At 47.2% G+C, this 141,868-nt stretch overlaps 4 protein-coding genes and 2 non-coding genes across 17 annotated transcripts; 4 read left to right on the top strand and 2 right to left on the bottom strand.

The window, feature by feature from the left end:
- Window positions 1-4,113: 4,113 nt before the first annotated feature.
- NMUR1 (neuromedin U receptor 1) lies at window positions 4,114-16,841 on the top strand. 2 transcript variants are annotated; one of them, XM_054834811.1, is made up of 5 exons: window positions 4,114-4,150; window positions 4,588-4,630; window positions 7,254-7,300; window positions 13,870-14,763; window positions 16,025-16,841. In XM_054834811.1, the coding sequence occupies exons 1-5, from the start codon at window positions 4,129-4,131 to the stop codon at window positions 16,426-16,428; spliced, it is 1,410 nt and encodes a 469-aa protein (XP_054690786.1). In that variant the 5' UTR covers window positions 4,114-4,128; the 3' UTR covers window positions 16,429-16,841. The 2 variants fall into 2 exon arrangements, with proteins under 2 accessions (XP_054690786.1, XP_054690785.1); XM_054834810.1 differs by lacking the exons at window positions 4,114-4,150; window positions 4,588-4,630; window positions 7,254-7,300 and adding an exon at window positions 13,299-13,401.
- Window positions 16,842-35,126: 18,285 nt separating this feature from the next.
- NCL (nucleolin) lies at window positions 35,127-43,067 on the top strand. Its single transcript, XM_054834809.1, has 15 exons — window positions 35,127-35,379; window positions 36,116-36,223; window positions 36,826-37,114; window positions 37,427-37,573; window positions 38,012-38,194; window positions 38,398-38,481; window positions 38,741-38,876; window positions 39,253-39,389; window positions 39,868-39,994; window positions 40,204-40,337; window positions 40,701-40,836; window positions 40,940-41,091; window positions 41,613-41,739; window positions 42,187-42,407; window positions 42,591-43,067. The coding sequence occupies exons 1-15, from the start codon at window positions 35,362-35,364 to the stop codon at window positions 42,668-42,670; spliced, it is 2,079 nt and encodes a 692-aa protein (XP_054690784.1). The 5' UTR covers window positions 35,127-35,361; the 3' UTR covers window positions 42,671-43,067.
- On the top strand, window positions 38,590-38,659 carry LOC129210440 (small nucleolar RNA SNORD82). Its single transcript, XR_008578497.1, has one exon. It is a non-coding gene; the product is annotated as a small nucleolar RNA SNORD82 (small nucleolar RNA).
- LOC129210441 (small nucleolar RNA SNORD20) lies at window positions 41,229-41,305 on the top strand. The gene has a single exon (XR_008578498.1). It is a non-coding gene; the product is annotated as a small nucleolar RNA SNORD20 (small nucleolar RNA).
- Window positions 43,068-47,270: 4,203 nt separating the features above from the next.
- Window positions 47,271-65,760, bottom strand: B3GNT7 (UDP-GlcNAc:betaGal beta-1,3-N-acetylglucosaminyltransferase 7). Of its 5 annotated transcripts, XM_054834817.1 has the most exons (4): window positions 63,500-63,594; window positions 56,134-56,347; window positions 55,880-55,957; window positions 47,271-48,742 (listed from the first exon to the last, which is right to left on the bottom strand). In XM_054834817.1, exon 4 carries the CDS (start codon window positions 48,667-48,669, stop codon window positions 47,530-47,532), a length of 1,140 nt encoding a protein of 379 aa, XP_054690792.1. In that variant the 5' UTR covers window positions 48,670-48,742; window positions 55,880-55,957; window positions 56,134-56,347; window positions 63,500-63,594; the 3' UTR covers window positions 47,271-47,529. The 5 variants fall into 5 exon arrangements, with proteins under 5 accessions (XP_054690792.1, XP_054690788.1, XP_054690790.1 ...); XM_054834813.1 differs by lacking the exon at window positions 63,500-63,594 and adding an exon at window positions 65,737-65,760 and having other exon boundaries at window positions 55,880-56,347; XM_054834815.1 differs by having other exon boundaries at window positions 55,880-56,347.
- Window positions 65,761-72,065: 6,305 nt separating this feature from the next.
- ARMC9 (armadillo repeat containing 9) lies at window positions 72,066-141,445 on the bottom strand. 7 transcript variants are annotated; one of them, XM_054835401.1, is made up of 26 exons: window positions 141,390-141,445; window positions 140,871-140,958; window positions 139,015-139,140; window positions 138,274-138,444; window positions 137,114-137,269; window positions 134,334-134,426; window positions 133,011-133,035; window positions 127,656-127,813; window positions 125,671-125,769; window positions 118,013-118,048; window positions 110,795-110,829; window positions 109,477-109,588; window positions 108,434-108,526; window positions 107,078-107,168; window positions 106,061-106,184; window positions 103,968-104,107; window positions 103,064-103,140; window positions 101,002-101,076; window positions 99,807-99,897; window positions 98,433-98,491; window positions 91,457-91,561; window positions 90,593-90,708; window positions 86,320-86,444; window positions 82,826-82,955; window positions 78,090-78,262; window positions 72,066-74,702 (listed from the first exon to the last, which is right to left on the bottom strand). In XM_054835401.1, exons 2-26 carry the CDS (start codon window positions 140,919-140,921, stop codon window positions 74,680-74,682), a joined length of 2,484 nt encoding a protein of 827 aa, XP_054691376.1. In that variant the 5' UTR covers window positions 140,922-140,958; window positions 141,390-141,445; the 3' UTR covers window positions 72,066-74,679. The 7 variants fall into 7 exon arrangements, with proteins under 7 accessions (XP_054691376.1, XP_054691379.1, XP_054691378.1 ...); XM_054835404.1 differs by having other exon boundaries at window positions 141,386-141,404; XM_054835403.1 differs by lacking the exon at window positions 141,390-141,445 and adding an exon at window positions 141,272-141,369.
- Window positions 141,446-141,868: the final 423 nt, after the last annotated feature.

Here is a 141,868-nt window from a genome sequence, read left to right as displayed (position 1 = left end):
CTTTCAGAAGGACCCCAAAACTGCTCTGTGCTCCCTGAAGTCCCTTCTGGAGGCCTCATCCTCTACTAATGCACATTGCCTCATGGGAAGAGGCTCAGAGGAAATCTGGCAGCAGTGTGGGGAGAGGAAGGACCGCATATCCCATGGGAAGAGTTGGGCAGGTGGAGGAGCGGGGCGGATCTTGGCCTGCAGCCATCAGCCCAGGGCGCAGGGCTGTGCTGGGGATGGAGGAAAGCCAGGCTGCCTGCTGAGAGGTTTGGGGTCTAATCCTGCTGGTGCTGAGCCTGTGCAGGATCAGCTGGGACCCTTGCATAGCATGTGGTTTAACCCAGGTGATTTGTAGGGATACCATTATCACAATCATTATGCTCCCAAGCCCTCTGTGGTGACCTCCAGCCTCACCCCTTCTCCTTGGCCAGGCTACCATGGGACGGGACAGGATGGTCGAAGCTGTCATCTGCCAAATGCAGAGCAATGAGTCCTGGTTGCCACTGAGCAGCCCCCACGTGCCCTGCCAGCTGCTCGAGGACAAGGCAGGATCCGTCTCTCTGGCCCCTGCTCCCTTGCTTCTGCCTCCCCCACCCGCTGCCTCCCTCCTTCCCAGGAAAGGGGGCTCCGGTTTGTCTGGTGGGGAGGTGGGAGGCTCTGCCCCTGCCACGGGGAAGTGTGTGCCAGGCAGGGCGGCTGCTCTGTGCGCACCTGAGCCAGGTGAGATTTACAGAGAGAGGTGACAGCAGACGAGACCAGGGGATGGAGCAGAGAAACAAGGACCAGGTTTTAGACACCTCCCTCCTGTTTTACACCCAGAGCAAAAGCAGGAGCATCCAAAGCTGGAGGGATGCTGAGAGGAGCTGCTGGCCAGGGAGCTGTTGCACGGCCCTTACCCTAAAGCCCCCACAACATGGGCACTGCAAAAAGCCATTGTGTCTCCCAGGCGCGGGGTCACACAGCCCTGAGACCCAGGGACAGGGTCCTGCCATGCCACCCCGGCTGGGGACACCACTCCAGGTCTGGTGCCATCGTGTGGACACACGACACTTCATGAAACCCTCATCCACATCCCTGTGCTCCCCAGCCTTCCCCGGCCGGAGGGTCGGGGCTTGGCAGCGCTGCTTTCCCAGGCTGTCCTGAACACCAAGGGGGTTTATGTCCCACTCCCACCACCCCATGTCCCCCCAAACCTTGCCCACTGCCCCCTCAGCCACCAGTGCTGTGCCCTCCCTCCCCACCCCATCACCCCCACCACTGTACCCCACCTGCTCTGGCCACCCCCAAACTGTGACTGCATTAAGGAGTCAAGCTCCTGCCGATCTGATGAGGAACCCTCCCAAGTCCTCTGGTCAAGGGAAAGGGGGACAATAAATAACCACAAGTGGCCAAACATGGAAGGATGTGATGGGGATGGGGACATCTGCTCTGCCCTCCCCAGCCCTGAGAGAGTGTCTCTCCTGCATGCCAACCTTCCCACCCTCTCCCCCATTTCAAACCCCTCCCCCCCCCGTTTCACACCCCTTCTTCCCCAATTTCCACCAAACCCTCACACCTCCCACCTCCATGGACAAGCCCAGCCCAGCTGCAGGCCCCCCCCCCTTTCCCCAGGGGGTCACCGTGCCAGCATGTCCCCAGGGTGCCCCATCACCGGCTGCACCGTGCCCAGCCCTGTGGGCACTGCTACCCCGGTCCCTGGGGGCTGCAGTGAGGGGGCACAGCGCGAACCCCCCCAGCCCACCACGGCGGTGGAGCGGGGGGTGCAGGCAAACGCCTGCCCTGCCCGGGAACTTTCCACCAGTGGGGCCAGCTGGTTGCCGGTGGTGGCCCGTGGCCGTGGGACACGTCGGAGCTCCCACGTGTTTCCACCAGAGGGAGCCAAAATGCCACGAATGGTGGCCACGGCACCGTCACGGCCGCCCATCATTGTGGCGTCGGGGCGCCAGACCGCGCCACAGCCCTGGGAGGCCAAACAAGGACTGTCACCCCTCCGTGTGGCTTGCAAAGCCAAGCTGTTAGAAAACCCCCTTCCAGCTGCCACACACCCCAAGGAGAACACCCGCGTCTGTCCCTCCGTGGGCTGGCTGGGGGGCTCGCAGACCCTCTCCCAGGCAGCTGTACCCCATCACCAGTGCTCCCCCCCCCAGCCCAGCTGCCTGTGTGGTGAATTTGAGGCTGGTCGTGCCTGGAAACAGCCACTGCAGCAGCAAAGAGGGGGTCCCTTGCACCATGGGGTGGCCCCAAATAGCCTTTCTGACCAGTGGGTTTCTCCCAGTTCAAATCATCACCCAGCACCATGTCCAAACCTAGAGCGGGGAAGAAGAAACTTTGCTCTGATCACTTTATAGTGGACATAACTAGTCTAAATTAATGCAGACATAAAACACCAGAAATGGAGGGTTTGAAATGATGCTCCTGGCCTCACACCAGAAGCTCTTTCCCATTCACTGGGTTTGGGTAGTGTTGGACACATTATTGGTGGGAAAAGGGAGTGGGATAGAAATAAACTGCCAGATGGGGACGGGAAGTAGGCGGAGGGAGAGTCGGAGAAGAAATATCACAGGCGATGCTGCATGGTGCCAGAGGAAAATCTCTCCCATTTGCCCAGCATTTGCTTGTTTATTTAAAGCCTGTCATTAGCGACAGCCACATGGGATGGGATTCACACCAGTCCTGAGTGAATTAGGTGCCGTGTTTTGGCCATGTGTTTAACCCACCAAAGTCCTCTCCAAATTCCTGCTTTCCACTGAAAACTTCTGCTTTCTGCAGTGGCTGGGAGCACTGGGGGTCCCAGCCTCTTGCCTGTGTGCAAGAGATTTTTGGCACATCAGAGGCTGGGGCTGAGCGCAGGGGCTGCCACGGTGTTGGCAAGAAGGGAAAAGCATGGGGTAAACGGGATCTGGGCCAAATCCAGGCAGGCAGCGCCAGGCTGCCACTCAGCACTGCTGCCAGAGCGGCCGTGGCATGGCTGGGGAGAGGAAATCCCAGCCAGCTCTGGCATTTAATCCCATCTTCCCAGTGGAGCAGTTGGAAATGCCCAGCTGCTGGGGACACTGGGGCACGGGAAGCGACCAGAGGCCAAGACGCCTCTGGGAGGTCACTGAGCCTGGCTGGGAAGCCCCATCCGAGAGTTGCAGGGCCAGTAGAAGGGAAACCATTTATGGGCTGAGTTTGTGCCCCAGACCCTTCCCACCAGTCCCAGAGATGCTGGAAGCAGGGTGTGCATGTCCCAAGTCTTGTGGTGGGCCAGCTGGGCTGGGGAAAGATGCCTGCCTGTCTGGAAAACCCCTCGACGAGGGAAAAGAGGAGAAAAGAGGAATTTCCTTAGAACTGCAGTGGCAGGCGGGGACACAGAGGGAAACTGGGGCGTGGGAGAGTGGACTGGTGGGATGGAGTGGGACAGGGCAGTTGAAACATGTGGATGCACAACTGTCCCCAGCCCTCTCTAGAGCTGCTGGTGAGGGCAGCACGTGGCTGGCAAGTAGAGGGTTAACCCAGCCCATCCCTTCACCCGGGTGCTGCCCAGCTGCGGGTGCTTCCCAGGGCTATAAAGGGGCTGAGGGTGGGGGGCTGGATCCCTGGGTGGGCTGGGGGGAGGTTGCAGGAAGGGCTAATAGGGCAGAAGGGGATGCTGTTGCCTCCAGGCTGGGGAAGTGGGTGACAGCAGGGCTGTGCTGGCGTCTGGGCAGAAGTGGGGGTGCGTGCAGTCAGCCCAGAGCCTGTTCCCCAGTTTGGGAGCATGTTGTACTGGACAGCACTGGGAGTCTTCCTGCGGTGAGGTTGTGCCAGCCTGATGGTTTTTGCCTACTGACAGCCAACCTGCTGGAGAGGGGAACTGTACTGGCTGGATCTGCTGCGCTTGTGAGGTGTGGGTTTGGGGTTATCTATCCTCAGTGCTTGCAGGTGGGATGTTTAATTATTCAATCGTGGTTTCTTTGAGTGTGGAAATCAGGCTGAGAGTCTCTCATCTCTATCCTTCCACTTAGAGAGAATTATCATTCCTAATCTTCTTCCATCCCCTGGGTGTCCCCAAGGTCTCAGCTAATGGTGGGGTGACTTTGGTGTCTTGCTGTGATCCCCCAGGGTGAGTGTCACCTGGACCTGTCACCCTGCATATGTCCACTTAACCTGTTAGTGCCCATGTTCCCACCTTTGGCTTCACTCCATCACATACATGCCACACTGTAATTAAGCTGATGTGACTTGGGCCAGTGGTTTCTCGTTTAGCCCTTCCTGTGCCACACTGAGTGGGCAGGTTTGCCAGCATCCCCAGGTATGATTGCTGTGTGTTTTAGGGTGATGGTAGACACAGGTTGGATCTTCTACCTGTGCCCCATCCTGTACAAATGCAGCAAAAGAGGTGGGGATTGCAGAGGCAGGGAGAAGGTGAATGGTGGGGTTGTGGCTTTGGGCTGAGGGAGGTGTGTGGCAGCATTGATGGGTTTGGTGGGGTGGGAAAGTTATGGAAAGCAGTGTCGGCCAAAGGCAATTTTGTCTCAGAGGGACAATCAGCTGGCCTGAGACGTGGTGAGCTGTCACCCTCGGAGGCCATTGACAGAGGCAACTCCTGCCTGCCCACCCCAGTGACCTCTGCTTGATGCTGGAGGGGGTGTGGTGATGCCAATAGCCCTGGGAAGAGCAGGTGAGCCCTCTGCAAGGCCCAGGCCATGGCATTTCTCCCATTAGTTCTTGCCCGTCCTGTCGATATATATAATGATCCACCCCAGAGCAGAAATCAGATTACTTGGATGCTTCATTCTCCCTGGCCTCTGCGATGGTCCCTTCTCCCTGAACCAAGGGGACAGTCGAGCAGGCTTTACAAGGAGTGGTGAGCTCACCCTGGAGCTCTCCTTGTATCCAGCTCTAATTTGCCAGCAGAAAAACCCTACACGTTTCTGAAGGGGCTGGATCTGCAGTCCTCCCCGGTGGAGCTGCCGTTTCCTGCCTGTGCTCGGAGATTAACCTTGCCAGCTACCCCAATTTGCTGGATTTCTTCTCAGCACACAGGAGTATTTCAGGCTGTTTGCTCACATTTGTGGGTTGTGGGGTTTTTTTTCCTCCTGGGGCTCAGGCCACTTTAATTCATGCTAAAGTTGCTGCGTTGGCATCCCATGGTGTGCCTTGAGTTTTGATTCTCTCTAGCTGAAGCACAAACTTCCTGCTGGAAAAAATGACAGTGTGTGTACATGTCCCACTTTTTTGTGTTGAATTTATCTTTTGGGTGCAAAACAAGCCTGGAAAAGTTCAGCCCTGAAGTTTATCAGTGCCTGGAAACTGAGGCTTAAAGTAAAAAACCTATCCTAGCACCTGGAGCCTCCCTGCTCTTCTCCCCAAAACAGCCACCCTCTAACCCCCAGCTCTTTTTTTTTTTTTTCTCCCAGTGAAAAAGGTGCAAAAACCAGCAGAAAATACTCCCACGCTCCTCAGTTGCCAGCAGTCGTGCTGCAAAGGCACATAGCAATAAGGAAAATTGCTGTGCCATTAATATGATGATTAAATCAGTGTCTGGGGGTGACACCAAGAAGAACAAGGCACTTGCAGTAGATACTGTCCTTGCCACCCACATGGCCCTGCCCTGTGCCGGGCCTGGAAGATACTTGTTAGCAAATTACTTTGGGGCCAGTTCCCTTGTTCCAGCCTACATCTCCATGTGCTACCACGTTTGTGTTTTGCTGGGGTATTGCTGTCGTAGCTGTTTTGTGGGGTTTTTTGGTTTGGTTCTTTTTTTATGGCTGGAGGGTTTGATCTTGACTTGGAGAGTGAGTGACTAGGTGGCAAATGGGATCCCATCACAGAGACGTTATTTCCTTGTCTGGTGTTCTTTGCAAACAGTTTTGCATAACTCGAGCAGCTGTTTTTCCTGCCAGCTGAAAGCCTCTTCCCAGTCTCATTTAAAGGCTTATGAATCAGGTGCTGAGAACAACGCACAGACAGGGAATGAATATCTACCATGACCGTCACCAGGTGGGAGAGCTAATAAAAGTCCTGGCAATCAATCCTGGGAGACACAGGGGGCATCTTAAATCAACCTGTGAATGCAAAGTGGCTCTGAACCAAGGGTCAGGGAGAGAGGCAGTCCCCACGCTGTGCCATGTAGTTATCTTTTTTGATAACTCATGGAGGAGGCTTGGAAAGGAATAAATAGAGCCTGTAATGTGACTACTTGATGCTTGGGAAGATGTCCTGGATCCATGCTCCATTTAAATGTGCTTCAGAGAAGGTCTTGCTGTAGCTGAAGTGATCCCAAGCTCATTATAGGTTGTCCAGGATATTTTCAGCTGATGAAATGCTCATTTGGGTGTTCCCTGACTTGGCTGCGTTGCTGAGCAAAGGCAGGGCTGGTTTGGCCAGAAGCCGAGTCCTTCCTGCCCACTGAGCGTGCCGCAGCCTTTGCCATAGAGCTGACTTCAGCCAGAACGAGGGATTTCCATCACAGCTTGTGTGCTGCCCCTTGGGCTCACAGAGTGCTCTGCCACAGCCCCAGGACTTGCCTCTCATCTTCCCCAAGCTGGGATTTTCCAGGTTAAGGAAAACATGGTGGTAGTCGTGCCCTGAGCATGGGGCTGGGAGCCGTAAGACCGCCTTCTTGCAGCTGCATGTCTCCTCTCCAGGTACAACATCCCACCTTGGTCGCTGGTTGCGACGCCAGCATCTGCTCTGCCACCTCTGCTGACCCTGCATGGAGCCACAGGGCAGTGTCAGACACAAGCTGAAGGAGGTGGCGAGGGGGAGGCAGGAAAAAGGCGTGTTATTAGCAAAGCTCTCACTGACAGACACATCTGCAGCTTGGGAAGAAATAACCTGATGCTTTTTTGATCTTGGGTGATTCATCCCAGCCGTGGTAGAAAAACACAGTCTCCAACCTCGTGCTGGATGGGGGATGCAGCACTGGGGCTCTGTGGCTTCTCGTCGGGATGCTCTGGTTGCAGCCAGCCCTCATCCTGCTCCATCGCTGGGGTGGGGGGGCATGGCCAAGAGAGCACCCCTGGGCAACTTGGCCTGATGGGGACCTGTGAAAGCCCAGAGCTCCTGCTAGGTGAAAAAGTGCTTTTTGTCTGTCCTGGTCCTGATTAGCAAAATTATGGTTGCTATGGAGCCTGAATACCTGCTCAGAGAGTGCCTGCCTTCCCCGTCCCCCCAGCAGACCTGAGGGACACATGTCATAGAGCAGAGGCCAATTTTGCTGTTCCTTAGAAAGCTGATTGCTTTTATGCCAGTGAGCATGCAAATGTGTGTGGGTTTTTTTCCTTCTTTTCTCTTTTCAGTCCAGTTTGGAGTGAGGGAGATATGCCCCTTCCCAGCAATTTCGCAGGTGAGCTGGGGGGCTTTAGGTGCAGAAACCCCAGGCTGTGAGCAGGGTACCCAAGGTACCAGCCCTGCATCCCACAGGGATGTGGTTAGCTGTCCCAGGGGAGCAAGGGCTCCTTGCTGGCTCCTTTGCTGGGTGCCCACACCCTAGAAAGGGTGCTGGCAAGTTATAACCAGCTCAGAAAAGGGGACTTGGAGATCTAGAATGAGCTGCCACTACTGGGAGAGGTTAAGATGGTGCCTGCTTGGGCTGTGCAAGAGGATATGAGGAGGTAATAATGCTGAGATGAGATTTTGGGAAGGGGTACAGCTTTTACACAGTGCAAAAAGACTTCTGGAGACTTAGTGACTGGAAACACACAGGGTAGTGATGGCCAAAAAATTACTAGAGCAGGCTGTCCCACACCAGACAAGGATGTGTGTGTGGGCTCTGCTGGGTAAATGACAGTAGTGCTGCTTTGGAAAGGCCACCCCACTGACCTGCATTCACCCCCAGCTATGTTACTGCAAAATTACCCAGATCCAGGTCTCAGTTTGGTGCCCTGCAGGTCTGAGTGACCCCTCCCTGCCCTGGGGACTGAAACAAGCATCCTGTTCTGCAAGATGCACCCTCCAGACATGTCACCTCTGGGTGCCCAAAGAGGGGCACCTTTGGCTAGGCAGCTCCCAGCAGGGAGAGAAGCCCCTTTTACATTCCCATGGCCAACAGGTTTGCTTGTTCTCCAAGGGGAGTGTGTTTATTCTTGTCTCAAAGCTTCATAACCCCATGCTGTCTGTGCTGGCCATCCCTGCCCGGGAAGATTTGCTGCAGCGATACCCTGTGAAGGGGCTGCTCATCTGCTTACTTCAGCGGCAGTGAGGGATGCACCCTGGGCACTCTTGTCTGCTGCAGGATGGCATGGAGGGGACAAGCAACTGTCTGTGCCTCAGTTTCTTTCTCAGATGCAGTGTTATTTTGTGGCTTGGTGGCTTTTTGTGCCCACGATCAGAAGGTGTTAATTAAAACTGCAAAGCCCTGTGCAAGCAGGGGAACAAACTGGGGCGGGGAGGGGGGGACACAGGGCGCAGACAGCTCTGTTAAAAGGCTGCGCTGGTCTGCCCTGCAATTACCGTGAGTGATGCGCCTTTGCAAAGAGCTGGGAGTGGATGCAGTTGGTTATTAGGGCTGCAGTTCTCAAGCTTCAAAGCTGCTGTTTGTCCTCTTTTTTGGCTTAATTCTCCTGGCAATGCTCAACCTCTGTGTGCTGGCCTTAACCTGCAAGTGGAGGGACCTCGCGGTAGGCAGAGACAACCTCTGTACCAGCTGGCTCGTGGGGAGGGGTGGATGTGCAGCAGGGAGCGGGAGGAATACTGTGGGGAGGAAGATCGAGGAGATCCCCCCGGGCTGGGTTTATGTAGGGAACCTCACAGGTGCCCCTGGCTTGCCAGCTTGCTGCTGAAATTTCCAGCCCAAAGATGCTCCAGCCATGGAGATGGCTGGGCTGTGGCTGATGGGGTCGTGGCAAGGAGTGGGTTCCGGTGTGCTGCTGGCCATTCCCCCCACTGCCTCCCTGGGCAGGGTTAATACAATAAAGTGTCTGATAAGGGGAATAGGCTGAAGGGTCCTGCTCCCATGTGCAGCTTGTCCTCTTTGAGCAGTGGGGAGCAGTAGTGGAAGAGGGGTTGCCATCTCCTGATTATTTGGTTTATCAGAAAAACAGTCAGAATGGATCGCTCTGAAGTGCTGTTAGGCCTGTGCAGGACTTGGGGGTGGGGGGTAGCAAGACACAGAGATGCTGAGGGAAAGAAGTGATGTGCAGCCCCTAAGAGCCACCAACTCTTCCCCAAGAGATATGACAGCAGGTAGGGAAGGAGCAGCTGTTGAGGCTCCAGTTACAGGGGATGCTCCAGTAGGCTGATGTGAATGGTGGAGGAAAAGAGGAGGCAAAGGGAGAAGGATCCCTAGTCTAGTGGTTCTGGTGCCCCAGCAAAAACCAAGGCTGGGAAAGGTGGACTGCAGGGAAGTGCGACGAGTCTGCTGCCACCTGGAAGCCAGGATCCAGCAACATGGTGGGGACAGGTGGACCCATGGTTCAGCTCTGAGTGAACCAAGCTCTGTCTGGTCCTTGCTCCTCGCGTACCATCCTTACCCGCATGCCTGTTGTCTTCAGCTAGAAAAGGAGACTGCAGGGAAACGTGTTGAAGTTTGGTAAGAGCTCAGTAGCTTCTCCACTGCTTTGCTCCAACCCAAACACCCCAGTCCCAGCAGACATCCCCTCATCCCCATGGAGGTGCAGGACAAATGGGCTGTGGGAGTCCCTGCAGGGACAAGGACACAGGCGCAGAGCTCAGGGGGCTCCCCAGGGGCTGCCCTGCAGCAGAGCCCAAGCAGGCGCAAGGAACGGGACAGCAGTGGGATGCGTTGTGGCTGCATGCAGGGAACAGCCTCTGCCCCAGGATGGGTGAGATGGCTATGCCACAGTGCACAGAGCCTGGGGAGCGGCTGGGAGATGGGCCCGTGTGTGTGTGTGTGCTCAGCAGGGTGGCCAGAAAACAGGGGGAGGCAGATGAGGAATGGAGGGGAGAGAGAAAGGATGGAGGATGAGAAACAGAGAGGTTTCCAGGAATGCTTCATCCCCTGATGCAATTTCTCAAGTGGGATTTTGCTCAGGCTCCTGGTGCCTCAGTGGTACAGCACAGCCTGCCTCTGCATCAGCATGGATCTGTCCCCTGCCTTGGGCATTCCCTGGGGAAAAAGCAGGCTGCACTCCGTCTGGAAGCAAAGACAGAAATCTATGCCCATCAGTTACTGTTTCTGGCTCTCCCACCCAGGAGCTGTGGTCCGCAAAGTGCGTGGGAGGTGGCATGATTGCCTATCCCAGCACCTGCCAAGCCAGCTTTGCTGAGCCACTGCCAGCATTGCCCAGCTGCTGTCCCTGTGTTCTGTGCCCACCGTCACCAGCCCCGTGACATAAACCCCTGGGTTTAGCCTGTCTCCATCCCCAGAGGGGATGAGGTTTCTTTGCCTTTGTCACTCCTGTAGGAGTGGGCAGCACCTCTTCTCCCTCCCAGTTTCATACACTGTTTCCAGCTTGTTGGTTTTTTTCCCTTGCATAATGTCTTGTTTACACCCATTTACCCTCCAGCCCTTTGGCTTCAGTAGTTCCTCTCCTCTGTTGCGAGAGATGATGTCCCAAGGAAAGTCACATATCAGGGCAGCCCTGGACCCTTCCTGGCCTCTGTGTGTTTGCTCTGTCAGCTTCCCTCTGTTTGCAGCCTGTTTGCTGCTGTGAGCAGAGGCAGCTTAGGGCCACCAAGCTGGCCCAGAGTTTTGCTGGTCTTGTCCTCTCATCACTCATATGCTCTGAAATTTCTTTGAGCATCAAGCTCTGCTACAGACCCAGACACACAGCCCTTTGGGGTTGGCACTGCCATGCAGTGCTGCAGCGATGGCTCCATTGGTGTCCCCATGGCCTTCCTCCTGTCTGCGATTGTCACCCAGCAGGGACAGAGTTGGGTACAGATCCATCGCTCCAGCACAGTGGGCTGCAGGCCAGGGAGGCCATGGGCTGGTTTTGCTTTTGCAGAGGGGCAGGGTGTGCAGAGGCCAGGCTATACACTCTCAAGGCTTTCAGGATCTTTGTGTCTTTTTAAAATGGGGAGAAAAAATGTCTCCAGGGCTTTGGGACATCAGTTTCCACTTTGTGTGTTGCTCACTTGGGCTGGCCTGAGCACACTGTCCCAACCTGCCATCCCCTTTCCCCCAGGTGCCATCCCCTGCTGATCTCCTTTGGCTTTATTTCACCAGCCAGCAGGGAAATGGGGTGCTGCATCCTCCCCAGCATGCAACTGGCACCCTGCAGCCCATCGGTGCTCTGGAGCAGTGTGCCAGGGCGTGTGGTCCACGTGGGTGGCTCCCGAGCAGGGGCTGTGCTGGGTGCTCTGCCCCAGTGGCAGGCTGTGCCTGGTGGCCCTGCGGACATTTGCACCTACCCACATACTGCTGACCACCTCTGGTTGCAACCAGGCTCTATTTGCTTCCCTCTGCAACAGTGGTGAGGCAGAGCGCTCCTGGGGGCACTGAGCCTCCTGAGACACAGGGCACCACTGCGAACTTGGTGCCTCAGTTTCCCCCTTGGGCCATGGGAGGGAAGAGGAGTGAGTGTTCCCATCTGCTGTGTACTCTGGCATCAGGAGGAGGATTTGGGGTGCAGGACTCCAGGGGTAGCGTCCTTGTGCTGGACACCACCGGATGCAGGCAGCTCCTCACAGCCTGGCCACAGATGCTGGGCTCAGTGGTGCAGCGAGCTGTGTTGGGACTCAGCCCGGGTGGGCGCAGGGCTGGAGGCAGGTCTCTCTCTCCCGGAAAGTCTCTCCAGGCTCCTTCTCCAAGATCCCTGTCCTGCCTGCTTGAATCCAGCCCCACCGGAGGCTGTTCCAGCTCCATCCCGCCCGGCTCAGCCGAACACCTCTGCGCACGGTGAGGATGGTGCTGGGACAGGCTGAACGGAGGGGGGTGCCTGGGATGCCAGAGCCCTTCAAAGTGTCAACCCCGGGGGGCGACCGGATCCCCCTGGGCCCTGCCACCCTCTGAGGAAATGAAGGGACCGCTGCGTGTACCGGTGCCCACGGGTGCCTGCCCGTCCCGCGGGGTGGCAGTGCCCTCTGCCGTCCCACGGAGCGGCGGAGAGATGCGCAGCCACGTCCCCCCTTACCCTGACCCCCTTCCCGCCAGGCACGGCCCCCCCCGCGGTGTCACCCTCATACGCCCGACACCCCCCCACCCTCCCGCCACCTTCTCCGCACCTCCGGGGGGCCGGGGGGGTGGGTCCTGGAGAGCCCGGTCGTGGCGGAGCCGGGGAACCCCCGCCCCGCCGCCGTGAGCCCTGCTTCTCCGCAGGCAGGAGCGGGGGGCAGCGGCGGAGCCCAGCGCGGGGCCGGGGCGGGCAGCCGGGGCGGGCCGGGGCGGTGAGGAGGGGCCGCCCGCGGGATGCGGGCTCGGGGGCGGGAGCGGGCGCCCGCGGGTTCCGCCGGCTCCAGGCTGGGCTCGGTCCGGTAACGCACGTGTTGGAGGAGAGAGGAGCGGGCACACGCAGCCCTGCCGCTCGTCCGTGGGGCGCAGGAACGCGTGAGTGTATGTGTGTGTGTGTGTGTGTGCGTGCGCGCGTCTGCGTGTGCATGGATGTGTGTGCGGATACATGCGTGCATGTGTATGTGCATGCATGCCTGCGTGCGTGTGTGTGTGCGTGCATGTGTATGTGCATGTGTGCGTGGGTCTGCACGCGGCTACAGAGCAGGAGCGTTGCCCTGCGACGGGGGGGGGGACAGGCAGGAGCCCAGACAGACAGACAGACACTGGGCACAGGGAGGGAGCAGACCCCTGTGCAGAGTGAGGGGTGACGCCGCCAGCGCAGCAACTTCCTTGTACTGAAGTGTGACAGAGCTGGCTGGAGCCACCTGCTCCATGGGGGAGTGATTCGTGTGACCCAGGAGTTGCACATCTGGAAGCAAGGAGACCCCAGGAAGCCACTGGGTCCATCTGCATCTCCCCCAGATAAGCCCGGATAACTAGGTGCCGCGTGGGCCCCCGCGCCTGGCGGTGTCAGAACGGCAGCGGGGTTGATCGATGCCTTACTCACCACAGAGGCCACGCAAATGGCAAATCCCTGCGTTGCGAAGGCTGCTGGTGAGGCTGGAGACAGCCATGCCGCCCTCCCCCGGGACTCTCTTAGAGTCAATGGAGTTTATTACTTTAACGTATTTCCTCTCTCTGTCTGAAGAGCATCTTTTTGGCAGTGCTGCCTTGCAAACGAGGAGCCAGCCCCTGGCAGGGGTAGGGTCTCAGCAACGGGCTTTGCTTGCCCAGCTGTGGGAGAGGAAGCCCCTGGTACTTGCCTGGCTTGCCCACCAGCCTCTCTGCTGACGGAGGACGAGAGAGTGAAGGTGGATAAGGGCAGGAGGCTTCTCCGAGCTGAGCTCCAAGGGGAGAGCAGCGGCAGGATTTCATTAGCCTGCCTCTTAAGGCAGTGAAGTCTCCATCCCCTCCCACGCTCCATCCCCAGCCCGACCCCGTCCGACGCAGGAGTGGTGGGACCTCAGCCTTTGTCTGGAGCTTCTTGACAAACCGTAAGTCCTTCTTAGGGAGGAAAATCAATTTTTCCCCGTGGATATTTTATGGTCACCTCATCAGCCCCTCTGCACGGCTGGTGGAATTGGAGTTGGGATTGATTTTTAGGGCTGGCTTTGGGGCTCTATCCTGCTCTGCTTCAGGAGCAGGGAGAGGCGACAGCTCTGCTAAGATCCCCTCAACAATAGGGTGAAGGGGCCAAGGTGGGCTGGGGACCTGCCAGGGTTGCTTGTGGATGGGAAATGGGGCAAGGAGTGCTTGGGAACCCTGGAGGGAGGTTTGGAGGAGATTTTGGGTGGTTTCCCAAAGGAAATGTTGTGGCTGTGGCAGGATGGTGGTGAGGGTGCAGAGCCATGGTGATCAGCATCATCCTGACACCCTGGCACCAATGGGGAGGGGGGGCAGAGAGAGCGGGGGCAGCAGAAGCATTGGGAAAGCATCCCACAAACCTCCCCATCTCTCCACAGCCATGAATCTGTATGTCAACTGCTCTGGCCCCGAGTTCCTCCTGCCCCAGCGAGACTTTCCTGTGGAGCCCATCAGCCCCGATCTCTGCAACAGGACTCACCCAGAGACCTTGCTGGACCCCAAGGATGCCAACCTGACAGAGGAGCAGCTGCGGGATAAGTACCTGGGACCTCGGCGGTCCAGCTTCTTTGTCCCTGTCTGTGTCATCTACCTCCTGATCTTTGTGGTGGGGGCTGTGGGCAACACGCTCACCTGCATCGTCATCCTCCGGCACCGGTTCATGAGGACACCTACCAACTACTACTTGTTCAGCCTGGCTGTGTCTGACCTGCTGGTGCTGTTGCTGGGGATGCCGCTGGAGCTGTACGACATGTGGAGCAACTACCCCTTCCTGCTGGGCACCAGCGGCTGCTATTTCAAGACGCTGCTCTTTGAGGCCGTTTGCTTCGCCTCCATCCTCAATGTCACGGCCCTGAGCGTGGAGCGCTACATTGCCGTGGTGCACCCCCTCAAGGCCAAGTACGTGGTGACCAGGAACCACGCCAAGAGGGTCATTGTCATCATCTGGGTCTTGTCGGTCATCTGCTCCATCCCCAACACCAGCCTCCATGGGCTGCAGCCTCTCTATGTGCCTGGCCGGGGGCGGGTGCCTGATTCAGAGATCTGTACCCTGGTGAAGCCACGCTTGACTTACAACCTCATCATCCAGATCACCACCATTGTCTTCTTCTTCCTGCCCATGGGGACCATCAGCATTCTCTACCTGCTCATTGGCCTGCAGCTCAAGAAAGAAAAGATGCTGGAGGCCTTGGGAACCAAGTCTGGCGGCCGCGACTGCCACAATGTCAAAGGGCAGAAGAAAGTCAAGAGGAGGCAGGTCACGAAGATGCTGTGTGAGTCTGATGCTGGGGAGTCTGATGCTGGCAATGGGCAGAGCCGGGGGTATCTCCTAAGGTTGTGTGGGGAGGGTGCTGGGGGGAAACTGAGGCACAGCCAGTCCAGAGGACTGAGGCTGGGTCGTCCTGGAGGGAGGCTGCGGGGCTTGCTTGTGGGGTGTTGGGGCAGAGGCAGATTTCGTGGCTCCAGTCCAGTGATGAGGATTGCTTGTACCAGGTCCCTCCCAGCCACGAGACCTCCCCTCCTCAAGGGAAGTGCTGCGTGAGAAAAGGAAAAGAGGTAGTTTGGGATGGGGGAACTCGCTCCCTGTCCCCCAGCGCAGACCTCACATGCTGGTGGTGGTGGTATTTCCCAGAGGGGGACCATTCCTACCCAGCCCCACAGGCTCTGCGACTGTCCTGGGGCAATGATGCACTGACCCAAGCTGGAGCATCCCTCCGTCCCACTGCTCTGCGCTCTTGCTCTCCTCCCCAGTGCCATCCCCGCAGCCTCTGGCCCCCTTCCCAGCAGCAGGAGCTGGCTGCCCTTGGGTAGCCATCTCTCCCTGGCACGCTGACCTCCGCATGCTCCCAGCCCCGTGACAGCACAGCGATGGCGGGTTGCCCAGCCCAGTCCATTGGCAGGGCCGGGGCTGCTTCTCTGCCGCGTCCCAGACGAGCGGTAACTCCGTTTCCCCTGGCACTGGGGCTGGCAGGGGGACAAAGGGGGACCTGTCCTTGTGTGCCATGGAGATGCAGCATGGCATGGGTATGGCAGGGCAGGGAACCCCAGGACCGCCTATATATCACCCCCTTTGCTTTCCATCAGCAGAGATGGGTTATAAAAAAAACAACCCAAAACCAGAGCACAAGGAAAGAGTGCAAATACCTCTTGCTCCTTGGACTTTGCTGGCGAAGGTGGCAGGGCTCCCAGAGGCTGGATGCCCACAGGGGCATCCCCCAGCCGTGCTGCATGGCCCTGGGGCTGCAGCGGGGTGCCTGCCGATGGGGAGCAGAGACACATGGCACAGCAGTGCCTGGAGCAGCCCTGGCAGAAGATGGAGGGACGGAGATCCTGTCCAGACCTCCAGCCCCTCCACAGCAAGTCAAAAAGGCGCTGGGGGGCCCTTCCCCTCTTCCCCCTCCTCTCTCCTGTGCTTTTTTGGGTGTTCTTTGCTATGGCCGAAGCTGAAATGGGGCAGCGCTCAGCCAGGGACTGGAGGTCCCTGGGGGTTGAGCTCCATCTCCCCACTAACACCAGCTCCTCTGCTCCCCACAGTCATGCTGGTGGTGGTGTTCGGAATCTGCTGGGCCCCCTTCCACACTGACCGCCTTGTCTGGAGCTTCATCTCCACCTGGACCAGCCACATGCTCCACATGTTCCAGTACGTCCACATCATCTCAGGTGTCTTCTTCTACTTGAGCTCGGCCACCAACCCCATCCTCTACAACTTGATGTCCACCCGCTTCCGGGAGATGTTCAAGGAGGTGATGTGCCACCCTGGCCACCGCCCGCCGCAGTCACGGAAATACTCGCCCAGCGTCACTCGTGCCACCACTCGCAGCACAGAGTGTGAGCCCATGCCCGGCACCAACGGGCTGCCCCACTCCGACGCTGAGGAGTACGAGCTGGAGGAGGTGGAGGGGGGCCAGGCCACCACCTACGCAACGTCCCTCTGCTGAAGAGCGGGAGGACGTGGAGGGACTGGGACCACCTTTCCCCACCACCAGCATCCATCTCACCATGGCACCCATCCCATCGTGGGGAGCGGGGCAGGAGCGATGGAGGGCTCCCTGCCTCTCTGTGCCATCCCGCTGGGATGCAAAGGCTGATTTTCTTGGCTGCTCCGGGGGCACAGAGGTGTGGCCATGCTGTACCCTGGATGTGTTGCACCCACTGTGCTCAGCACAGGGACTGGCCAAGGCCAGAGCATCCCTCGTGGTGCGGGGACAGCTGGCTTCTACGTCAGGGATGTTCCAGCCATCCCCCAAAATATCCCATCCCTCCCAGCCCAGTGGGGTGAGCCTGTGGGTACAGGTGCCGGGAGTGTCAGACGCTCTGAGCTGTTTCAGGACACCGTGCTGGATGGGTCTCCCGAGAGGAGCTCACACCCGGGCTGAGACCTATGTGGGCAGGAGAGGTTTGCATGGGATGGAGTGGGGAAAAAAAAGTCTGTGGGTGTCCTCTCCCTCGAGACCTCCCCAGGGCCCTCTGGCACCGACGTGCCCCTGATTTTCTTGCACATCCCTTCGGTGATGTCAGCCGGTGTCCAGCTGCAGGGTGCGGGTATGGCTCCTTGCTCCCAGCCTTCCTCCCACCCCGCATCCCCAGCCCCCTGAGGGCAAGGAAAGGAGCACCCCCACTCCCTCCGGAGCCAGAGCCTGCAGAGGAAAATACAGGACAACGAGAGTCCCAGGCTGCCTGCAACGCCAAGGCACAGCTCCATGTCTGTCCCTGTGCTCCACAAATACACCCCACTCTTCCCTCTCCAACCTGCATCTGATGGGTGCCGCCCTCCTCTTCCTCAGCCCACCATGCCCCCTGCACCCCCGGGAAATGCGGGGAGCCCTCCTCCATCCCTGCCCTGCATGGGCCGTGCCTCACTGAGAATTAAAAAGAGCCATTGGCCTGATTTGTGCCCTGGTTGCGTCCCCCAGGACCCAGCTCTGCTCCCAGCACAGGACTGAACCCAGGCCTTCCTCCTGGGGGGTGATGGGCAGACCACGTGCCAGGGTGATGGGCACCAGGGGCGTCCCACCGGCTCTGCCTGTGGGCTCTGCTGCTGCAGCAGGTCTGCAGGGCCAGGCGGGCTCAGGGCATGGCACGGCAGGGAAGGCGTGAGCGGGATGCACGCGCTTTTCCCAGTCTCCGGGTTGCTTGGGCCGAGCTGGGGCTGGGGCCATTGCAGAGGGGAAGCTGCCTCTGGAGCGGTGGCAATCAATCTGTCCCCAGACACGCGGCTCAGGAAATGTCACAAAAATGCCAGGGAGCGCGGGCTGGCTGGTTGCGCTCCCCCAGGCTGGAAGTACCCATCGATTTACTGTCTGAGATCGATGCTGCTGACTTCCTGGTATACGCCAGGTCCTTCCACAGGATGAAATATTGAGGCTCCAAAATGCCACCCGGGGGGCAGTCCGAGCAGCTTGAGCTCTTGCCTCGCACGACCTCCCCAGCCCATTTACCCCCAGCCAGCTGGGGAAGCTCCCCTGGCTCAGCCTCCCGTGGCCATGCCTCTGGGCAGCGTGGATGTGCCAGCGGGGCTTGTCTGGGGGCCCGAGCAGAAAAGCTGGAGGAGCAAGTCCCAGGCAGAGTGCCGGCAGGGACATCACTGCCTGCTGCCGCTGCTCTGCTTCCAGCCCCTCCTAAGCACATCACAGAGGGCCGTGGCCAGACCAGTGACCAAGAAGGGGTAGGATTTGGGGCTTGCAAACTCCTTCCTGCCCCCATTGACCTGGTCCCAGTCTGCCCCCCAAGCCCCTATACCCACGGCAGAGTCTGCTGCGGGCAAAGCCCTTCCTCGGCCCTTGTGGGGTCCTGCTGCGTGCTGCTGGTGAGGGTGGGCATGGGGCTGCAGTAACTTTGCGCTTCAGGGTCCTGCCAGCTGCTCGCAGCCTCTCTGGAGGGCGTCAGCGTGGCCAAGGGCATCAAGATCCACCTATTTCCTTCCCTCTCCGCTCCCGTCGCTGATGGTCCTGGCAGGGGCCAGCACCCTGGCAGCCGGGGGGGGCCCCTTGTCACTGCTGCGTGGGTGGATGTGACTGATGCCTCCTTGATGGCCGTTATTGCCCCATCTCACTTCTCCTGGCCACTTCCCTGGCCGCAAATCTCCAGGGAATGGCTTTTTAATAGGCAGTCGATAACATTTTATTACACAGCAACAGCCGCTGGCGTGGAGCTTCGGGGTCCCTCGTGCTGCGAGTCAGGAGGACGCGGCCCCTGCTCGTGAGCAGCCAGGCTGTGCGAGGATACGGCTGCAGCAGCTTGAGCTCCTTGGTCAGTGCCAGAGGACAGTGCGTGTCCCCCCGGGGTTCTTTTGGGGGGTCCTGGGGTTCAGCACAGCTGGAATAGAGTTCAGAGCAGCCAGAAAGGTGAGGCTTTGCCTTCATCCAGCGTTCTGTCCCTAGCTGCCCTGCCATCCCCTGATCTGGGACTCCCCATGCTCCTCAGCTACCCCAAATTCCCCTCTCTGAGGTACAGGGAACGTGCTGCTGAGGCCCTGGCGTGTCGGGAGGCGATGCTGGGGGCTGCCTCCCCCCACCCCTGCTTCCCTCTGCCCCCCACAGCTGGGCCAGGGATTACCCTGAAGAGCATCTCGAAGACTTGCCAAAGCTGCAGCAGGCCAGTGGCAACTCCTGGGTGGAAATGTGCGGGCAAACTTTGCTCCCTTGGCTGGGGTTTTGTGACAGCGTGTGGAGACAACCCCAAGTCCCCGGGCACTGCATGCCAGCCGGGCTCACGAGAGATGCTGCAACTGAAGGCTCCTGGACAAGTCCTTTAATCCCATAATTGTTTTTAGTAAAAGCTGCAATCAGGGCATGAAACCTCATAAAAAAAGGAACTGATCTCCCAGGGGAGAACGGTTTCACGGAGAGGGTTTTACACCTCTCCATCACCAGAAAGGCAGTGGCTGCCAGCTTCTGCCTGCCTTGGGCTCATTGCAGCCCCCAGGAAGGGAATGAAGGAGCTTCTTTGCTCCAAGAACGATGCTCCCCATTGCCATGCACCCTCGGGGTCAGCCTGGTCCCCTGCCACCTTCCCAGTATAAATTAGAGGGATTATTTCTGCTGGAGAGGTGGTGTGGAAGCAAAGAGCCCTGCAGGGGGGATGCAGCAGAAGCCAGGGATGGGGTGAGTTGCTCCTGCTGCTCCCACCCGTGTAACTGGCCAGGGGGATTGACTGGCGCTTCAGGATGGCCATGGGGGAAAGAGGATCCCAAAACACTGCCTGGGAGTTCTCACCAACTAAATGATCTTTTCAGGACCCAAAGGAGCCCAGAGGACAGAGCAGAGGGACATTAGGGGGCCAGGAGTTGGGAGGAGCGTGCAGATCCCGTTGCTCCAGGTCTTCCTTCGGATCTGGGGGAAGCATCTCTCTGTCCCTGCAATATGGAGCACGTGGCTGGGTTGGGCTTCATGCCACCATCTCCGCTCCAAATGTTTTGTTTCCAAAGAGCTGTTCCCCAAAAGTTGTCCATCTGTCCTCCCAGATTTACGGCAGTGTCTGTCCAAAGGCCAGTTCCTGCCTAACCACCCGCTCCCGGCTCCGGGGGAACCCTCCTGCCCCCCTGTGCCTGCTCAGCACCCCCACGGCGAGCACCCGTCCCTCCTCCATCACTTCCAGACCCGCTCCCAAGAGAATCCCTGTCTCCCAGCAGCTTCTGGAGCTGTTTTCCCCCCGGCACTGCCGCACGCCATGAGTGACACAGTATCTCTGGAGCTTCCAATAAAAAGATTTATCACCGTAGCTTTGGGGATTAAAAAGCAATCCATCTATGAGGCTGCCCCAGCCTTGTAAGGCTTTTTTTGTGTGCTGTAGTTGTTTGCAATAGGCATGGGGTGGGTTTTTTTTTCCTTTACGGAGTCAAACTCAAGTTTTGCAGTGATTGCCTCGTATATTTGGAGCCATGATAGATGGCTCCAGAGTGCCAGCGGATTTTTTGCAGCCCCTCTTCAATAAGCCAAGGGAAGGGTTGTTTTTCGCTTCCTTCGGACAGCCATGGTGCAGGGAAATCTCATACAGCATAAATTTGGCAAAGCCTTTGCATGCCTGGGAGCAAGCGGTCCCTGGCTGGGGCCGGGCGGTGGGGCTGATTCGGGCTGCATGGCCATGGATGCGGCACATCAGCCTTTCCTGCTGAGATGTCAGCCTTTGTGAGGGGAGCGGGGAAATGGAAACGTCAGGAAACTGCAGGGCTGTGCCGGGTTTGAGCTCGGCACTGATTTAGGATGCTTTTTGAACCATATTTCAATTATTCCTCGTACTCCAGGATAGTGGTGGTGGTGAAAAGCTAACACCTAGTGCCTGCAGACTGGTGAGGGGCAGCATAGAGGTAGGCAGGAGGGCAAACGGACAGCGAGAGAAATATGTGTAGGATTTGATTCTGCTCTTCCGGGACACCCGTGGGATCGGTTTTTAGCTCCACACCGAAGGCAGCCCATCTTCCCGCCCAGCTCCTCGGTGGCTTCCCAAAGAGCCAGGACTCACGTAGGAAGCAGCTTTCCAGGCAGCCGGGCGCTGCGGGGAGGTGAGGGGGAGGCTGGGAAGAGGCAGCGTGAGGGAGCACAGCCCACCCCAAGGGCCTGGGTGGGGGAGCTCAGCCGCGGCTCTGCATGCCATGGTACGATGTGACTGTCATCTGCGCTGGGGACAGTCTTCTCCACGTCACAGCAAACCTAACAGCCCTGGAGCCACATGCAGGGAAGGGATGAGCTCCCTGCACCCCACCTCTCCCTGCATTAGAGCATGCAGGGAGGGGACACACTGGGGCTAGATAGGCAAAGGGCATGTCCAAGAAGTGAAGGTCTGTGTGTCATTTAAGGACGTCCCTGCCTGAAATCCCACCGTCCTCATGGCAGGGTGACGGGAAGGACAGAGGTACAATGCACCATGCCCTTACCCGCAGCCTAGCAGCGACGTCCAGGGGCAATTTCGGGGGCAAAGTGGCCCATGAAAGCCACTGGGCACCTTCACAGGCATCGCCTGGGGCAGGGCTAAAACCCCACCACAACGGGTTACAAGAGACAGACTGTCTGGTTAGCCCACGCCTTCTCCCGTCACGACGTGTTGTTGCTAAAGATGACAGAATTGATGTCAGAGGAGCCTGCGTGATGCTTAATTTGGTTCACGGGGACACTTCGTTTAAGAAATGAAAGTGATGCATAATTAGCATGGCAGTAAGTGGATTAAAGCTGGCTGGATGGCAGAGCTCTGGGGCAAGTGGGGACTGCTAACAACTGGCTGCGATTGCCACTGGGGCTGGGGGGGGATCAGGATCAGCCCAAGGCCCCCACATGGCCCCTGAGCAGGTCCCCAGGACTTGGGGAGCACAAGTGGAGGACCCTGAGACTGACCTGCAGGACAACAGTCTGCAAAGGGCTTCCCCACAGCCCACAAATGCCATGCTTAGCGTCCCCCAGCATACATGTCCCAGGGGCCTGCCATGGTCCCCTGTGTGGGACGTGGTGGATGAGGGGTCACCAGCTCTCCGGTCTTCATTGGGGTGGAACAAATTCCAGCACGAAGATGAAGGCTGGGACGCCCAGACTGGAAAAAAGCTAACTTTTATCTAGTTTTCTATATATTTAGGACCAGTGAAAGTTGAGCACAAGTTCCCAAGGGTGGTTTTGAGCTTCTGCTAAGGACCCAGTCTGCATTACAGAGTCAGGAAGGGAATGACAGCCCTTGCTCCTCCACTCCGCTGTACCCAGACAGCATCTTCCCCTCGCTCCTGGCACCCAAAGCACCCAGCAGTACCTGGGCTCACCCCCTCCAAAATGAGTTTGCGATGAAAACAAGTAAAAACTCAAGACGTGGCCCTGCGCTCAGGGCTAGATCCCAGCTGTCTCTGCTGCAATGTTATTACAGTGGCAGACTTTAATTACAGGGTTTTATCACTCTTTGTGCTTATCACAGCAGCCAGGGCAAGTTTGTCTTCTCATTTTGGGTCTGTTTAATGTGGCATATTGGAGAAAGCTGGCTGAGAGGCATCTGCTGGCCAAACACATCTTTCTTGTCATCTTTCCTGGGCAGGTAGAATGACTGTCCTGCATTAACAACCACCTCTCATTAATGATGCTGAGCCCAAGTGTGAGACATCCCCTCCCGCCCCCAGTGTGTGCATCACACACAGGGTGGTCCCAGCTGGCTCCGGGGCTAAAAGCCAGGCAAAAAGCTGTATTTCACACAGGAATCAGCCTGGGGCTGCCAGGGGGGGAGGACACAGGCCCCCAGCAGGTATTTGTCAGAGATGGGACAGAGTGGCTTCCCCAAGCAAGCCCCTCTCCATGCCCTGGCAGGCAAGTGCCTGCAGGAGCTGCCAGTAGGCAGCAGAAAATAAAGACAGAGAAATAAATCTGGTTTTCCTCAGCTCCTGTGCCTGACCTCTGCAGGAATGGCTGCTAAAAGCACCTTTGCTGCCTCACACTTGCCTGTGCAGGCTCAAGAAAGAAGCTCAGCAGCGCTGCCCTCCTTCATCCCCCAGCCAGGGGATGCTCCTGGGAGGGGGAAATCCCCAGGGGGCTGCAGGTTTATGGCAAGTGGTGGACAAGGTCCTGCTTTCCTCAAGGCAGGCTTTTGGCTTGTTGGTCCAAATTGCTTTCAGGCAACCTTCACCCCAAAAAGCATCCCTCCAGGTTGCCTGTCTATCTTGGCCAGGCCAGCCCCCACAACCCATCAGTCTCCATGTGTCCTCTCCCATGGCAGTGGCCTCCACACCCTCATGGGTGTCCCCTCCCCAGCCAGACCCCACAGTGACAGACACCTGCTTTTCAGTGTCCTGCTCGCAGAGCAAAACATAAGCCCTGACCCCACTTCTTCCTTCCTGGCATCTCCCACTGCCCCCATTACAGCAGCCCTTGAGTTATCACCAACCCAAAGCACCCCCCTCCCCTGCACACCAACCCCCTTCAGCACTCAGCTTGGTTTAATTCCTTTTAATTTCTCATCCCATGCTCAGAACAGCTGGGACCAATTCACTGCTGCTGTCACCAGAAAGAAATCAAGTTAATGACAAGAAAGTCATTATAATTTAGGAGACCCATCAAGTTTCACTGCTGTATTAATGAGGAACAGGGGAGGACATTGCTGCTTGCTTGCCTGCCCCACTCTTCTCCCTCACCTGCAGCTCCTGGCCATCCTGGGAGCCTGTTAGCAATCCCCAGCTCAAGCTGCCTTTTCCCAGGTACTGCCTTGTATTCACACCATGGTCTGGGCCCCTCTGTTTCAGAGCTTTTTGCTCCTTTTGGTGTTTTCAAGTGATTTCTGCTCTGGTTGAAGGAAGAGCCATATCTCTCTCCAGCTCTTCAGTTGTCTAAACTCATCCTGGCCTCAGCTTCAAGCCTCTCTGCTGGGGCTGATTTAAACAACTTCCTTGCACAGATGGAAAAGCAAATGGTTTGAGCTGGGTTTCTTTTCCATTTTTCTGCAGCAATCCCAGCTCGCAGGTGGTGAGTCCATCTGGCAGGAGCCCAAAACACAACAGCAGCAAGTGCCCTGCAAAAGCATCATCTGCATGAGCCAGGAGCCCCACAAGATGAGGACTGGGTGAGGACTTCTTCACCCCTACCCTGCCATGGAAGAAGGGAGATAGATGAGAGTGATTTCTGCTGACTGGGTGCATGGCTGAATTAAATATACAGCAGCAAAAAGCTGAAAGAAAGAAAACACAGTAAATGGTGATAATGGGACTAGAAAGCAACTGTTTGTACCCAGTCAGTGTGGGTGAGTGTGGCAATTGAAGTGTTTAAAGGTTTTTTTTTCTCCTGGAAAGAGGATTTGTGTCTCTGCTGATTATCACTGTGCAGATGTAACTGGGAGACATAATGGAGTTTAACACTGTTCTATTCCAGAAGCCGTGGGCTGCAGTAGGAAACCACCCATCCTTGGAGCTGAGGTTGGTCTGATGGGTTGTATCTGCAAGCCTCTCTTCCCTTGTCTGGGGGCACCAGCCTTTGAGAGGTCTCTGTGTCTGCTTGCTGTTCCTCCCAGCTCCTGGCCTGCTTCCTTGCCCCCAAAGTTTAACATCCCCCCGGTGTAACAGCTCCAGAGCTGAACAGGGCCTTTGGCCAACACTTGTGCAACTTCATTCTGCACGTGCGGGTTGGGAGGGGCTGGGGTCAGGGTGAGATACCTTGTGCATGGCTCAAGGGTTTTCCCCAAAAACCTTCTAGAAACAGGTTTGGGGATCTCCAGCCCCGTTCAGGGAGTCCCAACACCCATTTTAGGAGTGGGGGTGGTAGGTTTGTGCCAGTGATAATTTTGGTCACAAAGCCTGACTGTGCTCAAGCCATGAATTGAGAGAATAATTTAAAACAATAGGAAAGACCAAGCCAAGCAATCTGGGATCCTCTGAATATAGAACCTGGAGGGAGCCGGAGCATCTCCAAGTGTAAGCTGCAGGGAAATGTGGTCCCACCACAGCCCTGCTCTGCCAAGAGGTTTGTGGCAGCTGTGTCCCCTCCTTGCTGGTGAGGACGGGTCCTCTCCTGTGTCACAGTATCAGTGGGTACAAATTCACAGTCACACCAGGAAAGCTGGTTTTGGCAGTGGTTTTGGGTGTGATGTGGCCAACAGGCACTTGCCGGCATCTTCAGGACCTGCTGGTCTAATCTTCCCTCATCTGAGAGACTGCTCTGTGCCTGGTGCCAACCCTGCAGAAAGTCTCATCCATCACAAGAAGAATTTAGGATTTTTTGCAGAAAACAGCCGGACACTTTGCCACAAGCCACTGCATCACTGCTGTCCCCTCCGAACCCCCTCGGTTTGCTGCCTTCACTCCAGCCTCAGGCAGAGGATCTCCTTTCCACAGGTGAGAGCCAGGGCAGAAGCACGGACAGAAAACTAGATCCTGATTTTGTGCAAATATGAGGCACCAGGGCAAAAGAGCGAGGACTGAATATGACTGAGCAAAGTGGGAGTCTCCCTGCTTGGTACATTTTTGCACCTTCCAGTCCTTTCAGTGCTAAATGCACCTTTTAACACCTAGCGGGTGAAGGTTGAGGCTATGCAGCGCGGCACAAATCCTGCACTAATGACAGCGCAAGTACAGCTCAGTGCTCTTTCAGACCCATCAAGGTTTGCCTTTTGCTAGTTTTCAGGGGCAGGGACCTGGGATGCTTTTGTCTCCCCTGCCTCTGGCAGGGGGTGGGAGCAGCTCTCAGCTCCCCATGCTCGGCCGATCTGCAGGATCAGTTCGTTAGCCCCAATGTGGGTTTTGGCAAAGGCTTTGGCAGAAAGTGGATGGTGAGACCAGGCTCCGCATTAATGCCTGTGCTGCCACCCTCCCAGTGTGCGGGAGGGCTCGGACCAGCCCCATGCAGAAACTGCCTGTCTCCTCTGCCTTCACCCACCGTACGATGAGGCTGCTTGAAAGCCAAAGGCCAAGGAAAACCCATTTAAATAAAGAAACTGGGCACTGCTGTGGCTGCAGACATTTGGGGTTTTCCTGAGATTTCCCTGAGATTTCCCCTTTCCCTTCTGGATGATCTCCTTTCACAGGTGGGTTTGCCCCCTCCCAGGCTGTGGCTCATCAGACGGGGGTGTTTTATCGCCGTCAGGGTCTGGGCGATGCTGGCTCTGTGGTGGGAAGCGCCTTGTGCAGAGGAGCTCGGTTTCCCTGGGAGCGATGCCCTGAGCCAGGGTGAGGATGCTGGTGCAGGACAAGCCCCAGAGAGGCGGCAGGACCGGTTCGGGTGCTCCTCAGCCGAAAGGTGCAGGGCGATGCCACCCGCCTTGCAGGAGCCTCAACCGATTTCAGCAAGTTTAGGCATGAGGCTCAAAGGCTCACGGCCGGGAGGGTGCTGGGTTGATACCCTCAGCAGTGATGATTCATTCTGCTCCCAAAAAAGGGTGCAGAGAGAGCACTGCTCCATGGCACAGCCCCCGACCTCTGCCCATGGCTGCACAGACACGTCCCGAAGCCCCAGAGCAAGGGGGTGCAGAGACCCAGCAACAGCAACGCGCTTCCCTTACCCTCACAGCACCCTCACGAAACATGTTTTGCTCCTAATATCCCAACAAACCCTTAGCAGGGCTTTTATACGTGCATACATACCAACATAGGTATGTATTTAGGCTAACCTCAGTCTCAGAAAGGCTTTTCCAGAGGAAATGCGGCAGCTCACCGAGTCAGGGCTGCCTTACCTGGTGAGACAAGAGACCGGGAGCACCAGGCACTCCTCCCCTGACTCAGTGTCCCTCTTTGGTCGTTCCTAAAGAGCTGGAGGCACCTTCTTCATCTTTGGGGGCTGTAGGAAAGCATCTCCCTATCTCTTTCCAGCCTTATTTTTTTTTTTTTCCCCCCAAGATTCTTTACAGAAACACACTTAAAGAGGCTGGATTTCAAGCCGTGAATCAAATCTTTGGGAGAAATGTAACTTCACGAAGTTAAATCAGGCAATAAACAGTGCTCGGAGGTTACTTATCCCACTCAGAAAAACTGTAAAAAAACCCCTCTTTTTCCAAGCAACAGGGTACCCAGCGAGCCCATTCCGCCAGGCAAGGCAGAAAGTGCCAACTACTTGTAAATTATATTAATGGACCTTTTATTGGACAGGCACTACATTATTGGACTATGGCATGGGGCAGAAAAAGTAATGAAGGCAAATGGTGCAGAGCCACCAGAGAAACAAATCAAATAAGGCTTTGACAGCATGATCTGCACTTTTATTTGCTCAGAGAAAATTGCAAGTGCTTTTGGTCTTCGTGCTGGAGGCCAGGAAGAGCTCCGCTGTCTCCTCTTATCCTTAGGCAGGGGGTTGCTGACATGGATTTGAGAACTCAGATGGAAATTGTGCCTCTGGTGGCTTTTTTGGGCCACGTCTGCTCTGTCCCTCAAAGTGGCTGCAGGTGAGCCACTGGGTTAACCCAGCGTGCCACGGCTGGAGCACGATGCCTCGCTCATGGGCAGGTGGGAAAAAACTCAGCAGAGGATGGTCTTGAGAAGGGTCCCTTCTCCTCATGCTGCTGTGGGTCCTTTCTTCCTCCACCTTCTATAAATGGCCCTTATCCAGCCTGCCTGGGCATGGGACACGAGACTCCTGCCACGTGCTGGGCTCTGAAAGTCCCTGCGGGTGGGATGCCATGCAGCCACCATAGCAATCTCCAGCCTTTGCCGGGTGAGACCCCTCGGGGAGTGCACGGTACCCACCAGCCCACCATGCTCCAAGGGCTGACACCGCCTTTCCCAACGAGGAAATCGCCCTCTCCAGCTTGGAGCAGCGCCTGCTCAGCCATGTTTTGATGCGTTTTATCCCAGGCAGTGTGCAGGCTCTGCCCTGTGCTTCGTACCGTCTGCATAATAAATATGCTAGAGCAGCCAGCTAATTATTGGCAATACAGAGCCTGGCAGGACGTGGGCAGACCCTGCTCACGCTTGTGCCGTGGCTTGTTATAAAAGGGTTGCTCCGCTCAGATTTATCTTCCTGATGCCATGGCTGACAACATCCCAGAGCTATGCCGGGGGTAGCACTGGTGCTCGGAGCCCAGACCCCAATCCCCACCACCCATCCGTCTGGCCTGGGGGTCTTCCCTGGGGTGGGGGCTGCCTGGCTATGTTTTTTCTAGTCCTTCCCTGGCCCCAGGCTCCCTGGGAGAAGCTCTTGCTTCTGCAGGTTGTCACGGCACTAATTCGGGTCCTAAGGTTTTTCACTGCGAGCTCCCATCCCACGTAACTATCACGTGCCTCAGGCGCAGCTCGTGCCCCTTCCTCACCATGATATAAGTGATTATTAATGCATTAGTGTTGGGCTGCTGAACCATAACGTCTTTATAGTCAATAGCATTAAGCATTTAATTACCCAGCGGGATGGATCGATGGGTTTCTTTCTTTGTTCTACAATTAAAACTGAACAGGAGAGATGCAGTGTAATTTTCAGTCTGCTTGAAGCTTCCTCTGCTGCTTCATGCACGGGGAGATGAGCTGATGGCTTGCAGGGGACGGGAAGGAGAGGACTTCTCCCCAAGAAACCATGTTCTCACCTCCCTCCCAGGATGCAGACGTCATGATCATACACTTGCACAGCTTAACGAGACACCACTGGGTTGTTCGGGACCAGGTTTCCGGTCTGACAGCACCGACAGTGGGAAAACTATTGCTCCGAGTCGTATTTTTAACTACAGTCATAGGAAGTTTGAAAGCAGTGGGTTTAACTCACACCTTGCCAGTGGGAATTTCCACGGTGAGAGCTGGTAAGTGCAACAGCCCAATGTGCTGCCGGACGAGTCACAAACAGCCTGAGAGCGATCCGGGCTGGGGAAGTACTTGCAGCCCTTATTTTTAACCTGCTTTTGATGGAGATTGCTGCGGTGGGGAGGCTGGGGCAGATGGAGGGTGAAAGCTGGGTGGGCTCAGCCCTGGCACTGTGCTGGTGACTCCCAAGCTCTGACCTTCTCCGGGTTCTCGGGTGGTCTGCACAGCTCAACGCCAGCCCGGGTCACTTGAGCTCTGCAGGTCCAGTCAAGTGCAAAGTGACGCTTCCCAAAAAGCTCAGCTCGTGGCTGGACCTCCTGATGAAACCACAAAAGCCCTTGGGGTGGCTGGTCCCTCGTGCTGGCAGGTTGGGGCAGCAGCTTTGCAAACCTCATGGATGGGGCTCAGTGGGCAAATTTTGCTGGGACAACAGAGCACGGCAGCTCCCAGGGGAAACATCAGACCATTTCCCACTAGGATAAAGGAGCCACCCAGCACACTTTCCACTGGAACCAATTCCTCTTTCCAAGGGCAGTTTTGACTTGGCTCTGTTGGGGGGAGACCTGCCAGCTCCCCGGCAGAAGCTGGGACACGTTATACTGGGGACACGTGCACGTGCCTGAAGGATGCAAGGGGGCCCCCGAGAGCAGCCGCGCACCGTGGGTCTGCTCTCCCCAGCTGCATTTAGCTCTGTCCTGGTTTTAGAGGTAAGGACGTGGGGAAGCCCCAGGTTCACCGTGCCACTCTGTTCACTGCCTTCTCGGAGCAGCGGGGGCATGCGGCTCCCAAGGCAGGGCTGAGCTCACCCCCTCGCTCAGATACAAACACAAAAATGGAAGGAGCGGAGGGAGAATCCTGCTTTTCCAGTTTGGATTCAATAAAGATTCAGGGTTTTGTTTGAGAAGGGGAAAAAAAAAATAAATTCCCCTGGTTTGGGTTTGTTCCAGGCAGAGCGTCTGCCTTCTGCTGGCCCCGCGCCCAGGAGCTGCCGTGAAATGGAAATAGCCCAACACCAGCCTGTGAGCAGAGGGAGCTTCCAGCAGGTAAAATGTGAGTGAGCCAAGGCAAAAGCCCGGGTCACGCACCATGGGCCTGTGCCATGGGGCAAATGTGCTGAGCCACGAGCAATCTTCAGATGTTTTACTTGAATCTCTCAACACAGTCACCCCCAGGGACCTGGCACTTGTCTGGATCCCGTTCCCTATTGCCCTGGCTCTGGGAGATGAATGGGATGCACAGAAACGCCTTGTGCAAAGAGGAGTGTCCTGGTTTTGGCTGGGATAGAGTTAATTTTCTTACTAGCAGCTGCTATAGTGCTGTGCTTTGGATTGAGGGTGAGAATAATGTTGATAACACACTGATATTCTAGTTGTTGCCAAGCAGTCAAGGACTTTTCAGCTTCTCCTGCTGGCCTGCCAATGAGAAGGTGGGAGAAAGTGCCAAGAAGCTGGGAGGGGACACAGCCAGGACAGCTGACACAGACTGGCCACAGGGATATTCCATACCATATGACATCATGCTCATAACTGGGGCATCATAACTGGGGGGAGTTGGCCAGGAGGAGGCACAGCTCAGGAACTAGCTGAGCATCAGTTCCGGGTGGTGAGAAATTGTGCTGTGCATCACTTGTTTTGCATATTCTTATTCCTATTATTATTATCCTCTTCCTTTTCTGTCCTTTCAAATTGTCTTTATCTCAACCCATGAGTTTTACCTTTTACTTTGCTATTCTCTCGCCCGTCCCACTGTGCGTATGTGGGGTGAGCAAAGAGTTGTGTGGTTGTTATAGCTTCCGGCCAGGTTAAACCACAACAAGAAGCTTCCCCCTCTGGGCCGTCTCCACAAAAGTCCTGCAAAGCCTTCCCAAGCACTGTGCAATTGCGTGGGGTCGTGACGTGTGCTGGCTGCTGCCCTGGGATCACCTGTAACTTCTCCCCAGGTTGACTTCCCTGGGGGTTATAAAGGCATTTGCACGTATTGCTTTGAAATGCCTCCCTGTTCCCATCTCACAACTTTGTCCTGATGGAGAGAGGAGGGGGCTCCCAAGCTCCCCTCTTGCCACCTGAATTGCTCCACATCTCCCTAGCCTGGTTTCTCTTCTTTATCTCACACGTAATGCAAGTCCTCTTTCTTTCAGTCCCACTTCTCTCCCTCACACTGTTTTTTCCAGGCCTGCACTTGTTCCTCCTGCTGAGCAGAGCTGGAGGGGAGTCCTGCCTGGCCGGAGGCTCTGGGTGGCTGCGTGGGCTTGCTGGGGGCTCACAGGCAGGTGGCAAGGTCCTGCTGCCAGCTCCAGGCAAGGCATGTTAGGGAGAGGAACCGGGCTGCCAGAAGGGACATCTCGGGGGAATCGTCGTCTTCCCGAAATAGAAAAGTCCTTTTTCTCTGCAGGGTACCAGGAATGATTGCTTTGAGGAACACTCAGAATTTGTGGAGAGACTAAATGCTGTATGTACAAAACTCCTCATGCGAGTCACCAAGACTTTTCCTTGTCACGAACCCAGGAAATGGCACAGCTTCATCCAGGAGGGATGTGCTGGGTCATCACCCACCGTCAGCCAGAGCGGCAAAGGGTGTGTCTGGCTCCAGGGGTCCATGCTAATCCATGCAGCATCCCACCTCAGGAAAGGATGCTCCCCAGAGAAGAAATCCCATACTCTGTCAGGTACCATTGACTTTCATCCCTGCAGCCCGCTGTGTCCCAAGCTGCCCATTTCAAGGCACAGGACAAGGGCTGCTGTGCGGCCACTTGAATTAAATGCCATTTGTCACAGCAAGCCCTGCACCCACTTCATGCTCATCATCCTTGAGGGGTCTCCTCTCATTGCAGCCAGGTGGGTAATGAAGAAAAGATTTAATTAGGTTACCACGCAGACTGGTCTCATTTGATGCTCTGCATTTATCAGGGTCTGGGGAGAATTTTTTCCCACCTGATGGATATTTGAAGTGAGCTGTGCGGTTGGGTAGAGAGGGGACAAGTCCTGTGCCCTGCTGGGTTACCTTCCATCAGCCGCTCTGCGGTACCCGCTGGGGTGGCTCTGGCTGGCACCAGGTGAATGGCAGGGGAGCAGCGTGACGGGGTGAGGTGGGCACTGGTGGCAGGGAGAAGGGGCTTTGCTGGTGGGACATGGGGATGCTCAAGAAGTTTTAAGCAGCGCCTAGACCTGGGGTAGGCAAATTTGCTTTTTTTTTTTTTTTTTCTTTTGCTGTAACCTTTGCTGTGCCATGCTCATGCCAGGCCACTGTTCAGACTACGTAGTAGCTGAGCCATGATGCTGGGGAAGCAAGGCTGGGGAACTTGGGGCCACATTTGACGGTTTTCTAGCTTGTTTCCCCCCTCTCTGAGCACCCATGGAGTGTCTGGTTGGAGGTCCCTGACGGTCCTCTGGCAGCACACGCCACAGGAAAAAACTTTTCCGGACTGTGCTTAGCTGCTGCTTATATCTGGTGGGTACCAAGCGTACGGCTCGTCTCAGACCCTCCTCCGTGTCCCGAGATCTCCTGGGAGTGATACAGCAGGCAGGGTGGGATGCCCTGCTCAGCTGCACCCACGGAGGCGTGTTTCAAGGAACCAGAGGAACCCCGCGGGCTCCCACTCGGGACAGGCGTTGCAGCCTTTTGTCACCATCTAGTGGAAACACGCAGCTGTGACCAGGCACAGGCTGAACAGGACGTTTGGGGATACTCATTCCTCTCACCTACAGACCGCCATGGGGGTGTCCCCCTCCCCGGGTTGGTCACCCATCTTGGCTGGTTTTGGGGACCTGCATTTGTCTCCCAGACCCGCTCCCTCCCAGCCCTGGGCAGCAGCAGCCGGGCAAAGTGTCCCCAATGCTGCTAGGCTGGGGACAAGAGTACAAGGGACGAGTCTCTGCTGTGCCAGAAACTGTGAATCCTTGGAAAATCCCTTCTGGGGTCTCCATTAAATCACCTAAATTCCCTTTAACTGTGGAATTAGATCAGCGCTCCCAAGCTGCAGACATGCTACAACAAGAGACAGCCATAAAACCACCTAAAATACATTTACTCCACAAATGGAGCTGTTAAACCTGCTCTTTTGGCCAAATTACTCCTCACTGATGCTGCTCTGCAGACCTCCCTTGGCCCTGAAATTTCTGGCAGTGCCTGCAGAGGAGCAGGGCTGTGCTGTGCCACTGCACAGCCTTGCAACGTGGTGCATCCCCAGAAAAAGGTTGGTCTTGCTGCTGCTCCAGCATCCTCTTGCTCAGTGCTGCAGCTGCCTGGAGGTTCTGACCCCAGGTGGGATATGGGGAACAGCACAGCATAAACGCCAGCACCTGCAGACCCCAGCTACTTTCCTCTCCATCCCTGGCCCTTTATGGCCACAGCAGCGGCTGGCAGGGTCGGGCCACATCAGGACCAGCTCAACCGTGCATGGGTTAACATGGTGCATGGATTAATGCAGTGCCGTGGGCAGCATCTGTTCTCGCTCCTCCGCACATGGATCCAGTTGCAGCCTCAGAGGTGCCAGCACTGAGGACAACCTGCCAGCGCTGAGGACGCTGCTGGGAGAAGAGATGGAGCACAGGCCGTACCAACACAGCCCCTGCCAGGGCTGGGAACCGACACTGGCCAGCTGCCAGCCCAACCCTTTGCTGATCCCACCTCTGGCACTATAAGACACACACCGTGTCCCCACTGCCAAAACTGCCCCTGGCTGAAGCAACTGTTGTCCCTTTCCCATGGTAAACCAGCCCTCCTGCAGTATGGAGAGGAACCACGGCCAGCCCCGGCGCTGGCACCAGAGCTGTACAAGCAATCATAATACGGGATTTCGTTGCACCATGTGCAGGCACGGTAAGAAAAGTACAATCGGCTCTTACTTCAGACAGTTAAAAATTCCTGCCAGGCCTCTACTTCCTCCACCTCCGTCACCCTGCATCCCCATGGGCCACCCTGGGTCTGTGTCACTGCTTCCCCTGGACACTTGGGGACGGCTCCAGATGTTGCTGCTTCACATGCAGAGCCCAGCTGCCCTATACGAGGCGTTTCCCCAGATGGGATCCCCATCTGCCTCCATATGTGACCAGGGCTGGGACATCAGCAGTGTCCCCCTGTGTCCCAGCCCCCTCCCTCCCTCCCCATACTGGCTGATGGTGGCAAACTCTCTGCAGGCTGGCTTACTCCTGGAGAGGCTGACTGATCCCATCACCTCTCTGTGAGCAAGTGCCCTCTGCTATGGCTCTGTCTGCCTGGAAACTGCCTCTCCTCACCCAGCAGAGGAAAAAGAGGCACTAGGACAGCCTCACTCAGAGTGCCCCTTGCTTTCAGGTGGCACTGAGCAACCCAGGGGTGCTCCCTGAAGGCCATCAGGGCCCTGCAGGACTGCATTCATTGAGAGTCTGTATTTGTCTTTTTTTTTCTTCAGGGCTCCCTAGGATCTTATGTTCCCTAAGTTAGGGGCTCCTTTCAAGCAGGCCTTGGAAGGACAAACTGCTATAGTCACACGTGTGTGTCAGGAGCCCCCAGGAGCTGGCTGGATGCCCAGTTTGAAGTGGGAGGAGATGTAAGGCAGCAGGGAAGCCCCAGCACTAGAGGCCTGTCAGGCGGGGGCAAGGCAGCGCTCAGCCCTGCCAGCAGGCTGGCGAGTTACAGGGGTGCTGCACACTGCCCTGGGGTCATTCCTACCCTGACTTTATAGCCACTGGGGTAAAACTCCACAGGGAGAAAGCTGGTGTCTTCTTTCAACGAATGGATTCAAAAGCACTCATCAGGCAAGGAGAGTTTTATTTTTTCGGCCTTTTTGTCCCTGCCAAGAGCCAGTGGAGGGCGGCAGCTGCAAGGTGCTCCTGTGCCAGCTGCAACCCCAGCAGCTGCACACCGACCAGCTCCTGGGGATGCTTCAGGCTCTCCAAGGGGGCTCAGTGCCTCCCGAGGGCCGGGGAGGGGATGCTGGGGGGACCGGAGAGGGGCGGCAGAGGCAGCGCTGGGGAGGCCCCAGCCCCGTCCCTTTACCAGGACCAATGGAAAAGGCAAAAGCGTGCTCAGGCTGAGTTCCACCCCGGAGCCGAGCTGCCGCAGGGTCGGCCTGGAAAGCCGGCGCCGCGCACAGCGGCTGGCAGGCCCCGGCGCCGCGCACAGCGGCTGGCAGGCCCAGGCCCCGGGACCCCCAGACACCCGCTCCCCGCCCCGGGACCCCCGGCCCGGCTCCACCACGTGGCTCGCCGATCGCCACGTGCTCTCCCGCGGCCCCAACCACGCCCACCCTCCACTAAGCTCCACCGCCCAATCAGGGCGCAGGCGCCGAGCTGCCGCCCTCTCATTGGCTAACGTCGATTCCTCCCGGGCGAGCAGCGCGTCCCCCCGCTGTCGCCCCCCACCTCACAGACTCGTTCTCGCCGGCGGCTGTAACGCGCTTTCCCGTTGGTTGATCGCAAAGCGCCGGAGATTGGTGGAGGGGCTCGAGGGGCGGGGGCGGCGATTGGCCGGGCTGCGCGGCGCGCGCGGCGATTGGCCGAGGCGGGGGCGGAGTGGGCGTGGCGTGGCGGAGGGTTAGGCAAGCGAGCGGAAGGGGCCTGCGCTCGTTCTTTCGTTTCAGTCCCCGGTCCGGGTCGCCAGCGCCTTGCCGCCGCTCCCGCCGACCGCCCGGGGCCCGCTCCGCTCCTCGCCGCTGCCCCGCCGGACGTGCCCACCCCTCTCCTGAGACAGTTCGGCCGCCGCCCCTGCGCCGCCAGGCACCGCCGCCATCATGGTGAAGATCGCCAAGGTGAGGGCGCCGGGCGGGGCCGCGCTCAGCTGCCAGGCCTGAAGCGAGCGGCTGCCGCTATGACGGGGCGAACGGATGGCGATGGGTGGGAGCAGGGGGATGCCGGGCCGCCTTCCCGCCGCCGTCTCCTCAGGCCGCGTGACGGTTTCCAGGCCTCGCCTCCCTCACCGTGAAGATGGCGGCGAGGGGAGGGGCCGCGCGCTCGGTGGGAGCGGTTTCAAGCCTCCCCCCCGTCACGTTCTTTTCCCTGTTGTCGCGCATGGGGGCCTGGCCGCGGGGGGGGAACGGAGCCGGTGGGGGGGCACGGACGGGACAGGGCGGCAGCGCGCCGCGGTGTGTGTGAGGGGGGGGAGGGGGGGCACCACGGTGCGCGCCGCGTGCGAGCGCGCGCAGCCGGGAGGGGCGGGGCTACGCCGCCGCGCGGCCACGTGGTGCGCCAAAGAGAGCGAGCACGTGGGAGCGTGGGGAGCCCACCGGCACGCGGGCGCGGCCGAGCACCCCGCCAGGCCGAGCACCCACGGGTGTCCGTGTCCCGCCTCCTCCTCCCCCCAACCTGCGGCAGGGGTTACGCCGGCCCGTTGGGCGCCGCGGGGGCAGGCGGGCCGGCCACGTGGTTGGGACAATTGTCCGCCGGTGCGAGCGCTCGCAGGTGGCTGGAGCGCTTCGGAGCGTAAATGTGCTGCTCGCTCCCGGGCAGGGAAATGAACGCGGCCTAACAGTTCGCTCTCTGTTTCAGACTCCCAAGAATCAGATCAAACAGAAAAAAATGGCTCCTCCCCCCAAAAAGGTCGAGGAAAGCGAGGAAGAAGAGTCCTCTGAGCTAGAGGAAAGCAGCGGAGAAGAGGTGATCGAGCTAGAAATAAAGTCAAAAGGATGCACGTGTTATAAAAGTGTCATGAGGGTTGGGGGGTACATAGTATGTGATAGAAAATCAATATTAATAAACAGTTTGCGCCTGTCAGTTAACTGTGGCTAAAGAATAAAATGGATTTCATAAGAGGAAAGCAATGTGAGGAAAACTAGCCTAACAGCCAGTTGGTACTTCAGGCTTTGGAAGGACTGCAGGGATCTTAAAGCTGTTCCTAGTACTGGTGAGCAAGTGGATGATTAATTACTCCAGTAGACCATCAGCATTAAGTGATTTTATCACGCACAAATAATATGTAAGACTAAAAATTTCAAGCTACTAGAGAGGTCACTGGTTTTGCTTTAGGACCAGGGAATTTGGAGATGTTTTAATGTTCTATAAGTAGTCTGTTAAAAGCATGGAAAAGCTGGTTTTGACTTTGTTGATTCAACAGAATAGGCAATTAAGGCGATTCCACAGAAACTTAAGTCTGTCAGAAGGATGTGCTTTAGATTGCAGTTGCTATATATTTGTCTGACATTGAAATAATAGTAGTTTAAAGGGCTGCCAGAAGAGTCTTACACTAATGTGTATTTCAGATGGTCCCTCAGAAGAAACAACAAAAAGCAGCGGTTACACCAGCTAAGAAGGCCGCTACCCCTGCAAAGAAGGCTGCTACTCCTGCCAAAAAGGCAGTTACGCCTGCCAAGAAGGCTGTGGCTCCTCCAGCTAAAAAGGCTGTTGCTCCATCACCTAAAAAGGCTGCTGTCCTAACCAAAGGAGCAAAAAATGGAAAGAATGCCAAGAAGGAAGAGAGCGAGGAAGAAGATGATGAGGAGGAGGAGGATGAGGAGGAGGATGATGATGATGAGGAAGATGATGATTCTGGTAAGTTACTTTTGAAATACATGTTCACCCTTATATAAGTTGACTAAAGCTGGTCCAATCAAGTTGCTGAGTTTGAGTACCTTTGGAATTGAAAGTTTGGTATGATTTAATGCTTGCGAGAGGGTAATTCATTGATTAAGAGGTGGTGAGGAGGGAAAGGGGGAGAATCAGTGAAGTTTGGAGAAGTTGGGCTGCAGCTGCATTGCATGCAGCATGTAAAGCATCTAGTTTCCTTGTGAAACAAAGTACTTTACTAGCAAAGTTTGAAGGCTGAAGTGGTATGGGTAAACACTTACTGTACTGTTGGTGCAGATGAGGAAGAGGAACCGGCAATGCCTGTGAAGCCCACAGCCAAAAAGCCTGCAGCAGTACCAGCCAAAAAGCCTGCGGTTGTGCCAGCAAAGCAAGAATCTGAAGAAGAGGAGGAGGATGAGGATGATGATGAGGAAGATGATGATGGTATGTGGGATTTAGAAAAGCTTTGTCTGACTTTAAGTGTTCATTAGTTTTTTTTGGTTTTTTAAAGGGGAGCTAGAGGGGAGTAACTCAGTGGATTAATGGGACCGATGCAGAGTGTGTGCGTGTGTCTCTATTTAGTGCCCTGCTGATTTTAGCTGGCTGCTGGTGTCCATCGGATGTGGCCGAGTGGATGTTAATTTCCCTGTTGCTAGTAAAACTTCTTTTTACTCTTGGGGAACAGGTATTGCTTTTTAATGCAGTAAAACTCAAGGGAGAGACAGCTTTTATAAACACTATAAAATACATTAAACTTCTTTCCTGAGAACATACAAACTTAAGGAGGCATGAAAAAGACTATTTTATCTCACAAGATTTTCTTGGTCTCAGAAGGGCTTTAGTCTTGAACATGTCTGAAATCTTGTGCTCAACTTGCTTCAGAGTCTGAAGATGAAGCCATGGACACAACCCCTGTTCAAGTGAAGAAACCTACTCCTGCAAAGGCCGCACCAGTGAAAGCCAAGGCAGACTCTGAAGATGAGGAAGATGAAGAGGATGATGAAGATGAGGATGAAGAGGAGGAGGAGGATGAAGAGGATGCCGAGGAGGAAAGTGAAGATGAAAGTGAGTTTAAATGTTTTTGAGACCATTACTCTCTAACAGGAAAGATGCCTTAGCAAAATTTTTGTCCTGTTGTGGTCTTTTGGGCTGAGGAACTAAGATCTTGTGTATGACTTGTGTAAGGATTAATGCTCCTGTATTGATCCTGTACAGGAAAAGTTGTTTTGTAGTTTTATTTCAGTGTTATTGTTTGTTCTCTGTCACAGAACCTGTCAAGGAAGCACCTGGAAAGAGGAAGAAAGAAATGGCCAATAAAAGTGCACCAGAGGCCAAGAAAAAGAAAACAGATGGTAGGTGGTGTGCGGTCATCAAACGATGCTTGTTTGATGGGCTGTTACTGGGCTGTTGAGGGAGGCACAGAACTGTGAAGGGACAGGACGCCAACTGGGAGTCTTTCCAGCACAAATGATGATTATAAGGGACTTAATACTGAAGTATGATGTCACTTTCAAGCAGAAACTGATGTGCTAAAGCTGTCTGGAGTCTGGCTTCCAGTTTTTTCAACTGCCTTTAAAAAAGCCAACAACTTGATTATCTTTTCATTTAAAGGGCCCACTTCAGCTTTCTCCCTCTTTGTGGGAAATCTGGTGCCCACCAAGGAGTATGAAGAACTGAAGACTGGCATCAAAGAATTCTTTGGAAAGAAGAATATGGAAGTTTTAGATGTCAGAATTGGTGCTTCCAAGTGAGTTCATAAGTAGAATTTTGCTGCTTATTTCCTTTAATTGTCAGTAATTTGTTTGGAGAGGTACAACTGTGCTGATGCTGGTTGCCTTCAAGATGCTGAGATGGTTGCTTGATAGTGCATGGAAGCTGGAAGAGGCATAGTACTGATACGGGTATAATACTTGCCTGGCTCACAGCTTTTTCAGAGAGCATCTCCCTAAAGGGAGAGCTGCTGTCTCAGTACAGAGCTGTTGCTCTCTGCTGTTTTTTGGTTATCTGGGCCAGTTAGCATTTATTTAACAGTCTAACTTGACCAGTTGGGGACCTCTCTGATTCTGTTTGTGTTCTCTGCTACTAGAGATAGATCAGCTTACGCAGTAAGGTTACTCTTTCAGGCGATTTGGCTACGTAGACTTTTCATCTGCTGAAGATCTGGATAAAGCTCTCCAACTGAACGGGAAGAAGTTAATGGGTTTGGAAATCAAACTGGAAAAAGCAAAGAGCAAGGAAACAATGAAAGAAAATAAGAAAGGTATGGCCCATAACTCTGAATACCTGTGTGCATCAAAGAAGAGTTGTCATAATCGTGCCTTGGAGCAGGCTTGCAGTATTACTGATGGCCGCTATTCTGCTCTTTTAAGGCAGATGTTCCTGGTTTGGGCTCTATATCATAAACAGTTTTTCAAATGCTAACGTATAGATAGGCAAGTTCAGACTTGCATACCTGAAAATGTGATCCCAAGAAATAATGCATATTAGGGCGTCTGAGCAGGAAATGTGGCTCCTTCTGAGGCTTTAGGACATATTTTCTGAACTTGATGCCCTTGAGAGAAGCACAATGGCAGCCTAATTAACTGTCATAATAGTTGCTCTTTCAGCTTCTGAAAATGTGAATGCTTACTGTGGTTTATTTTCTGCTGGATCAATTCACACTGGTTCTCACTGAACTGGCAGCGTAGGTAAGAAGGGATTTTTAGCTGGTAATGTGCAAGTAACTTTTCTCTTTGCAGAGAGAGATGCTAGAACGCTGTTTGTGAAGAATCTGCCCTACCGCTTAACTGAAGAAGAAATGAGAGAGGTGTTTGAAAACGCACTAGAAATCCGGATAGTAATGAACAAGGAGGGGAACAGCAAAGGGTGTGTAGCTGAGAGTACTGTTGAATGTTTGCTGTCCCTCAGACTCTTGGCATATTTTGATAAGCTTGTACCCTTAAGGGACTTGCTGCATTAGGTGTACTGAAAATGCTACTTTCTGAAGCATTTTCCTTCCTCATCCTCCCCCTCCCCCAATGAACTTAGTTGTTCCTGGAAGGAGGCATTTGCTTATGTCCTTTTCTGTGCTGTAGGATGGCCTATATTGAATTTAAAACAGAAGCTGATGCAAACAAAGCTCTGGAGGAGAAGCAGGGCACGGAGATTGATGGTCGTGCCATGGTCATTGACTTCACTGGTGAGAAGAGCCATCAAGATCATCAGAAAGGTACTTTTCCAGACCAAGAATGTCAATGCAAATGACATCTAGGATTTAATTCCACTTGTTTCAGAAGTTTGCTAGAGATAGGGTAACTTGAAGCATTGCAGGAAAATTGTTTAGATACCAGGAAGGGACCTGTCGCCCAACTTGTGCTCTGCATCCTATGTATTTCATGTCCCTACTGCATGTTACGCACAAGGGGGGGAACTAGTCTAGGTGACCAAAATGGTGTTGCACTTAGCCTTGTGCCTCACCTTGAGATGAGGAAGGAGCAACAGCTGCTCTTGCCCTAGAGAGGATTTTGTGCCTAGGGGAAGAGCGCACTGCTCTTCTCCAAACTTGACTTACAGCACTGAGCTTTCTCTATAGGAGGTGGAGAGAAGGAGTCAAAGACCCTAATAGTCAACAACCTCTCATACGCCGCTTCAGAAGAGACTCTCCAAGAACTGTTCAAGAAAGCTTCTTCCATCAAGATGCCACAGACCAACCAGGGCAGGCCTAAAGGGTATGTTGTGCCTTTCTCCTGACTCCCCAGTTGAATTGTGAATGACTTAGTTCCACAGATCCCTTGTGCTCCCAGGCTGACTGAAATCTTCCTTTCTGAATAGGTATGCGTTTGTAGAATTTCCCACAGCTGAGGATGCCAAGGAGGCATTGAATTCCTGTAACAACACAGAGATTGAAGGCAGAGCAATCAGACTGGAATTCAGTTCACCAGCATGGCAGAAAGGGAACGTGAATGCAAGAGGAGGGTTTAATCGTAAGTGTTCCCATGTTTGATCATTTGATCTTGACAGCTGTGGCAGGAGTGTACCATTCATGCAAGCTTAGGGCTGATTTGGGGAAAAAACCCCACATAATTGTGGAGTGAAATACTTGCGTCGTAAGTGAGTGTGCTGGATATGATGACTGATTATCTGAAATGCTGATGAAACTATTGCCGAAGTCCTCTAGATAGTCAAGTGCTGATCCAGCAGTGACTGAGCAGTTAGTATCCCTATTGATAAGATGCAAGCATCTATTTTAAAAAAAAAAAGGGAGAGGGGATTATTTTGACAGCACCAGATCGGCTGTTGGAGATACTTTGACATCAGGTTCTAACTGCAGTTCTGAAAAAGTTTTCAAGGATGACTTTAAGTGCCGGAGCTGTAACTTTAAAACAAACCCTTCAGCCCTGTGAGCTGTTGTAGGAGCCTGTAACACAAGCTGGATGTGATGTTAAGGAACTGATGGCTGTGTTGCTCAGACATAACAATCTCTGAATGCATTCTCTTTCCGTAGAACAAAGCAAAACATTGTTTGTCAGAGGCCTTTCTGAGGACACCACAGAGGAGACGCTAAGAGAATCATTTGAAGGCTCTGTAAGCGCTAGAATAGTCACAGACAGAGACACTGGATCATCTAAAGGGTATGTAAACATCACCTGGGATTAGTTCAGTTGCTACAAAGACCCTCACTCCCAACTGATTTTTGCAGTGCAGGGTGTTTCTCAGGTTCATGCGTGTGATTCTTCAAAGCTAGTAAATCACATGGAAGCAGAGAACAAGCTTACAGCTTCAGGTCTGTTAGCAGAGTGCAGCACATGCTCACTTCTCAATGAGCTCCTTCCTGCCAGCAAATCCGTGGCAGCCAATGGATTCGCACGAGAAGAATATTAACTGTTCAGCACTGGCAAACTCACAACAGGGCTCTGTCGGTTGTGATTAGCCACTGCTGTTCCACACATAACGTGGTCCTGGTCCCTGCGTGGTTGCACAAGTTTAGGTGTTGTTTCTGAAGGGATTGCTGTCGAGTACCTGTAGGTGGTGCTACAGCTTGCTGAGTTTGACTGTCTGTCTCTTTACCTGCTTCTTAGGTTTGGGTTTGTGGACTTCAGCTCCCCAGAAGATGCCAAAGCAGCTAAAGAAGCCATGGAGGATGGAGAGATAGATGGAAACAAAGTGATCCTTGATTTTGCCAAGCCAAAGGGTGAATTTCAACGTGGCGGTGGATTTGGTGGTCGTGGTGGCAGAGGTGGCGGCCGAGGAGGAAGAGGTGGATTTGGTGGCAGAGGTGGTGGCGGCAGAGGATTTGGAGGTAAGAGGCGGCAAATGCTGCTGTTCTAAGGGAGGGTGCTCAAAAATTAACCCGAAGCCATTCTTGGGATTATGGTGTAGTGCTACCACAGAGTGCCTGAGTGAATCAGGATGGGTTTGGAAGGGCAGTGGTATCTGTGCAGGGATACCTGTAACGCTTTTTTTGACCTAATTTTCTTTCTAGGTAGAGGAGGTGGCTTCCGAGGAGGCAGAGGAGGAGGTGGAGATCACAAGCCACAAGGGAAGAAGATAAAGTTTGAATAAACTTCCCCTTTTCTTTCCCTTCTCCTGCTCTCTGAGACTATCTGAAAGGACTCCGGGGGTTTTTATTCTCCTTTTATCTTGGCGGAGCCTTCGGAGGACATTCCAAGATGCGAAGCAGCACTGTGAGCCACTTGGAAGATCGAATTTTCATTTCAAGGAAGAGAGAGCAAGCCATTTTGACTGCTTGCCTATTCAAACGAACTTTTTAAAAAATGAGCGATAGATGTGGGATTTACCCCTTGTCTGTGAGTTGTCTTGAATTTATAATGTTTTACCCATGTACAAAATTTTTTTTTTTCCTATAAACTTCTGTAGCATTTTTGCTGTAAAAATGCAGAATGTTTTATCATTTGTGCTTCAGCACCCTGTCTTGGACAGATTAAAGGACCTAAACTGGTTCGTGTTACTTCTGTGCTGCTAAGTGAAGCAGGGTGGTGAGAGATGGTGCCTTGAGCCTTCTCTTCTCTCTGTTGGGTCATTAACGTCACCAGCAGCAGCTAGTGTCTTGCTGTAGCCTATGTCCTTTCTCAATGCTGTATGCGTGCTATGCTTAAGGGTGCTTAAGGAAGGAATAGGGGAGAGGAGTGTGATGGCTGAGGTAAGCACTGTGCCCACAACCATACTTTTATTTTTTCTGAAGGTCTCCGTGATGTTGCATGCTAGCCGGTTGGTTTTGTACTTTTTTTTTAAACAGATGAGTAAATTGGATCTTGTACTAAGGCCCTGCAGCTCAATTGCACCCTTACAGGCATTGCCTCTTGCGCTTCATTCCAAATGATCTTGAAACATGGCCTCTGGAGAAGTAACTGCTCGCTGCCTTGTGCTGTTCCTCAGGCTTGGTGAATGCTTCCACCAGTGGGAATGAAGGCACTAGGTCCTGGCCCAGGCCCTGGCAGTAGTTATGGGCCTCTTAGGGGCCGGGCATGGGGCTGGTGTCCTGCTCTGCTGGCTGTTGGGGACAAGGCCACTCTTGAGCAACTGCAGTGCCTGGGTGCAGAAAGCAGGGGGGCTGCTGCTGTTTGGGTGTACCTGGGGCAGCGCTGGCAGCTGGGCTGTAGAGCTCGGATGTCGACTGTCCCAGTCCTGCCACCATGTCCCAGTCAGTGGGCAGTGACCTTGAGCCTTGGCTCTGGTTCCATACTGCAGCAACACTGGGAACACTTTGTGGGTTTTTTTGCCTTGCATAGCTCTTGCAGCCCCTCCAGATGCTGACATGGTTGTCTCTTTCTGCTTATGGCTTCCCAAAATACAGCCACTGGGGACAAAAGGAGTTTCCTGCGCATAAAATACTTGCTGTAAATGGCTTATTAGCTTGGGGGTGCCGTTTCTGCTGAAGCCCTGAGGAGGGGTTTGTGTGTGAGGAGGGGCTCCTCCCCAGCCCTTGCCATCAGCCATTTTAGAGCCGCACCCGAGCCCGGCGGCAAATGGTCGGAGGGCGGCGGCGGGGCCGGTCGCCAGGGGGCAGCACGGGGCCACGCTCGCGCTCTGCCGGGGCACAGCGGCGTGAGGAGCTGGGCCGGCCCTGCCCCGCGGGATCCTTCGTGGGGCCGTGTCCTGCCAAGAACGCGCAGGGCTGGGAGATCTCCCGACTTACCTGTGAAGGAGGCTCAACAAAGGGATTTCGGGGGCTGCAGCATCCTTCCCACCCCACAGCCCTGCTTGTAACTCGCCGCCTCATCCTGCAGACAATCCCATCGCTGCCCCGTGGGGCCCAGCCCCACTTTCGCAGGGGAACATGAGTCCTATTCCTACTGCAGAACCCGGGGTCCCTGGCTGGAGCATTTGCTCGTACCCTGGGGAGGAGTCAGCCCTGGGTCACAGTGGAGAGGGAAAAGGCAAGAAAAGGCAGCGTTTGTCTGTGTGTGACCCAGCCTGCCCCATCCAGCGTGGGCTGGTCCCCATCACCATGTCAAGAGGCTGAGCCAGGTGCCAGCCCTTGAAACCCAGCCCCCAGTGCCTGAACACCGAGGTGAGACCCAGCCAGGTTCAAACCTGATGTGGGTTTGTCCCTGTGGATGTGGCTTGCTCCGCTCTGGTCACTGCTGGCCCATGGTGTGTGTATCCCATTGTGCTATGGCCAGGGACTGTGTCACCTTGTGGTGGTGCTTTGGTTGGGGAAAAAAGGCAGTGAGCATGGTCCTGCCGTGGAGAGGGCGAGAGGGTCAGCAAGGTGGAGAGCTCCTTCAGTGGGAGGAGGGGCAGGGTGTTTAACAAAACAGGTGAGTTTCCAAACCTGCCAAAGTGGTTCTTCCCATGGAGGTTGAGATGAGTTCCTTGCTGCAGGGCACCGGGATGATCTGAAGTTGAGTTGGGTGTGAAATGCAGCTGGAGGAGTGTATGGAAGAGGAAATATCCACTGGACCTTGTTAAATACCGTGCCAGGCTCCAGAAGGGAGCTGTGCCAAGCCAGAGCAGGGCAACCACAGCCCCCAACTGCCTGCTCCAAGCAGCGGCTCTGCCACTGTAGCCCATTCCCAGGCTGTGTTCCCAACCAGCTGGGCAGCAGAAACCTGCTAGCAATGACACCAGGTGAGGGCTTGGGGTTTTTTTTCTTCTCCTTCTTTTAACCTTTATTTAGAAACTAGAATATTCACCAAATCTACAAGGTTTCTCTATACAGGTCCCGCCAGGTGAAGAGCAACACAGAGATTTCTACACGCAGCCCTTGCTCGCTGTACACATTGCTACAGAGAGCAATAGCTGTCCCCTGCGTATAGGATAAATAGACAGCCTATGTACTGTACCCGACATAAATTATGGAGGTGGCAATTTGGAAATTTTCTGAACTTGCTCCCATTGAAAGGAGGGAAGGAACGGGAAAGTGAAGGAGTGTTGTGTGCTGCCCAAGCCCAGCGGGCAGCAAAGATGCCAGGGCCACGGTGCCACTGGGTGCATCGAAAATCAAATTTCACAGTCTCCCTGCCAGCCCCGGTACCAATGGCCAAGCCCAGGGCAGCAATGGACTCTTTCTCTTCCTCCTCTTCAAATCTGAGGCTCGTCCGAGCAGATGAGGGAATGTGCTGAGAATGGGCACGGCTTGGTGGGAGGGTGCCTTTTTTGGCTACTTTATGCCCTCTTGTTTGTTTGTTTGTTTTTTTCTAACCTGGGGAACATACAGACGGCGTAAATTAAACGGGCCTGCTTCCAAAACACATTAAGGAAAGGAAAGGAGAAAAAAAAAAAAAGCCACTGCACAGGGGGACCTTTGAGGTAGTCAAAATTTTTTCCTTTCAATGTCTGGCACCAGAGAGAGAGAGAGAGTGAGCGAGCGCACGTGTGCCTGTTGTGTCACTGTGCGTGGCCTGGGCTGTGGCTGTGCATGTGCACCTGTGTGCAGGGACATCTGGGTGTGCAAGCCCTGCGCACGGGGACACCTGCGTGTGCAGAGCCTCGCCTGAGAGCTGGCAAGCCAGTGGCTTTGCACATGCCTGTTGCTTTGCTGACGTCTGCAGTCGGAGGCTGGAGAACATCCGTGGCCCCGTGTCTCTGTGTCGGGGGGTTTCCATCACGGCATCTGGCTTGGGGCTCCCCTTAACAGTGGCCCTTTCAGCCCCCAAAAGAAGGGCCATGTCTCATGATACCCCTCCCTGTCATGCTCCTTGGCCTCATCCTGTAGAATAAATACTGCAACAACTGTAGGAGGAACAGATGTGGTGCAAAACACCAGCCCTCCTCCAGCTTGTCCCCTTGGACCCTGCTCTGCATGCCGGGGTGGAACCAATACTCGCCAACCTGCCCTGGAGCATCGCGCTTGCTGCAAAACTGGGGCTGAGCCTGAAGCGGGTCTTTGGGGGCTGTCGTCCCCCTTCGAGGCAACCCCACTAGGACAGCCCTGCAGCAAGGAGAGGGTCACCTTGCAGCAAGCCCCAGGGACTCCTGCACCCGAGCCGGGGTCCCAGGTGGGATAAGCCCCTGGGCGCCTCCAGCCATGGCCGACTGAGTCTGCCGCTTCCTTGGCCACAGGGAAGGGCAGCCTGCCTCGTCCCTTCCCTTTCCTGCCAGGAGGAACAAATCCCTGAGGAATTTCGGCTGCATGCATTCCTCTGAGTGCACGCACAGCGAGGCCGGCAGAGGGGCTGGGGAGACAAGCACAGCCTGGGCTGGTGCTGGGAGCCACCGCCGTCTGGGACCCTCTATCGGGGACAAAGACCCCAATTCCCTGACTGCCTGGCTGAAACCCTAATGGGGGCTTGGGGCTGGCGAGGTCCAGCCTCAGAGGAGAGCCCCTTTCCCCAGCTGCGTAGTGGGGACACAGAGAGGGCTTTGGTGGGGTGAACCCAATGCGCACAGGGTCACTGTCATTAAAACCTTGCATGGAGGAGAAATTTGAGATAACAAATAAAAATCCCCTTGACTTTTGAGTTTTGGGGGGCTCATGCACTTATAAACTGCTCAAGTCCAATGGAGCAGCTTCCCTGGACAGCCAGACCCTGAATATCTCCAAAAAATGCCTGTGCCACGTCCCTCTCTGCCTCCCCCCCACCCCACAGTTCATCGTGCTCCAGCGGAGGTGGTACCTAAAGCAGAGCACAAACCCTCTGCCCTCTCTCTCTCTCTCTCTCTCTCTCGCTCCCTCTCCCTCTCTCCATTTTGTGCTAGATTTGTTGTTTTTTGTTTTGTTTTTTTTTTTCTCTCTTTTTTTTCAGCAACCCCCAACCCAGCTGGAGATAAGTGAACCACATTACAGTACAGGAACAAACACTATCGCAAACCCTGCCCGCGAGCGCAGTGTCTCTGCCCTCCTCACCCCGGAGGGAGATGCCCCTGGACTTGTGTGCCACCAGCAGAGGCTCACCCCATCCCAGAGCAGGGATCAGTTGTCCCAGCCTCTCCAGTCCCAGCTCTCCAGAGAGACTGAGCTAAAGGACGTTGAGTTTTCTCGAGCATGTCAAGTTACTATGGACCAAGTCCCACATTTGGAGCAACTCTGGAGGTAGCAGTTTATGAACCACCAACATACTCCGGAAAAAACACGGCTCCTTGTTCATCTTGCTGTTCTTGTTCTTCACAATGCCAAAAGTTTTGAAGCCCTCGTGCCCAACAGGTGATACTTTAAGGACCTCCAAGCACATCCCTAGGAAGACATCGTCGATGGGGTACAGCTCCAGCGTCTCTGAGGTCTTGTGCAACCTCTTGGCCAGGGGCCCATCCATGATGAAGCCCCCACCCCCTGCATAGGGTGGGTAGTTGCTTTTGTTGTAGAGTGCACTGGGGATGTAGTACTTGTTCTCCTTCTTCCGGATCGGCTTGGCCTTGTAGAGGACATCCCCCACAAAGAGGTCCTCTCCCTCCTTCTTGTCCTCCAGGAACTCCAGGATGTTGCTAGGACTCACAAACACATCGTCATCACCTTTAAAGATGAAGCGGACATTGTCGCAGTAGATGTTCTGCCACTTCAGGAAATGGACCTCTTTAAGAGTGAGGTTGAAGAAGCTGTCCAGGAAATCCCATTGCAAGATGTCCCCATAGATGTGGTTCTCATAATCCAGCAGTTTCTGGTAGTTGGCTCTCTCCTCCTCCTTGGAGGCTGTGCCCAGCAAGAACAGCGTCCTGATCCTCTTGCCATACACCTCCTTCTCCTGGCCCCAGGTCCTCCGGATGGCCTCGCGGCGGTCATGCTGCGTGATGATAGACTTCACCACGATGAGCAGGTAGACGTCCCCACTGCATTTCTCCGGGTGGTTGATCAGCATGGGGAAGTAGCGGCAGTGCCGATAGAGCAGGAACTGCTGGAAGTTGGGCTCCAGCCCTTTGAACCAGTCCACCTTGCTGAAGTTCTGGTTGGCCGAGCAGTTGGTAGTGGTGACATCCCAGGATTTCACTTGCTTTGCCATCACGCTCTCCTCCTCCTCCTGCTCCTTCACAGGAGCTTTCTCTTTCTGGCTTTTCCAGAAAGTGCTGGTGATGGAGAAGGCATTGTTTCTCTTCTGCGTTTTCAGGGGCTCCGGAGGGGGCAGCTCTTTCTGCTGCTGTCCCTGCATGAACTGGCTGGGGGCCATTCCCCGTTGCAGCACTGTCACTGTGATCACCAACAAGAAGGAGAGGCAAACTGTTTTGTAGATGGTCTTCTTCCTAAAGGGACGAGACAGGGAGGGGTGTTAAAGGGAGGAAACTGCAGGCTGCAAGAAGCTTGTCTGCAAAAGCACCTCCTGGAGAGGTCATGGGATGCTCATAATCTGTCCCATCATGGGAAGAGCAGTGGGACCCTCCACGCATGCTCTTCCCGCCTGCATCCTGCTTGTGGGGCTGCTCTGAGGCCACAGTCACCCGCAGGGACAGGCACAAGGCACATGGCAGGTGGCTGCGGTGTCATCTGGTAACCCCATATCTGTGCAAAGAGCTGGAATGGGTTCACGGGAAAGAAGAAAATGGGTCCAGAGAGAGAGAGAGAAAGTCAGGATGAGCGCTTCAGCAAAGCAGCTGTTTCAGAGGAAAGTCCCAAGGGAAACCCATTTCAGCTATCTGAAAATTGTAGTTTAGGACAAGAGCAGAAGGGAACGATCTTTTCCACAGAAGCATTAGCTCCGAAACACAGACGTACTGCCCACGGCCATAGACTGGCATCGCAGGTTACACAACACTGAGAAACTGGAGCCAAGAAGGCCGCGGGAGTTGACATGAAATGGGCATCACCGTTTCATTTCAAAATGGCAGTTCAGGACCAAAAAAAAATTGCCAGTTGAGATAAACTTCAAGGTTCAGTGGGGAAAAGATGTCTCTAACTCTGCATCTGCCTTGGGAAACAGCATTTCTGGTGGAACTGCTGGGCGGTTTGGTCAGCTCTTGGGACCTGCTGCTTCGTTTTGCAGTGATAAGGATAAGGACGTGGCTGCACAGCTGGGGAATTGCACCACTGCAGATCTCAATTTGGGGAGCAGATTTTTCTCAGCCTGCAGCAAACCAGATATTTGCAGGACCAGGGTGCATGGGGGGACCAGGGGGACTGAGGGTGGTAGATCAAACCCAGCCCCTTGCAGGGCCATCCCACCTCCCTGCTGTGACCCTGGCCAGGGGAAGCTGCTGGCCCATGGGACAGACCCTGGAGATCGCCGGGGACTTGAGAGGGACCCTCCTGCATCCTTGGGACAGCAGAAAGGCTCCACCCAGAGATTACTGATGCACCAAATACCTCCCCAACCGGCTTTTCCACACAGTCAAAGATGAGTTTCTCACCCTGCTGCCATGGAGGAGTGGAACTGCCCGCTCTGCCCGTTTGCACTATGTTGCCCCTGAGCGCCCGGCTCCCCTCCACAGCTGGCACATCTGCACCTATTTCCTCCCACCACCATCCTGCTTGCTCCAGCTGCCTTGGGCCATCTCCTTGTGCACATGAGCACCAGGCACGGGGGGGGGGGGGGGCAGCAGCTGGGCTCCACGTGCCCACTGGCGTCCCGGCGGCTTCCCAAGGGCAGCTCCATCTCTGGCTGCTCCCATGTGGAAGGGACACACAAAGTGCTGACCCGCAGAGCCCCTTTCCCTGATGGTGGGTGAAAGGGACCTTGGCTGGGGAGCCGAAGGAGATGGATGTGGCACTGGTCTCATGGCTCCCCTGCGCCTGTCCTCTTGGTGACAGAAGCAAGCACCTGCTTGGTGGGAGACCCCGATGCCCCTCGGGCTCCCCAGGGCAAGGGACAGCATTGCTCTTGGGGACTCTGGCCACCCTGAAACACAGGAGCCCCAAATGGGAACCAGGGGAACCCGGAGCTTTTGGGAGCTCCCGTCTCCGGCTTCACCCTCAAGCACAAAGAATTTTTCAGCCCTGCATTTACGTGGGAAAACTGTGATCACTAGCGTGGGCTTTGAGAGTGAGCATGGAAATAAGTAATTACAGGCAAATGGATAGATATTCCCTGTCTGGTTTTATATGTGGCCACTCATCTGAGACTGATGAGGGAGCAGTTCTGATTAGATCTCACCATTCCCTTAACCCTCTCCAGACCTGGTTACACAACTCTAAGGTTGTTCTTAGAAACCCTTCTGCCTGAAACAGTGGCAAATTTAACCCCTGCACAGCCAAGCAATGTTTAAACCCTCTCAGCAATACCTGGAGCTGCAGCAGAAATAACCCCAGCCACCCCTGTGTAGTAACCCCCCATTGCAGCAACTCCACCCTGACACTCCAACCTTGCTAACCCCCCCAATCCCATCCCATCCCATCCCTGCACTCCCCACCATCCCACAGACAACACGTGATAAAATGCCCAGCCTGAAGGATGGCCAGAGGTTGCCCAGAAGCCATGGGCAGGGAATTACTGATAAAATTTTTAAAAATTTGCATAGGCAGAGCTGTCACTAACTGGCACAGAGGGGTCCCACCCTTGGCAGGCTCTGCCTGCCAGAGACAGGAGCTGCATGGAGCCTCTCACTGCCCCCTCCCACCCCCCCACCCCCCTTACCCTCCTTGGTCACTGCTTTTTATTTCAGCCCAGGCAGAAGACCCTTCCCTGGGGGTGAGGGGAGAGCTCAGCCTTTGGGTAGCCCAGGCACATCTGGGTATATCACTGAGGTGTGGCACAACAGCACAGAAACTGATTTCTCCTTCCTTCAGTGGACACCGAGTCCCAGCTCTCATCACAGCAACATGCAATTTTTTGCTTTGTTACAAAAACCTATTGCAGATTTTTCCTAGAGGTCTGACTCCGCAAACCATGGGGCCACCAGCAGGTCCAGCAGAAGCCAGGAGCCCCGTGGTCCCCTTCTGCCCTGCAGAAATCCCTGTCCCTGCACCGGCAGAAAAGCAATGGGAACTGGGGGGACCCTGAGCCACAACTGCAGGTGATTCCCACATCAAACCAAGGACTTTGGTGGGGCAAAAGAGTAACTAACAATCATGTGTGGGTCTTTTCTGATCTTGAGTTGTTCTGCTCTGTGATGTCTTCAGCTGGGAAGTACTTTGGGGGGGGGAGAAGCCAGGTCCCTGCTCTCTGGAGACTCCAAGAACCATGGCTCTGCAGGAGGTGAGGGAGTCTCTTCAGGTTTGCTGCCATCTTAGAGAAATCATTCTGCTGAACCCCAGCACCCTCCTCTGGGGCACAACCCCCAGCCTGTCCCTGCCAGCGTCCCCAAGAGCCTGGAGCACCCGACGCTGCGGGGCCTGAGGACAGCAGCAACCCGCCCCCCCTGTCCTGGCTGGGCTCCCACCAGCGCCAACCAGGACTGGCTGCCCCAACCGCCGGTGTTGGTGCCATCGAGAGAGCTTTGAAAGGGTCCCAAACTGCCCCCCCCCCTACCCCGGCCCCTTTTCTCCACCAGGAAAAGCTCAAAAGCCTCCCTGTGAGATGGCCACGCCACCAAGGGCTGCGCCTCAGGAGGTTATATATAAACCCCCAAATTAGAGGTGGGCAGTTTCCCTTTCAGGTGGTGATGCTGTGGGGCAGGCGAGGCCCCAGGGGACTGGGGCTCTCCATCCCTGGTCCCCGGAGAGGCACACAGCCACTTTTGATCCACATGAAAACCTCTTTGATCGGCCAGGGCTATCTATTTATTTGGATTTTTCTGGCCCCTCAATTAGTCCCAGTCACTGAGCCGGCGGAGGCACCGCCAGCATAGAGCCCTTTCTGTTGGCTGTGCCAAGGGCTTGGGAGAGCGGATCTTATCTAGAGGCAGAGGCTGGGCAGAAAGCACCCAAATACCTCCAAAAGCAGCCCACACCGGCTGGGTGCAAGCAGGGCCCCAGCTCAGGATGGTTGTCCCCGATCCTGGGGGGGTGTGGGGACACGTCTCCTTCTTACAAAAGGCATCTGTTTTAAATACAAGGTGGTAGAAACACAGAGCTGGAGAAGAGGCAAGAGTCAAAACCCTGGATGTTTCCCCTTCGTGGGCATCTGCCCCCAGGCTGGCGCTGCCGTGGGACAGGGACCCCACGGGGCAGGTCCGGCTGCCCCACGGCCCCGCTCTCCCCGGCCCCGCCACACAAACCAGCCCTTTGCAGGGAAGGGCTGGGAAAGGCATCCCAAGGGAAGGGGGGACAGCGACCGCCAGCCCCTGCGCGGTGCCCCCATCGCTGCGGTGTCCCGGGATGGGGCGAGGTTTGCGCTGGGAGCGGACACCCCCGAGAGCCTTCCCCGGGGTACCCCAGCCCGGGGGTGATGGGGGAGCGCCCCGCCTGGGAGCCCTCTGCAGAGCTGGGGCGGGGGGAGCGTCGCCCCTGGAATGGGGACAGACGGACAGGGGACGCGGCACCGTCCTTTGTCCCTTCCCCATCCGCAGCCTCCCCACCAAAGCCCCCCTTTCCCAGCCAGCCGCTTCCGGGGCCCCCCTCGGAAGGGACGGGACCGGGACACCCCTCAGAAGGGACCCGGTGGGGAGGGGACCGGGGCACCCCTCGGAAAGAACCCGTTGGATCTCGCAGCCCCCCCCCCAGGCTCCGGGCAGGGCGCAGCGCCGGGACGGCGGTGCCGGGCGGCGGGAGCGGAGGGCAGGGGACACCGGGTGTCAGACGGTGCTGGAGCGGGGCAGGAGCGGGGCAGGAGCGGGACTCGGGCTCCCCGCTCCCGGCCGGCACTCACCACTGGAACATGCTGGGAGTGGGACGGGGCGGCCGCTCCGCTGCTGGCCGGGGCTGCCCGCGGTCCGGGCGCTTCTCTCTGCCCTCTTCCTCTTCCTCCTCCTCTTCTTCTTTTTTTTTTTTCCCCCCTACTTTTTCCCTTTTCCCTCCCCTCGCTCTCCGAGGTGGAGCCAAGAGGGATGGTAGAGCAGGTAGGTTAACTCTTGCCCTCCCCTCTGCCCTCCCAGCCGCACCAGCAGGCAGGGGGCTCCCCGGTGCTGGCAGGGAAGGGCTTTAAGGGTGACACCCCACAATTCCCCTTGGGGACCCTCCCCGCTGCTGATGGAACACCCACCAGGATCTGCGAGATGGGGGATCCCCACCCCGTCACCCCTCACGGTGTTCTGCATCCCGGGCACCGTCCTCTCTCTGGGGTGCGTTAGCCCAGCTGTTAATTGCAAAGGATCCCAGTTACGGAAAGGGGATCTCAGGGCTCACCAGGAGAGGTGCTTTTGGCAGCTGGGGTTTGATCTCTGGAAAAGGAATGTGGGTCTTTTCTGCCCCTCCTCCTCCCCCCCCGCCCCCCAACACAGGCAGGTCACTTTGGGATGAACCCCAAAAGGGAGCGGGGGCCCAACCGCAGTTTCTCATGGGGACATTGAGATCCCAGCTTTGCCTCTGTGCACAGCATCATTTGGGAGCAATGGAGCTACACGTTCCTGGGACCCACACCTTACTCAGGACCCTCATCTTTCCTGGGACCCACACCTCACCTGGGGGTGCAGGGAGTCGAGGGGAACAGTTGCTGCAGCAGGAAGGTGCCTGCTCAGTATGCCAGGATCTGTCTCATGGGTCAAATTTCCACCAGCACCATAGGCAGGTGATGTGTCCTTCTCAACTCTTCCTTCAACCCCAGTTCAGGGCAGTGTTTCACCAGCATCCCCGCTGCAGCCATATCAGCATGGGACACCCCACTGCCCATTGAGAAGCAGATTTAGCACCGTCCTTCCCTCTTAAATGAAGCATTTCAGTTGAGGGTCTTTTTTCAGCCACAAAAATCATCCCCCATCATTTCTGATGTCTCCATTTTGTCATCCTCCCATCCCCACCAGCCACTCATCAACCATGAAGCCAGGCTGGGAAGCCCACAGGAAATCCTTTGGCATGTTTCCTTTCCTGCAGAGATAGCCCAGACCCTTTCCCCGTAGCCCCTCTGCATTCTGCATGTGTGCTGAGCGTCAGGGTCTCCCACAGCTCTCACAACCGCCTGGACACACTGTGCTTGTCGTGGGAAAGTCTCTTGTGTCCCAAGGCTGGACATGTGGTGGGATCCCTGCAACCTCTGCTACTCAAACAGCATTTGGCCCTGCTCTAAGAAAACATCAAGTCCAGCGCAGTTTGGGGAGGGAAGTTGCATTGCTTTCTCCAGACTTGCTTCTCTCTCCTTATCTCGGCTTATCGCTTTCCCACTGCAGCAGCTCAGCAGATGCCCTGCAGCTCCATGTCCTGGGGGCTGTGAAAGCTCCCCAGGAAACATTGCCCAAACAGGCTGCACCAGCTCTGCAGCACCCCACAATCTTATCACCACCAAAGGTCCCTACGTACCTTCCCTGATTCCTTTTTAAGTCTGTTCCCACTGCCCATAGGAAAGTCTGTATCTGCTGAACCCAAGAAAATCACAGCTGTGAGATGCACAAAGGGTCTCAGAGGTACGATGAAGAGCCACACTATCAGCTTGACCCGTAGCACAGGGATGGTAGGTGCGCACCAGCCAGTGGCTGGGAATTCACCCCACTCTCCAAACAGGTGCTCATGGTGGAGGGAGACCCCATTGGAGCCCCCCCCTTCACAAACAGGCATAAAGGGATGTGAACAGCAAAGACCAAAAATGCAGCCACGATCTCCTCCTTGCAATGTGCCCTGGGACCACGATGGGGACAGGGATAGGGACGGCAGCATCCCCGCCATACAGAGCTGGAGTAAAACCCAAACCACAGCCCTGGAGTGGCTGCTGCAGCTGCAGGGGATGCCCAGATGCTGTGGGTGTGCGATGGGCTCCCGGGGCTCTCTGGATCCCACAGCATCAGCACGTCCAGCCGGCAAGCCCAGGGCCAGCCGTGGTGCAGCGTGCCCGAGTGCTGTGCTGCTCTGCAATGGAAGCGGCACTGCTGCGGGGCGAGGAGGGCTCCTGGCAGCCTGTGGCAGGGAGCTCTGCCAGCCATGCTCCCGCCTCTCCCACGGCTGCTTCCGTGCAGGAAAGCGGCAGGGCCGCGAGCGCAGAGACTTCCCAGATGCTCCCGTGCTGCTGCGCAGGGTTTTGGCTCAAATAACCCCCTCTGCGCAGGCGGACCCTGCTCCCATCGCCCCCTGTGCACGTCCTGCTGTGTCAGAGCATTGCAGACCTGGGGCACGATGGCTGTGCAAAGCTTTGTTTCTGCTGTTCATTAAAGACTCAAACAGTGTCAGGTCTGGGGCTACTAGTGACAGAGATAAGCACTGCGCGCTGTCCTAGGCACCCCTGGCACTGCCAGCTCCTGTTTCAAGGCTGAATCTTAAGATGAAGCAGCATTTTTTACATTTGTTTCATCATTATGTAGAAAAGTTTAGGGCAAACCTGAATTTTCACACTCTCAGGATTCACCCTGGGAAAGCAGAAAGGCGTCAGGAATGCTACAATGAAACTGAAAGCTTTTTTTTTTTTTAACAAGTCCTCCTCCACACACCTTTTCCTTGCTTCTTTCCATCACCTGGCGAGAACAGGTGTTACCCAAGCAGCCATGACCCTCTGCTGAGAGCGAAACCTGAAAAAGCAAAACCTGAGTTTTTTTGTTTGCCCAAACCCGGAGCCAAGGGCAGCGTCACTTCACCACGAGCGGACCCAGCCACCAGCAGAGTCCTGCTGTTCCCGCCCAGCCCTGCCTTGACCAAAGCGGCCGGATCTGTTGTCCTGCCCCTCTTTCGCTGCAGCACCCAGCACCTTTATTTCTTAGGTCTAAGCCACTGGACTGGAATTTGGAGGCACGGGGTGCCTTTCGGGCACCGATGGCAGAGCTGTGGGTGTCTGGAGAAAGGCTCTTGGGTGATGGGTGCTGCTTGGGCATGGGAAAGCCAAAGTCCTTCGCCTTGTGCAACGCTGGTGACATTTCAAGGCGCGATGAGCCGCCGCGGTCCCGTAAGAGCTGGCATGAGACCTGCAAGAAACAACACTTGGGCATGTTATTGTTGCATTGTACAGGAAGCAGAAGGCAAGGTAATGCACGGACCTTCCTGGGTGACACCCCGGTCACTGCTGGGGTAACAGCGGCTTCTTGACAGCAGCCACCTCCATGGCTGCTGGCTCCCAGGATCCATTTGGTGACAACCGGTACCAGTGCCACACACTTGCCTCCCACCCGAGCATCCCTCCCGGTGTCACCGCTGGGGATGGAGCCAAACAACCTCTGGGGACACAAGGCTTTGGAGGTGGCATCTAATGGGGCTACGGGGCATCACGGGGGGGGGGAGGGAACGGGCGAGGACTGGGGCGATGCCAGAGTGGTTCATTTAGATGTTCTCAAAGCAAACCACAATGCTTTTTTTTTGTTTCAAGAAGCCTATTTTCATTTCAAAGTGGACCTGAATTAAAATGTTTTATAAAAAAAAAAAAAAGTACAAAGAAAGAAGTGAGCTTTTTTTATGCAGTTTATGTAATCCCAGAAGACTGGCTTGTGGCAGGTTGACCCAGCCAATGTTTTCCCATTGATGGTTTGGGTTTTGTTTCACTGGGAAAAGCTGCCCTGGTTTTTTGCTATGGGTTTTTTTTTTTTTGTGTGTTGTTTTCTGGTTTCTTTCCATTCTAGCCAATTATACACAGAAAAAAGACCTGTCTCTTCTCCCAGCGACTCTCACACCTCCTGGCCACTTGTGCCAGCGCCGCTGTCCCCGGGCTGGGTTTTCTACACAAGCCAAGGTCCCGCCACCCCACGACATGCTGGGACACCCAAACCAGCTCGCTCCTCCCCAAACCTCCGAGTGCCTGGAGCAGGACCAAGGGCTCAGCCTTACCCAAGACCAGCAGCACAGAGTGGTCACACATTTAGGTTTTTCTTTGTTAAACCACTCACCTGCGACGTACCCCGGGGCAGGGAGAGAGGCCAAGGCTACAGCATCCCATCAAGGTCTCCATTTGTTTCCTATTTGTTTAGCTGAACCTGACTCACACCACGTCAGGCCTTTGCACACACTTGCGGGCAAACATCCTGGATACAACAGGACAGGCAACGTCCCTTTCTCCTTGCACATTTATTTTCTAATCACCTTGGGCTGTGCCGGCAGGTAAAGAGTAACCCCGGGAGGCTCGCCCGTCATCGCTGCTCCCACGTGTGATGCTGGGAGCTATGACCAGGGACCGGCACTGCTTCCATCCCAGCCCTTGCTCAGAGAAAACCTCCACGGCGGTTAGGATTAATCGTGGCCCTGTTTTATTGCTAAATGAACGCCACCAGCCTGGAAGCTGAGGGAAATGTCATGTACGTAAGATGCCAGGAAAGACAGCCACCCCCCCAAGAAAGGTCCCTCCGTTTGCCTGTTGTTAACAGGGCCATAAACCAGACCTTGAGCGCAGGGTGGGTTATTTTACACGTTAACCCCAGGGCCCCATGGCTGTTTTCATCCCAGCCCCTCTGCCAAAGCGGGGCCGTGCTGGCTCCCGGGCAGAGGCCGGAGGAGGTTTTCTGCCTTCCCAAACCCAGGCTCTCCCTCCCACTCCATCGGCCCCAGCAGCTCACACCAAAACACTGGAGGCTGCCGAAACACCCCGAGCCACAGTTGAAAGCAACACCCGCTGCCCTGCTTGGAATCAACCCCCCTGGGATTTGCATGATTTCTTCCAAAAAATGGGGGAGGAGGCGAAGTTGCTTTGCAGGGCAATGGCTGGACCCCCCCCTGCTAGGGGGTCCCCAAGCCACTGTTGCCCTCTGCAGCCCCAACCTGGCTCTGGGCCACCCCATGAGAGCATGGTGCTCAGGGAGGGGGGTGACTGACCCCACAGCCACAGTGTTGGGGAATAGGAGGATGGGGTGAGACCCAAGTGCCACGGACTCCGGGAAAGGCAAGGGACACGGGGTGGTGGGGTGGTGTCGGGGGAGCGATGCTGCTGCAGCCATGTCCCCAGGTGAGACAGGAGCCGGGGCTGCCAGGGACGCGCTGCCCTGGCCTTTGTGCCCTGAGCTGCAGGAGCAGTGCAGGGGGAAGCGCTCAGCAAACCTGGGGGAGCAAACCAAGGGTTTGCCTGCTTGGGCTGCCCCTTCCTCAGTTTCCCCAGCGAAAAGGCCCCTCTCTGGCTTTGGGGCTGCTGCCCGGCAGGGATGCTACCTCCTCTCCTCGGGGGATTTGTGCCCCCAGGATGCCCGGGTCTCCTGGGGAGCCCGGTGTGGCAGTGCTGTTGCTTTAAATCAGCAGCTGGATCCAGCTGTGACTGCAAGTAACCCTCACCGCAGCCTTGCCCAGGCCTTTTATGCATTTTCCAGCGGTTCCAGAGGCGCTTGGCGGCAGTGTGAGGGGGAAACCGGACTCATGCTGGCAAGCAGAGAAGGGAGGGAAAAGGGAAAACATTTCCCTTCCCAAAGGAGCAGGGGGAGCCCGATGCTGTGGCTCCGGCAGCGGGCACGGGGGGAAGCAGACGGCTTGTGGGGCTGCCTCTGTGGTGTGATGAGAACAGCCTCGTGGTGGGACACAGTGAGCCAGAGTCCCTGGCTTGTCTCTCCCAGCCCAGAATGCCCCTGCCAGAAGTGCTTACCCCAGCGTGCCTCAGTTTCCTCCTCTCTACTCAATTCAGCCTCATGCAGAAAGCCTCAAGGTCTGGGTGTGCGCCACAAGCCCGTGGCAGGATGGCATCCAGGCACTGAAGAAAACAAGCCCATGAGGATGGAGAAACCAAGAGAGATGGGAACGCAGGGTTGAGAAAGGAGACATGTTTGTGCTGCCCAGACCCAGAAAGGAGGATGTTGGTGTGCTTGGCTCTGGGAGGGGAAGGGAAGGACCTGTCCTGCTGCTGGATGGGACTGCTCACATCCCGGACCCTCCCAAAGAGCAAGGGTGGAGGAGAGGGAGGGAGGAAGAAGTTCCCAGGTTGGAGGGTTGGCAAAACAATGTCACGCCAGCGCTGAAGCTGGCAGTCCTGCCTGCGGAGATGCTCCTGCCCGCTGCAGGGACCACAGACCTGTCCTGCTCCGCCTTGCCACCCTGACCGTCCTGCAAAGCCGGCCATGGGCGCAGGCTGAAGGCAAAGCCCTGGTTGGGCATCGGCCCACAGAAACCGCTCTCCCAGCTCCAGCCTGGGAAGGGCTGGGCTCGGGGTGCTGGCACACTGCACTCGCAGCCCCGGGAAGCCCTGTGCTGCCAGGGGAGCTGGCACAGACCCAGAAGCCACGAGCTGCAAGGCGCCGTGTTTTCCGTCAGGCAGGAGAGCGCTCGCAACGTCTCTCATGAGTCAGATGGAAAGGGCAGCTCAGGAGTCACCTGAGCCCGGCGGCTGCCTGCCCGCGGCCCCTCTCCAGCCCAAGTGGAAAAACATACAGCCCCAGTGCAGCGTACGCCTGAAGAGACCCCGAGCTCCAGCCCGGCCCCCTCCCGGGTCGGCAGATGCAGAAACGCTCACGTTAGCCTTTTTTAGCCAAATTGGTTTAGGAGGGAGGCAGAGGCGACTCAGACATCCCTGGCCCCGCGGCTCTGCTCGCTGTTAATCATCACTCCACTGCTGCTCATCGCCTGTGCCAAAACCTGGGCTCTGCTACAGCCACTGGTTGGTCCCTCTCTGGCAAGAGATGGAGAGAGGGAGAAAGAGGGCATGCGGCTCCGAATTTCCACCCCCCTTGGCTGGGGCTACTGGATCAAGGCCACGGCAAAGCTCCTTGCTTCTGCGTGCACAAGAAGGGAGGGCAGCACCCAGCACCCACGGTGCCACCCCCGGGTAGGCACCCACCCGGCGCAGGGAACGGCTCTTGCATGGGGATCACTTCCCCAGCCCAGCTCAGGGAGCTGGTGGGAGAGGTGGCAAGAGCAATTTGCTAGCCTGGGAGTATTTTAGCCATGCGAGAGCCCTAGGGAGAGGAGAAGAGAGCCGGCACACCCAGCTGCATTCCTGAGGTTTGGTTTCCATGGTGGGATGTTCACCCGACGATGAAGTCATGCTGTGGGCTGAGATGGCCGGTGAGTTAATGCATGGATCCAGCTCCTTCCCTGATTCACAGCAAGCGTGGCTACAGCCCTGTGCCATCCGTCGGGCTGACAGTTCTGCTCTGGCGTCCCTAGCATCTTGGTCCGGGGAGGCTCCAGATACCGCTACTGGGTCAATCCCTGCCTCACCGTGGGAAATGAGCTCCTGCTGGAGGGTGGAGAGACAAACTGATGGCTCTCATGGGTCCTTCCAGCCCATTTGTATCATCATACTGTGCTCCCCATAACGTTTTACTTTCCCTTCATCTTACTGCTGCCACTGGTGACAACAGGACAGAACAGCACCACCCTAAGAGGTCACTCCTGTAGGGCCAGGGCCTTGAAGATCTGCCCAGCATTAGGGAAAGGTGGGGAAGGATGGAGAGCTGGACAGCATGGAAAGAACAGGATGGAAAGCCCAGTGGTCCTTGGGGCGAGGTGGCAGGGACACTCCCTGGCACCAGCAGTTCGTGGTGCCAACACAGGGCACGTGGCTGTGATGGATCAATGAACCAGAGGTCTGGTGTAGGAACTGGTCCTGGGACAGCAGCCAGTAAGCCGATAAGATTATTCCCAGCCTCTGGAGTGGTTTTCTGTAGGTCTGGAGGCACAGGAACGTGGCCACGTTGCCCAGGACCATCAGACACCCTTCCCATTTGCTTGGTTGGCAAGACCCGGTGCTTTTGTGCTGTGGTTATTTGTGCTAGAGGGAAATGTCTTAGCGTCATTTTTCAGTAAAGATCAACTTGTTTGCAGTTCAGTCAACTAAAACCCCATAAAAAAGCATATCTGCTTAGGATGCGTTTCCTGATCAACCACCACTGGAGTGCTTTCTGAGCATGTCCTCTCCCCATCAGTCCCAGCCTCCTGCTGTCCCCAGCAGCCATGGGCTCAAGGACGGGGCAAGCTGAACCCCAAGGGCCTCTTCTCTCCCCTTGCCCACAGGCTGGTGTCTCACATAAGCACATGATGCCTCTGCAAGATAGTAGGACACGGCTAACCCTCAGACATGTCAAGGAGAACCTCTCCCAGGGCTGGTAGCCCCGTGAGCAGGGCTGTTTGCTTTTGAGATGGACCTAGACCTTACCACACATGCTTGTGTTCAAGCTAAACCAGAAAACTCTCCCTACTTCTCATCTCACGTGCAGCCGGACATGGAGGTCCTAGCTGGGATATCACCAAGAAGCCAAGATCCCTTTAGGGGCTGGCACTAAGCCACCAGCAATGACCCCTGCTCCAGGAGGGGACAAGCTGCCTCCTGGGCCTGCCACAGCAGGTGACATCCCTGGGGACCAAGGAGATGATGCTGAAGATATGTAAGGGGCTGGCACAGCCCAGCAGCCGCCTGGGTGTGTATCAGCCAGACCAGGAAGCGTGCAGCCAAACTGAGCCCGAGCTACAGCCAAAGAAAACCAGTGGCTCCAGGACTGTTTTGCACCAGCCGGGGTGGAGCATCAGCCCTGCAAGCCGGCGCTCGGGGCACCGAAGGGTGACACAAGGCACCTCCTTGTCTTGAGGACCCCACAAAGTTTTCTGGGGCTCTCCCGGCCCTTCCCCAGGCTTCGTTTCAGTTTGACGCCCAGAGCCACGTGAGGGTTAAGTGATGTACCTGGAGGCAGATGGACTCAGCCTCCGCTGCCTTCTCCCCATTCCCATCCCTGACCCCACGCACACACCCAGGTGTGACGCGAGGGTTCCTCAAACCCCTCTGCCCCTGGAAACGCCACGTCCCAGCCTCCCGCTTTCCTCAGGCCCTTCTGCCTCCACTCCACGCTAATGATATTAATTTCACCGCCTTTTCCTGGGGCGCCGGCCCCTCCCATAGCAGCTCTCCACTGCTCTCCTCCACCAGCTCCCAGCTGCCCTCCGGCCTGGGTGACTCACGCTCTGCACACACTGAGCCCTTTCAGCAGCCCTCGGCCCCAAACACTGCCCCAGTCTTCCCAGTGCCGGTGTGCCGAGCCCCCCCACCCCCAGCGCCCGCTGCCGGCACAGGCTCCCAGCCAAGGGGAGACATCCGCGGCCTTGCTAAGAGAGCGGCTTTCATGGCCGAGAAGCCGAAGCCCTTCCTGGCGTGATCTGGGCCAGGATGAGGCGCAAGCAAGCGGTCGACTGGCTGGGATGGACTCACAGCCCGGGTCCCTTTGAGCAACGGCCAGTAGTCTAAAAAAAAATAAATAGAAGTATTTGAAAAGAAAAAAACAGATCACAAGCTCCTAACGGGACTGTTCTTGGCTCCGACAGACAAAACCTGCCAGGAGCCTTTTCCTCCCTTCTGCCTTCACCAAACTTTCTCTGACCAACAGCAGAGCTCTGTCTGCTCTGCAGGGAGGGGGGCAGAGAAGGGGCTCCTCTGTTCCCCAGCTCCTGGCTGGCAGCAGGGTGGGCGCTGCCATACAAACAGCCCCTTTGCCTGGAAATGTTGCAAAATCATCAATCTGAGATGCCACTGGAAAATCAGCATGCAGAATGAGTTCCTCGGGGCCGGGGCCATGTGGGGAGCGGGCTGCAGGCACGCTGTCCGTGGGACAACACTGTCCTCCGTGCTTGGCACCGGGTCCCGCTCACACCAGGGGACTCATCGCCCTCCCCAGGGTCTCATCTGGGGTGAAGGGCTGGAGCCCAGGAAAATCCATGCATGGTGTTACAGGGTAGGGTGGGGCTGGGGTGTACCCCAAAAAGGGCCTTACACATCTGCCACTGCTTAACACCAGGGCTTTTCAGCTGTCAAAGCCTCTCCAGGAAGGTGTGCACACCCCAAGGGACACAGAAGGAAAGGTGAACCATGCGAGCATGGGTGACACAGCAGGGACACGCACAAACCCTGGGGAAACCTCTGTGCACGAGGAAAAAATAGTCACCAAAAAAAACCAGTCTCTCCGCTGTGGCAGAGGCAGAAACATGCATCTGTCCTGGGAGGGTCATTGTCATTGCAGCAAAACGAAGGGGCCGACCCTCACACGCCTGGCAGCATCGCAGGGTCACCGATGTTGCCGAAGCTGTGCCAGTTTACACCCATGGAGCACATGAACCCGCATCAAACCCCGCTCCAGGCCAGGGAACAGGGCTAAGAGAAAGGGGGAAAACACCTACAAATCTGACTGAAAAACCACAAGAGGCAGGCAGCCAGGCTTGAGGGGAATCCCTACCCGGGGTGTGCTACCCACTCTCTGATGAGCCTCCACCCTCTCCCAGGCATCTCCCTCGGAGGGGACAGCAGAAGGATGCTGCCCAGGGGCTGGGGGTGTGTGTTGTCTTCCAGAAGTAGGAGCAGAGAGGTGAAATCTCAAAATCTCGACAGGAGGAATGCAGTATCTGAAGGGCTAAGATGTGCATTGCAGCCGCCCTCCCCTCCAGCTGTTTGCCAGGTTTCAGTAGCAGTGAAGTCCCTCTTCAGCTCCTATCTCCAGTGAAACTGCCACAACAAATGAAATGGAGTTTTATAAGCCCAGAGAGAGACATGAGGGTTTTGCAAGCTGCGCTTAACCTGGGAAAGGTCACCCAGAAGCTGTACTCCTGGCCATGAGGTCAAGCTGCTGGTGCGTGGACACCAGCGCCAGCCACCAGCAGCCACAGAGAGCCCTGTGACCGGTGGCAATGGTCCCACAGCCCCAGTACATGGGAAGGACACGGCTCGCCACCAGCCCCCTGCATGTTGCAGTGGTGAACGCAGCCCACGGGCCGAGCTGCCTCAGAGCAGAGAGCAAGTGCTGCTGCATCAGGCTGTGGTGGAAACACCACCTGGCAAAACTTTTTTCCACTCCCTCCCTCTCTGGTTGTCCTTCCGCCATCACCTGGTTTTGTTAGGGAGCAGGGGGATGGATCCTATCACCCCGGGATGCACCACTGGGAGGCAATGGCAGCTGTGCCAGATGTTATGATGCCAAAGGGGGGTGATGGCACAGGGGAACAGCTGATGGATAAGGCTTAAATACATAGACATCCCTGGGAGTCCTAGCGCCCAGAGGGTCCCAATTCTCCAGGCCCAGTGTTGCACAAGTGGGGAAAGCACCAGTACACATTTCCCACACCCCAGCCCTGCAGGCAGTGGGTGCTGGAGTAGGCAGGGAAGGAGGGGAGCCCACACCCACACAGGCAGCTCATCCTGGGCTGGTCCTGCAGCTCAGGTGGGTCCCAGTCCACTGGGACAATGCAGAGTCACCCACTCAGAGGGCTGAGGCCAGCATCTCCACTGCTTCCCTCAGCCTTGGGGTCAGCCATGCAGCGGCAGAGCCTTAGGCCAAGCCACGGCGCTGCCAGCAAAATTATCGTTATTGCTTGCAAAGGGAGAACCAACACATTTCACACCCAGGAACTACAGAGATTCTTTTCTCAATAATCTGGAAAAGCAACCGATACACGTGTGGAGGAAGGAGAGAGGCAAAAGAATATACACTTTTATTTGTCACTGGTTCCTGCACAGCCAGACCAGACAGCTCTAACCTGCTCTAACCCACTGCCTCCTTTGTGCAGGAATAAATTGTCTGAGTAAGACCCAACAAACATACTGAAGCAACAGAAACCTGACCAGATGCTGCCTGCATAAAACAGTGCAGCAGGAAAAAGTAAAATTCAGGCTGTGAGCAAGAGGGAGGTGCCTTCTTGCAAGGAAGCAAAGTGTTGCACTGTAACTTTGCAGTCCGTTAGCTGTGGGTGGTATAACAAAGGAAAAACTGGGCTGGGTTTATGCAGCCCCAATCTTCGGCGTGGGTTGCATGTTCGGTGAGCACGGGGGAAAAGCCAAATCCCATCTAACAGCTCTTAGCAGGGCCAGGTTTATGCAGATGCAGGATCAAAAGTTTTTGCCATTTCACTATGAAACTAATAGGACGTAGGAGCGAATCCCCGCCTGCCTCCCCCCTGAACCACATAAGTGGGGGAGATGTGCAGTTGTCCTGACAAACACAATCTATTTCTAGCCCTCAGGGTCACAAATACCAGCTTCAAACTGTACCTGGGAAAGAAAATAAGCATAAGCTAGTACTGAGCATGTTAACATTTTAAGTTTCTAGACAATCTCCAGCTGCAGCCCCCTAAGCCCAACGTCGCAGGTCCCCCAGCACAGCAGCTCTGGTTACCCCAGCTGCACCCTCCCTGTGCGCTGGGCAACCCTCGCACCTTCACCCGGCACAAACCATTTTACCCTGCTCCAAGAGCACACATAACAACACGACGGGATCACAAGACTCACCCCTATCAACAACAAATGGGAACCTCAGATTAAATAATAAGGATTAAAGCAGGACTATGCCTAAAACTCACTCTCTACATTTTTGCAGCACTCCTACCCAGAACCCCACCCAGTCCCAGCTGCCCACACCGCCGTGAGGCTCAGAGGCTGCCCCGCATCTCCCCCGCTCTGTCTCTTGCAACCTCCTTAACCTACCCTGAGGCAGGTGCAAAGCTCTCTCAGGCTGGAAGGAATTAAAATGAGACGACACTTTTAAACTGCCACATTTGCATTTGAGACAACCACCCCCACACTCCCCGCCCCGTCCCTGCACTGGAGCCACAAAGGTATTTCTCAACTTCTTTGTGATGTTCAAGGAGATCTGAAAGTGGGTGCGGTGGTAAAGTTTCAATTCCTAATTCTTACGTTGTCTAGAACAACCGCAATTTCATATTGATTCAATCCTTACTGCACCTAGACTATTGTATGACCTTCTCCATGGTTAAGAGCCTAACAGAAACTAATCTGTGCATATACACTTAAAGGCGTGCAGGTCAAAATCCAGATTTGAGCTGCTGTAAGACAATCAGGGCACAAAAATGGCACTCAGTAACAAACCAGGTTGAAACACAGCTTTCTTGCTGATCTGGCTAACCAGAGCTTTTAGCTTCTTTGCTTTCCCCTTCTTTTTGTTTCAGAGCCTGCCCAGAAAGCCGGGCATAGCAGCAGCATGTTTGGGGCCATTGCTGCTCTACTGCATCAATTCATGACAACACACAGAAGAAAAGCTCTTCATAATTAAAAAACTGATATCCTGTTCCTTAGGGCTGAAAAGTCAGTCCAAGCCTGACTTGGAAGAGCTGCTGCAGTAGCAGGAACCTTTGCTGAAGTGGTGAAAAGGGAGCATCACCTCCCAGTGCAGTTTTGCTCTTTGATCCAGCCCCAGTGCACAAGGGAATGACCAACAGAGCAGAGATGTTGGGGGAAAAGCCTTCCCCAGAGTCCCTCATGGCTGGAAGCACAAAGGACGCCCCCATCCCTGGTACCCAGTACTGCAGGGTGTTTGGGTATCCCTTCCTCCTGATTCAACTGAGGATTTAAAGGTGCCTGGTGGGAACTCCTTGGAGATGGAGCAGATGACCAACAGTCCTCACTCCTTCCAGGGCTGTATGCCACATCCTCTCAGATCCCCACACAAGTGTTAAGGAATTTCTACTCTCTCTGTAACTGGCCTGTGCCCAGTAACTGTGCCAGCCCTGCACCAGCCCCTGCTGCCATCCACCCAGAGCCCGGCTGTGCACCAGAGGAACTGAAGAGCCTCTCCTAAGTCTTACTGTGCTTCTCCCTGTAGGACGCTATGGCCTCGCCACTTCCACACAAACACACACACTTGCACCCTGTCCTGGTTTTGGCTGGGACAGAGTTAATTTTCTCAACAGTAGCTGGGACAGTGCTATGTTTTGGATTTGGGACCAAAACAGTGCCGATAAGGCAGGGATGTTTTAGCTATTGCTTACACAGCGTGAAGGCCATCTCTGTTTCTCACGCTACCCTGCCAGCGAGCAGGCTAGGGGTGCACAAGAAGCCAGGAGTAGGCAGAGCTGGGACAGCTGACCCCGACTGGCCAAAGGGATATCCCCAACCACGTGGTGTTGCGCTCAGCAATTAAAACTGAGGGAAAGAAGGAGTTATGGTGTCTGTCTTCCTAGGTAAGAGTTATGCATGATGAAGTAAATGTTCCTGCTTTCCTGGAAATGGCTGAACACCTGCTTGCCCGTGGGAAGCAGTGAATGGATTCCTTATTTTGCTTTACTGGCACTCACAGGTTTTGCTTTACATATTAAACTGTCTTTATCTCAGTCCACAAGTTTTTTCACTTTTACCCTTCCGCTTCTCTCCCCATCCCACTGGGGAGGAGCAAGCGGCTGTGCAGGGCTGAGCTGCCCACCAGGTTAACCCACAGCACAATAACACCCCCTCCATCATCTCCAACACACCGAAGCAAGGACGTATTTCCCCAGGAGCTGATTTCCTAGCAAGGACAGAGTATTCCCAGTACAAACCACACACACAGCCCAGAGGAAGGTCATTCAAAGAAACACGTGGGCAACACCAGTAACCATGCAAAGCAGCAGGACCAGTCAGCTTCACAGAAGATAAGGCAGCCTGCAACATGCTGCTTTGCCCAGCACAACAGCCAGTGTTGTGAGAGAGGCAAAATGTACTGCCAGCTCCTCTAGCAACCTGCTGTCCCATTCCCTTCACCCAGGGATGGTTTGAGAGGCATCTAACGACCACAGAGGTCTCACCGTGTGCAATGTAACACTTCAGTGACTGACTTGCCCTAAACTGTTCTCCTTAGGAAATGGTTTTGCATAAAGTCCTGGCATCAGAAGTCAGAAGGTAAAGCTAATGAGAAATGTTAATCAGCCCTAGCACAAAAGGAAGGAGATTCCTGCATAATAGCAGAGATGGAAAAGCTCTCCATTGGGATCAGGTCTGTGCTGCAGGAAGAGACTGTGGTAGCAGTGCAAGGAAAGGGGCTACAGCCAGCAAGCACCAACCATACGGCCAATTTTCAGAGAGCTTGAGCTGGGGACAAGCACCTTTCAAAGCTTCCTTTGCCTCTGTAATGCACAAACATGATCCAGCTCTATGGAATAATTCCCATCAGAGGAAAAAATAAGGCAACCCCCCCCCCCAACCAACCAAAACAGAACGTTAGAGCGAGGGAAGGAAGCAGAGGCAGGAAACTACACGGATGCTCTGAAGAGAGGCCACTGCTGCAGGATAAAAGGCCAGATTTTTATGCATGAGATGAGAGGCAAACTTCTGAAACACCACATTTAGGCACCCAAACAAAACAATCTGCTTTCCATGAAGGCTCAAACCATTCCCTGCTGCCATCAGAGAGTGCTTGTGGAAAACTAGCTGCCTCCTCACAGCCGCTCCAGTGAGTCAGTTGAAATACCAGCAACAAGTAATGAAAACAATGAGACTTACAGCAAGGATATCTCTTTTTTCAGATTGGATTCCACAAACACAAACTTGTTATTGTTACCAGAAACATGTAAGATCACGTGGGTTTGTTTTGATTAAAAAGCCTTGGTCTCTGCCCTATGCATGAACATGACCCAGGAGCTACAACACCCCACTGGGACACAAGATGAGATCAATTCTCATTGCTGCCATTTCTGGGTGACTTGGGAAGTGACAGACAATTGCTGACACTGGCTTCTGCTTTAGTTGCCATAAACGTGGTTTCAGAGAACCTTGGAAGCCCCAACAAGATTTGTAGAAGTTCACAAGCACTGAGACCCACCTTCCTGCAATGCTCAGCAAAGCTTTGTGAAAACCCGCATCCTCACTACCAGGAGCTCCCTGGCATGGAGCTTTTGGTGCAGTTAGTCAGGATGGAAATTTTGGTTCTTTCAAAGAGCCCAGTTTCCACCGGGGTTGAGGATGGAAGGGGCTTAATTGAAACAGAACTGTTTTCCTGAAGTCCCAGAGCTGCCTCATTTCAGTTCCCAGCTGCTAACTTGGAAGAGGAGGAAAAAGAGAGGAGCCAGTTTCGTGGAAAATCATGGTGGGCCATGATCTGCTGAGTTAACCAAAAAAAAAAAGTTATCTGCTTAATAGAATCCAGTCCATTAGGATTCAGCAAATTCAATCCAGGGGGAAAGCAGCTGGAGAAAAGGGTAAAAATTTCAGCAAGACATGCTGCTTGACAAAGAATTAATTTGGTGCTAATGGTCCTGCTTCTTGCTACCAACATGAACCACGTTCCCAAAAGGCAGCGCATGAGCAGCCATGAACAATAAAGTGATTTGTTCTCAGGAAGCATTCAACCTCTGCCAACAGTCAACCGGATCCAGACAAGGGCTAGAGCAGTCAGACCGGCACATGGCAGACCAAATGAGGAACTGTATCACTTGGCACAGAGCTGCTATTTCCAGCACTTACATCCCATCCTCACGTTAGCTCAACTTTTTCACTCTTCAGAGGAGAAGGAGGACTATGTGTCTGTAATGAAATCTGGGTCTACAAAGGCCAGAATTTTTTCTTGAGATCATAGAGGGAGGTGTCCTTACCTCGTAAAATCCCTTAGTGGGTGGTCTGATTTTCAGATGGCCACAGCATTCGTAGTTGTCAGCTACAGCTTAATATAAAAGGTACCTTAAACATCTGCAGGATAAACCTCATTGCTTCAGGTACCCGCTCATTTTTGTCCTGTTTATTCTTTTACTTAGCAGAATTAGCTTTCAGCATCATTAAAAGAAAAACAAATAAATTGAAGTAACACTTTAAAGACTTTTAAGATGAAAACCAGGAAGGCAGACTGGAAATCATTTTTAAAATTAAACACAGTGCTAGGTCACTCAGAGTGAGCCAAATAACTGACACTCCCCGAATCTGTGGGCTTAAAATCATATCAGAACATCATTTCCCATATTTGAAGAAGATAAGAACGAAACAAACATTTAATGCCATCACCTGGATTTCTTACCGTTTGTATGAAACGTATTAACTTCCACTGCAATAAATTACTGCCCTAGTTTCTTGGAAACTTGGACAATACGCCAAGGACTGCTGAGAGAACTTGTAATAAAAGGAAAACATGTTCCAGAAAGTTATTAGATGTCCCAGGGTGTGCCACTCAGTCTGTTGTTTGGAGAGCATCAGATCCTTCAAGAGCGGAAATTTGGATCATGGTCCTGTAACTGAATACAATGCCCTTCCACTGCAGGGTAGAAAGCAGCCTGGAGCTGGGAAGAAAGTTGCTCTGAAACATCAGATCCCAACCACTGACAAGATGCCAGGTGAGAATTACTGGTCTGATAACACAGTAGGACAATGTTCTATGTTCTGCACCCAGAAGTTGGTTTCTTTTTAAAATCTATTAGCAGCAGATTCCCATGCAGCTTGGCCAGAACAGTCTGGTCTTAAAGTCTGTTTTGTTGGCCTTGAAACATCTTGCTGTTTCTCACCCGTCAATAAATTCTCAAGAGTCCCACTCCTTTTACAGTTTATATGAATTGCTGAGGTTAGAAGAAGCCCACATGGCTTAGTCACAGAGGTATTTTGGTACTTAACTCCCACTGGGGTCAGTGGAGGTTTGCAAGGCTATGCCTATTGTCCTCTTTGCTAGCCATGCCCGCGCATCTCCTTGAGCTCAGCGTGCTACATGGCACAGCCAGGTGTGTCCCAGGTGGCCTGCAGGGCTCACACACTCCTTGGTTAGATTACGGTCACTGAGCAAGGTGCGCCTCCCAGCTCTCCAAGGGAAAGGACTTGTTCCAATACTGAGCCAGACTGAAAGCAAGCATGTGGATGGTCCAAACTGCCACGAAGTTCTGGCTCAAAGATGAATTCAAGCCTCAAGTTAAAGCTAAGTCTACATGCGCTTAAATAGCTGGGAGGGAGGTAGCCTGTTTGCTTGTCTGCTACCAGTACTCAAAGATGTGCATGAATGCAACACAGCGCTTTTTATCTCTATACTATAACCTCCACCATTATTTATAAAGACTAGTGGAACTTTGTTTAAAGGAAACAACTCAAAACCAAGCAACCACTGTCCCTCCCCATCATAGCAATATTTTGCCTCCAGTGAACTTCCTTGCTTGTCTTCCCTTACACACTTAAATCCTCCAACTAATAATACTTCTGACACCAAACTAATGTCACTGGTGGCATCCCACATGCCTGGACTCTCCTCATGAAAGATCGCGAACAATGAGTGGTTTATGCCTGCTTTGCAACTCTTCTGAGTAAACAATGCTACCTCTGCAGAGCCAGGCCAGGCTGAACAGAAGGGAGCTGTGTTTTCAACTCAGGTGGAGACAAAACTGTTGGGGACAGAATTTGTCAATAATAAAGCACAGTGAAATGTAAACAAATGCACACCCTAAGAGTTCATGAAACCCCAAACAAACCTATCAAAGGGAGAAAGAAAAACATACATCCTTTTAGAAGCGTTTTTACCTAGTCACTCATAGATAATTTTAAAGTGCTTGTACAGAGTGAGCCCTCCATGCAAATTTAAATAGACATTTGCAAGTTTATGTCTCTCATAACACTGTTCATAAAAAAAATATTAGACTGAATACAGAGAAGTTATATCCAAGAAGCATGCTAGCACCACATAGCATTTTGGTCCCAGAAAATGTCCCTTGCAGATCCGGGTGTCACGTACAGTAACTGTATTTGCTCATTGTAAACAAAAGGCACAGCCAGTTTAAGTACAGCCACACCCCTCTCATTCAGGCCGGCAATTTCCACTGCTCCCGTTATGAATTTACCGGGCTGGTGTTGTACCTAGCAGCATCCTCTGCATGGCATATACAAAAAATACCCAACAACTTTTAAGAGTGAGGTGCAGAATTTGCTATGTGTGTGTTACTGACCTCTACCCAGGGACCTTTCAACCCCGAATAGTGGAGTCCTATTAACAACGGCAGAATCAGCATTTTTCATTAGCTTCAAAACCTTCCGACTGGCATCACAGCGGCTTTTTGTGAGCAAGACAAAGAAAAGGAGGACATTACTTTGTTGGTCTCTCAAATTACTGCTCAGCTGATAATTTATTTCTAAGCATGTCCATAGTTTCTCTGAAGTATTTGGAAAACAAAGTTTCTCACGCATTAATATAAAAACAGTTTCACAGTTCTCCAACTCTATACTTGCACTCCAAAACATCAAAGAGTTGAATATGGAAAAATGTACATACAGAGTTCTGTGTTGCAATAGGCCTGAGTAAGAAACAAACACACAAGCACCTACACTTCAGCTTGTTCCTTGCTGTCCAGTTCTGCAAGATGCTTTTGTTTTTCGCTAATCTCGATCTGCTGGAGGGCGCCTACCCACCTCCTTCAGCTGACTTTTGAGCTCAACTAATGGTAAAGCCAGTGAGGTTTTTGATGCCGTTTTTCTCCCCCACCCAAAAAAAATAGTCTGCATTTTTCAAAAGCTGCTCTGCACCTCAGAGAATCAGGTCTGCTCCAACATGAAACTCAGCACTGCTGTAAAATAAATAAAACTCAACTGCTGGAGCATTCTGTGTTATCCGCATATGCAAATGAACATGCTTAGCACTTCAGTGTTAACAGCTTGGCCATTGATACTACATGCTGGAAAAAAGACAGCATTTCAGAGGAAAAAGAAAAGCTGCCTACCCTGGAAAACCACTAGGTGAGGTTTTATGGCTGTTTTCCACTACTGCCCTTTTGTGAACCAGAGGACATTTTTCTATTAATTGTGTTTAACAACTCAGACAGGAGGTGGGTGAATCTAAGCACAAGTCAGAGATTTTCTGTTATTTCTTCGTCTAGCATGGAGATCTATGGGAAAGGGGCTATTAGGTGTCTAAAGTCACTTTATGCCCTATGCAGTTTGGGAGTCAAAGCAGCATCCATACACTGCCTACTTTGTGTTAGGCCTGAAGTTACCGAGCAGTAAATTGTAACTTCCACATAAATATGACTAGATTTTAATTTGGGGGATTTTTTTTTTTTCCCCTACAAAAAATCCTGATTCCAATTTAAAGTCTATTTTCCAAAAGGGTTACATGAACTTGTGTGTGGGATCCCTTTCTGCAAACATCTGACACAGCGTCACTGATCTTGGTGGGTCTCATGGCAACTACATCATGCGAGGAAATGGCCTCGGCTATTCAGTTGCCACAACATACCAAGAGGCACAATTCAAGGTCTCCACAGGAGTGTAAAGCTTCCTTCTGGTCCTATGGAAATGGCTGGTGGCTTTGCAACTCTTTACTCTTGGGGAAGGTAGTGTCACTATTGGAGTTGCTTTCAGGCTGTGATCCACTTGTTTGTTTCTCTAGGTGAAACTCCAAAACAAAAGCCTTACTTTCTCCCTTTTTTGTACCTATTAAAGCTTTTGTAGTCTGCCCAAGGCAAATACACTCCCTGCTTTTTGTGTGTTTCTGCCTCAGTGGCAGCCAAGTTCCAAGGTAAATTGCATTTCTGGAAAAGTTGTTGCTGTTGTTCTAACAGCAGTGTCACACGAGGGGATGTTACTGAAAAGCCAACCCCCAGTAAAGACTTCAGCATTTCCTGGTCACTGTTAGGTTTGAGAGGAAGAACAAGCAGCACTAGCTTCATAATTCACTGGCAGAACTAACTGCTGTTTTTTTATTTAGTGGAGGGCTTCCTGGTCTCTCTTGCCTAGCCAACACTTCATATTCACTGAAGACCAGCACAAATTCCATAAAGACACAACCAGTCATTGCTCAGAAGTGAAGAACATAAAAAAGCAACGAAGACCAAAGAAGATTGTCCCCAGTCACATGTAAAGAGAAAGTTGCTTCTGATCTGTTCACAAAAACAAGTTTCATCATTCCAGTGGAAAAAATGGATTATTCATTCCACAAATGATGAACAGCAAAGTTAAGAAATTAAGAAAAAAAAACAATGTAGGAATAAGGAACAGGAGTAATTGCTGCAGATAAAGCTGCTGATCAGATCCTCAGAGCTGAGCATGGATGCTGCTGGGGGCACTGGCACAGTGTTTTTCAACTGCCAGAGGTCAATCACAAGTTGATGGAATATTTTCTCTCCAGTCTCTGGTGATCAAATACAGATCTCGCTCCACGTAAGACTGCTTCAGCCAGTGAGGCTCTGCACATACAGCATACATTTTCCCTCTTAGTGCAGATCCTTTGAACACAGATATCTCCCAACTCATTCACACAGGCATAATTTTAAAAAAGCAAGTGGCGGGCTAGTTCAGCAAGCAATACGTAAACAAGACAGTTGCTTGGTCAGACTCCTGTCCTACAAACCATCTCCAAAGGCCATTTACTCTCGACACAGAATGCAGAGAGCAAGTTTCTTTTCAAGGTGGCAATGTCACTTTAGAGTAAACTATTGGAGACATTGGGACTATATCCACCTCACGTATCAGTCCTGGGCTGCTGCCGAGACCTTAAATTGTAGTAACAAGGCCCTTGTCTTAGCCAGCTTTAGAGATGACAACAGATGCATCCCATCAGATAATCCCTGAATCACTGTGCAAGCCATATGCTGTGCAATGTCAATAACCTCACTCTCTTCTCAGTAGTTTGCCAGTAAAGCTCATTACAGGAAGCTGGCTGCGTTCTTCAACAATGTGACAGGTGATTCTTGAGGAAAGGAACTGTTCTCACTTCCTGTAGGACTGGCTGCCTGCAGAAAAACAGCAAGAAAGTGTCTGTCAGCTGAAAGCAGGATTTATTACAAGACAGGAGCTGCCTGAGGGCAACACTTGTTCAACCTGTACAGTGACACAAACATGACAAAGAACATGCACAAAGGCACCTTAACCACTGATGTTGCAACTTAAAAATGCAGAATTTATTTATGGCAACCAGTTGTAAGGGGATGCTGAAAGAACTTGTGGAGGAATAGGGAGTCACCAGGGCCCAGTCACACTCCTGAAAAAAAATCATTCATCATTCTTCTGGTAGAGATTTTTGTACTACTCTAGCTCTGCTGTGCCCTAGACAGAACTTGGTACACTGCAAACAGCTTTGTTCCAAGCAGAGGAGCTTGGATCAGATACAGAGTAAGGAATGGGACAGATTAAACCATTCAGCCCACATGGAGCTCACACGTGCAGTTGAAAAAGTCTGGATTTGGAGGTCCACCCTATATTCTAGTCATGCTGTCATCCCTGTACCAGCTAGGAAGTGGAATCTACGGAAAATCCCAGCATGGCTGGTTTTATTTGGAGGAGCTTGGTTTTGCTTTAAGGTAGAGCTTTAGAGCTCTGGCTAACAGCAGTGGGCTACATCTCAGGCAGGAATCTGGCCCCAGGCCCATAGCTGCATGAAGTACCTGTACTTCCTCTGCATTCCTCAGGCATTCCACGCACTCCATGCTCCAAGAGGAGCAGTCCAGCTAGTTCAACTAAGTTTATGAAAAGGCAACTTATTTCCAGAAAAGACGCCTATAATAAATATTAAAAACAAGCTAAAAGTGTGTCTGTTGCTGAGCACATCAAGTTAAGTACAATCAGAAACCCATCTTTTTCTCATCATGCCCAGCAGCTATAAAAATTTGTATTTCTCCAGAAATACCAAGAAATCCACAAACTAAAGACAGTATTCCACTGGGACAGAGTCTCCTGATATGTAAAAACCTACATAGCTATGCAGCAGGTAAGTGAGAGGCAGCAATTGCTGAAATCTACTGATTGTTGATATCTGTGCATCTGATACCATTTTTGACTTACAGATAAGTCAGCTAGGAAATTAAAGGAATAGCAGCACAGAGCTTTCCTAGGGAAACATTAGGGGCTCACCTGCTTCAGATGCCTCCCTGCACCTTTAAGTAACAGCTGGGAATTTAATTACCTTTGAGAACCTCAGGTTTGGACATAAGTGCTTAAAGCCCTTCTTAATCTTTTGAAAATCTGGTCCTTATCACCTTCCTCTCACTTTTCCCTACTATAAAAACCTGTGTGAAAGGCCCTGCAAGCTGGACAATAACTAATAGATGCTCTGTGACAGCAGACAACAAGGCAGGATACATATACACAACATGAGTGGAAGATGACTTGTTTGCAAAATAATTTCTTTGCTATTTTTAGCAGCAAGGTTAAGAGTTTAACATTCAATTGCTGACAGCAAGTCTGTCTCATGGCATATGTAGCGAGATAGAAAACAATTACCTAGAACCCCAATAGAAAACTCGGGAGAAAAGGTAAATGGGCACATAGTAAGATGTGATGCCCGCTATACATTCAGCTTTAGGATGCACAGACACAGATAAGAGGTATATTCTAAGACAAATCCTATCCAATAAAAGTTAGAAGAGCTCTGGACTTACAAATTACATCTGCTGAATCAACAGAGAACCCTAAGCGATGTAGAACTCTGATCACGCTCTGCTTTAATGCAATTTCAAAATAAAAGACATTATACACTATGCCACTGGAAAAGGAACTTACTCCAGAGCCCTGTGAGAGCAACATATGTATGCGGCATCTTTCCTAGGAGACACGCACCCAGGAGTATAAAGCTGCCTTGGAGAAACTAGACACACACTATACTTTTGTCTTCTTCAGCAGAGCTTCTCCTTTGCAACGGGCTAGTAAATTGCTTTTGTAAATGAACTGAAACAGGAACCAGGGACAGACTGTCGGGTGTTAACACCACATTCAGTCAGGACAGAACAGCGCTCCTATCACAGGAAACAGGAGGCACTGATGTCAATGGTAAAACACAGGGCATATACAGCAAAAGCAAAGCCAAAAAAGCTGCCAGTATTACCTAAGCACAGGACTGTTCAAGGAGGTACTCTCTAGGTCAAAACCTCCCTTAACCATCAAGGACATTCCCTTCCAGTGCCTCACCTGTACTCCCCTCAACGAAACCACCCCATTTCCCCACACATGCAACCATGTGGAACGACAGTGAGTGAGCAACACAGAAGACTTAGGAAGCTCTTTCCAGCTCTGTTGCTGATTTACTAGGTTATTTCAATTCTCTGCATTTCATTTCTTCTACCTGTAATGAGGAGCTAATGATATACACATACTCAAATGTCTTGGAAAGGTTTGCAAGGTATTATGAATTACCATGTTTTTAACATGGTTTTAACAGTTACAGCTAAAGAATAGAGCTGATGTTACATCGTGATCAAAAAAATCATCACTAAACCTCTTATGATACATTTGGAATAAGAATATACTGCACATAGCTCCTGCCATTTTCATTGACGATGGATCCAGAGGTGTATTTGAATCCAGCTGGTCCTATCCACACTCCAGAGAAAAAAACCAAACTTACTCATTACTGGAGAATGCATCTTTCTTCCCCCTTTCCCCCAAAGAAGCCCCACAGCTTTCACACCATACACGTTTACTTTTGCACGAGCATCCGAGATCAACATTTCCACTTCACTGGGCTTGTGTTGGCTGGCTTAAAGCAAGTATCCACCCTTTCTTTCTAACCTCAAGTCACTGCCCTCCTCTCTTCTGAGCCCACTGCAAAACTAGTACTGCTTAAACCTCCTCAGGCAACAACATATCCATATGGTTCTTAAGTACAAGTCTCCAGCAGAATTGATGATTGCCACAAGCCGCACACCATGTTTGGCTGTCTGCTTACTAGGCTGCCCTGAGCCCATCTCCTGAACTGCCTGACATCTGGTCTACATTCAGCTCTAGCGTAGACACACCCAGGGATCCAAATTCAAGAGCATTAAACAAGTTACACAGCAGAGTGAACAAGTATCTAAAGAAAAGAAAAAAGTCTAAATGATATCTCGAGAAAGTCTAATCTGAGACTAGAAGCTTCCCCCCCTCAAATTCTGAGAATTTGGGCCACTTTTCTCCACCCAGAGACAAGAAAAGCATGTGTGTCTACTGCTCACATGATAGCCTGGAAATAGGTGCAGTGTTCAGCAGGATATAATTACATGGTTGTACATCCTGCAGATGACAAGTACAATGTCATATACTCCTGGCACATTTGTAGCATACGACTTCATTCCTGGAGAGCTACTACAGCGCTCCGTCCTTTCCCACCCTAAGGGCTGACAAACAGAATGATGACTTTTTCCACTTACTCTGTCTGCTCCTTGTGGATGATCCTGAGGAGCTGGGACGGCTTGTTTGTTGGGGTCCAGACTGAGAAAACTGGGGGGCAATGGCTGGGATCTTTCCCTTTCTAGGGCTGGCACTCTGCACTTCAGGAGTGCGAGGGATCTTAGGTTTGCTGGTGAAGGCTGAGGGAAACTCGCTGTAGGAGGAGATGGAAAGGGTTAGCAATATATGGAGAAGTATGTATGCATCGTAAGTCTGCAAGCAAATGAAACCTGCAGTACATGCTGTGACAAGCATGACAGACTGCTCAAAATTCAGGGAGACTGCAAATGGAAAGGAACATGGCACCACAGGTACTGCCCTGGGGCATGTACTCACTCCACAGCCTCTAAACCTGGCTCTGTGGACCTGTCTATCCTACTCAAACCTGAGGCTTTGGACAACAGGATTGAACAGGTTAAGTCCCCTGCAAACAAGTAATAGATCTTTAGCTTGTTTTCCATTGTATTTATCACACATACAGACTCAATCTGAGGTGCAAAAAACATATAGATATCCTACAGAACAGGAATACATCCTCTTAGGGCACAGGCACTATTATTTCTCCCAGGTATAGGTGACAATCTTGGCAGACACAGGCAGCCTCCCTGGCTCCCAGCTATGATGAGATTTGTTGAACTCCCTGAAGGCTTTGTGTAAAGAGCAAAAAGCTGTGATGGCATCTATGAAATAAATTCCCTAAGCACACAGGTTCCTTGTTCACACTGAGAACATAAACCAGCTGCTGCTATTTCACAGTCTGCATGTACTGCAAGAACATAATTCTTTAAAATTTAGTCTGTTACTGTGTGGGAATACACTGTCCTTCCCTGCCCTCAGCATCAATACATTGTTTCCCAGGTACAAAAATAGAGGCTACCAGGAAATAGCTAGTCCCTAAAATAATTACGAATTTATATTCATGTTTGCTCTAGTGAATCAATTTTCTGTTAAAAGGAGAAAAGGTTAAACTGAAATAACAGCTACATGAAAAAGTTCATCATATTTAAAAGGAAATAAAAGCAGAGCCAAAAGGCAGGAGATGGAAAAAGGTGCCATCTAAATGACAGGCAATTAAAATGGAAAGTCCCTGTGTCACTAGCTCCATCAAAAGAGCCCTTTGTGACGATCAGAAAGGGTGATTAGGAGGATTTTCAAGACATTTAATCTCCCCTCCTCCCTTGGGAATGCTGCTGAGTCAGTGCTGATTAGCCCTTCGCCTTGCAGGGAGATCAGAGCCAGTGTTTATTTTGTATTTTAAATAGCATTAATTGTCTGCATTTTGCATATGTATATGCTAACTATTAAGGACAGAGACATGCTATTGGTCTGCAAAGAGCCATCTCTACAGCCCTCTGAGCATTGAAAGTATTACACTTCTCATTTCAAAGGAGGATGTGGCAGATGGCAGCAAAAACATACTAGCAAGACAAAACCAAAAAAAGTAAGATTGGCTAGATAAAACCCCAAGCTGTGGATCACAGACATATTGCAGTATCTCTCTGTAAAATAGTTTCACAGATACCACTTGTTTGTCATTTTACTCACTGGTTCAAGAGTTGGATTCCAATTCACTAGTAATCTTATGTGTACTGTGATATGCTATCATCGATAAAAAAAAGCAAGATCCAACAGCTTCACAGCACGTTTCGAGCCATAAGTGAGCTGCTTTTCCTTATTCAGCAGTACATAACAAAACCCCGGATCTGTATTCCCATACACTAAACAGTGTTTTTATAGCCATGAACAATCTTTACAGAGTTTCACTGCAGCAACCTCGGGCAGCTGGACTATAAGCACTTTGGAGACAAAGCAAAGTCACACAACCAGAGTCACTATACTTTACCAAAGAGAGAATACACAATGGTCACACAGGATGGCTTACATCTTTGCAAACTCTCCAGGAAAGGATTATATGAAATAAGCTGGTTGCAAACACTGTAAGGTTTTAAAAAATTTTAAAAAATTAAAATTTGCCGTTTTTCTGACAGGATGAAGAGCAGATCTTGGTCTCCGCGTGCCCAGGTGTCACAGAACCACCTCATCTTTTACTACATCAATAAATCGGCTAAGATCAACATAAAAGACTGAATCCTCAGAATAACACAGAAAATTGCTATTTGGCACCCCTTAGAATTTGATGAGATGAAGAAAGCAGCAGCAAAATCTACTGTGGGAAAATGTTCCATAGCATTTACGTCAAGGTGTGGTAATTTGAGAGCAAGTGCTCAAACAAAAACACCAAAACATAACCAAACAAAAAACAAACCTACAACAAACTCACACAGAAACTTACATTTGCATTGAAAACAAAGACGACTGTTTACTTTGAAAAGTGGAAATCATTATCCATAAAAAAAAGTACACAACAGACTGACACTGGGATCAGAATAATCAACCTGGAGATGTGACAGGACTTAAACATAAAAGATGAGTTAGACCATTTTCTCCAAGAGAAATACACTTGGACTTTTGGCCATTTTTATCAGATTATCAGAAAAGCAAGATAGTTAGAGACCTAAGAAGGCCCTGCAGAGGTTAAACTCTTTATCATGATGATACTGGACATAGTCACAATAATAAAAAAAATAAGGTCTTTTTCAACCAGCCACAATTGTAAACTCAAGTCTATTACAAATTTATCCTTGATTAGCTAAAAACTCAACAGATCTATATTCTTACATGATCAAAATGCAGCAGGGAATAGCAATGCAGGGGCAGCTGCCAGTCTGATATGCATCAGCTAGAACAATCATTTGTTCCTGTGAAAATAAAACAACTGCAACAGGCTTGTCACTACTTGGGCTTCATACTTATCTCAGACTGATTTAGTGTAATTTCACTGATCTCTCTACAGTTAAATTCCCAATTTATACTGCTAAGGAAGATGGGAAATAGCAGTGACCCCTTCATCACCACAACTCAGCCCTCTTTCTCATACATACCTCTTCAAGGAAAGTCTTAGTATTTGCCTAGTAGGAAGGAGTCATCTCTTACAGTGGTCAAAACTGACCAAAGCAGCAATTTATTCGCTCTGTTTGTTTTGCAAACAAAAAGTATGCTTCCAAGAACGAAAGAATGCAAAGGCAGGTCTGGCTATTGCAACACCAACATATTAACAAAAGACCCTTGATACAGGAAACCCTGTGTTCGCTTGGACTGTGAATGGCTACATTCCCACATCCGTAACTCGAGGCTGCATTTGTAAATACAAATTACTGTACACGTGCTTAAGAAGCATGCAATGAAAAGATATTATCTTCTTCTGCAGGCTACCGCACCTGTGCCTTCAGTTGGAGATCCAGTTACTGAGATTTAGATATACATTTATGAAGAAAAATTAAAAATTACTGTGGATACATCTTTTTTAATAATAAATTATGACTGTAGCGAAGCCAACCCTCTCACCAAAGTAGGGGACAAGATGCTGCCAATTTATGACTTCTTGCAAGCCAAAGCCTGAAAAAATAAACTCTTTGCATCACAAAGCAAGCAATTTGGCCATAAAATTCTTATGATCTATTTGTATTTGTAGTATGTGCTTAGCTACTGTTAGGACAGGCAACAGAAATAAAACCAGCAATGCTGGGATAGGGGTATGACTACTAAGCACTTCAGCTGCTAACCAGTAATAATTTGTTGACAATATATAATTTCTGAGATCTCACCATGGAAACAGCACAACTGGGAAAAATAAACAAACAACAAAAACCCCATACCAAACACCCCCCCACACCCCCCTGAAATCACGCACAGGCATCTGTAGGCCAGAAGGAAACAAAACTTTAAGCAGAGAGTCCAGTTTTCAGAAGCGCTAGAGCTTTAACTGACACAAATAACTAAGCACTTCTGAAAAATCGTATCCATAAGAGTTAGTAAAACCTTTCCTTTAACACATCTCCACCCATTCTGTGTTTTACTTCTGGAATGTACTTGCTTTTAAAATTTCTCTACACTCACTGTTTAAAACTTGGCCCAATCAAATTAGCTATAGGAAAAAGCTGTTAATGTCTGAAGGACACATGCGGGCCCTGAGAAAACAGTAAACCTTGGTCCAATTGCTAATGAATTCCTAGTTCTCATCCAAGATATAACATCACAGTCTTACATATGACAAAGGCTTCATAGACTACTCCAGGTATGAACAGGAGAAGGAGAGCAAGATCCTTCATCTTCTTTTAACAGAAATTGTTTCAAAGAAGAGTTGAAACCCATTGCTGGGAGAACTCAATTGCCTGCCTTGTTATACGTGTCTAGTGGATAAATCAGGGACTCTGGTCAGCAGTGCTAACAACTCAGCATGTTTAAACACTCTGAACCCACTTAAATGATTAATTTTTCTTCCTTCTGAAAGTTAACTCCTGCCCTGTTCCCACAGTCCTACCTACTTCTTCACTAATAAATGATTTTTCGTGGGTTAGAGTCAAGTCATCTCAGGAAGCAATCAGGAAGTTTTATTTGCAGAAGACTGCGTTGTGCATACATGTGAAGTCCATTAATAATGTCTTGCTTGAGATTTCTCCCATTCTGGACCAGATGCTTAGATATTGAACAGCTGCCTCTGGCACAGCTAAGGGTATTTTGTTTGGCAAGCACCACCACAGCTGTCTCAGACCAGACTACATCATACATCAAGTGACTTCACAGATTGTCTTTACAGCAGCATGGAATTAGCTGGTAAGTCCCCTCAGACTCTTGCACTCATCTGGATAAATCATACCTATGAGATTGCCCATTTACTTTGTCCTGGGTGAAGTCAGTTGATCGGGAAGACGAGATGTCACCAGCTGGGATGCTTCGGTCCATTCTATGGCTTGATGACAATACTTTAGATGACTTGATTTCAACTGCTATTTAAAAAAGAAACACAGTTCAGTGAGGAGTTGTCTCTGTACAATTCTACTACAAACACAATCAAGTTACAGTTCCTGCTGTATGAAGGAAACCTTGAGATAATGGCAGGCTACCGAGTTAGTGTGGCAGAGTGCGTTACAGCTCACCAGCTGAGCCAAGCCAGCAGCAAGTGTGCATACTTCCAGCCCCTTGCAGTTGGAAAGTAAAACATGCTTGGACTGTTTTCCAAGCAGCTACACTCTGCATTTGCAATGAGCTAGGAGCATGCAGACCATCAGTTAACATATATCGGCTAATGACTGATATCTCATTAAAGCCACAGGAATGCAACCTCTTACAGTTGTCTGTACATATCCATAGTAACAGGCAGCCGCTGTGGACAAAAACCCAGTGTTTTACACTTCTGTCAGACTTCAGGTCTATTACATTTGTTCAGTATACCTCACTTTCTGCCTTGCACTAATGGAGAAGGGAAGGACAGTCAGTTTGCTGATACACACAAGGCTACCAAGATGTGCACGTTCACTAAGAGTTTAGGGAAAATCCCTGGCTCCATTTCTCCCAGGCTCAGGACAGGTTGCCATTCTGATTTGCTCTCACATGCTGACATGGATGTAGATCAGGTCCCTTTCAGACAAGCATTTGGCTGCCCAGCGCATGTTCTGTTCTATCTGACATTCAGCATAATACGTGTATAGCAAGATGACCAGGGTTCATCTTTAGTCCACAAGTTTTCTGCTCACAGGAGAGAAAAAAGAAAAATGACCCAGAATTATTGATTCTTTACCAAAGTGATAAAAAGGGAAGATGGACCCAGATGAAATCAGACCAACTCAAGAACAGCTGAATGAATCCAGGCATGGAGGACATTAAGAACTGCTTTCATTTTCAGAAAACAAAAGCGGATCAAGGTTTCTTGAGGCTAAATTTAGCTTTCTTGAGATATGACCTTGATGATGCTAACTGTTCACATGAAGCTTTTATTCAAACTGGGGTTTTTTTCATTCATGGTCTCTTACTATTTATTTCATGACTTGACTGCATGAAACTCTGAATCCCAAAGTATTCATGTGATACTGGAAAACACATATTCTGAAGTGAGCAGGTTCCTGGTACTGCATAATGACCATCAGACCAAGACCAGAACTCAATAAACTGCATATTTATTTCACAGCAAAGATGTTTGGCAGGACATGATAAGAGTCCCTAAAAGCAGTACAATTATTTTTATACCTTTCTCTTATGTACTGTTCCCTGCCATATTTTAGAAGGCACTAGAAAAGAAAGGGCTTATTTTCCATTATCTTAAATTAAAGCCTTTCCAATTTAAGGATTACTAAACCCACTACCTTTTGGAGAACAGGAGATGTCCAAAGACCCAGTCCAATTATCATGATACAAAAATCAAAGTCCTGTCACTGACATGAACAACCAGGGGATCCAGCAGCACAGTCTCTCTCTTCTCTTCATCCTCACTTCTAAATCCCAGAAGGAAAGACAGACAAGCATGTATTTCACTGGCTACTTGCAAAAACCTGAAATAAACCTCTGGCAATCCTTCAAGTAGGTCAGTGTTGTTTTATAGCCTGGATTAGTGCTAGGAAGAATTGTCTCAGCTACATACAAAAATTATTTCTCTTTTTACATGTGTAATGCATATAAACTTGCAATATGCTGTATTTTCTGACCTCCAAGATTTTTCTACAAGAAAAGAGACTATAATCTAGTTCTCTTAGTAGTATCCACCTGCGTACAATTTTGACTGAGAACAGCTAACAAACTGTTTTAGACAGAGGCTACAAGCAAAGTTCTGACAATATGAAACTTTAAAGTCGGCAGGAATTTCTTCAGCATGGAAAAGGTGACAAAGGTGAGCGAATGCATTTCACTGGCAAGATATTATCAAAATGTGGTTCAGAAGGCACGCTGGGCTCCTGGTAGCTGCGTAACACCTTCGTAATTGCATCCAATTACACCGTAAAACAGCAAAGAGGAACACCTTTAATACCTGCTTGGCTTAATTTCCTTTACGGAGCATGACAATGTAAAACTCCATTTTTTTTTTTTCTTCTACATAGGAAAACTGTCAAACTAGTGTGCTTTTGATTAGTTTACAATTTCTGCTGTTCTGAGTTGCTGCCCCTGGCCAGCTAACCTCCCCATAGAATGGGCTCAGCTATACTCAAAGTGGTACAGTGCAAAGCAAGGCTTGAGAACAGCAGCTCTCATTCCTACACAGCAGCGAGAACCCAAGTGCCCATCTTGAACAGGAGCTTCATCTGCTTCAGTCATACGGCTTTCATTCAGCATGTTATATTTATCAGCTTTAGGCATTATGCAAGCAGATTCCTGTCTGCAAGACCTTGGTTACTTTCCTCAGAATCCTTTTCATTTCCTCTAGGAAATTTAAAAAAAAGAAGAGAGAGAAAAAAATATGCTATTCCTTCACTGCTTCAAAGCATATTTTTCAGCAAAGTAAAGGCATGCTTTGTCTGAACTTATTCATAATTCTGTACCGGATATGCTGCAAGATACTTTATCTAAGATTTCAGAACATTTTGCCTTAAATCCCTAATTGGAAATGTTAATGAATCCCCGCAAGAAGGTTGAAACTCCTACAACTGAAGTTTCATGATCCTATGGATATCAAAAGTTCAGAAATTAAGTATTTCAGAAGCCTATAACCTTTTTAATTCCATCACGTGTTTCTGAGCTCTCAGGTCCAGCTGAGTTTGCAGTAATTTCAGTTTAAGTTGCAAGGACAGAATCTTTAGCAGCATCACCCACAATGCAGCTACACAGCACAGGGCTTCCCATCCTCCACAAGCTTTTATGGTTTGAATGTAGCTGCAAATCTAAGCAGATAACTGCAGCTGCCTTCAACTTTAATACAGAGGTCTAGCCAACAGAGCCTGCAGGTGCCAGCAGACAGTGATTCATTTAGATCCAAACAAGGGTATATTTCATCAAGTAAGGGGCTTTGCCTCTTTGGAAGTGCGCTGACTCTGGGCTGCAGCTCTTTCCCTAAGCAGAGGACATCGTGGAGTGAAAAACAGTATACTCTGCACATCAGAAGCCCTGGGTACGACCCTTGGCTCTTCCCACAGGAAGCAAGATGGATCGAGGGAAGTGAGGCCACTGGTCTCTGCTGACCACGTTACCTTCTATAGCTGTTTATTCAGCTTAAGCCAAAATCCAACTGTGTGCCCCAAGGTCTTGCAGACTGCCCCAGGGTCTACAGAAGGCCAGTTCCAAGGCTACATTTAAGAAAATCTGCAACACACAAGCTAGGCCTCAAACACCTGCCCCAGTCAAGACAGACAGCAACAGTTAACAACAGCATGCACAGAATATCCTTACATGAAGGGGAAATGCAGAGGTCAGAAATGCTGGATCTGCTCCCACCACAAATGGGAGGATGACTACTCGGTGGAGACTGCAGCTTCTCATCCCTATCATGACAAGAATTGGTATCGTTTTCTGGCCTGGAGGAGAAAGGAGAACGCAGGTTGATGAATGCTTCCAGTATGAAAAGTTGCATGAGAGTAAATTCTAATTTCTTCTAATTGCCTGTAATGACATAGAAGATACTGAAGTTATTTTATATTTCATATTACAAACTAGTGCTAAGGACATAATTTAACTGCATGACTGTAGCTCTCCCAAACCAGCTGATATCAGATATATTTGAAATTAACAATGTTTCCTACTGCAATAAAAGAGCTGAGGAAAGGAAACCACAACTCCTTGCAGTATGAAGAGCCAAAATACCAGCAGGACACTTAAAGAAAAAGACTGTAATAGTGCGTGCGAGAGGTCTTCAATACTTAGCTTTTTCAAGGATTTAAGATCTGCTCCTGAATATTACAAGGATTTCACTTTACAGAGCAATATGCAATACAGACTTAAAGTAGGTAACAAGTAGAACTTTTGATTTCTCAAGTGAGGTGGATCAATGAGAAACTGAAGTAGCTGAAGGACAGAACAGGGACAAGATTACTTAGTAATAAGCAATAAAACACAGCAGAAGCAAGACGGGTGTGAAAAGTGTGTGAAAAGAAGTTGGCAGACACAGAAAGTTTCCTTGCCCAATATCAGGTTAAGGTAACTAGACTATATTTCTAGTTAGAAAGGATGCAGTCCAAGGAGGCAGTTAATGATTTCACAGCTAAATCAGTTTCTAAGGAAACAGCTAGCAGAATATTAAGTAGTTCAGTCCCCCTTGAATGATCTCAGCCAGTGAGTCTTTAAATAGGAGGAAGAAAGGGGGGGTGGGGGGTGGGGAAAGAGCAGCTTTCCAGTATTTCCTGGCTCCCTCAGCTCCATACAGCAGGAGCTTGTCCATACAGGGATCCCATGACAATTCATCTGAAGTAACTAGAGCCTTGTCTGCACTGGGAAGTCATAGAAAAATTAGCATGGAATAGCTGCTCCATGCGCAGTGGCTATTCTGCGTGAATTTTCTGTGTGAATACTTCTATTCAGCACTAGAAATCTGCCCCCCTCCACACCCTCACTTTGGAGGTATGAACCAGCAACTCAAAGAGATATGTTGTAGTATCTCCATCAACTGCTTGTCTTTCATGACATTTTTAAAATGGAATATGTTACATCGAGTCTCAGATGAAGAACTTCAAACAAGTTATATTCACTTCAATTCTGAATGCAAGCATTTACACAAATTTTTAATGTAGTTTAACTACTCTGCTGAATCCAAAACTTCAGATAATTCAGATCAACTGTCCTGGATTGTCCCTGGGTAGACAAGGTGCATACAAGGCTAAAAAGTCTGACATTTTTCATGCCATTTCATCTGATACAAACGCAAGCCACTTAAATTATTTAAAATATGAAACACATCCAGTTCAGATATTGCTCTCAAATTAAGGCAGCTAAGATTTGGTCACTTTTATTGTCTTCCTCTCACAAGGCTTCCTAAGAGAATATTTCCTCATTTTAGGAAATGAATCTGTACTAAAATTAGAACAGCATAAAAGCCATCAAAGCTTGCCCTTTTCTATTGTACAATCTAGTTCAAGAATATCTTAGTCTATTTACTGCAGTTTTCTTGCTCACAAGTAAGTTAGATATAAAGTACAAACTTCCTACTTAAAACATGGGAGCACCAAACACTCATATTATTTCTATCATTTGGCCAGAGCAGGAAGGAAATTAATTTTCACATATTTTCACCATGTTAGATTTCTGCTGTTTACATTTTTCCTCCCTAGTTTGCACAGTGAGACAATCTGTAAAGGCTGTTTCACATCATTAAACTAACACTTTTCTTAGACCCAAAGCTACCAGAACCAGTATGGTAGAAAGCTGTTTTTAATTTGCATCCAGCAGTGATCTGAAGCCATCTTGCAGAGGCATGAGCTGCATGGCTGTTCATAAGGAAATTCAAGTTTTGACAAAATACAGGACCAGCGTCACTCTGGTTATCCCGGGACACTGTTAAGTAAACATATTGCCTGGGTAGATGGTGGTAAAGAAAGGCACGCAATCACTTCTAGAGATTATTTCTGATGCATAAATTGCAGAGTGCTACATGGCACCAGGAATAAAAAGCCACTCCTCCAGGTTTGCCAGCATTTTTCTGACTTCCCATAAGAAAGTCACTTCATTTTCACAAGCTTGTTTTTCTCTCCACTTATAAAGCAGAAACGTAATACTTATACACTCCAGTGGTAACTAGAAGGTATTTTTCAGGAATAAATCGTAAATAGGCTGTAAGGCTACCCTAACAGCTGATTCCGCAGAATCAGTCTGAGTCTTTTAGCCCACCATGGGCAAAATACTGTGCAGGGAAAGCAGGACCTCAAACTCGGTAACTCAGACCCCCAGTAAAGTGGCACTGTATATTTAGTCATGTATTAGCCAATTCAGATTTTTAAGGTCTGCAGTTCTTTTGGAGGACTGCAGGAAAATGATTAGATAATCACTATGCTACTAATATGAGCTTATATTAATTAGTTGCTGTTTTCTTCCTGCACACAAACACACACACACACTTAATATATAGGGAGAAGGGCTTGCAAGTGCTGTGGACATTATGATGGTGCAAAAGTTGACCACTGCGAGAAAGGACACAAAGTAAAAACTCCAAATCCACATTCAGGCTATACCAGGCAGAAGAAGTATGTGCCATGCCCAAACAGATGCCATGGGATAGCCAAAGGTTCTTTTTCTGCTTTGGAAGTGTGTGTTTCATTCATCTTGCTTTCAAAAAATAAAAAATAAAAAGTGTCTTCCAGGGCTTTTTCCATGCCCAGATCTGGTACGTTACGCTTGTCCATTCTAAGGTCCTGGTAACACAATCGATATAATCCCATATGAATAGTCCAGCTGCCAGAAGGACATATTTGGATGACTCAGGGGGGCTCCCAGTCAGATCATCTGCTTGTATGAATGCTAATGCCAGCACAAGACAGTGAGGAGGAATAAACATGGGCAAGATAAAGCTGTGACCACTCCCTAGCCAAAACAGTAGGCTTAGATCAGATTCAACTACACCTGTGTAACTACAGCCTAAATCAGTCCTCGCTGTTTTCTGTATAGATCTTCCACACTAAAATGAGGAAGAAATGTATTTTAAGAGACAGAAAATATGAACATGAAAGCAAGGAGTGGCAGAGGGGATGACACGGGACAGTCTTCAGACTTCAGGATTGATATGTTCTTCCAAGAACCACCTCTACATTCTAACTTTATTACACTGCAGTATTTCAGGTTGCTCATTCATTTTAATGTACTTAGCAATACCAATATTGTGACTTTTTAGTACTATTATCTATACTTCGTTAGAGTGACTTGTGGTATCTCAAGCTTAGGTATCTGCAGAAATGAAAACATTAAATCCTTATGATAAACTGCTGTCTGTATCATAGCTACCTGGGTTTGATCAAATCCAAAACCGTATGCAACTGAAAGCAAAAAATCATTTATATCTGAGATCTCACTGATATTTTACTTCCTCAGTCAGGACAGTGAAAACGAGAAGTCTCATCTCAAAAACTAAAAGATTAAGACCTACTTGTTCTAACAGAAGGCAGAGCATATTCAAGGAGCTCTATACTGTAAGATTTCTTTATTCCATTTACAATGCAGCCTTCTACCTCTGACCCCAAACACACCACGAGCAAGGTGTCACAGACCCTCCCACTGGAAAACATATTGGATTTCCTGCTTTGGAAGAAATACAAGATTTTTGTCTTTCCCATTTTCTTTTTAATCTGTCCTCTTATGGGTAGCTAACAAATCTCCTCAGAGCAATATACTTTCTTGCTTATCAAGTGGAAGATCCCAGGCATTTTAGACACTCCATGCAACTTACCAATAGAATATATTATGAAAAAAATGAAAGGACAATGAATGCACAGGATATAACGCAAATTTAAATCAAATTGATCAGTAAACATTTACTCAATTATTCCAAGTATGTGACCTCAGTCAATGGACCTTTCTCTGCCTATAATATTCCTCTCCTTTCTTTTTTTGAAATTATCTTTAAGGAATGACAATGGCAATGCACTTTACATTTATTTATCAGGCATCATTGGGGTTTTTTTGTTGGGGTTTTTTTAAAGGAGCTTTAAAAAAACCCAACTTGGTCTCATTTTTTTGGACTTACATTAGGTACACAGTTCTGTGATAGCCTGGCGTCACAGGTCTCTGGAGAGGCTCATCTATACTCTGATGGACACCAGGAAACAGCTTCTTCTTGGTTTTTGGAGTATGAGTCATTATCTGATACACAGGAAAAAGAAATAAGGGGAAAAAAAAGAGAATGCAGTGAAAATACAGGTAACTGGAGCCATAGAGAAAATTCTATAGAAACACTGCATCAGAAACTAAGTTGCACTCTGGTGTCACTAGATATAATTGCCTGGAATCACTGCAGGCTGTTCCATGACATCTTATCTCAGGTCACGTCTCCATCATCAGCTTTGATAGACGTATGGACTCTGGGATCCAGAGGGCATACAGTCACATTGATCTCAAATTAGTCACAGCACACTAAATGGCATTCATGCAAACTTTACACTTTTTTACTTACTGGCTTTTTGATGCTTGAGGTAAGACACACAATACTTGATCTGGCATAATGCCTGCAGAAGCAGTTAACTTTTCAAGGTTGGGATTTTTTGGGGGTTTTTTTTCCTCAAAATAATTTCAGACCAGCAGAGTGTTCCAGTATTAACTTGCTCAGTACTTTGACTTCTGTGCCCACAGAGTCACTGATGTAGCACTAGAACCCTAAGGCTGCCTTTAGCTTATTATTAAGCCACAGCCTGACCACCTCCTGTGAAAGGCTAGCTACCTTTCTCAAACTTATTCTACTACTTCTGAACAGCAGCTAATAAAACCTGCTATGCGGGTAGAACCCAGCTCTTCAAGCAATAAATTAAAGAAAAGATTTTCAGAAAGTGATGAAACTACTGAAATTAAATGCTTAATCCAGCATATAATTAAGATCCTAATAAGTTGTACTCACTCCCAAGTATTCAGTTGTTAGCAGCTTCTCTCCTGCAAGCTCTCCCAGTTGAGGTTGCAAAACTTCATCTTTGTCCAGATCAGCCTCCATGATGTCATGGTCCTCCTGCAACAGCAACATGCATGTTATTGGAGCCCAGGTTCCAAGGAGTTTTCATTTCAAATTTAGTTCTCACTTCAGTAATCACTTGGATGATATGTACTGACCAGATAAATGACTGTTAGTACTGCACATGAAAGTGGTAATGTACAAGCATTTTCTACCAAAAAAATCAGACACCTAAAGACAAACTCACCTAAACTTTTGATATAACTAGAAACTAAAGAATCCCAAGAGAAAGAAAACCCACCTCTTTTTCCACAAATGGTACAACAAGAAGTACACTATGCATTTCAAAAGTCGTTCTCCTTCAAATTTCCAACCCCAAATAATTATTCCTTGCTTGGCCTAATAAAAGCTCAGGAAAAGTCTTGGTCATTACTATCTTTGTAGAACACTGCATGCTAGTCTGAAGATTTAATGGTCTGTCCTGAACAAGCAGCTGGTATGGAGTTTGGAGTTTTAGTTTTTGCAGATCTGCCCAGGTCAATCTAGTCATACAGGACAGACTAAAAAAAAAACCCCAACACCCCACCCCACCCCACCCCCAAAAAAAAAAACCAAACCCAACATCAACCTGATGGCATTTCTCAGCCACACTGAAGGCTGAAAAAAGCTACTCTTGTTTTAAGAAAAAAGTCGATTCTTAAAAAAAAAAAAAACCACAAAGCCACAAGAAAGTTATCATTCAATATCACTCAAGCAAAGAGGAAGGTAGGAAACTTGATAGAAAACTTGTCTGGATCTTGTTATGTATTAGTATCATCTGACAGTAATAAAAGCATAAATTTAAGTTAGACTATAACAACTAGCAGTAAAAATAAGTAATCACACCTTAAAACAATTCAGTCTTTCCTGAACATAACGTTAGCATTCCATGAGATTGAAATGCCCATATGCATATTCAGCACTTTAGGGTACATCCCTCTACCTTGACAAAAACACTTAAGTAATTTATTGCTGGTTATTCCCCAAGGAGGGAAAAAAAACCCCCAACAACAACAACAAAAAAACCCCCATCACCAAACCCCAAACCACTTTATTACTCATTTTCAAGAAACAGAGGCATCATTTTTAATCACTCAAGACAAAAAAATCCTTATTGCTGGGCATTCAAAACCCATTCTCAAGCAGTTGTTCCTGAAAGGTGAGACGGGTGTCCAAGAGCAATGTGAAGCAGCAGCTACTCAGGTTTGCAAGGAAGCTTTAAAGCTGACAATATGGGGCTGGTACAAAATTCTGGGTAGCAGTACTTTAGGATACAAATACCATACAAGGTGGCAACAATCCTCTGTTGACTTTATTCCACAAAGCCCACGTGTAATCAAGTTCTGAAGTGAAAAGTACCAAGAATTCACTCTCCCATGCCTGTTTCCAGTGTAACTATGGTGATTCATCTTTCATGGAAGTTCTGCAGCTTCTACAGATCTACAAGCCAGGAAATTTTAAAGTTTGAGGGACTCCCCCAGCAACCCAGAAGCAGTAATACGAGATAGTATTTTTGCTTGTATTTTGCTACTGAAAAGAATTCTCTTCTGTGCTGCACAGGATACCCTAAATAAGACCCACTCCAGATGAAGAAAGTGTGCTTTGCTTTTGAAACAGGTTGTGACAGTAAATGTAAATGACTGTCAGAAAAAATAAATTAATCATTCCAATAAGGTATATTGTAATAGTGATGTAGAGAGCCTGGCATAAAGTCCATTAAATAATCCACACACAGTGTTCTAAGGTTCAGAGTAAAATTCTTCCAGAATGTATTTGTTTATGCATGAATTTAATAAAAACCTCAAGTTCTTCTGTAAGTGCTTTGAAGATACCAGACTGTTAATTCTCTTCATCCTCCTAAAGATGCATTCTCTAGACACTCAGCCATAAAAGATAAGGCTGTACAAGACCTCAGGAAGACATTCAAACTGCCTTTCTCTCCAAGGCAAAATAAGTCACAATCAGCTCCTAATAACCTGGGAAGGTCTGAAAAATAACCCAGACAATGGAAAAACACAGGTAAACACTTGTAAACTAGTCAGCAATCATCATCTGCATCAAGAAAAAAACCCAACAAACCAAATATAAACCAAAAAACCTAACGCACACCAAAACCCAAACATACCCCAAACTCCACAATATACTTTGAAGAAAAATGTAAAAGTTGCAAAGGTGAACTTTATAAACAGTCCAGTGGAAATATGCTTTACAGAAGACTGTCTCCACTGTGCCTGGGTAGAGTGTTACACTTACAGTCAGAACATCACCCTGCTCTTTCATGCAGCTCTCTGCATGCATGACGTATAACTCCTCTTCACAGATTGCCTTCATTTCCCCAGGTTCCATCTCTTCCAGTATTCTGTTTGACACATTTTTGTCACACAGGGAACTCCAGTTTCTGGGAAGTGCTTCTTCCTGCCAGTGTTGCTCCATAACGTTATTCGACATACCAGGTAACTGAGCCCGAAGGTACAGAAAAGCTTTGACAGACATGCCATCATTCCACTGCTCAAATAACATAATTGGTGCCTTATTCACCATTGCTCACAGGCTGCAGCAGATGTTGGCAAAGTCTTTTAATATAATGGTCTGAAGTCCTGTGATTAGGTCTGTGATTAAGTTCTCTTTCTTTTGATGTATTCTCTAGCTGAAGTATATTTTCACACTGCAGTTTACTGATTTTATTGCCAGGTGCTGAGTGACAGGGGATCAGAGGGTGTCTGACAAATCATCACTGTACGGTTGTCTAATAGAGCTCAAGCTGCCAAGTGCAAGGCCAAGTGCAAGGTCCTGCATGTGGGTCAGGGCAATCCCAAACACGACTACAAGCTGGGCGAGGAATGGACTGAGAGCAGCCCTGAGGAAAAGGACTGGGGGTATTGATTGATGAGAAGCTCAACATGAGCCAGCAGCATGCACTTGCAGCCCAGAAAGCCAACCGTGTCCTGGGCTGCATCACAAGAAGTGTGACCAGCAGGTCAAGGGAGGTGATTCTGCCCCTCTACTCCGCTCTCGTGAGACCCCACCTGCAGTACTGCGTGCAGCTCTGGGGGCCCCCAGTACAAGACAGACATGGAGCTGTTGGAGAGAGTCCAGAAGAGGCCACGAAGCTGATCAGAGGTCTGGAGCACCTCTGCTATAAGGACAGGCTGAGAGAGTTGGGATTGTTCAGCCTGGAGAAGAGAAGGCTCCAGGGAGATCTAATTGCGGCCTTCCAGTACCTGAAGGGGCCTACAGGAAAGATGGTGAGGGACTGTTTATCAGGGAGTGTGGTGATAGGACAAGGGGTAATGGCTTTAAGCTGATGGAGGGTCAATTTAGATTAGATGTTACAAAGAAATTCTTCACTGTGAGAGTGGTGAGGCACTGGAACAGGTTGCCCAGAGAAGTTGTGGAGGCCCCATCCCTGGAAGCATTCAAGGCCAGGTTGGATGGGGCTTTGGGCAACCTGGTCTAGTAGAGGGTGTCCCTGCCCATGGCAGGGGTTTGGAACTAGATGGTCTTTGAGGTCCCTTCCAACCCAAACCATTCTATGATTCCAAGTTTGTAACTAAACTTCTGAATTAGAGCTACGATATCACGTATTCACTTTTACAAGGAGCTTTTAAAGACGGTCCAAGTCAAATAAAAAGCAAATGTAAAGATCAAATACTGAAGATAAATTAAGGTAGTATTTAACAGAACAGTCAAGAGAATATTAAGCACCAGAAAATATGCACTGACTGTGGGTGTCAACACACCCCAGATGGCTAAAATAACAAAGGTAGGTACTCTAGAAGGCAGTGCATCCCAAGCTCTACACTAGTCAACTTACAGCTCAGCAGACAAACCCAAAAGCCAACGTATTTCTGAATAACAGTATACAGAGAGACATTTTTTTATTCAGTTTACATGCTCCACTGTCAAACATTACAGAATATTAAATTTCTGGGTGTATGATGCCCTTAGAAATCCCAGAATTATCCTCCAACAGGCTCAACCACATCTTGGCGACAGTGTTTAGGAGAAAGCAGTCATTACCACAAGATCTGCTCAAAGCCAAGAGAGAATTCAACCACTCTAAAGTAAACACAGATAAAAGCAAAAAAAACATGAAAGGTAATAGTAACAGCATGGGGAACCTTTGCATGCTCTTGGAAACAATAAAAGCTGGGGCAAAATCTGTGAAGTAAGTCTGCATAAAAGAGCCTTTTTGTTGTTTCTTAAGTTGTGAAGGTATAAATATTGGCATTAAGTAGATCAGCAACAAATTATAATATCAGTAACCAGTTTGAATGCACTTCATTAAATTGTCAATATACGGACATATTCTGAAGTATATTCAGTCTGTAGGAGTTTAAAAGTTACGTAAAGCCAAGACTTCTGATAAAGTTTTGGAAAACTTTCTGTTGCCAGATCACAACATCAGATGTTATCACAGAACCCCATCAAAGAACAATACTTCACTGCATTTCCAAAACACAAAAAGGCTCCAAGCATTGAGGCAGCAAGTCAAATCTTTGCTTATAACATTATGCATTCTGTGTAGCATTTTGCTGCCATGCTGTTTGTATGCTATATTTTCTCAACTGAGGCACTAAGAAATGAAGCCTTCTTGCAGCTGAAGAGAATTATAGTTCTGAGCAGCAATGAGGATTTAGAACATGCAACAATTAATGTTACACTAGAAACAGTTTTAAAATTGGCTTAAATGGGACTTTCTTTTTAATATAATGGCAAAGCTAATGAAAAACTGGAATCAGACACTTCTCTGTTTCAAAAGTCTACTATTATTTTTGAGTTAAATAATAATAAGTGGCAAAAGTCTGTTTTAATCATGATGGTTCAGTGGTAAAGATGCATTTCAAAACCATTTGACCTAGAGCCTTGGCTGGGATTGTGAGCAGCAGCAACTTGTCTAGGGGGTATGACTAAATAGAAAAATTTGACTTCCTTTCATTCCCAAGAGCAGGTAAAGTACTGAAAGTGTTCAACACTATCATGCAGTTCAGTGCCACACCTTTCATGAAGGAGTTCCTTATCTCCATGCTTTCCCAACAGAACACAATATTGTTAGAAAAGTATACTAGAGTTGAAGTGAAAATATCACCACCTTGGATTCCCATGATACACCTAAGACACTGAAAGCCTTGGGACATCAGTTAAAGGGTGTTAAGCAGCCTGTTAAACAAAAAGAAGTTATAACTATTAATCCCCAGAAAGCCCATCTTGCACATCAAGTATTGATTTTGGGTGTGAGGAGGGGAAAGATTATTGAAAACTCACTTCAGGACTGCAGGAGGTGAAACAATCACAACAATCTAATTCTATTAGAAAAAAACCCAGTTTACTCCCTTAGGATAAAAGGGGGAGAGTCAATTGTTAAATAAAACTTCCTTGTAGCTCTACACTTAGGATTTCTATATAGCTCTAAATTTAGGCAAAGTCACAAGGGTAATTAGTTCACTTGTTCACCACCTACTGTGGCAACACAGAAAGTAGCTAAATAATGCAACCAGTGCAAATCTTCCCTGGACACTGCCAGGCAAAGGCTGGATCCTGCAAGGTGCTGCTCACCATGGCAGCTGAGAGCACACCACGCCTTTTACAATCAGGATACTTAGATTTTTCTCTGCTTTCAAAACATAAAAGGTGCAATGTCCACTTGAAAATGCACTCAGGAACCCTGCAGTAGCAGGGCACGTTTTAGACCATAGCATGGTTGTCACTGTTCACTAGCATTTGTGTTAATGTGCAACAAGCTAGTAAAACATGGATATAACTGACTTGGTAAGTTTTGTGTCTCTCATTCTTTGTTGGTTCAGGACAAAAATCTTACTTTTTCATCTAAAAACTTGGTTTTCAGTAAATATGTTCTCCGGTAATTTTTGTAATACAAGAATGTTTTGCAGAGATCTCTCTCAATGTCACTGACTTCTTCAGGGCAGATACACGATATAAATGTATGTGCACATATACAGTCATCTAAATATGTTCAAACACTATTCCAAGGACATCTACCATAGCTGTTCTTTTAAATTTCTCATGCAAGACTTTTCAATAAAAGTGCCATGTGGTAAACTTCTTTCAGATAAAACTCCCATGTAGCCACCTACAGAGTATATTTTCAACCCCTCTCGTGCACTTATGGCAACATCACCAGTGAAGACTGGGTTTAACATTTCCCTCACATAATTTACACCTTGCTTTGCTTATTAAATTTAGATGATCAACTATGCTGTGTTGTCTACACCTGGGATCCCATTACTCTAGGCAGAAAGCTTCTTAAAAATGTTGATGTATTGGTATAAAATGTTTATTAGCAGAGCTAGAAATACACAGCTAACCAGTTTATATTTACTATGATGTAGTTTCTCATGCTTTCTCAATTTTTTTCCTTGTATCTTTTTATGGGACTTATTTCTTAATTTGTAATTACTGTTTTCCTTCATTACACACAATGTACTAAATATATTTCAAAGTTTCTAAACAGCAAAAGCAGAAGTGACACTCTGAACAGATCATGATACCTTAAGAAAAAAATAACCTGTTTATAAACTATTCTGGCAATATACTGGTTCATTTGGTTCCTTTATTTTTAACTGCTGAAATGGGTCTGCTTGAAAGCAAGATTTCTACTGCTACAGTAACTCCTCATCTCTTTACTTATTTCAATCTATAATCCTTTATTTATCACAGAGGTGGAGACTTGCTAAAATAAAAGTAGAAGTTCAAATGCAGATAAGGTAATGAAAACAGATCAAATTTTCTGGTCATTAAATAAAAGTAAAAAAACCCAAACCAAACAAAAAACCAAACCAAAAACAAAGTCTGGCTTATTGACACAAATATTTTCTGTCTAGAAGGCTAAGGACTTTTCTAAAAGGTGCCAGAAGGCCTTTAAACTTACTTCCTCATCCTCCTCTTCCTCTTCATCGTCAGACACAATACTATCATTTAATGGCTCTTCTAGAAAGAAGCAAAACAAAGTGGTGTAAGAGTACATATGCAACTTAACAGAATCTCTAGTTACTGCCCCTCTTTTACAACAGTAAGATTTAGCTTGCTTCTCATAGACATCTGTTCCTTTCAGGACAACTATTGGAATTATTTGCTCCTATAAAGAATTCTAGAAATCATTGAAATCAATTTATATTTGGAAAATGGCAGAAACAGAAACACTCTGGAATAGTTCTTTCCTCATAAATCCCACGATGATGTTTCAGTGTATTTACCGGCACGACTTGAATGACAGTATGTGCACTTGCAAGTTTGTCTATTTTTCAACTAATTTTTAATAAAAGACTCTACTTCTCCCTACACACACTTCAATATTATACTGCTTTTATACATAAAAAGATAGTACTCATGTAGAATACTTATTGTAACTTTTGGACAAAGTCATTTCCTTAGAAAAAAGCGGCCAGGCTTATACCAGAAATCTGCATGCTCAACTTTTACTCAATCAGACAAAACCTTTTAAAAATACCAGTAACAGGTAGAAGAAGAGTGATTCTATAACCTTGATGAACAAATATTGCATGGTGGCAATACAATGCTTAAATACTTTATTTGTTCTTCTACAAGCTAGGACCATAAGATATGCAGTCTTTTGTTTTTCCAAAAGCCAAAGCAAGCAGTCAAACTTGTTCTTTTTTATTGTACAAAAAGATTTAACCAGAATTCATCTCCTTTTCATTATTTGCTTTCTCTTTCTTCAGCCTTCCTTTCAGTCACAGGGAACAGAAAATAGAATAAATATTCCACCTCCTCGTACTTGTCTGTATTAATACAGCATCTAAAACTCCTGGGACCCATCAACACAGTCTCAAAAAAGGGATGGTGTCTGCTCCCTATTCAGGATAAGTCATTTCAGATAACAAAGCTACACTACTCAATAGAGCAAAAGATGAGCAGAGACAGCTGTAGCCCCTAAATCCTGCTTTACAAATTGTATCACCTGTTTATTTTTGCAGTTGACAGCAATCTCTTATTACTGTGAGGCCACTGACATGAAAGAAAAGAGTCAAGGTCATTCTGTTTACAGTCCCAAGACTTGGGATTGAGACCTACTCATCCTTTTATTTCTTCTTTATAATTGTAACATAGAAGAAAATTTAAAAATACATCTGACATTGAAATCTTGACATTCACGATTGACCCTCTCTCAGACCATCACACTATTGTTATTCTCTGAGAGTTTCAATGCCAAGTAAAAACATGAGCTTTCTTATGGCTTTTGTGAAAGCTTGACAGCTCAGATAGCTGCATCTGTTCTTCTGACCTGAATTGAGCTGCTTGATAATAAATTCAATCTGTCGGATCATCTCTGCATTTCCTTCCTTGATAAAGCAGCGCAGAATTTCTTCCATTCCCTGGATATAGTGGAAAACATTGCTAGATTAGTATTTCACGTGACCACAGTGGCAGAGCTTTGTTAGCTAAAATGTCATTGTTTTGTCAGGAAAAACAGAGGCAGTATGAAACAAACCACCGTGTCCAGCTCCAAGCACTCTGTTTTGTCCATACACTTCCCAAAGACAAAAGAAATATGCTGTCTAGATTGCTTCTAGGTTTAAATACAGAAGTATCATGATCAACAGCAAATTTTTACAATAGATCTGCTGCTTCTGCCTTCTGAACTCAGTACACAGTAGTCAACAGAAAAGAGCAAATTTGCATCCAGAGAGACAACAGTGCAAGGTTCAGAGCAGGAAAGCAAAAAGCAGGACCAACTTTGACCTTCTCTTAAACCCATTTTCTCTCCTTGTGGCCCCTTCTAGGCTTGATGTTATGTCTTTAATCATTTAAGATGACTTCCAATCCTCTGTGCTCTGTGAGGTAAAACATCTGACAACAGTTATGTCTGCCTAATTCTCTAGGTTAGTTCTTAAGATACAAAGATACACTGCTATCCCAGCAACAGCTTCCTCAAATCCAGAAGTTAAAGCATGTTCATTGCCATTAGAGTAACTATCACAGGAGATCAATTCCTAGTTCTGCTAAAACCTTCCTGCTGCTGCCTTCCACAGCTAACCATGTCTACACCAGGCAGAAACAAAAGCAGCAAGACTAACTCATCCTCTTAGTGGCTATTCACTGGTGCTGAATGAGTTAAATAAGGGGAAGAAGTAGCAGGTCAGATGAAAGCATCTCCTGGGCCACGTCCAGTCTACAAAATGCTAGAAGGACAACGTTATTCTAAAACAATGCCTTTAATTTATAATTTAGACAGAATCCTTCACACTGCTGGGGCTTCACTTCTGGAAAAAAGACCAGCAAATATGGTAAAAGTGTTTGAGACATACATTCATATCTGCCAGAATATCAAAAGTGAGGGGCCCCTTGTGGATTCCCTTCTCAAAATGCTATGGCTCCTACTTCATAACCCCACTGCACACCACTCAACAGGTACCTGGGTGCATGCCTTCTTGGGCATACGCATTAATCTTTGTGCTATGAAAAGCAGCACTTCTTACCATTGCTCTGGCTTCTTCTCGGACAGAAGGGATGGCAAGAATGCTATACAGTGCTCCATTCACGTACGGTTGTATCTAAGAGGAAGAAATAGTCATACCACTAAGAAAAACTCTTATGTTCACCCCAGTCAACTGTAAGCAAAGTTTAAGAGTGAAGGTGCAGAACAACTATGTTTGGAGAGTTTAACCAGGCTAGCCTGCACTTGCAAAAATTCCCACTTGGAAAGCAGTGAACTTTTAGGATGCAAATATACTGTCATATGGTTGATCTAAATCAGTACTGCTGCACGCAGATTTTTCCCCCCCACCCCTCCTGAAAATGTATTCTGGCAAATTGACCTAGCCCTATTAAAAAAAAAAAAAAAAAAGTTAGTTTCTGACAAACACTAGGGGCAGTACAAAAAATAGGACAAAGAACAGGGACAAGACCGGGTCAGCATGAGCTCAGGACAGGCTTCAAGCATCGTAGCCTTAGGCAGGATAAGAACTGTAGCAGCTTCAAACACCCTCTTACTGGGCTGCCTGTTACTGTCCCTCAGCAGAGGAAAAAAAACCCCAAAAACCAGCTAGCCTGAAAGCTCTGTATTATGGTCAGTGAAAGCCACCAGATCTGTCAAACTACTTTTATCAGCACGTATGTGACCCTTTCTATTGGCCAGTTACTGTTGCAGTACTAAGATTTCCAGTCATCCTCTGTCTACACCCTTGGAAAAATGAACAATGAGCTAGGCTGGGAGCAGGGGAAGCAAGGAAAGATAAGGGACTGAGATTTACACAAGGATTCCAGAGCTTCTCAAAGCTTTCTTAGCACTTGAGAGCATTACTTTCTACCTTCGATTTCAATAACAAAACTTCTATTAGCTGCACTGGTGCAAACTAGGTTGTAAGAATACCCTCAGAGAAATTTCAAGGCCATTGTAAGGCACAGACTTCAACAGTATGACAGCATTTTCTAAATACTTCAGCCTAGGGACTGGGATGTTATTTTGTATTAGCATATATTGTATTAACTCTCATCATTGATAAAAACAAAGCTAGTGAAATGGTACAATAAAGGTGTGCCAAATGTCATCTTAATCAAAACAGTGCAAGTAAAGAACTAATCTACATCTTCTAATGAATTATAAAACACAGAGTAAACACTTCATTCAAATTTATTCTCTATTTTCAGTTTAAGCAATAAACAAAAAACTGATGATACAATCATTGTATATAAACATGAGACACATGAGTTTATACTTCATTGCACACCTTGTACAATCATCAAGGAATCAATCTGGAATATCCTGGTAAAAATTGTGCCTCCCTATGATTTCAAATTCCATACAATATTTGCCCGCATTTTCTCCTGCCTTGAATTTTACTCCATGCTTAAAGAAGTGACCCTCTGCAGAGAGAGCTGAAGCAATGCTTTATATAGCAGAGAGCAGATATCAGTGATGTGTTGAAAACCATTAGGTAGAAATAACTAATAATTGTGACCATTTTCCTCTGAGGTAGTTTAATTTAGCATCTAAGATGCAAGTGTGTCTGGCAGCAGAAACTTGAACCACAAAAGAGTTAAGTGGCAGGTTAAATGAAGTGGTAGACAAAAAGATATTATGGCCTGAATGTCACTGGTGTACTGCTTTCTTATAATATTCCTTAAAACTATTAGCAAATATGCTTCTTTGCATCTGATGTTTTGCATACTGGCTTGCACCACACATTGCTCATATAACAAACTAGTTAAGCTTGAGATGATTTGGTGTGAGATGACATTTAAACAGCATCAGAAACTGCAATCAAGAAGGCACATGGACTGCATGATAACTATGCATTTAAAAGACTTTCATTCTTAGCTGCCAACATTTGTTAAAGGAAGAAATAATTATGTCTAGAAAAACAAGTGCCCATGAAAAAAAATTACATAATTGTGAATTTTAGGAAAATTTCACGCAACTTAATTACATGAGGGAAACAAAACCAATTTGCTTTTTTCCATTTCTTCCTTTCTTGCTTTTTTTAATCTTTAATTTTTCTTTCCACCTTTTCCTTAACCCAAAGTTTGCTGTACAAATACCTCATGATTCTCATGGCCAAGAAGATCGGAGAGAACTTTGAGCACATGGTTTGCAATCCTTGCACACATTTTCTTCCCTGCGAAAGGGGAAAACATAGGTATGCTTGAAAAAAAATATAACAGATCACAGCAAGCTGCTTACTTCTTAAAATCAGTACTAAACATAATTTACATAGAGCAATACTGTTCCTCATCCCCACCAAATGCTGCTCAGCATGACTGAGCTGAAATCCGTGGAGCTACTCTGGATTTATACAGTTGTAATCTTGGACAGGATGCAAGACAAAGGGATTTTAAATAGTTTAACAAAGACATTATATTGCTTATGGCAAGCAGTTGATTTTTCACCCTTACCTTATTTTCCTTTTTAAAAGGAAACTGACTTTAAGCTTCTTTTAAGTCTCTAGGACACAGACAGGACTTTAGTTCCTTGGGGGGTGTGGGGGGAATATCTGTGTTGTAGAAGCAAAGCATGCAAGTATTTCACTCCACAAGATGAAGGTTAAGCTTCTTGCCATTACTGATCAACTCAGTTCTGACTTGTTTTATACAAACAAATCTCTTACACAAGTAAAAAGTGTCCTCTGAAAAGTGGGCCTGGAACACAGGAATGGCAGTCCTCACATACAGATATGAAAAAAGAATCAAATCTTAGAGGGTTCCATTGATTAACTGTTTTCTTAATTCTTTAGATTTTGATCAAGCTAACCTCCATAGTTCAGGACTCTTGGGAAAGAGATCTGCCTAAAAGCATTGGTTATAGCACTCAAATATCTCTGGTTATGTGAGTCCTTGCTACTACTTATAGTCACTCTAAAGGATCCAGGTACATCAGAAAAAAAGGATTTACAATCTTCACTATCCACTTCTTGGAATAAGGCTGTAATTCAAAAATGTAAGACACCTGCACTCCGCAGACAAAGATTCATGAGCAAGGCAACAGAATACTCCAGCGTGTAATCAGACAGGCAATCCGTATCAGTTAGAACATCAACCAGCCAGAAAATGAGCCCATCTTTGATCATTGCCGACTGCAGCGCACGCCTAGGATTAAAAACCAAAAAAGCCCACAAAAGTCAGACCACATCATAAATAGCTTTCAAATACATTTATAGCTAATATAAACACATTAAAACCCTACTTCATCTACCTGCTATACACTAGCCTGCCAACAGAAAACCCCAAAACTACCCATTTGGGCAGAATCAGTTAAACAAAGGAATTAACAAAGCCAGAAGAAACTGAAGATGCAGATTCCCATAGGGTTAGAGGACTAAAATGTTGTTGGGTGGGTTGGGTTTTTTTTGTGTTTTGAGTGGTGGGGTTTTTTTGTTTGTTTGTTTTGGTTTTTAACCTGCAAATTACTGAGGTAAGTTTCTTCATTGTTTTCTAAGGCTTCTAACTCCACCTTAAAATTGCACTTTCAATTGTCTTAAAATTGGTATAAAAAGCCAGCTACACACAACAGACCCATAAAACAAGTTAATTACTACTTCTGCCACAGGTAGCCATAGCAGTACAGCACTTTTGTACTGTTGACTTGACAAATGAAATTTTTTGTTTAAATCTATTTGCTCTTTTCTCTAGAGATTCTTAAATCATGTATTCTTTCAACTCAATCTGTAGTTGCCCTCGAAGAGTAAACCAAATAAATGCCACATGGTCAACTGATCTACAACAGGAATTCCTCGCTTTATAATACAAAAGAGTAGTACATACTGGTAGAAAGGTCTTACTGAAGAACACCATTTTTAATCACATTATTTCCAATGGGCAGTAAGTCTATATTACAAAGATCGAAGCATGTATTTTCCTGGTCTTAGTACTTGGGATTTGGATTACTCCTGAAAGCTCGTACACTTTCAGTCCTGGATCTTGCAGTAAGTCTATGGCACAGACTAAGAAAACAAGGGTGCATCTGACCACACATTAAAAAAATAAATTAAAATAGAGTCCCTCATATCGAGTATCTAGAATTAACCTTCTATAAGATTAACTGCTATTTTTTACCAAAAAACAACCAATCCACCTTTCAAATTTTCAGTAGCTTAGTGCCTAGCCCCAAAATTCAAACTAACTTGTCCAATCAACAACTGCTTTAATATAAAAATAATTTTGTCTAAGATTGGTTTAGGATTTCAAGGAGTAGGATATGAAGATTTATTCTTTCATCTCAGATATGTATAAGGTATCATAATAGGAAGCTGTCCAGAATTTTACTCAAAGCACATTTACATGTGCTTCATCCAGACAAGTTCTAAAATGAAGCTAACTCAAAAGCAGCCCTCATTCTTCAACAAGCCCAAACAAACCCCCAACACTTGCAGTCTTAATTTAGACAAAACATGAATGAAAATAACAAGAGCTAAACACATCCCTCTACCTCCTTATACTTAGTTAACTGTTCAGGGCTGAATATTCCTCCCAAGTACTGTGAACACAGAGTTGCTCGATCATATTTATCATATAAGTGAGAGTAACATCATGCCCTTTACTGCTTTTGCATGATAGTTCTTTTGTGGTGGGCATCTGAGTCAGTCTGCTAATGCGAAAGTAAGAAACAAGACAGCCCATGCATAGACAGCTCCAGGAAAGAGGATCAACAGGATGAGGATGAAATCCCTGAAAAATATTTGCAGAAAGGATAATGAAAACCTTATGCTTTGGAATGTAATGCAACTCTTCTTTCTACGTAGGATCTTCAGAACTTTCCACATTAAGATTTTCACTTTGCTCAATTAAGAAATACATATAAAGCACAGAAGGCTATGGCAGATGTACGTTTACTTGAGTCTTGACAGCTGGTAGGAAGTCAGGTTAATTCAGTCAGCAAAACTGAGTTCTCCTCCATAATAAATGACACTGCTTTCATCAGTTAGCAGAGGTTCTGATGATTGTTATGGGAAAATCAAGTGCTCTTCTTTCTTCCCTGAACAGAGCCTAACTAGCCTGCATTTCCTCTCCTGCTGTCACCACTGTGTGCTGTGCTTTCATCACCTGAGGCTGAATTTCTGCAGAGCCCCCAGAACATTCTCCCACGTAAGGGAATCCTTGTCTTCAGCTTTCAGTCTCTCCTCCAGCATTCGCAGCAATGTTGGGTTCTGAGAAAGGTAGACACGACCTGGTGCAAAAAAGCGATGAAAGAACAGATGCTGAGATATCAGCTTATGACAGAAAAGCTTCCTCTCCTTGGAAAAGTAAGCAGGATTGACCTCAGTTTCTTCTTGACAAGCCACAATCTTGTGCCAAGACCCAAACAAACCTGCACAAATGAGTTGTCTAGCAGACCAGTTGCATTCAATCCAGCCACTTAGGGCATTAGAGGCCCCCACTTGCCAAGTTAGTACCACACAGAATCCACTATTCCTCTCTCAGTACATGCTTTCCGATCTATCACAGTTTTGTATTCTCTAGGAAAAGAACAGAGATGTCCAAAGAGCTCAGGAACGTTAGGTACCCTACTGCTATTGACTTTAAATGGGATTTCAGTTCCTAGCAATATTAACTCCTTAAATAGCACCAAACCAAGGGCTAATTTGGGACAGGCAGAGATACAAAGCTGCATATATACACAACCAAACGGCAGTGATGCACAAAGACTTATTCAGGTGAGGACCAGGAAGATGCAAGAGCAGCTGCACTAACTACCGTTGCACAGCCTGGTAGCAGGTCTGCTTACAGGACCATTAACTAATGGGGATTTTTCTTCTTTTTTTTTTTTTTTTAAACCCTCAGAAGAGACTGAAGACTATTAAAGGCAGCACCTGGGTAAGTTCCCCACACAGACCACAAATCATCAAAAGAAGTCAGAAATGTTGAATATACTGTGTCGAAATGAAAAGTTTCCAGATACTGAAAAACTGTTTTGAGTGCATTTAACAAAAGATAGTGAATCCCTAAAAAAAGGGCGCAAATAAGGCTCTAAATTTCCACATGCAGTGACATGCACTTGTGAAGTAACTATAAGCCAGCCGTATATGAAAATGCTGTCTTTTTTTGCAACAAATCTCTTACCTTCTGCCAGTGAAGCAAAAGCATTGATGAGCCTTGCCATATACTGTCTGACTACCTCACTCTTAGAATGTAATAATTTGAGGACACTTCTCTGAAAAAGCAAACAACCGTGAATAAAAACTCAACAAAGCAGGAAAAAAAACAGTCTTCTATAATGTTTTAAAAACTTCATTAATTTTTCACAGCAAACAAACTTTGAATGCATATTGAAATCTTAAACAATGTCAATAGGATTTAAAATTTCCTAGTTTCTTTTTTATTGGCAGAGGGAGAGATGGAAAATGAACAAATAAGCAAATTAGAGCTCCTCAGCTCAGTTTGTTAAAATGCCATTAAGCTCCATGGTGTAGGGCGAGAATTATAATGAACCACAGTTGTCAGTTAAAGCTGTTATCTAAAATTAATATTTAGTCAGTGATAAAAAAATAAATCTGTTAATTTTGTTGATGAACTTAAATGCAGTAATGTTACCTGAATAGGAATGCTTTTGTTTGAAAACTAAGGGTATAGGAAAGCAGATCGGTAACTTACTGAGTTACACCACATTGTAAATGATTTGTAATCTGTTTTGCTTCAGGCATTACTTACACATAACCTTCCTCTCACAGAAATTTACAGAGGGAAAAAACAGATCATTGATTTGATAATCCTTTAGCTTTTCCAGTGAAGTTGCAATGACAATGGGAGCCACAACGTAACAAGTAGGCCCACTGCTTCGAACAACTCGGGAACTCAACTACACACAAAATTCATTATTACAAATTAAAAAAGTTGCACTTTTGTTAGCAATAGTGTTGGATTATCAGTGGCTGAAGCAACCTTTCAAAATCAACATGCCAGCAATTCCCCTTTCTAAAGAAAGGTAACAATCCATTCCAAAGTCACGGGAATACCATTGAAGGTGTTATTACAAGTGCATAATCAGATATTCCATAGAGGTATTGAGACTGAAGTCCTAATTTAATTCTTATCCTATATCAGTGGAATAAATTGAAGGTATTAGCTAACAATACATAATCACTCAAAAAGAGACATAGCATCTGATAAGCAAGAGCTAACTCTTAAGTAAGGGGCTCAGTAAGCTTCTGCTCAACTCATGGACGTCAAGCACCAGGAGAGGTAACAAACTTCCACTTGTCTACAAGAACTGTATCTACACTGAGAGCTCTTGTAATGCAAAGCTTTGCCCATCACCTTTAAAGATTGGGATGCAGAAGTTAAATGTATCACATGATTTTGGCACTACAATTTTTTTTTCCTCCCTTCCAGAGTGTCATAAATTTTTCTGATCAGCACTTTATAGAGACAAAAGAGCAATATCACATACGAGTTGGAGGAAAACTCTTTCCAGCTGACCTGACAGTTGCTGTGGCAGTCTAGGAGGTCATTACTGATGTAGGCTTGCAGGACAGTGTCTCTCTGCTCTCCAGGATATGATGTTGTCAAGCGCTAAAATAAATAACAACATAAATAAACCAGTCAAATAAATAAATAAATGGTAAAGTGAACTGGTGACCACTGAAGATTTTAAAAGTGCTGATACTCCATAGTTGAGAAACCTTTTCTCATGGGGAGAAGGAATTCAGCCTCAGTGATCTAAGGGAAAGAGATGAAATGACCTGACCTCAGCTCGGTGATCCACTACAAAATTGTTATTTGGGAGCTGTCATCACTGTCCATACAGGAAGGACACAGCATTACTTCCCATTATGTTAAAAAGCCTCTCTAATAGTTACAGACGTGGTGCTTTTCTAAAACATCTGAGAAAGAGTGCTGGGCTAGAACAACCACTGGTCAGACCCAACGGATGGGTTTTTTTTATGTGAAAATGGACACTGAAGCCTGATCAGAATTCCACTATTATCATCTTTCATGTCTGTCACTTTGAACCCATCAGCTTCCTTTTCAGCAGGAAAACGTAACTTCCTGTTGTCACCTTTAATTTTCCTGAAATATCGTCACACGATCCAAGTCAACCAAAATGTAGGCTCTTGTAGAATATCTTGATTATAAAGAAAAACTGGTGATTAGAGTCACGTATTTCTTTGATACAGCAATATTTATATAAATCTAAGCCAGGGCAATACATGGAAAAAAAGAACTGCCTAAACCAACAATTTCCTTGCAAACACATCAGAAATTACTTCCATCGAAGATCCCAAGAATTCCTATCTGGCTTTCCTCAGAGAGGGAGAATACCGCTACAAACACATATCTACTGCCTGGGCTTTCTTCATCATCTCAAGACACTCAGCAAGCTTCACTGACAAAAAGAGAAGTTGCCTATAATGCTGAACTGATCACCAGAACAATCATCTTGCTCACAAGATAGACTTTAGCTCTGGACTCCTCCAGAAGGGACCTATTTCTTTTATTTCTGCAGAGGCTATCTCCCTTACCCAGCGCAGAGCCTGCAGTAAGAAAGCTTTGAGACGATCATTCCCTGTAATCAAATCTTTCTTCAGCTTCTCATAATCCAAAGAGGGTAACAATGGCACATCCTGCATCTTCCTACAATGCAAATGGGAAAGACATCAGTCAGAACTCTCTCTTCTTATCCAGTGCAGATGATGTTACTGAGGTGAGAAGAGCCAAAACAGGAAGTCTGCTTCAGGAAAAGAACTTTCACATTTTTACATCTTTGTGACTTTTGTTACCATTACCATGTTAGAACAACAGACCGTTTAAACCTGGACTTATTTTTTCACCATGCATGCAGCTCATTTACCATCATAACTTGCAGACATTAAACTCTGACAAGTAGCCAACTGATGATCTGAGCTTTTTCATAGCACAAAACAGTACAGTAACATCCTCCTTTGCCCTGCACGAACCACAAGGGCATAAGGGTAGCAGCTTGTGGCTCTTGCACAGAGTTATAAACAGACACAGTAACAACCTGCAGCTCCAATTTCACCTCTAAACCCTCACACACACAGAAATGTCTTCTCAAAGGCAAAAGTGGTAGGCTGAATGGATTTTTACAGGCTGGACTATGCTGGCTTAACATAAGACTTCATACAGGACCACTTTTCATGCACCAGAACTATCTTGCTTTTTTGAGTTTTAATACTATGATAGAAGTTTCGCTTAACAAAATTGCTTCCAGTTAATGCTTTCATTTTAGTATTTAAATATATTCCACTAAACAACTTTTACTCCTATCTTCCTATCCTACCACTTTTCAAAACAAATTTTATATGTGTAATTGTCCTTTCAATTATCTTGCAAACAATAGAAGGACCAAAACAATGTCTCAAAAATTTAATAAAACCTTCATCTCAGGTATACCATCTCTATTCGATCGTATAAGCCAAAATTTATTAAGTCAGTCACAAAAAATAAACTTGAAGCACCTAAAAATCCATGTTATTGATTCCCCCTTTTCCTGGATTTGCGAGAAGCAAACCAGTTACAACAACAGTACTGTACTGTGCGGAAACAGTAAAGAAAGCACAGTAACCAACTCACAGGTGTGGGTGGAGTGGCAGATTTACTGGATTAGCAACATCCTGCTGAAATTAGGATGTTACTGAACCTGCCCAACAGAAGAATGCAGAGCACACAATATTTGCATACAACGTTCACTGAGATCAGAGGAAGCACATGGAGGATGAGTGATTCCAATTTGCAGACAGCTGGCAGTGCGCTTTAGTTTACAAACCCCTCTCTCCTCTTCTTTACAAATGCAAGTAAAACTCAGCAATAAATACTTACGCAGGGGCTAAAGATGCTCTTAACATTGTGGAAGCCTGGATCAGAAAAAGAAAGGAAAAAAGAAAATCACAACAGATTAGTCCAAATTTCACACCAACAGTGCTACTAATGAGGTCCACAGTGAATTCTCTCACTGAGGTTCCGCAGCTCTTTTCTTATAAAGTCTATGTTGCAAAATAGAAACACGGCTGAAGAAAGAGAGAACTTCAGTGTTCATCTTTCTTTTCCATTAAAGTGTTTCACAGGTAAAAACCTCTTTTGTTATGATCTGGCTATGTTATCTTCACTGTCATACTCCAAAAATTATCTACACTTGAAGCATTAAAAAAAACCAAACAACCAAACAAAAGGATAAACAATGAGTAGAAACTACCATCCAAAGCCCACTGAGGAAGATAAAGAACTTGCTAAACACATTTATTGACTTCAAAAAAATTTAATATCTTAAAGTTGCAATAATATTCCACTAGAGACATACCACGTATTCCATACCCCTATATCTAACTATTAATATGTAAAGAAAAGACTATGTATTCTAGCATGGGTAAAACTGATATAGAACAGCATGACCTTTCTCAGTGGTTCTGCCTAGGACAAGTTCAATTTAAGCCTAGATATTTCCTCTCTGATGCAGTGTGACACGGACCATATGGGGCCACCACTGCACAAGTCAAAACTTCAAAATATCAACACCATATAAAAGTTGTCTGCTTCAGTAAAGAATTTTTTGCTACAGCCAATTGTAGGTGAGCCAAGAAGCACCAATTCTGGCATAAGACTGCTTCACATCAGGCATTGTGATGTCAACTACATGCCATATTCGCAGAATATTCAGTGTCACCTCTTTGTGCTGATCTCCCTACTCACTTTCTAAAAAAATCGCTCATTACCACTTACGCCTTTAAAACCAGTCTTCTCTTCTAACCTAGCCTCTTTCAATGGGAGCTATATATTCGATGTCTATTGTCAGATTTAAAACTGAGGGATTTACGGAACAAAAAGCATGAAATACTGTAGAGAATATTGAATTACAGCAGCTGATGTTCTTGAACACACTACCTCATGGGTATCCTTCCTACTACAAGGAACTGCTCTCAGATGTGAAAGAAGCTTATACACACATTGGAAGGGATTTTATGTTATGTTTAAGTCAATAAATGACTTTGTACACAATAGACAATTAACAGGTCATACACTTCAAAATTAACCTGTCTTGACAGCAGTTCTCAAATCATAGTTTATTTTACACAATAGAAAAGTCTTTCAAAGTATCATATCTACCTAAACTGTTTTCCCTTCATTTATTTGTATTCATTTTCCTAATCATTTTTTGAAAAACATGAAAAGTTAACTTTCATTTAAACAAAAGTGTTTTCCCAGTCAAACACATCATCTTGTCCTTGAGTGTGCAATGAAATTACAAATCTTTTTTGTTGACTTCCTCAGCACCCTCCTGCATTAAAGGAAAAGGTGAAGAAATTGACTGTAGTATGTTAAAGCAACAGAAATAACAAAGCCCTTGGAGATGAAAAGGTGAGACAAAGAACAATAGCGAGAGAAGAAATAGAGCAGGTCACTAAGACTAAATAGATATATATAAAAGCTCTCCGCTTCTCAGCAAAGTCCTTTTTACACACCACTTCTTTGCTGTCTTAGAAAGAAAAATGTGTGCTCCAACCAAAATCTAACTAAAAGATACATAATTGGTAAAGATAGGTACATCACCCTTCCACACAAATAAAACTTTTTGGCAAGTATAAGATTTTTGCAAGCTTTTATAAAATCAAAACTACAGAAACTTCAATTCAAAAAAACATTGAATTTTTTAAAAATTGATCAAGCAGGACAAAGTCCTATTAATTCCCACCTTACTTTTTAAGCCAGCAAAGCATTTAGTACTTTAGTCTACCTACACCAAAAAGGCACCACACAGCAAGGCAGACCCTATACTGGAGTTCTGAGGGCCAGACCACCGAGACGGAGAGTCCAGTACTCCCTTTTTTTGATCAGACCCAAGTTTACCTGTCTAGAACCTGCACAGGAGGAAGGGAGCACTCTCAGGCTTTTGGTGTTTCTGATAAAGCAATAAGGATAGTTTGTATTACGTCAAGTTCAATGAGGCAAAACAGAAACACAGAAAATTTTTTCAGGGCTGGTTTGTCCTTCATTGCACCTTCATTTCTGAACCTCACTATGGTCAGCACCACTGATAAAAAGAATGCAGCCATGTTACAGGCAGAGATTTCTTTCTTCATCTACATGATTGCAATTAGTCATACGTAAGCTAATCTGTATCCTTCCAGTATGGCATACTGAGTAAGACATTGGCTTGGGTCTCAGGAGATACACTTCTAGTCCCGATTCAGCTACTGACTGCAGACAGAATTTAAACACGTCACGTCATATCTCTGGGTCCCTCTCATCTGGGGAGCAAGGATACAGGCATCAATCTCTTTAGCAAGCTGTTTTTGAGACATACCAACGAATGGCATTGTGCAAGAGCTACAAATTATTATTTTGCAATTAAACAATTGAACACTCGTGGCACAACCGCCACAAACAGATTTAGTGATTATGACACAGAATAATTCTGCAAAATAAGTTAACAGCTGATATATTACAGTAAGAACTCTGGTACAAGTATTCTTCTGTTTTGGAATTTATTTAGGCCTCTATTTTAAGTATTTTTATGAAAACAAGAATTGCTGTGAAATATTACTAGAGAATTAAATTGCCTCATTGGGCATTTTTTGGCAGTTATGCAATCCAGCAGCTTTCCTGTGGCTTGCAGGGCTATGATTTCAGGGTCCACACTACTTCGGGTCAGACATCTGAGGTGCCCTGAAAAGCACACAGCCACGCAGTGGGCCAAGGGAGAGCATCTTGTGCTCTCCATCTATTGGTAAGTGGGTCTGAAGAGACTTTCAACCAGTTTAATTTTCAAACAAGTGATCCACATACTGAGTGCTGATCATTCAGTTTAACATCCAGGCTACCTCATGTCATAGGGTCTCGACTTGTCATCTTTTTATCCTCTTTTTTAAAGAGGAAAGACACGTGGCACCTCAGAGCCCCACTACCCTGCCAGCCTTTCCCTTCCTCATCCCACAGCCTCTTCAGCTCTCACTGCCAGACCGCTGTCAGTCTGGCTGGCACCACCTCTGCACCCCTTTCCTTGGCTCCTTTCGCTGCCTCCTGCAGCAGCAGCATCAAGGGGTGCTTTCCCTGCTTGAGCTGATACACCTGACAGGCCATAACCATTTGTACCAAGCCACACACCACATTTTTAATACTGTGGTAGATTTGACCAGCTGGAAGCAGCAGTCTTGACAACAGAAAGCACTGGGTTATGGACTCAGGTGGAAATTAAGCCTGGGGAATACGACCAATACTCTGCTGAAAATTTCATGGCTTCCTTCACAATAATGTTTCTAATTAAAAGAGCAAAATACAGACCCATCCTAACAATTTTAACTTTGTGTACTACTCCTACTCCTTAAGCAGAGTGCTCTTTGCTTCACAAAGTGCCTTGCCCCACACAGGCTGGGAAGGGTAAATGCATGTTACAAATTCCCTAGCAGGCAGTCCACTAAAACAAATACACTTCACCTCAGCACCTCCTTTCACATTCCACTAGGTAGTATTTGTTTGTTTGTTTTCGTTTCTCCTCTTTGGTACCTATCCGAGACGTCACAATCTCAGGATGTTTACCCAGTTAAATATTTTTACATAACCTAACCCCAAAAAGCTGTGTTAAGCTCTAGTTCTTGACCTGCACATTAGCTTTAACCAAAGGAAAACCACACCTACAAATCAGCTCTTGGGCTTAATTGTATCAGCACCCTTACTTCATTTCAGACATACAATCTAGCCAGCAGAAAAAGGTCTGTACACAGTAGACCTAAAGCCAAGCTTCCACATGCATTACTTCTGGCAGGAGTGCCAGCTGAGCCAGCTTACCCCTCTCAAAATATTGCTACCACAGAAAGCAAAAGCAAGAAATTCTCGGGAACAAAAACCTGCCCTATCGCCAAATTAACAACAAAGTTATTTTTAAGTTCTTTGCAAAACTTTAGCCATATGCTTTTAAAAACGGACTTCTACGTTGCAGATACATCTAAAAACATGAAGCCTTTAAACATTATTTTTAGGAACAAAGGGATACATTTAACTGAGGAAAAGGTTAATATTGAAGTGTGGGAGTAGGCAGAACAGAGTCCACTTCGGCCCTTTGGTTTTTTGATCCTTACAGATCTGTTGTTCTCTTTCCTGGTGTTCATACTCAAATCTAAATGCTGAACTCTGATATCTTGTCATTTCTGTGGCAGTAGTGCAAAAACTCCAACTGTACTGTGTTTTTGAGAGAGAAAGTATTTGGATGCAGGAAAGTTGGGACTTATTTATAACAGCTGCTTTTAAATAATTAGACACGAGAAAGTAAAACCATCAGCACTGCGCATTCATAGCCCTCAAAGCAGTCTATAGTAAGTAAATTCTTAGTAGTCTTATAAGGTTAGTAGAAACATTATCTTCATCTCCAGGTGATGAATCCAAGGCCACATACTGAAAGGCAGAGTTGGGGCACTGCCGACAGCTAACTTCTTCATTACACATCCAACATGTCAACCATGAGATGATGCCTCAATCGGCCAAGTTTACATAGCTTCTCTTTACTACCAGTTTTCTTAGATTAAAAAGCACTTATTTCCTCAGCATTTTCTCCCAAGCTCTTTCCCCAGTCTTACCTTTCCTGAAACAGGTTAAATACTAATTCAAGCTTTTCAGTAACAATATTCCTTAAATTGCCAGTCAATGAAAGAATGTGAAGAACATGGAGCACACGTGACTCATCTGCAATACAAGACTCCCAACATTCACAGACTTGAACAAAATACCTGTCATGCAAAACCCATCTTGAGACAGAAACATTTGTCATAAGCGAAACACATGCCAAAACTAGCTGTCTTAAGGAAACTAAAAGAAACAGAAGAAAACAGCGCAAGCATAGCTCATTCTGGTAGGATCATGGGGTACGAGTTATGTTTGTGTTGGTTCCTGCCAAAGCCAAACCAGGTGCCATATGAAGTCAAGTAATTCTGTCACAATGCAGATTAGCCACAGATGGCAGCCCTTCATTTCTGAACGAAGTGAGGCATGAATATGAACAGCATGGAATAAAACAAAGTTCAAAAGGAGGGGGGGGGAAGAAGTCAATATTTATAAAAGAAAACAGAAGCATGTCATGTGCAAGCCAAAACCACAATTGATTTTATCAAATACTGTAGCCCTGTATTCAAGCCAACTCCACTTTGCTATTTGATGTATATATTCATAATATGCTGAAGGCTAAAGCTGAAAGCCAGATTCTGTCCTCAGTTACCACTCTGAAAATGCACCATAAGAATTCAGTGTAAATTCCATGCAGTTCCAGAATTAATAATGAAAGGTATGTGATGAATATGTGAAGAGTAAAACCAAATTCTGAGCAAATTTGTGCATATCATTAGAACTCACAAATTTGTGGAGCTCATTTGTTATATGCTAATGACAACAAGACTGCTACATGCAGCCTCTGATGGGTTAGGCTCCAAGCTTGTGTAACCTGGTGGGCCTACTGGGGCTATGTAAATTAATTTCATAAGAAGATCTCCAAATGTTTTTAATTAAATTTTTTTCTTACTTATACTAGAGATATGCTGTTACAAAAACGTCCCACTTGGCATATAAAATAGGTTCTCTAAGACATCTGAAGTGTACATAAAAAAAGTCACACTGTAATACTATCTGATAATGTAATGACAAGACGAAGTGTCAGAAAAAGTATAAAACACTATGTATGTACAGTGAGGGGAGGCTGAAAGCTATCTATGTATTCAAGAAATATTTCAGAATTACAGTCAGATAGCTTCACAAAAGTTTTCTAAACAACTCTGCTGTAAGTTATTACATTCTACATTGTATAAAGTTAAATGTAACTAAGGCTACCCATATAAGGGCAAAACTTTTCTTTAGCAAAGATAATTTTATTCATAATTTCCCATCTGTAATCAACTTTTCTCAGTCTCAAAACAGACCACTATGAAAGGTAACAAAATGCTAAATGTCAAGCAAAAGGTGTCCGTTATGACCATTCACATCATCAACAGGAACAGGCTGATTGATACAGGTGATCTTTCACCACAAGTGAATGTGGATACTACTCTCCATATCAAGATAAAAAGAAGCACATAAGAATAGTCCATTGTATTCAATAATTCTATGACTATTTCTCAAAACAAAATGTTGTTTTAAGCAGGAAGTTGAGTGCCCACAGGGGTTACTGTAATTCCAGGTAATGAATATGTTTGGGAAAAAAAAAAGTACAGTTTTGCTTGAAAGGCAAAATCTTGTTTTACACAAAGTGATCACAATACAAATATGGATTATTTTCAAGTAGAATACTGACTGACATTTTTCAGAATTGGTGTCAATCACTTTTATGATTTGATCACAGACTGAGTTACTTAGAAAGTAGACTCATTTCCTCTCTTTGCAAAGAATGCACTGACTATGGGCAAAATTAGATACTTATGGTGTACTTGTAATACTGCCAGAATACAAACTTCCATCTGGGTTACAGAAGTCACAGACAGTACACAGAATACTGTGTTGGTTTTTCAGTTTTCAAAGAAAGAAGATCATTTTAATTGTATGAAACAATCTCATAATCTTTACTATAGAAAAAGTTTCACTTTAGAGATTAAAAATACAAATATGTAAAATACAACACACCTCTGAAGAGCACAACTTTTGCTGTATTATCTTAAGCAATAATATTCATCTGCTTACTCAAAGGTGTTGTGGGATCAGCTGGTGTTGGCACACTTCAGAGACATCGAATGCTCTATACACTGATGTTCATGTGGAAGAAACGATTGCTTTCTGCACGTTACAAAGAAGCTGGGTTTAATGTAAAAGCTGTGGACAAAGCTGCTCTTTTGTTGACATGCTGTGTTATATGTATTAAGAAGCTATAAGGTTACTCAGAACTTCTATTCTGTTCTCCATGCAGAAATCCCAAGCCTTGAACATCTTTTGGCTCTTTATAAATCATACAGTTAATGTCATGACAAGTTAAAATGCATGGAAAATTGTTACACATTGTGAAATGAAGAGAAATATAGACTGTGACAGACTGCAGCAGGCAATGTGAAAGGATATAAAGATATAGACACTTACATATCCGTCATCACAAGGGCTCATAGAGTAATATCCCTTTATGGGCAAACAGGCACACATTAAAATAAAGAAGATTAAAAAAACAAGTTAACAGAAATAAATCACAGAGAAATGCACAGTTCTAAAAAACCAACAAAAAAAATAGCTAAAAATTAACAATTGGCTTTGAAAAGAAAAGTATAAGCATCTTCTCCAAATCCATGTACTTGTATGTTTTAAGACTGAAATCTGTGTCTCTCTCATGATATATTTAAATTACAAGTCTTCCTTTCAACACCTGGCAAACATACCTAGTCTGCACATTATTCCATTATAACTGTCAGTTATAATAGCTACGTACCAAGCACCAACACGTTTATGTGAATATATGACTTCCATTGTTCACTACACTGAAGCAGCTAAGAGAGAGATACCAATGAACGTGATATCAATCAGACCTCAGCTTCTGAGAAAGCCGCTGCAAGTATTCTCCATACTTGCTTTGATTGCAGTTTCTCACCAGCACATAATGACAGCTGAGAGGAACAATTTAAGGTGTTTCAGCAATGTTATCAATTCCTCATCCCAAAAGGCTCCAAGGATAAATTAAGAAAAAGTCTCTGGAAGGAAGCCTAAGATTTAGTTACTAAAATAAAAAAAAGGTGATAATTCATGGTTTGAGTAGTTTAGTACAAAATATGCCATGTTCTCTTTAATTAGACTAAAATATTTAACTTAGCTTTGTATCTAAAAAGAACAATCTTAATTCAAAATAAAAGTACATAGTTCAACACAATGACATTAACACCAACATTAATTATTCTACTTCAAGTCTTTTTGTGCAAACATGCCAATACTTACTTTCGAGGACATATTTGTGCAGATGAATAAGCACATAAACACTGTATTTAGCAGGTTCCTCTTTAACAGACATATACAGCCTTATACAGAAGGTATAAGAAACTTGCCACTCTTCACTGTGAGCGGAAAATAAAGTTCCTTCTATTCTTCAACCAATTTTAAAAGTCTGACATTATTCTTTTTATGACCATCACACTCAGAATTCCCTGATGTGAACAAGTATTTTAACTTTCACAGTGCTATACACACATACAGACAGTTCCTGGCAAAGACATTTTAAAATTAAATTTAATACAAAGGACAACATCAGTAGAGAGACCAATAAAGTGAGCAAAAGAAACCTGGAGACAACCCATATCATGATGAGAGGACATTTCAACACACGCATGACCTGAGACAGTGAAAACACATGTAGGCATCAAGAAAAAGATGACATTAAAGGAAAGTTTTGACATTAAAGGAAACCACAAAAGGTTGGACCAGACAGCCTTTCAAGGTCCCTTCCAACCTGGGCTATTCTACGATTTGAGGACAATAACAGGAAAAGTTTGTGGAAACCCCTACTGATGGCAACACCTTACCTTTAGGGATGAGGAATTTATGCAAACAAAAACCCTGCCTAAGTTACTGCAGGTAGTTGTATCACCTGCAGCAACTTGTGAAAAAGGCATCATGTAACCTCTCAGCAGAAAAAACCCACTTTGCTTACATAAAGAGGTAGGTTTTTTCTTCTTTACCATATATAAATGGTAACATATAAGAATCATCCCATGGACAGGGATGGAAAAGACTGATATATTTAATCCTAAGAAAAGCTTGCTTAGGGTAGATGCTGTTTGCTGTAATGTGCATATTATTTTTAAATGAAAGAGTGTACATCCACATTATGCTTGGTGAATCCACTCTGAATGGTTCAGAATAATAAAAACAAAACTTCTGGTACCCTATCTCCTAGATTTCATGTGGTCTCCTGGTGCAGAAAACTCACAAGTAAGAAACAGAATACCTGCCACCAACTATTACAGCTTGATGGCATGTTCATATTTGCAGTAAAAAGCGTGTTTGAGGAAAAAAGCACAGAGCACAAGAATAAAAAGTAGCCCATGCTAGTCTTTATAGCTATTGCAGAAAATTAAGAAAATTCCTCCTTGTTTACAGTTTGTAAATGACACAGAAGAGCTGGTGCTTTTGTACAGTGACGGAACTAAAAAAAAAAAATTAAAAAAATAATTTTTTCCACAGTTTCAAGAGTTGTGCCAAAAGAGACCTAAAACTTGCAAGGGACATTAATTCACCTAACTGTAGCTACAGGTAAATATAATCAGACTGAATAGCAGTAAGAATGTAACAGGCATTTATTCTATTCTATGACACAGGAGCAATATATAAATACAACTATACAGCTTTCTAGTCACAGAAAGATTCTCCTGTGGTTAACACACATCTTGACTATTGACAGAGACTGTGCATCTGAAAAAGCAGTTCCTTTTTTCCCTTTTATCCGAAGTTTAGAGATTCTTATTACATTATCCCTAATCCAAGAAATTCCAGGAAGGTATACATCTTACTTGAATCAGAAAAATCTATTTGTGGGTTTAAAACTTGAGAATATGCTACTTCCGATGGGGAGTGAATGTACAACACTTCTGTGATAAGGAACCAGAATCCTCTTGGCTTCATGACGTGGATTAAACAGAAAATTGCAGGCATCAAAAAAACCCTACAATCCATGCTTCTTACCCACCAGACAAATCACTATTAGAAAGAAAAAAAAAAGTAAAAAAAAAAAAGTGAAGCTTAAGTTATCTGAAGAATATTAAAGATGTAAGGGACAATGATAGATCACTGATTTGAAACTATTCTTTTCCAACTTACCAACCATTACACTGGATTAAAGACAGTTCCCTGTCCAAATCAACATTAGAAAGTCAGGAATCTGACTAAATCTTCAAATTAATGTTTCCTCAACTTGTCAGACCTAGCGCTCTGTCCTCCTATTCTTAGATCCAGACCTTTTGCTTTGACAATTCTCTCAGGTTTATCTCCCAGTTCAGGGCCATACATATCAAACAACATGATGGAAGATGGCGCCAACATTCAACTGCAGCTAGGAACAAAGCTTTATGGTAAACAGGGCTTTAGAGAAGCCTTGGAAACATCTCTCAACTGTAACACAGTAGTGTGGCCTCTCTCCCATTACACGCAGCAGATGCATCCTGTTAATGGATGGTAGATCAGGCTCACAAGCTGACCTAGGAGGTCACAGAGCTGGCAAGAGGCATGAAGTTGCTCTGTGAAAGAATGAGAGCCAAGCCAGCTTACCAGAGAGCACAAAGCAACAGCCAACACCAGCAGCCCTTGTTAAGTAAGATTTCATGGGTATGATTACACCAGGAAAGTCTTTTGGTTAAGAGACGCCATTGCCTCAGACTTAAAGCCAGTTTGGTAAGAAAGACTTGTTCAGGGTTTTGTCCTCCAGATACAAATTTCTTCCAATATGAAAGGACGGGCCTTCAGCCACAGGGGGTAGGGGGGCAAACCAGGAAGCTGATATTTGTACAATAACAGCACATATTAGTAAGTGATACATGCTACCTTTACTGTAATTTCAAAGCCTGAGACCTCAAGGCTTTATATTACACAATACTACTTTCCTGACATTAAAAATTGAGCACAGAGTACAATGCGCTGGGAACAAAATCAAATTTGTAGGCAAATAATGCTACCAAGGATATAATCCAAGGCATACTCTTTAATTTCCTTGGGCAATACTTCATTTTGGTTACAGCACTGGTACATTCCTCGTTCCCAGTATAACTTAAAACTACCAGTGTAGTGTAGCTGATTTAACAAAATACGCTGTAGTATACATCTCAGAAAATGATGCAGCTTTAGAATTTTCTGCTCGCAGAACCTGCTCCCAAACCTGGATTGTCCCCTGAGTTGTGCCTGTATAGCTGTGAACTCAAGCACCTCCTCTTTCCAAACAATGTAATGCACATCTACTTCATCCCTAAGTAAAAGTGGTAGAAATTTAAGGCCACATATCAGTACAACAAAAAAGTAATTTCCTTGCTAATGATTTTATTTTCTGCTCATCTATTTAGAGATACTGATCTGCCAAAACTTATTTACTTAAGGGTCTAGTCCTGACACAGATGATGTCAGTGAGATAGGGTCAAATCCTGAAGACTCAAGACAAAGTGGAGAAAAAAACCTGAACCACCATATTTAATGTCTGCCAAAACTCTTTAGACATTGATTTTTTTTTTTTTTTAAAACATCTCGCTTATCTTGCCTATACAGTAACCTAATGGTAAGGATGAGCAAAGAAGCTGCCCCTCTGCTAGTCTCTTCCCTCTGCAATTCTACAGGTGACTGCCCCTTACATCAGAAGGGGTTTTCTGAGATGGAGTAGCTGGAAAGACCATACTTGAGCATCTTTAATTAGTTATGAGCAAAAAGTGAAAGCACCGTCCAACACAAATCCAGCACAGATGCTGCAAACTCATGCTACTACGTAGTCTGGGTCATGATGCCTCCAGCTTTATTCCAAAACTTATGTGAAAACCTGAAACCACTTAAAGATAGAACAATAACATCTAAGTGTATAACAATGAGGTATTTGGAATCCTTGAAGTAACAGGATGCCTTAGTGGCCTAGTGGCAAACAGTCAGAATTTGGTTTTTAGTCCATCGCATCAACAGAGTCAGGGAGTCGTTAGAAGTATTTTGGGATGATGAGGAAGGAGTCTCATTTTTTCTTCTCAGAAGATGGGCTAGATATATTTTTTTCTTACTATACTAATTTGTGTTTCTGCATGTTTGCTGTTCATGTATAAAACCAGAACTCTCTACATGGGAAATAACCAAGAAAATATGATCAATCAAGTGTGGACAAAAGAATAAGATGAGGAAACTGGGTTATGATGCAGTGAAGGTCTACAAGTGAAGGTTGTGATTAGCCCTCCAAAACTTGGCTAATGCCTCAGACAGCCCAAGTGCGTGGGTCTGCTTAAAGAAACAGCATTAGATTTCAACCACAGTAGTTAGTGTAACCTCACTGTTAAGGAGTGACCTAAACGAGCCGAGAAACCCTTGATCTAAACAGTCTCACTGCTATAGCTGTCCTGATTCTTCAGTAGAGATCTTTGCTGGCACAGCAACTACCTCAAATAGCGTGGGTAATGTAGCCATAAAGTTACACAGAAATACTTATGCTAGTAAAGCCTAGTACAAAAATAGATACAACTGTGCCAGAAGAACACAGCTTTACTCAGCTTAATCTGGCTCATTTGGGACAGAAGGGAGGCAAAATTTTACTTCCAGGAGGGGAAAAAAAATCCACCACCACCAAATCTTCTTTCTCTGACCTATCTACATAGCTGGAGACCGTGCTAAAGCAGCCATAGTGGCATAAGTATAGTGGCAAAGGCCACTGGAACAGAAATGCTTTTAGAGCCACTTTTAGAGAAGCAGAAGTAAATAAAAATGATACCTAAAATCAACAATCATTTCACAGCTGAGCATCTTTTAGTAGAAGGGAACAGAGGAAGCATGGCTGCAAGAGATTTTGAGCGGTCACCTAATCTGTTCTGGAGGAGCAGCCAAGCATCAACTATTCCTGGTAAATGGTAACCGTTTGTCTACCTTGTTTGTAAAAACCTCCAGTGACAGAGATTTTGGCTGAAATACTGTGCTTATGCACTGCTGCTTACCCACTTCTTCAATGATCACTTATTGTTCTTAAAAGTCTCTTTTTTTTCCCACAGAGAAGGAAACAGATGCCTGTACCTAAAGGCTAAACCATACAAGGACAGATGTTTATGCTAAAATAGCATATGTGATGGGGGTACAAAAAGACATATGCAGTCTAGCAATAATCCACCCAGCTTTCATCAGTGAAGACACAGCTTCAGCCACTTCTGCACTCTCTGCAAAGCAGATAAAGAAACAAATCAGCACCTTGCATAAGGATGACACTCTTTCCTCTGTCCCCTTCTCAAAACAGTTCAAGAGATCAGAGGATCAACTTATGATAGAAAGAAAAGAAGTAAGAGTGAAACACTGGGCAAATGGAGCACCTTGAATGCACTGGAGAAAGAGAGAAGCCTTGATGCAAGCAGAGAGCAGGAATAGATAGAAGAGGGCATGTGGCTGTACAGAATGGATGATCTCAGTACCAGGAGACACACACAACCCCAACATCAGATGGCAAAAATGCAGAAGACTACTGGGGTACATAAAGCATTATCTCTGAAAGCCATTGGCAGGAAAAGACCCCTGAAAATTGTTGGTTAGAAGATAGATGGGGGGGACATTATAGGCTGGGAGATGGCATAACCATGCACCACAGACATGGTATAAATCTGAGGAGAGAGGAGTTACAGGCAGCCCCTAATGTTGAGGTACCAAACAGAGATCCTAGTTACTTCCTGAAACCCTGGGATATGCAGCCTGCAAAAGCTGCTGAGACTGCACCTCCTAAATACATGGCAAGTCAGATAACGGTCAGAAGCCCTTTAACAGGGAAGTGAGGGAATTTAAAACAGCTTGAAGAGCAATGAGGAATAATATTTATCTCTGAAAAATATTAGCACATAAAAAAGGGAACATTTTTATTGTCTCATCTTTTTGTAACGGATTTTCAAGGGGAACAAAATGTACCCATAGCATCATTGTTATTAAAAACTTTGGCTAGAGTAAGGAGCTAGAATCTTATTCTCTTCTGCTTTTCCTTTGACACTTCACAAAGCTCCCCTACTGCAGAGTGAAGTATACATGAATGTCTGCCATGGCAAAAATAAGAAGCACAGTTCATGACTTCGGCTTTGCTTTGTAAAGCAGTGGCACACTATTTTAATATTAAAATATTTTAATGCAGTTTTAATGTTAATGCTTATTTGAAAAATTTGAACAAGCTAGGTATTAAAAAAGGTCGTATCACTGAACAGCTCTTACACTATCATTAAGTCATTTAAAATTTCACACCCCCAGCCACAGTTTCATAGACACTAGAAACTATCCTAAGCTGGTTCTGCTGCTGAAAAAAAACACCACCCTCCTCTCTATTTAGGCAGAAGAGATTGAGCAGAATGTTAACGGACACAAGCAGCTAGGTATATACCACAGTCATATGAAAAGGAACAAGAGGCTGGTGGAGTGGGAAGGAAAAACCCTAGGCATCCCGAGTTGCTTAACAATAAGATCAAAGATCCTTCGATATGGGGTTAAAGCCCATCACGTAAATCAACAAGGTGGCTTAGGTGTATCATCTAACTGCCCATCTAACAACTAGCTCTTACAAAAAAAGGAAATCCTCCCTCCCTCCTCTTTTCCCCATTTGTTCTCAGAATCTTGTCTGATGTTTCTCCTTTAGCTGGCTAGGCCAATTCTCTCTCGGGTTATAGGAACATCACTGACAACAGAAAGGAACAGAGTGTGTGTCCAGAGCTGAGTAACACCACCACTCCTTTTTAGCTAAATTAAATTGGCTAAGATGTGCCATCAAACCACACTTAGGTTTTAGGATTTGGGTTGGGTTTTTTTTTTTTTAAAACTTTCGGTTAGCATTTTAACAGATACACAGATTACTGTTATCATAACAACAGAATTAATCGTACGCAGCTATGACTGTGTAACTATGTCACTGACCAGCATTTGAGATCAACAAAACCTTATGTATTGCCATATTCTTATATAATATTGGATACTTTATGTTTTGCCTTTATTATCTCACATTTGTTGTTCAATATACAGCTTAAGTGGTATTGTCTTTTGACATAGTTTCTGTAAAATACCCAAACATTAATACTTACAGTTCCAGGCCTTGTAAAGTCGATACTATGTGCTACACTTTGTCTCATCTGATTGCTAAACAAGCGAACACAAACACTTTGAAGATACTCTGGTGTGATCTAAAAAATAGGAAACATAAGGAGACAACAGGATTATATAAAACTTACACTTTCTACCAGATAAGTGTTTCTGTACTAAAGGTTGTTTGGTTTTTTTTTTTAAGAGGGCAAGAAATCACACACCTGAGACTCATCAATACAAGTACAAGGTATAATACCACAACTACAGTTCTGTTCAGAAATTAAGAAAACTGTAAACTCTCTTCATCTGGGAATAGTTACACTATTCACAAGACTAATGCTAAACACTTTCAGAGAATCTAGAAGAAAAATGGCATTTGTCACACCTCTATTTGCATACAGATATTCCTCAATCAAAAGGTAAGTTCTCCAGCAGTAAGTATGAAGAAGTTTTGTGCTTTAGACTTAGGCAATGATGTGCTGATGTGTTTTCTAGCTAAAGAGCAGAACTCACACAACTCTCTTGTACAGCAGAGGGAATAAATATGAATTGTACAGGACTTTGTGTTTCAATGCAAAACATCTCAGCGTGGTTACGTTTTTTATTTTGGGAAATCTACATCACAGTAGAACTGCCAAATTTCAGAACAGTTATTAGCTTCCCCAGAACAGAGGTGAGAGGACTGAGATTATAGAAAAGGGAATGGGGACACTTTTGATATTTTCAGACCTACAGAGAGACAACAAAACCCTTCAAATTCATAATGCTGAAACTTTAATGCAATTTTATTCAGTACCCAATTCCACTTTGGATTCAGAAATAACAGAAACCAAGATTCATAACAGAAGAGCACCCTCAGCTGGACACACTTGGGAAGGATCAATTGACTGCCCAGCACAAGGCTTACAAGGGAAATGAAACAAGCAACTGCAATAAAAAGATAACCAGTGCCTGGTTCCTTCACCGCAGCAGGTAAGAGGATATCACCTTGGAGGTGTGAAATGGGAGGCAGCAAATGAATGACTATGTGCTTCTTATTGTTATCAAAGCTCATGTGAGCAGATATCTTTCCTAATCTGCTGTAAAACAAAATCCACACCTACAGGCAAATTCTTCCCTGCAGTAATGATGTGAACAGACATCGATCCCAGATGCAGAGTAACAAACTACAAGATGTTCACATGGATGACAGGAGGAAGGTACATACTAATTTGTCAGCAGGCAGCACAGGAACTCCTAGGCCATTCTCCCTGCTAACAATTCACAGCTCCTTTAAAAGCATCTAGAGGCCACTAACATCTGCCATAAAAATAATCTTCAGGTTATACAGAAGTTATAGTAGAGAGGCATGCTCACAGAGAAGAGAGGACAAAAGATGAAACATAAAATCATCTCTGTATAAAAAAAAATAACCATAAGAAAGTTGTACCTTCTCCAGTCACATATGCATGGCCCATTTCACAGAGTGAATAACTCATTCACTCCTACCCCAGTTCCCTTTACCAATTAAATTAACAAGTTCAGCTTAGCGGAACAGAGAGCAAAGCTTTTCCTCACCAAAATTTTGGATGAGAAGATTGTTTCCACCACAGTATAACTTAAAGCAGATCTGGCAGCAGTTTTAAATATATAACAACCTCTGATGGGCTGGATTGCAGTCAGTAATCACAGAAATGCCCCCTAATCACTGCTGATGCCAAAGTTCAAAAGAGGACTCTCACAAGAGATCTGAGATGTCTTCTTCAGATCATCTTCAAGATTTTTGAGCCAGCACAATTCAACCCATCTTCTGCACTACCTTTATCCTAGTACATAGGGGTGACGGAAGAATCTCTCATCCAAAGTGCTGTGTTTCATCAGTAAAGAGACACAGTACTTACAGAAATGCTCAGCACTATGAAGTTTTAATTCACATTTTAGTGGCATTCTCTCTCCTTTTTCTGGGGGGTGGGGGACGGAAGTACACATCTGAGTCATCTCTTACCATCTTGCCATTGACTGTGGCCTCCAAGGAATCCACCAGCTCTGCAGTGACTCCAATGAGATTATGGTAGTCTGCCTGCATTTTGTTAAATCGTTTCAGGTAAGTCATGGTCCTGTGCTCAGATTCCACTAACTGTTGATGAAGATGTTGCAACATTTCTGTCAAGAGAAAAATAAAAAAAGAAATAACAGAACCTTTTCAACCAAAACGACCAAAGAACCCACAAGCGTTTTTACTGTTCTGAAGGGACAACTTCAAGTGCTGCTGTGGAATTATATTTATCTAAAGGGTGGAATTTCACTGCAAGGATAATTCCATCCTATAGCGTGATTTCATTTCATCGCAACAGCTAGAAGGATTTATTTTGTCTTAATTGCCCAAAGAACCAATTGCTTCACAGTTCCAGCAGCAATACAGCCATTAGACAGTAAACATCACTAAATACATTTCTGAAGAGGATACTGTTTTAAAAGTCTGTTCATACAAGAAGTTCCATGCTATCAGAGACAAAATGAGGCTGTGGGCATTGAATCAGAAGAATATGTGACAATGCAGCTCAGACTTGGTTAACTCAACTTGCTATCTGCAGATGAGATCCATGCACGATCTTTTACATTCACTAAAGTAACAGTGGGTAAAAAACATTATCACACCGAGCAACTGGAAAGGTCAAGCAGCCACTTCAAAGACAAAACAAAAAAACCAGGAGACTGACAGTATGCAGAGATTCATGCCAGTGTTACACTGTGAGGCTGGGTGTTTTCTCCAGTTAATTTATAGAAATAGACTACTATTATTAAGTTATATAATGCTTTGCTTATTTTAAAGTAAATACTAAGTCTTCTATCTTTTAAAGAAAATGGTACAACTCACAGAAAAAAAAAAAAACCCAAAACCAACATTCAAGTTATCCAGATCCTCTTCTGCTATTAAAATATTCACTGAATTCTTTGAAGTTACAGGGAATTCTCTACTTCATTCTCTACCTCTACACAAAATTTTTCAGGCAATTCTGTCATTTACCGGTTGATGGCAAGCTGTATTATTTACTTTTACTACCTTCAGTTTCTGAAAATAACTCACTTTTTTTTTTTTATTGTTGTCTAAATTAAAAAAAACCCCAAACCCAAAGAGTTACATTCCTGATACATTTTGTTCCATCGGGTTCAATTACTTTAGACACAAAAGCAGCAAACTAAGCACCAAAATCTGTATCCTCCATCCCAGTCTCAGACTAAGCCAAATTAGTGTTCTACATGGAAGTCAGGCACAGAACCCGGACCTGCGTACTGCAGCGCACATCTTCATGACTGGACAAAACTGTGAAGGCAGGCACAATATTTCTATTGTTACTGCTGATGTTTATGTATTTTGCTAGAACATTACGTTCTAAATTAGTTTGCTAAGAAGCCAGTATTGCTCTAATGTTGTGAAAACGGCATCGTGCCCATCTTGCAAACAGACGGAATATTTAAGGACCTTTTTGCTAAACAGTGGGCAGGAATCAGGTTGACTACAGAATTTCAGACAGAAGCAGGATTCATTTTCACAGATTTAAAACATTTTTGGGTTAGAGTAGAGCATTCCAAACAGCCCAATATGACACAGCTTAGGTCCAAATAGACCCAAAGGGAAGAAAAACAAAGAAAGTAGCTAAGAGACAAAATTGGAAACTAGAAAAACTAGTTCCTATTCCTGGCTTTGAACAAACTTTGCCCATGATCTTTGAGGAAACCATTATCCTCTTTCATGATTCACTATCTCTTTCCATAAAGATGTAGACGTACATTCCTGTAACACAGAAGCACTGGGAAACGTAACTGATAAGTAGAAATCTTTGGGATCTTCCTTTGGAGAATCCTAAGGAGTAAGAAGTTCCACTGCACAGTTATGCCCTGTGTTTGAAAAAAGCTCAGCATATAATACCTTGCAGCTATGATAAACAAGCTCTGGAGAATTTGGGTGTAGCTATTCAAAAACTGCTCTCTGAACTCAGGCATGAACCTCTGCTGTCCCACAGCAGCTGGCATCAGGGTGGTAACCTTCAGCAGAGGGAAAAATAGGGAGCGGAAGTGCTGTATTAGCACATGGCTTATCTAGTAAAGCCTTCACAAGTCAACTTCTATGATGGCAATCCAGTTATATTGCAGGTAGTGATATAGTAATCATGCACAAATATCTGCCAAACAACTTCCGACAAGCCACTTCAAAAAGCAATAAACACGTAGATGTAAGAGACTCAAAACTGCCAGAAAAATACTATTCAAACAGAACTGTTTGTAAAGCTTTCATTGCAAATGAAAGATCAAAGTCATTAGATAGCTTTATGAATTCAGATGTTGGAAACTGCTTTAAAAACTTGTCGCATCTTATGTATTTTTAGGATTTCTGAAACAGGCTGCTTTTATCCCATATATATTAAAAGCAGTAGATCACAGCAGATTACTTTCAGAAAATTTAGTAAAATCATCTTTTTAACGGCAGATTTTAGAGAAAATGAGCATGAACAGACTTTAGCTATAAACTTTAGCTATAAATTGACAGTCTTAAAATAAAGCATGAAATACAGAGAAGGTACATTTTCTTACTTCTAATCTGTATTTTTTCAAAATCTATGAGTTAAGAAAAAAAAGAAAGAAAACCCAGACAGTTATTTTACTCTCACAGCCTTTTCCTCTGTCAAAATGGCTGCTTTCTGAGAACCATTCCTGAATTCTAGGAGGGAGGCAAAACCAGTGTAAAATAACAATAGAAGCTGTGACAAGCCACAGATCCTGCACAAATCCAGCAAAATGCACTTGAAAAAAACCACTAGAACAGTTCCCAGTAATATTAAGTAATCTTGCTGAGCATGCCAAACTTTTTACAATTTTTTAAGCTGTTAAAACCATTGCAACTGCAATCAATATTCATCAATTTAAAAATCAGAAGAATTAAGATAGCTTCCTAAGATAGCTTCCAAAGACAACCCAAATTATTCTTCCGTAATAATAATCATTCAACTTGGATTTTATTTTTATTCCACAGCCATCACTGCTAAACTGCTACCACAGCTTTATTATGATACAGCTCCAAAACAAGAATATTTTTCTAAACTACTAAAGATTCTGAGAGCAACCATTGCACAAAACTAGCCACTCTTTGGCACTTCATTCCTTTGCCTAGATGAGCAAATTGGAATACATTTTTATTTAACTGTGATACAACACATTTGATTCAGAAATTTCCAGTGGATGTATCTAGAGCATGACTTTCACTCAGAGGAAGTTGGAAGCACCAAGTCATGAAACATAAACCTACTCATAATTTACTTGCTTTTCATAGCCCAGTGGGGAAAATTTCCAATGATGAAAAACCATCTTCCAGCAACAGTAAGCAGAAAAAAACCTACGTAACCAAACTCAATGCAGCTCATGAACGCTAGTCTTGGCAATTAAGAAACAAGGTCCAATTTACCCATTCCCTGTTAAATCCAGGGATTATCAATTATAAACACCGGTCTTTACTGAGAAAAGGGAGTCAAAGAGAAGAATCAGAGTCTTGACACATCTTGCATTTTTTATCACTATCTTCTTAGACATAAGTAATTTTACTAAAAAAGGAAAAAATATTTCATGAAAGTTTCTCTTACTGAAAGAGCAGGAGGCTTTCATCATTGAAACGTAGCTGACCCAAGTACAGCTGGCTGTTGGAAGACCTGGTCCTACACTGCCCCTTTTCCTCCCTGCATTCCTGCCATATCCCCATAATCATGAATGCTGTTATTGAAAACAGATCAGTGAGCTACCAGTCCAGGTAAAAATTAATATTTAGTTGCTTGTTTAAAAAGTTAAATCATTGCCATCTGAGTCAGGGTCTGGGAGAAGGAAAGAGCGCCTTTCAGAGGCAGTTCACATTTAGTCATCTTGCAGCAGTGATCAAACTGCACCCATAACAGGAATCAGAGACTAACACAACACATTTGGCTTCTTTCTTTCCCTCTCCCAGACACAATGTGTTGCCTATTAATTTTATTTCTGTTTCTCCTTCACAGATAAAGGAAACATTCTCCAACAGTGACTATGTACTGTGGATTCCATGTGATCTGAGCAGCATGCTGCAAAAATAACCTCTCTGATCCAAAACTTCCATATGAGACAGGCCTCAAGTAACCTTAATGAAAAATCCAAACCCACTCAACCTCCAAGGCACATAACAGATTAACAAATTAAGGCTGACCTGCATGGATTCAATGTCATGACAGTCCCTGTACTTGCACAAAGAATAAAACTTGCCCAAATAAAAAATAATTAGGCCAAAAATAATTCAGGCCCAATCATGTAGTTATTTCTTTTTAATCAGAGTATGGAACTATTGTCTTCAGGAAAGTCCATCACAAGGAAAAAGAGTAACTTCTGGAAAATAGAAATCCACAAAGATCTTTCTATTATTCAATGAAAGTCTAATGCAACACAAAGCACAAAATAACAAAGAAAATACCTGGAACTCATACTGGGAGATGAGCCTAACTTTCTCCTTAATTCAAACTACAAATAGTAAATCTTCAGTGTAAAACTACAGATTAAAATAACTCAAGAGGAAAAGTCATTTTAGGAATGCAGCTGTGCTCATACAAACCCCTACCAATAAAGTGAACACAGAAAGTCAAGTGAAAAAAGGTAACCAACTCCCTCACATTCATAAGTTCTGTTTATTGAACTGATTTTTAAAAGGCACATATTTCAAGTGCCATCAGCATCTAATGGGATTCAGTGCTGAAATTATTCTTTTTTAAAGGACCCTAAGTCACTTACACACTTCAGTGTGCATGAACAGCTTACCTAAAAACGCAACGCATCAGTCATATTTAACACATTCTGATTCAGGAGATAACAATATTTACTATTTTAGGAGTTTAAACAGGATGAATGAATAGGAACAAAAAACCCCAACTTTGTCTAAGATCATCAGTCAGTCATCAGAATACCTGAATGAGATTTGAAATCTGGAAGATACAGATAGGCATAAGCAGGTATGGGAAAAGAATCTGAGGAAACTTACTTTCATCATAACTAAAAATGGAGAGCTGGTATGCACTTTGTACAGAGTTCCCCACTTGTTTTTACCATGTTCCAGGACAGAACAGACTTAAAATACAAATCCCACTAGGCCCTCTCCCATTTCTAATACATGCCTGTGCTCAACCCCACTGACCTCAAGCAGTCTAGCAGTAACTATCACCAAGACAGGGGTCAGGATTTCAAAGGACTTTTCGCCATACATCACTAGTTTCCCTGTCATCACAGGCATACTTTCCACTACTATTATAGCCCCTAATAATCTTACAGAATATCCTTACCACATCTCAGCATTTACCTTTGTTGCACTGTCCATTCTCCTTCTGTTGTATGAGCAGGAGCAGTTGAGGAAAACGTGCATCCTTTCAGGATGTGTTTGTTGCAGGGACACAGAATTAGAAATTCAACCAACTGGCAGACCCAACCAAGCCAAATATTCTTACTGTCCCAGGCAACAGCCAATGCCTGATGCTTCACAAGAAAGCAAGAATAAATGAATCAATAATACATAAAAATCTCCTAAGTGCACAACGTACAATGTTGCATGGAGACTTGCAACTTTTTGCTGACCTTTAAAGGTACTGGATCCAGCCCTGAAGTATAAGATACCATAACTCCAGTCTTAATGTATTTATACAAAAAAAATCAAAAGTCAAACCACTGATTTTACATAAAATCAATATACAGATATGCAAATGTTTTAGGGCAAGTGATGTTTTATACCTAAGAAATATTCAGGGCTCAGTTAGGATCCAGTCCATTACTCCATAAAGAGGAATAAGCAGAAAGTTTTCTTCAACTTTTCTATGCCAGACTCCCACACAAACATCTGTAACATGGGCATGAAAGCAGTATTTTGATCACTGCTCTTCATCCTGGCAAATGGGCAGAATGGAACAGAAGGAATATAATTTCCAGCTCATCATGCAATACCACCATGGAAACATGCTGCTTTAGAATAAGTAAGATATAGCAGGAAAAGGACTTTCAATTTCTCCTGTTTAAAAAAAAAAAAAAAAAGAAGAAGAAAAAAAAATCCAGAAACAAAGGCCCCAGTTCAGTTCTCTCTACCTTGCCTTTAACTGTACTAACCAAAACTGGAGGAGAAAATTTGTCATATAGCTAGTTAGATTGCAAATTTGGCCTGACAACACAGCTTAAACCATATTGTTAGAAAAACAATACAGTCTAAAGCACAAGCCATTTAGTAAAACAATAATTTCTGGAACCCTTAAAAGCCCTGGCAAACTTTCAGCTAGTCCCTGAAATGGCTAACTGAAAAGACTAACAGCTTTACAAATGCTAAGAAAGAAGTCGGGTCAGTTCAGTGCCTTCAAGTATCCCATACTTTATATATGGAAGCAAAGAATGGTCATATGATAAATATGCAAGTTCATATGCATCTATACATTGTCTTTACATAACTTTTTCAAAAGGTTTTTTTGAATGTGAAACATGAACAATGTTTCCTATCATACAAACACTGAACTGCAACTTTTTGCAGTTTGCAAAAATTTACTGCAATTCCACAATAAATCTCAGCAGCACGTTCTTCCAATAAATTATACTGCCTCTTTACAGTAATTCTAATTATCTTCAAAGTGTTTTCTCAAAAGGATACAAATAAAGTGAGAAGCCGAGGAGTCTGTCTGGCTTTGAGAGTCAGAGACAGGAACTTTTCCAATCTTGTCCTTAAATCCAATGTCCAAGAATCCTTGAAAAGAAAAACAAATGATGACATTTGTTCACCAAATATGTACACTCTGCTGAAAGTACTGTTTGGATCACAGCAATCTTCCACTAGTAAACAAGGCAGCCAGTATTGTATCGAAAAGATTTTCCCATCACTGTTACTGAAGTGAATGGGTTTGCTAGCTACTTGTAAAGCGTACAGAAGTTAGAAGAATGTTCAGTATTATTCCTAGACAAGAGTTCTAAAAAAAAGATGTAGCTTTATTTCAACTGTAAAACTATCATATCGTGTTGGTGCCTTGTATGAACATGCAACAACTGCAGAAGTACCTTTAAAAGAAAAGCAACTTGAGAAAAAGATAAAAATATGAATATTAATTTTAAATTTATTAAATAGAGTACAAAATGAATAATTTTCCATTGCTCAGTTTTCAAAAAGTAATCACTGTAGCCATCTTCACAATTCCCAGATCTTGCTAGGAGTGAGATTTTGTCATAACTATTGCAAGCATCATGACATGGGCACAACGTTTCTAAAATAAGGATTTCGAGAAAAACAACTCACGTATAAAAAGTACACCAACATATCAGCCACTAACTGGAACACTGTCTTCTGCTTGACATAGTGTCTCATAAGCACATGAAAATAGTAGTTAAGGAAAAAAGCCAAACTACACCTAAGAATTCATTGAATGCTCATTTCCTCTATTTCAAACCTCCACTTAAGCTAGTTTCTGCTTGATGAAAAGCTAGCCAACACATGAAAAAGCAGTATCTTCCAACAAGTAGCAGAAGCTTCCTAAATTTACTGCTGTATATGTTGCAAGTTGTTCTTGCAGCTCAGATTTGCCCTTATTTCACCATGCTGGAGAGCATACAGAATTTACTCACTGCATTTACCAATTCAGTTTCCAGACACTGGTGCACCACGTTACCCTGTATACTACCAAAGGAACTATGTCTCCTACAGAGAGGAGCGTATGTTATTTTTCAAGATGTATTACACAAACAGACAGGAACTCCAGCTATATAAAGCATCAGACGCCTGAGAAAAAAATGCCATAAGAACACTGCTTAGCAGACTAGTGACTCACTGCTGTTTTCTCAAACGTAAAACACTCTGTGTTTCAACACTAACATGGAATGAGCTGTACAATTCCCACAAGAAAATATGAGTTACTGGGGTATAAGAGCTTGGACGCTGGGTTACTATGAATAAACCTGAGGATCTTGTCTTAGATAAGGCATTCAAAAAAAAAAAAAGCTGCTAAGTATAATTAAAAAAGAGTAGTCATATCTCATCTCTGAGGTCAACCAGTACATCTCATTATTTATAGCTAGTCCCAAAGGAAAATGGCAGTATATGCCTTTTTTTGGTACTAAACTGGAACTCCTCATCAGCTGGTACATCCAAAGTTAGCCCTAGGGCAAGTATCACTTAAGCTTTGATTTGATATCAAAGTGTGTGGCAGTGATGCAGGCTGAAGATATCTCCTCCCACCACAATAACCGCCCACAGCTGCTTAGATAAGCCAGCACAACTGTGCATGTGGTAGGATGGTGAAGCATTTCATGCACATAATCCTGCAAAGTATTATACATATTTTACAAACAAATTTGTGTACGTGTTTGTATGTACATGGAAGCTGTATCCACACACATTCACAGGCAATAAAGCAGATCAATTCCTTGATGCAGTCCAAGTGCAACTACATAGCCAGTTGTTTCCAGCACAGCCAAGAAGTTAAGGCGCAGTTTTGCGCCGCAGGAACAAGCTGTCAGCAAGTGAAGTGGTGGCTGTACCTTCCTCACAGGGATTGCCACAAATACTTTGGAACATCAAACCACAGCTCTGGACATCATCTAACCATCTACCTGCACGGTGCCCAGAAAGCAGTCAAAGTAAGGGTGTTTTATTACTCCTTCATCAAGGGAGTAACTGTAGATCATCATTATATTGAGAGTGCACCTGCAAATAAGATCTATTTTGAAGTTTAAGCACACTAACTTTTACACTCTCTTCTCACCTTGCACATGCAAGCCTAAGCACTGAACTCTGAAAGAGTCATTCAAAGGCAAAGGCTGAAACACATTTAACGAAGAAATTAACCAGGAAAAATGCCTGTGGCAAGAGTCACCAAACCACTAAGCACAGTTATGCTCTTCCAGCATTTTTTGTGTGTGTGTGCGTGTGAATCTCAGAACACAGACAACACTCACTCATTTTCTGTTACAGGTCATTTACTTAGCAACTTGACTTTCTCTTTTCCACATTAAATGAAACTGCTTCAGTCTCCTTATGCCTAGCTATCGTGTTTTAAATCCAGCTACGTATATAGAAATAGTGGGGTTGGGCAACAATCTCAGAACAAATAAGTAGACTTGAACTACTATACAGTGATTCCCAGAAGCATGCGTGTTTCAGGGTTGCGTGGAAGGGAAGGAGAGGCAGCAATTCTTATTTATGGACACAAAGCTGGCAAGCCACTTAGGACTCAAGCAAATATAAAATAGATATTTAAGACGGTACTCTGTTATTGATAGCGCTCCCACAACCCTTCCTCCATCAAATATATGTTCTTTTCTGATTGTACAGTTTCTGTTAAAGGAAAACAATAAAAGCGATTACCAAACTATGCATCATTCAATATCTATCGCCCCATAAGAAAAATCAGCATAAATACCATCTCTGCAAAATAAGATACTTACCTGGAAAAGTTCTTTAAATGAAGGATGTACCATGGGGTTCGGAACAAAAGGCAAAGCATAGAAGGGAAGAAACTCTGTAGTCTGGCTCAGTGCAGCTCCTTTTGTTTCCAGGTACGCCTTAAAATGAGAAATCCTTTCCTCAAGTTCAGCTTTGTCCTAGGAAATAAAGCAGCATATTTATTTAGAAAATTACCACTCTGGACGTGCTATAAAGCTGGCAAATACAAGCAGAGACCTAACACTACATTAATATCAGGTTTAAAATCCCAGAATATTTGTTATCTAAAAAGCAACACTTAGTTAACTAAAGAGCATTATATCTTGTTTTCACCACTCAAAAAGGAAAATGTAAACCAATGTTGTTGTTTCCGTCCTCCAGGTCCAACAACAGAAGAGAGGAACAATTGCTTTTTGAATGTAAATTATTCCTGCCCACTTCAGGCTAGATTTCTAAAGCAGAGTGCCACTTCCACACTCAGGGCAAAGAGGAAGCACCTACTTTAGACATGCTTTATTTCAGTGATAAGCGCAGAACCATAAAATCCACTCACACAGCACCAGGAAGAGGAGCTGAGACACAGAACAAACCAAAAGCTCCTTAGAGGCTGGAAAATACACTGAAGGCATCCAAATACTCCTATAGCAGCTGACAGGTATAAGGCAGGAGCTGTTAAGCCCTGGCTGATCTGGCTGACTCCAGGCTACTTAAATGTCTCTTCATCAGAAAAAAGTCCCACATAACAGAGATTTTATGACAGCTTGGAATTATTGTTTTCAATATGATATATTGAACTGGTGAAGATTCAGCTTTCCCATTTTATCACAAGTGTTTATATTTCACCACACAGCCTCAGTCCAAACTGGAAATAAGTGTTTTAAGAATCTCCTATAAACTACAATTAGAGGTGTGAAAGTATCAGCATGTTGGTATTTTCCAAATTAAAATATTTCAGGAGCTCCAAGATAAGGACACCTCCAAATTCCATCTCTGTACTTCACAATACAGGTCTGGTTCAACTAAAATGCAGACTGCAGCCCAAAAACTGGATAAGTATTCTGGGAATTTTTCTTACTAAACATCCCATCCTCATCTACACTAGAGACAAATAAATGAAGTAAACCAAAAACAATTTGAAGTTTGAACTGCGAACTAAACTTACAGGCTTTCCCATAGAGTGTTTTAAGAGGTAGGTGGCAAAGTGTACGTGAAGGTAGAACTCCAGCTTCTGAGCAACTGGTTCATTGTCCCGGACTGAAGATGAAATATGCTCCTCCCAGAGCTGGAAGAAAACTTTCTGCTCACCATTTTCAAATGCTGTAAGCAGATCTTTCTGCAAGGGGGAAAAGCATTCAGTGAAAAATCAAGCACAGAAGAGCTATATTTTTTCAACAGTAGGTTAGTAAATGAAGAATTCAAGTGCCATCTGAACACTTTGAATGAAAAGTTTTATCCAAAAATCTCTCACCATTCAATGACCACCTAAATATTCTTTCATGACCTATCCTGTGACTTAACATCTTTGAGAGTCTGAATCAACCATCAATACAAGAAGTAAAGCCCAAATTTTCAAGCATGTCGATCTGGGGACCCACCTTTACAAGAGGGGAAAATAAATGCCTACGGTGCATGAAAATCAGTCTTACCAAAGTATGGCCAGCTAAAAACCTAAAATAATATGAACCAAAACTACTGTCTCAGGTTCAAAAGGACTGGAGTTCTGCAAATATAAAAATCCAAACCTGACAGTTCCTGCACTAAAAGACGACTGCTAGTAGACTTCTCCAAATAATCAAGAATCTGTTCAGACAGTTCAGATAATCTCACTGCTGTAATAATTCACACGGTGGTTAGTGGCCTTTAACCATTTTTAATATTAAAGTAAGTGTAAACGATGCATTACCTGAACAGGCAAAGCTTTTGAATCTCTCGAGCAAACACCTGCTGATTTAGGTAGTGGCTTCCCTTTTATTTTACATTCCTTTGTAAATATTTTCACTGTTTCTTCAAATTCAGCAAAATCCAAATACTACAAGACAAAAATAATACAATACAGGAACAATATTTTTTTAGATTATTAATGATTCAATGAGTGACCTACAAATTGCCAAAGTCATTTAAAGTTTTTCTGTAGCAGGGTCCATAAATGCCAAAGACTGCACAGCAACAAACCAGGAACTGGTACCTCATGTGGCAGGAAAATACTGCCTCTCAACTAAGTTGCTTCCTGCATCCTAGAGAATAGTGCTGACAACTGAGCACTTCCTCTCTGAAAGAATGATGCCCCTTGATTTAGCCAGTAATTTCATTCAACAAAAGAAGAAAAAGAACCAAAATCCACTAATGCTATACCTTGGTTGAAGAAACAAGTGAATAACTTTCTTGGCAAATAATGTTCTCTGAGGGCAGAATTCTTAAGTGTGATTCTCATCTCCATGGAAGCAGTCAGACAACTTGAATTTTAAGCCAGGTCACTCACCTGAAGCTGTGCAAGCCAAATTAACGACCAACTAATCAAGCACTATTCTTCTGAGAGAGAGATAAATAGCCCTGCCTCTTCTTCCCACAATGTACAGTGGCTATATTCCACACAACTTTCTCCTCCTCCCCCCATTTCAGGGGTCTTAGTTATTGGTTGCCAAGGCAGGACATCACATTTCATTTTGCAAACTTGATCTGGATGCCCAACATTGCCACAGAGAACAAGAATTGTTTACTTTCCTCACTGTTAACATAAACAGTAGCATAGTAATGTACTATAAACCTCTTTTTAGATTTGATTTCTGAGATCCATAAAAAGACTTAAGTTGTGTATAATTTTGCCATTTGGTAGACTCTTCAGGCAGGAAGTAACTGTCCAGACTTTCAACAGCCAGCCTGGTAAAAGCTGGGCACAGTGATGGCTGCCTGACACTCCTGATCGCCCCTCTGCTGCACCAGCATCTGTGGGACCCTACAATAGGTTAGGTCCACAAGCACACAAGGCAGGGGGTTAGCTTGCTGGTTTGGTGTTCACTGAGGGCTCTAAACCAGGCTACCAACACAGTGTCAATCACAGGAACGAGGCAGTACCAAGCAGCAGAGATCACAGTTTGTGTTCTTGTTCCAAATCATAAATATCCCATTTTAGCCAATTTATCCAGAAGGTTGAAGCACAGACTTACCAGAGAGGCACCTGGCCTTCAAAGTTTGCCTCTCGCTGTCTTTTTCACAGGACCGTTTCACACTTTAGAGTATCTTCTGATTACCACTTATGGGAAATATGGGCTGAGGAGTGCCTAGCTGGAAAATCCTGCTTAGGCAATAAACCATGGAAATCAGTGGTCTCAGGACTTCAGCCTGGGCTTTGTGAGCTCTCAGGTTTTTATATGCCTCTATGTTTTATACACATATGGAATGAGGTGGCAGCTAAGCATGGTTTTAAAGATCTCACCATTATCACAGGTTGAACCTGAGCCTCAAAGCTGCCTGTAATCTAATCAACTGTTCCTTTAATTAAAGCCTCATTTGCAATAAACAATAGATAATTCTAGATTGATTTGATGTTTGACTGCTTGCATTTAATGGACATTGAGCCCATTGAATCTACAGAGCATGACAAGAGTCAGTATAATTTCCAGGTGCAGCAAACACTTGACCAGTTAACTCCAGAATTTTGACCACAGTTACAATATCTGGCTCTAAATCTAAGCATTATGAATTTTTGGCTTGCTCACTTCAACCAAAAAAAAAAAAAAGAAAAAAAGAGACAAAACCAACCTCTCTCACTAGTCCAAGTAACTCAGCTTCATAAGCTAGAACATCACCCATTGCTAAGCGTTACTGCTACATTTCATCATCGATAAACCTATAAAATTGTAAAGAAGGGGAGTGTTAGTAGAAAGCACAGCAGTTCACACAGCCCTGCCACAGCCCAGCTACCCACAGCCCATCAGCCACCTCATCCCCAAACAAACCACATGAGGAAGCTATCCCCCCGAAAGGCACCTTCAAAGAAATTCCGAAGCCGGCCCTCACCGACCCGAACCGTGGTTCTCGCCAAGCCGCGAGGTGGCCACACCGTCTCCTCACAGAGCAGCCCGCGGGTACTGCCCGCCACCCCCCTACCCGGACCGGAGCGGTGCGGCCGCCCCTTCAGGGCCGAGAGCACGTGACCCTACCAGCTCCTGAGCCAACCGAAGGGGAGGGAAGCGAGGGAAGCGAGCAAACCCCGAGTGCCACCGGCACCACCGCAGCTCGGCCAACGCAACCACCCCCTCCCCGTTGCGGCCTACCGACCCCACAGCCCCGCGCCGCCACCTCCGGTCGCCTTAGCAACCGCAGCCTCACTCCCCGCCACGCCCCCTCCCGCCGCACATGATCCCTGTCAGCCAATCGCAGGCCGGGAATGGCGCGTCACGTGACGAGCGGGGCGTTTCCCCGGCGGGCAGCGCCCCCTGGAGGGCGGGGCGGGGCAGCGGCACCTTCCCGCTGCTTTGGGTGAGGAGTCGGTTTTCGCCGGTTCCCGCTGTCTGACGTAACTTGAAGAGAGTTTGGGGTCAAATTCATGTTTTAAAATCATCCACTGTATTAACATACGGTTTTGTAGCCCCCTTTCATCCTGGGTAGGCCAGAAGGCTTTTAAAAACTCTACACACCGCCTTTCCTCTGCGTTTGTCCGTCAGCCTGTAGCTTTCAGATGCACAATTAAATGATTTCCTAATTGCAGCTTAACGCCGGTCCTGCAGCATTTGCCTCTGCCACACCTGCCCCATGTT

This window comes from Grus americana, chromosome 9 (assembly GCF_028858705.1).
Source record: "Grus americana isolate bGruAme1 chromosome 9, bGruAme1.mat, whole genome shotgun sequence".
Taxonomy (NCBI): Eukaryota; Metazoa; Chordata; class Aves; order Gruiformes; family Gruidae; genus Grus; species Grus americana.
The sequence above is the reverse complement of the archived record's forward strand: the minus strand, read 5'-3'. Positions and strand labels throughout refer to the sequence as shown.

Excerpts from the sequence above, each read along its gene's own strand:
- NMUR1 (XM_054834811.1), top strand. The coding sequence starts at position 4,129 with ATGTTCCCACCTTTGGCTTCAC. Across the intron at positions 4,151-4,587 it reads GTTCCCACCTTTGGCTTCAC|GCTGGAGGGGGTGTGGTGAT; the intron begins TCCATCACATAC and ends CCTCTGCTTGAT. Across the intron at positions 14,764-16,024 it reads GCAGGTCACGAAGATGCTGT|TCATGCTGGTGGTGGTGTTC; the intron begins GTGAGTCTGATG and ends TGCTCCCCACAG.
- NCL (XM_054834809.1), top strand. Across the intron at positions 37,115-37,426 it reads TGAGGAAGATGATGATTCTG|ATGAGGAAGAGGAACCGGCA; the intron begins GTAAGTTACTTT and ends CTGTTGGTGCAG. Across the intron at positions 42,408-42,590 it reads TGGCGGCAGAGGATTTGGAG|GTAGAGGAGGTGGCTTCCGA; the intron begins GTAAGAGGCGGC and ends TTTTCTTTCTAG.
- ARMC9 (XM_054835401.1), bottom strand. The coding sequence starts at position 140,921 with ATGGGTGATGTTCTAGCTTATGAAGCTGAGTTACTTGGACTAGTGAGA. Across the intron at positions 133,036-134,333 it reads CTCGGCTTCTCACTTTATTT|AAGGAGAATGGACAGTGCAA; the intron begins GTATCCTTTTGA and ends CTCATACAACAG. Across the intron at positions 125,770-127,655 it reads CCACAGTCAATGGCAAGATG|ATCACACCAGAGTATCTTCA; the intron begins GTAAGAGATGAC and ends CCTATTTTTTAG.